Source organism: Bufo gargarizans, chromosome 7 (genome assembly GCF_014858855.1).
Source record: "Bufo gargarizans isolate SCDJY-AF-19 chromosome 7, ASM1485885v1, whole genome shotgun sequence".
Taxonomy (NCBI): Eukaryota; Metazoa; Chordata; class Amphibia; order Anura; family Bufonidae; genus Bufo; species Bufo gargarizans.
In genome coordinates, this window is record NC_058086.1 from 200,183,140 (window position 1) to 200,327,318 (window position 144,179).

Below are 144,179 nucleotides of genomic sequence, written 5' to 3' on the forward strand. Positions count from 1 at the left end.
AAGAATGTCATCAGCGTCCGCGTCCGTTTTTTTCTTATCATTTGCATGGCAAACTTGACTTCGATTTTTTTTTTACTTTCCTTCATGTCTGGAGATCCTCCAAAAATAAAGGAAGACACACGGAAACAAAAATGGACACGGATCACGGAACAACGGAACCCCTTTTTGCAGACCGCAAAAAAATACTGTCGTGTACATGAGGCCTTAAGCATACTATTTCAAAATGTGTGTTAAACATTAAACTAGGCAACTTACCAATAAATTCTTTTGGAGGCAGAGCCACGGCCATTGGTTTGTATCTCCTCCTCCATGACAGCGTGCATGGTTGAAGATGTTTGCTGCACCTCCAGATGAACCCCACTGCATATGTGTTGGTCTCCTGACTGTCCTAGACCTGTGAATGTGAAAAGGAAACTAGCACATATGCAGTGACAGTTGCGGATAGACATCTCTTGTCACATGTCCCTGTGTCCATTTTATGTAGACTCTCATAAATACACAGGCACATAAATATACATACACATAATGCACACACACATACAGGCACACACACAATATACACACGCACATGCAGGCAGGGTGATGAACAGATCATTCACACAGATGTTTTATAGTGAATGATAACCTGATCTCGATGGTCAGGATACTGCAAGGCAATTCCCCCAACTTAGTGTCTGCAATGTACTGTATGCATGCAGATACTAACACTCTGCACCACTCTGTAGCTCTGCTCTAACATAGGTTTTAATCGGTTTTTCCACCATGAGCCTTGGATCACCTGGAGGTCCCGCAGGGCCGTTCTGGGATGAAAAAGCAGCCCTGGGGCACAAATTCCATCAGTTCACATATAATATTGCATAAAAATATTGGTGCGTAACGCACACTGCTGCAAATTTTGCATTTATAGATCCGAAGTCCCTAACCATGTGATTAGGTATTTATGGTTTCTACTTTATTTCATTTTTAGTACTGATGCTATATCTAAGCTTAAGCGAATCGAGCTTCAGATCATAGATCCCAAGTTGATTCGTTCAAAAGCCTTCTTTAAAATGCTGTTTCCGTACAGCATTAAAATGTATTGGCTCCATGGAGGAAACATTTGTCTCTGCCAAAGTGGCACGAGACTTCGGTAAATAACTTCAGTATTCCTATCTGCTTACTTAGAAACATTTTAAAATAGGAATTCGAAGTGGGCTTTGGTACCGAGACACTAGCCAGTACCGAACCCGACTTTAGATTCTCACTTTAAAATGTCTTTGAATAAGCAGATAGGAATACCGAAGTTATTTACCAAAGTCTTGCGGGATTTCAGGCAAGACAAATTTTTTTTCCTCCATGGGGCCAATACATTCTATCGCTGTATGGAAACAACATTTCAAATGAAGTTTTGGGAGGAAAGGGATGCAAATGAGCTCTTAACAAGCTCTGCCTCTAATGCCACCAGATGTAAGGCAGCTATCCTATAAGTCAATGTTCAGCTCTTTAACTAAGCCTTGAGATATGGCTTGGATATTAAATAAGCCAGCACCTCATCTGCAGACAGCTGTTTCGGGGTGATTGCACTCACCTGAATTCCAGAGGAGCATGTATGGCCTATAAGTCTCCTCACACTGATTAAGGTGCTCTCTCCCTAAGGAGAGATAGTACCCCCCTAACCCTGACAGGCCTCTCTCCCAGTTAAGCCAGTATACTATGCTCTGCACTGATGAGGGGCAATCACCCTGAAACAGCTGTCTGCAGATGAGGTGCTGGCTTATTTAATATCCAAGTCATGTCTCAAGGCTTAGTTAAAGAACTGAACATTGACTTATAGAATAGCTGCCTTACATCTGGTGGCATAAGAGGCAGAGCTTGTTAAGAGCTCATTTGCAACCCTTCCCTCCCAGAATTCCAGAGGAGCATGTATGGCCTACATAAAATACGCCTCTAAGTTCTTTTTATCAAGTATCTTAATTTGATTTGTGCAAGCAGTGAAACAAAGGAACAATTGTATGTGCAAAAATATATAATCGTTTATTATAAAAACCAAGAATATAAAACCAATACAACTGCAAAACAAATGATGAAGTTACAAAGTAACACCCAAATTGTACCACACGGTGGTGTTAACACACCCCTTTCTGATCAGCACAGTATGATGTAATGATTTATGACAACCAGTGTCATACTTGTAACAAATGGACTCATATACCAGGAGAAACTTAGGATCTTCTGTTATCAAACAGTCTATAACAATAAAACATGACTCTGTTTTCCTATGACCAATCAAAAATATATGATATTAATATGATAAAATATTCAGATCGGCAATAAGACTAAGGAACTAGTCCTCTTTTCAAATAATGTCAGATCTTCGATTAACAATATGCATCTTTGCTAAGAGAATAATCAGCATTATGGAGGCACCTAAGACTATATATTCCCACAGTATGGGAACGATGGCTATATACCGAGAGAAATATCTTATTAATATCATGAGTAGTAAACAAAATATACGTTACCGGGTCAAAGGTAGACAAAGTTCAGATGGGACCAGTTCTGAAGAACTTTCCTAGTAATCCAAAAAGAATAATCCAAGTTTCTTCTGATAAAGTTTTTCTTTTTGAATGAATGGATCAATGGATATATGGATCTTTTTTCCCTCTCTCTCTAGTTCTCCCTTGCTACCCCGCACACGAGTAATTATTCCCCCCCTTATCTAAGAATCATCCCCTTTAGATTAGGGATTCCCAATCAGGTAAGGTGGGTGTACTTGCATGCTAATAATACCATGATGTCATATCAACTCCTAATATGGTCAAGAACAAATAATGAAATAATATAATATTGTCCATCTGCCTCCAGATGGCACTGCAGTATTGTAAATGAACATCACAACTTTTAAGCATTAAAATTAAATATCTAATAATATGTTTTCAGGACCTCGTTGACCTTTCTTAACAAATCATTGAGGAAGGTCTTTCCCTGACACTTTTAATTACCTATATCCCGGACTTGTTGGAGTTGACTGTCTCCTCCTATCTTTTTGAAATATAGTTTGACTTGATGAAAATTTTATATAGCGGCTTTGATGCTTGGCATCGGAACTTGTACATTTCACTTATCTACATCTATGAATAACTATTGTTTTGAAATAACATTTTCTCTTCTCAGAAAATCCAATTAACATAAACTTACTTGTCTCTATACCTTCTACAATACCTTCTAAATGATAAATACATGGTATAACATATATATATAAATCGATACATTGTTACACATAGATAATACATTATATGAATTATTGATTAACATATGTTGTAAACTAAATATACCATGCAGAGATATATATAATATAATTATGAATATATAAATTGAACTTCATATAGCAGGTGTGCCTCAAGGACATGAAACCTTATCAAATAACCTTGTTCCCTCCAGACATATATGTTTTAGGGAGTTGACTTACTCCTTACAGATGGTCCCATATCTTTAGCAATAACTTTTAAACACAATGTCCGTTTATGTTCACAATTATTTTTTTTATAAATTGAACTTGCCATGAACTCATCTTGGCTTCCTCAGCCACATAATAGAACTTTGGTTCAGGCTGATTTTATTTTTAAAGGCAATGAGATGAGCATACATTTTGATCATAATGTCATTAGATAATATTGTATACGTATGAAAATGCACAACAGTCTCCTCACGCTGATTAAGGCGCTCTCTCCCTAAGGAGAGATAGTACCCCCCTAAATGAAGTTTTTGAACGAATCAACTTGGGATCTTATGATCCGAATCTCGATTTGCTCAAGCCTAGTCATGACCCTAGGTATACTATCAATAATAAAAAGATGTATAGATCCTTCTGTCCCTGTGTAACTGTACATAAGACCAGGGGAGGGGTAAGGCTGGGTTCACATTTGCACAATAAAAATAATGGAAGTGACCTTTCCATCTTATGATGGAAACAAACACCACCTGATGGACACCACTGACCATAATGGGATTCAGTTTCCATTGGAAAACATGGCATTTTACTGGACAAAGAAGCACAGCATGCTACGTGATTTTGTCCAGTATTTTTGATAGAATCTGCAATGGTGAATGGAGCCTAACATGGACTTCTATGCGTGTAAAATTTGGCTTAGTTCACATTAGCGCTAATGGTTTATGTGGCTATGAAAAAAAGTTTCAGTGAGGCATCATTCACACGACCGTTTTTTTTCCCCATTTACGGCCCGTTTTTTGCGTTCCGTATACAGAACCATTAATTTCAATGGGTCCGCAAAAAAAACTGAATGCACTCCGTATGCATTCCGTTTTTTATATTTCCGTTCCGTTGAAAGATAGAACATGTCCTATTATTGCCCGCAAATCACGTTCCATGCCTCCATTCAAGTCAATGGGTCTGCAAACAAAAATAGAACACATACAGAAATGCATCCGTATGTCATCCGTTCCGTTTTGCGGAACCATCTATTGAAAATTTTATGCTCAGCCCAATTTCTTCTATGTAATTAATGTATACTGTATATGCCATACGGAAAAACGGAACGGAAACACAACAGAAACAAAAAACGGAACACTGGATCCGTGAAAAACGGACTGCAAAACACTGAAAAAGCCATACGGTCGTGTGCAATAGGCCTTATGCTCAGTTTGGCTCCGCTCCATCATGTTTCTGTTATTTTTAATAGGAGAAAAAGTACTATCTGCAGGAAATAATGGAAACATGGCGGAAAGGAGCTTTCCATTTAATGCTGAATTGTACCAGTTATTCAATCCATTAAACAGATCCTCTGATGGAATAGAGCCACAAAAAAGTCAATGCAGATGTGAATAAAGCCCAAGAGTGCCTGCATACAGTGCAGATTGCATGTGGTTTTCTGCACGGATTTTGTGTGAAAAAACTGCAGCGTATTACAGTCCTACAAACTGTATAAGATTAGACAAATGTCATGTACACTATGGGGGTCATTTATCGAACTGGTGTAAAGTAGAACTGGCTTAGTTGCCTATAGCAACCAATAAGATTCCTCCTTTCATTTTCCAAAGGAGCTGTACAAAATGAAAGGTGGAATCTGATTGGTTGCTATGGACAACTAAGCCAGTTTTACTTTACATCAGTTTGATAAATGACCCCCTATGTTTTGTTTTTTTAGGTGTGGAGGTTGGCCTGCTGTGTGGACTTTGAAATCTACAGAATGTCAATTGTGTTTTTTTGTGCAGATTTTTTGAAGGGTGAAGTTTTTGTGCAAAATCCGCATCAAATCCACCAGCTGCACTTGTTGTGGAATACATGTGCTTTTACCGCAAGGATTCTCGTGACTAAAAACAGCAGGGTAGTACAATACCACCAAAGTGTAAGAGATTACACAGATCTCATGTACATTTGTGAAACTGACCTGCTGTGAATGAAGGGTGAGATCTGCAGCAAAACTGCATCAAATCCACACCAAACCCTGCAGTTAGGCCTCATGCACACGATCGTTGTGTGCATCCGTGGCCGTTGTGCCGTTTTCAGTTTTTTTTCCGCGGACCCATTGACTTTCAATGTGTCCATGGAAAAATCGGAAAATGCACCGTTTTGCAGCCGAGACCGTGATCCGTGTATCGTGTATCCTGTCCTATTTTTTTGACGGACAACGGTTCACGGTCCCATTCAAGTCAATGGGTCCGTGAAAGAACACGGATGCACACCAGATTGGCATCCGTGTCCGTGATCCGTGGCCGTAGGTTACTTTCATACAGACTGATCCGAAGATCCGTTGGCATAAAAGCTTTTTCATAGCTGAGTTTTCACTTTGTGAAAACTCAGATCCGACAGTATATCCTAACACAGAGGCGTTCCCATGGTGATGGGGACGCTTCTAGTTAGAATATACAACGAACTGTGTACATGACTGCCCCCTGCTGCCTGGCAGCACCCGATCTCTTACAGGGGGCCGTGATCAGTACAATTAACCCCTCAGGTGCTGCACCTGAAGGGGTTAATTGTGCTATCATAGCCCCCTGTAAGAGATTTGGAGCTGCCAGGCAGCAGGGGGCAGACCCCCCTCCCTCCCCAGTTTAAATTTCATTGGTGGCCAGTGCGCCCCCCCTCCCTCCCTCTATTGTAATGATAATATTGGTGGCACAGTGTGCGCCCCCCCCCGCCCCCTCCTCCCTCCCTCTATTGTAATAATAGCATTAGTGGCAGTGTGCGGCCCCCCGCCCCCTCCTCCCTCCCTCTATTGTAATAATAGCATTGGTGGCACAGTGTGCGGCCCCCCCCTCCCTCCCTCTATTGCATTAACATTGGTAGCAGTGTGCGCCCCCCCCCCTCCTCCATCTATTGTTTTAATACATTGGTTGCAGTGTGCGCCCCCCCCCCCCCTTCCTTTATTGTTTTAATACATTGGTGGCAGTGTGCGCCCCCCCCCCTTCCTCCCTCTATTCTTTTAATACATTGGTGGCAGTGTGCGGCCTCCCCTCTCCCCCCAGGCAGAAGGGGGCAGTCATGTACACAGTTTTTTTGTATATTCTAACCTGAAGCGTCCCCATCACCATGGGAACGCCTCTGTGTTAGAATATACTGTCGGATCTGAGTTTCACGATGTAGCTCATATCCGACAGTATATTCTAACATAGAGGCGTTCCCATGGTGATGGGGACGCTTCAAGTTAAAATATACCATCGGATTGGAGAAAACTCCAATCCGATGGTATAAAAGAACTCCAGACTTTACATTGAAAGTCAATGGGGACAGATCCGTTTGAAATGGCACCATATTGTGTCAACGTCAAACGGATCCGTCCCCATTGACTTGCATTGTAATTCAGGACGGATCCGTTTGGCTCCGCATGGCCAGGCGGACACCAAAACAACTTGTTTTTCATGTCCGTGGATCCTCCAAAAATCAAGGAAGACCCACGGACGAAAAAACGGTCACGGATTACGGACCTACGGACCCCGTTTTTGCGGACCGTGAAAAAAAACTGTCGTGTGCATGAGGCCTTAGAAATAGCAGATTTTGGTGTAGAGATATGTTACACATAAATCCATGTCTTTTCATGTGCAGGCGGCCTTAGGCCCCTTTCACACGAGCGAGTTTTCTGCGCAGGTGCAATGCGTGATGTGAACGCATAGCACCCGCACTGAATCCTCACCCAATTATTTCAATGGGTCTGTGTACACGAGCGTTTTAAAAACGCAGCATGTTCTATATTCCCAGCCCAGACCCCATAGAAGTGAATGGGGCTTCAGTGAAAAACGCATCACATCCGGAAGCAAGTGCAGGTGCGATGCGTTTTTCACTGATGGTTGCTAAGAGATGTTGTTTGTAAACCTTCAGTTTTTTATCACGCGCGTGAAAAACACATTGCACTCGCGCGGAAAAAACTGAACAACTGAATGCAAATGCAGACAAGACTGACTGAACTTGCTTGCAAAATGGTGCGAGTTTCCCTGACTGCACCCTGAACGCATCCGGACCTAATCCGTCAAGCTCGTGTGAAAGAGGCCTTAGGCCCCTTTCACACGGGCGAGTTTTCCGTGCGGGTGCGATGCGTGCGGTGAACGCATTGCACCCGCACTGAATCCTGACCCATTCATTTCTATGAGACTGTGCACACGAGCGGTGATTTTCACGCATCACTTGTGCGTTGCGTGAAAATCGCAGCATGCTCCTCTTTGTGCGTTTTTCACGTAACGCAGGCCCTATAGAAATGAATGGGGTTGCGTGAAAATCGCATGCATCCGCAAGCAAGTGCGGATGCGGTGCGATTTTCACGCATGGGTTCTAGGTGACAGTCTATTCACTGTATTATTTTCCCTTATAACATGGTTATAAGGGAAAATAATAGCATTCTGAATACAGAATGCTTTGTATAATAGTGCTGGAAGGGTTAAAAATAATAAAAAAGTTAACTCACCTTCTCCTCTTGTTAGCGCAGATGCCGGTCTGTTCTTTATCTGTGGGCTAAAGGACCTTTGATGACGTCAGATCACATGCTCCATCACCATGGTGATGGACCATGTGATTGGAGCATGTGATCTGACGTCACCTCAGGTCATTCAGTCCACAGCTAAAGAACAGAGTGGCATCTGCGCGAACAAGAGGAGAAGGTGAGTTAACTTTTTTATTATTTTTAACCCTTCCAGCACTATTATACAAAGCATTCTGTATTCAGAATGCTATTATTTTCCCTTATAACCATGTTATAAGGGAAAATAATACAATCTTCAGAACATCAATCCCAAGCCCGAACTTCTGTGAAGAAGTTCGGGTCTGGGTACCAAACATGCGCGATTTTTCTCACGCGAGTGCAAAACGCATGACAATGTTTTGCACTCGCGCAGAAAAATCGCGCATTTTCCCGCAACGCACCCGCCTCTTATCCGGGCAAAAAACATGACGCCCGTGTGAAAGAGGCCTTAGGCCCCTTTCACACGGGCAAGTATTCCGCGCGGGTGCGATGCGCGAGTTGAACGCATTGCACCCGCACTGAATCCTGACCCATTCATTTCTATGGGGCTGTTCACATGAGCGGTGATTTTCACGCATCACTTATGCGTTGCGTGAAAATCGCAGCATGTTCTATATTCTGCGTTTTTCACGTAACGCAGGCCCCATAGAAATGAATGGGGTTGCGTGAAAATCGCAAGCATCCGCAAGCAAGTGCGGATGCGGTGCGATTTTCACGCATGGGTTTTAGGTGACAGTCTATTAACTGTATTATTTTCCCTTATAACAATAATATGAATACAGAATGCATAGTATAATAGTACTGGAGGGGTTATCCTCTTGATTGCGTAGTTCCCGGTCCCTTCTTTATTAGCTGTGGGCTAAAGGACCTGTGGTGATGTCAGATCACATGCTCCATCACCATGGTGATGGACCATGTGATTGGAGCATGTGATCTGACATCACCACAGGTCATTTAGCCCACAGCTAGTAAAGCAGAGACCGGGAACTACGCGATCAAGAGGATAAGGTGAGTTAACTTTTTTATTTTTTTAACCCTTCCAGCACTATTATACTATGCATTCTGTATTCAGAATGCTATTATTTTCCCTTATAACCATGTTATAAGGGAAAATAATACAATCTTCCGAACATCAATCCCAAGCCCGAACTTCTGTGAAGAAGTTCGGGTTTGGGTACCAAACATGCGCGATTTTTCTCACGCGAGTGCAAAACGCATTACAATGTTTTGCACTCGCGCGGAAAAATCACGCATTTTCCCGCAACGCACCCGCCTCTTATCCGGGCAAAAATACTGACGCCCGTGTGAAAGAGGCCTTAGAGAGCGTACTTGCTTTCTAATTGTCTCATATGGGGTTTTTTCTTTTCCAGAAAAGGAGTGAGAAGATGAGCGCTCCCCCATCTAATTACCCCATGTAGCTGCTGTTTTGATATCACGACCCAGACATTTACTAGCATCCGGACCACATCATTAAACTAGTTGCACCAAACACGCAAATATCAGTAAAGCCTATGATACACTATCCCTTCTGTCCATAATGAATCTTGTAGGGTAAATGCACATGATCAGGATTGCGTGCGGATTTTCAGTGCGGATTTGCGTGTGGAAGCAATCTGTAGTTCTTCCATGGGGTTCCGTGCCTCCGTTGCACACCACACCTTCCGGATTGCATACCCATTCAAATGAATGGGTCCGCATCCATGATGCGGTACACAAACAGCTGGTGACCGTATATTGTGGACCCGCTGTTTGCGGGCCGCAATATGGGCACGGCCGGGCAACGGCCATGTGCATAAGCGCTAGTAGAGATAACAGTGCAAACTTGGCTCCTACATAGGACTGCATGGTTCGGGTGCAACACTGAAATAGGTGTAAGGAATGTATTTTTCATGGCTTCTCCATCAGAGCTCATTCAATTAGACTGTTCACAAATTAAGCCTTTGCCTCAAAACGTGACAGGAAAAGTTTTATTAAAAATAAAAATTGCAAAGCTTAAAATTTGATCAGACCATTGGTGTCAATAATACCCCATGTTAAAAGGCATCTGTCAGCAGATTTGTACCTTGAACACCATTCAAAGTCAATGGAGGACGGATCCGTTTTCTTTTGTGCCAGATTGTGTCAGTGAAAACGGATCCGTCCCCATGGACCTATATTGTGTGTCAGGACGGATCCGTTTGGCTCAGTTTCGTCAGACACCAAGCAGCGTTTTGGTGTCTGCCTCCAGAGCGGAATAGAGACTGAACGGAGGCAAACTGATGCATTCTGAGCGGATCCTTTTCCATTCAGAAAGCATTAGGGCAAAACGAATCAATTTTGGACTGTGTGAGAGCCCTGAATGGATCTCACAAACAGAAAGCCAAACCGCCAATGTGAAAGTAGCCTTACATGTGCACTTGGAGGCTGAAGGCATCTGTTCATATGTGCTCAAATTGCTGAGAAAATTATGTTTTAATATATGCAAATGAGTCTCTAGGAGCAACGGGGTTTTTCCATTACACCTAGAGGCTGTGCTCTCTCTGCAACTTCTGTGCCCGTGCACTTTCATTGACAATGCCAGGCAGCGAAAATATCCTTAAATGCAGAGGGCGTGGCAGTTGCAGAGAGAGAGACGAGTCTTTAGGAGTAATGGCAACGCCCCCGTTGCTCCTAGAGGCTAGATTTTGTGGGCGAAAGGGCTGAACAATAGGGCTTGTCATCTAATAAAGGCACTGTTATATGGGTCTGAATCTGTATTTATGGGTATCCTATGTATATAAACTAAGGTTCAGAATAGACAAAGAAGAAGCAAGAAAAGAAAGGCAGACAGAAAATGGAAGAACATGAAACGTATACAAAATAAAACACTTTCCCCACACTTTTCTCCCCACCAATCCTCAAAAAAAAAAAAAATTGCCCTTAAACAAAATGGCTTCCGCTGGTTTCGTCGCATGGGCGTAGTTTCTTAGCAGCATCTCTGCACTCTATAGTACAGCCGGGAGGCGCTCTGTCTCGGTCCTCCAACGTCTCGGTGGTGGCTCTCCTTTCTAGCTGGTCCTGTGCTCTGAGACCTGCCGGGAGGAGGAGGGGGCGGAGCTGCGGCTGCTCGCTCCGCATCCTCTCCAGTCAGCTATTCTTTCTCCACTTCACGCATCCTCCTGTACAAAGCCTGGAAGAGCCGGGCCTGGCAATGGATACGCAGAAAGTAAGCTGCATGTTATTTATGTTGGTGCATCTGCCCCTGCCCGCACTGGTGCCAGCCGTGCTGCACTGTCCAGCTCACGTTCATGTATGTAAACAGCAGTAGCAGCCCGCTCATTCATTGCTGCTGGTGTGCGGGACAATAGGTGCAGTCGTCTGCATGGTGATGGGTGGCACAGAGGATGCGGGCACATCATGGGCGTGGGTCGGATGTGTCTGTGTCTGGTCCGGCATCCTCCCAAATCATGTGCTTCTCCCCCTGTAGTGCTGGCATCAGTCAGTGCCCCCTGTAGTGCTGGCATCAGTCAGTGCCCCCTGGTATTGATGTCTAGGTCCTAGCATGGTGGATGACTTTGCACTTATTGTCTGCACTGGGTGTGGGTGGGTGTCAGGGGTGTGATGGTGGCTGAGCATCTATGGCCTTGCCTTCCTCCTGTGTCATTATGCACCAGGAGCAGGTGCTTGTGTGGGGTATGCCCAGCTGGTCTCATCTGCTAGTGCAGAATTGGCATCCTGGCGAGGATGCCACAGGGTGGGTGCCTATTGTAAGTGGATAGGTAGATGGCATATAAGCGCCCTGGGAATGTCGTGGGAACTTGCTTGGACTTCAGACGTGCACTTTGTGGGTTGTCCTTCACAATATGGGCATGCTCGGGGTGTGGCATGGGATTGACCTAGGAGAGGTCAGCGCTGGCCCACAGGCTGTTTTAGAAAAGTTGGTATAAATGTGGGTATACACAGCCCGGTATTGGTTTTGCACTAGTTGCAATGCTAGACATACGCAGCGCCCCTAGAGGGGTGGAAGATGTAGGTGGGATAATTGCTGCCGTTGGCGAGGCTGGCACGTATACTTGTGGGTATCTGAAGCTGAGAATTGCCCACTAGTGACAATATGAAATATATTACTGTATTTAGAGATCACAGTAAATGAGAGCGTGAGAGGCTACAGTCAGTGTTTGGTCAGTGATTATCATCAGTGATTGGCTACATGCACACGACCGTTGTGTGAATTGCGGATCCGCAAAACACAGATGGCGTCCGTGTGCGTTCCGCAATTTGCGTTGATTTCCGCAATTTGCCATTGATATAACTGCCTATTCTTGTCCGCAAAACGGACAAGAATAGGACAGGTTATATATTTTTTTGCAGGGCCACGGAACGGAGCAACGGATGCGGACAGCACAAAGGGTGTTGTCCGCATCTTTTGCGGCCCCATTGAAGTGAATGGATCCGCATCCGAGCTGCCAAAACAACGGCCGTGTGCATAAGGCCATTGTTAGTCCAAACCAGGTGCGGATCAAAGACGCAGAACAGGGGCAGACCTTTCATTATGCCTTATCTCTGAGTAGGACCCCCTCCTGGTTTAGCTCACAATAACTGATGTCGGCCGCTTTCACATAGTCAGTGTTTGGTCAGGGTTCGATCCGTGATTTTCATCGGTAATTGTGAGCCAAAACCAGAAGTGAAGCCTCCACAGATATGAGATCTGCACCTGTTCTGTGTAGAAGCCACACCTGGTTTGGAAATGGAAACACTGGTGGTGTGACAGCGTCCCGTGTGAAAATGGCATTAAAAGAGTGGCCCAAATTATTATTATTTTTTTTAAAGGCAGTGAAGGTATTAAAATAATAAAACATTCACCACTCTGAACCCCCTTGGGGTCAGCTCTGATGCTGCTGCAGCCATGATGTCATGTTTTGGCAGTGATGATGCCCCCTTTATGCCACGTGTGACCACTGTAAGCCAGTAACTGTCCTCAGTGGTATATGCTTGATACCAGTAAGACAGGTGATTGGCTGCGGGGTCACATGCCGCGTACAGGCGAGTCACCACTGCAGTCAGACGGCGGACAGAGCGGCTGTGCTGTAACAAAGAGGGTTCCGGATGGGGAGAATCAGGTTTTTTAATTACTTTTTTAGTAGCTATAGTGCCTTTTAAAAATTAACCTGGACAATCCCTTTAAACACCTTTCTGATATATGTATGCCACTCCCTTTTTTGTAAGGCTGCTTTCACACTAGCAGGTCAGCAAAAACGCTTCAATTACTAATAATACAACCGTCTGCACCCGTTATGAATGGATCTGGTTGTATTATCTTTTAAATAACCATGAAGGATCCGGCATTGAAAGTCAATGGGGGACGGTTCAGTTTTCTATTGTGTCAGAGAAAACGACTTGCACTGTGAGTCATGACGGATCCGTCCCCATTGACTTGCATTGTATGTCAGGCTGCAGTCCATGGCGGAGAGAAAACTGCAGCATGCTCTCCGGTATGGGAACGCAACGGAATGCATTTTGGAGCATTCTGTTCTGTCCCCATTGACACTGAATGGAGACAATACCGGAAAAGAGAAACGCATATGTGAAAGCGGTCTAAGCCAATAGAGGTCATGTGGTAGAGCTCTGGTTCCACCGCAATAGAAAGTGTCCTGTTTCTTGTATGGCTGCTAGTCCTCTAAGTCAGGGAAATGACATCAGCTTGGATAGAGCATTGTTCACATGTCCTGAACTAAAGGGAGGCTGTCCGCATTAACGTTGTAGGACTATAGATATGTCTGCGTCTGGCGGTGGTTTGACAGGAGCATTACAGCCAGTAGCTAGGATGGAAACCTCTACAGTCACATGCTCATAATAGCCGATCCAGAATAGGGTTTCATCTGCCTCGCTATATATATCCATACAGTAGGATACTTCATAGCGCTCTCTGCAGTTGTAGAAATGTGCTGGACCTGCAGATTGTTATGTGTACTCTGTTACTTTAGAGGGGTTTTCTGGGATTACTATGGTTTTTAGGGTTACTTACCTCATGTACAAAATCCCCACGCTTTCTTCTTTTTCAATTTGGACTCTCCTGACCCGTTTTCACCACGTAAGGCTACTTTCACATTAGCAGCAGGGGACTCCGGCAGGTGAACAGCCCGTTGGATCCGTCCTGCCGGTAGTTCACGGGTGCCCCTGGACTGCCGCTCCGTCCCCATTGACTATAATAGAGGCGGGGGCGAAGTTCCAGCGGCAGCATGGCGAGAGGCAGCCGGACTAAAAGTACTGCATGTCGTTCTTTTAGTCCGGCGGCCTCTCACTGTGCGCTGCCGTGCTGCCACCGGAACTCCGCCCCCATTATAGTCAATGGGGACGGAGCAGCAGTCCAGGGGCACACGTGAACTACTGGCAGGACGGATCCGACAGGCTGTTAACCTGCCGGAACAGCCTGTCGGAGGTCCGTGCTGCTAGTGTGAAACCAGCTTAAAGAAATCCCTCTGGTTTGTTTCCCTCCTGTATGCAGCACCTCCTGTTGTATCCAACCAAACCCATGATGCACTCCTTTCTCTACCTCAGCTCCAGTGCCGCTCCTAATAACACCGTTAGTTTATAGCTCCTCCCACCAGCTAGTTGCATAGACACTCCCCTATCACTGCTTCTAACAACACCCAGCTAGTTTATAGCTCCTCCCACCAGCTAGTTACATAGACACTCCCCTATCACTGCCCCTAACAACACCCAGCTAGTTTATAGCTCCTCCCACCAGCTAGTTATATAGACACTCCCCTATCACTGCCCCTAACACCCAGCTAGTTTATAGCTCCTCCCACCAGCTAGTTATATAGACACTCCCCGATCACTGCCCCTAACAACATCCAGCTAGTTTATAGCTCCTTCCACCAGCTAGTTACATAGACACTCCCCTATCACTGCTTCTAACAACACCCAGCTAGTTTATAGCTCCTCCCACCAGCTAGTTACATAGACACTCCCCTATCACTGCCTATAACAACACCCAGCTAGTTTATAGCTCCTCCCACCAGCTAGTTATATAGACCCTCCCCTATCACTGCCCCTAACAACACCCAGCTAGTTTATAGCTCCTCCCACCAGCTAGTTATATAGACACTCCCCTATCACTGCTTCTAACAACACCCAGCTAGTTTATAGCTCCTCCCACCAGCTAGTTATATAGACACTCCCCTATCACTGCCCCTAAGACCACCCAGCTAGTTTATAGCTCCTCCCACCAGCTAGTTACATAGACACTCCCCTATCACTGCCCCTAACAACACCCAGCTAGTTTATAGCTCCTCCCACCAGCTAATTATATAGACACTCCCCTATCACTGCCTATAACAACACCCAGCTAGTTTATAGCTCCTCCCACCAGCTAATTATATAAACACTCCCCTATCACTGCCTATAACAACACCCAGCTAGTTTATAGCTCCTCCCACCAGCTAGTTATATAGACACTCCCCTATCACTGCTTCTAACAACACCCAGCTAGTTTATAGCTCCTCCCACCAGCTAGTTATATAGACACTCCCCTATCACTGCTTCTAACAACACCCAGCTAGTTTATAGCTCCTCCCACCAGCTAGTTACATAGACACTCCCCTATCACTGCCCCTAATAACACCCAGCTAGTTTATAGCTCCTCCCACCAGCTAGTTACATAGACACTCCCCTATCACTGCCCCTAATAACACCCAGCTAGTTTATAGCTCCTCCCAGCAGCTAGTTATATAGACACTCCCCTATCACTGCCCTTCTATACTCACAGCATGCACATTACACACACACACACACACACACACACACACACACACACACACACACACACACACACACACACACACACACACACACACACTCTCTCACACTCATGATTGCTATGGATACTATACACACAGAGCTCTGCAGTATACACACACTCATGATTGCTATGGATACTATACACACAGAGCTCTGCAGTACACACATTATACACGCACGCAGAGCTCTGCAGTACACACATTATACACACACAGAGCTCTGCTGTATACACATTATACACACACAGAGCTCTGCTGTATACACATTACACACACACACAGAGCTCTGCAGTACACACACAGCTCTGCAGTACACACACAGAGCTCTGCAGTACACACATTATACACACACAGCTCTGCAGTACACACACAGAGCTCTGCAGTACACACATTATATACACACAGCTCTGCAGTACACACACAGAGCTCTGCTGTATACACATTATACACACACACACAGAGCTCTGCTGTATACACATTACACACACACACAGAGCTCTGCAGTACACACACAGCTCTGCAGTACACACACAGAGCTCTGCTGTACACACATTATACACACACAGCTCTGCAGTACACACACAGAGCTCTGCAGTACACACATTATATACACACAGCTCTGCAGTACACACACAGAGCTCTGCTGTATACACATTATACACACACACACAGAGCTCTGCTGTATACACATTACACACACACACAGAGCTCTGCAGTACACACAGAGCTCTGCAGTACACACACAGCTCTGCAGTACACACACAGAGCTCTGCAGTACACACATTATACACACACAGCTCTGCAGTACACACACAGAGCTCTGCAGTACACACATTATATACACACAGCTCTGCAGTACACACACAGAGCTCTGCTGTATACACATTATATACACACACACAGAGCTCTGCTGTATGCACATTACACACACACACAGAGCTCTGCTGTATACACATTATACACACATTGCTCTGCAGCACACACAGAGTACTGCTGCTGGCGGCACACAGCTCTGCTGCATTTACACACAGAGCTCTGCAGTACATACATTATACACACACAGAGCTCTGCAGTAAACACATTATACACACATTGCTCTGCAGCACACACAGAGTACTGCTGCTGGCACACAGCTCTGCTGCATTTACACACTCAGCTCTGCTGCTTGTATATAGACCCATACAGTTATCTGTACACTGGTGGCAGCATAGTCTTCTTGGTCTGGCCACTCCCACTCATGCCATCATAAAAGGTCCTTCAGCTGCAGTTAATTGGAGGTTTCAGTTCCTTTTACTGCTGCTTAGGACCTTCAGCATGGAGGGGCCGGTGGTCCACACAGTCCTCTCCATGATTGTTCACGCTTCTCTCCTGTCTGCACTGATCACACAGATTGGTGTAAGGCAGTGAGAGAGAGAGAAGTGTGCAGATGCACAGCCCACCCACTGATCCAGCAAAGTGTCAGCGCTCTGCTGGATCATTAAAGGGGTTATCCAATCCCTATAATGACCACCAGAATGCCCGGGCCCCACCTCTAGAGCATACTTACCTGCTCCCCGGCACCCATGTCTCTGTGGATTCCTGCATGGCTGCCGCTGCATCTCCCCATCGCGCGTATCAAAACATCTGGTGACCGGGGGAGCAGCCTCCCTATCGAAATGCAGAGAGCACGTCACAGTGACACTGAATTTGGCAGAATAAAACTTCATATTCACACTATTCCTGATTATTCAAACCTCCACAAAAAGTATGTTTGCCCTGCTCTCCCCAGCTCCTGTGTAGTGTTGTCTGCAGTTTAGCGTGATCAAAACTGCTGACAAACTCCTTTTTTTTTTATAACTAGGTTGAAAAAAGACAAATATTCATTAAGTCAAAAGTTCCTCATATTCCAAGGGCAATTTTGGCTCACTTGGCTTATGGAGGGAGGGGGAGGGAAGGAAGAGCTACTAGAGCCTTCAGATGTGGTCTGCTGAATTCCCTGGATCACAGTATTTTCAGACTGCTCCATTATGGATACCATTGCTTCTAATGAAAGCGTCCTGGCTATTGATTTGGTCATTCCTACGTAAAGTGGTAGGACAATCTCCTCCGTTATTGATGGCACGCTTGTCTCCATCTAAAGGACTGTGACAAATGACATCTTTATTCCGAGAACCATATGATGAAGACACATTTATAATCCTCTAAATTTAAATATATGTCTACATGGATACTGGCCGCTTGCATTCTGCATTTTACAAACGCCTATTGTCCGCAAAACGGACAAGAATAGGACATGTTCTTTTTTTGGAGGGGGGGAGGGGGGAAAGGGGCATGGATCAGAAATATGGATAGGGACAGCACACGGAGTGCTGTCCTCATCTTTTGCAGCCCCATTTAAATGAATGGGTCTGCATCCGACCCACAAAAAATGCAGATCGGATGTGGACAAAAACTACGTGTGTGCATGAGGCCTAACAGTGACTTTTCTTTCCTTCCTTTATTGGCATACAGTGGTAAATGGGGTCCTGTGGATACATTAGGTGTGAACAGAGTCTAACTGAAGAAGCACATTCATATAACCAGCCGCAACTTCTCGTGATAATAACATCTTGTGTGTTTGCTTGCTGCTGAGGGTCTGTAATGTAGATAAAGTTGGATAACCACTGGGATAGATTTATCTAAACTGACTCCCATGCGCTAGTCTTCATCTCCCTGTGCAGATGCCTCTTAACAAATGAGGCGCATCTCTGTCAGTCCATGCGCCAGAAACTGAAGCCTTTGCCATCTAGTGGCTAGTATAGACTTGAGATATGATTACAGATGAGCGAATCGACTTTTGATGAAACATCCGAAGTCGATTTGCATAAAACTTTGTTCTAATACTGTACGGAACAGAAGCTCCGTACAGTATTAGAATGTATTGGCTACGATGTGCCGAAGTTATTGCTTCGCGAAGTCTCGCGAGACTTCGCATAATAACTTAAGAAATTAATTTATACTGTAAAAAAACATTTACTGAACCCTAGTTCGGGATTTTTTTTACAGTATAAATAAATTTCTTAAGTTATTCGCTCATCCCTAGATAGTTAAGAAATCCATCAGGCCGCGGTAGGCTCCATTCCTGCTAAGCCTCACCACTTTTTCTTGCCACTTTAGAGTACTTTCACACTAGCGGCACGGACCTCCGGCAGGCTGTTCACCCGTTGGAACAGCCTGCTGTAGTCCCTTGCCGCTAATGTGAAACTAGCCTTAGAAAACTGTCGATAAGTTCAAAAAGTCACAAATTATGATGGAAATATGGTGTGCGCCATCATTTCCAAACTTTTAATGCCACAATAGTGGTATACACAGCTTGATAAATGGCCCTTCTTGTGTTTCATAGTCCACATGAGCAGATCTGTTTGCCAGCTCTGTTACCTCACCACATGACAGGTTCATAGGAGCAGGTTTATCATTGGTTTTACGCCACTTCTATGGTGCATTCGACTATTCTCACAAAAGTGGGCAAGGCTTAGCGGAGGGAGCGGGGTTTCACAGCCCACCAGATTCACCATGTGGAGTATGCATGGGATGATAGAAAGGGGTGAGAGAGCCTGTCATAGCAGGGGTGTATATAGTAAACATTTTCCAGAGAGTCCATACGGGTGGGAATTTTCTGCTATCGCCTACTGACGTGTAAAGCCTAGAGTAAGGGTCCATTAACACGTCTGCAAAATGGGTCCGCATCCGTTCCGCAATGCGGACCCATTCATTTTCACTGACATTCCGCGGGCCCGTAAAAAAATAAAACATGTCCTATTCTTGTCCGCAGACACGGACAAGAAAAGGCATTTCTATTATACTGCCGGCCATGTGCGGTCCGCAAAACAGTTGCAGACGTGTGAATGGACCCTTATGTGTCCACCTCTGGTTAAGAAGCTTCCTAACAAGGTTGTAACTTGGTCCAGATATTTTTGCAGTGAATTGATCCTAAAATTTGGAAATTCAACTAAAAAATAAAAATAAAATATCATTCTGACAGAATTTTAGGTGATTTAATTCAGGAGAATCACAGAGAGAGGGAAGGAGAGGCAATGGGATCACTTTCAATTCAGGGAATTTGTCAAGACTGGTGTTTCATAGGGCAGTTGTGATCTAGTTTGTCTGGGAGTATGAAGTGCCTAATTTATTAAGAGGTGCAGTCTATGAGTAGTGTTGAGCGAACTTCTGTTTTCTAGTTCGGCATACAAGGTTTGGGTTATCTAAGAATTCCGTTATGGATTCCGCTACCATGGACCATAACTTATAACTTCCGTGGATGCGAAATCCTTAATGGAATTCTTAGATGACCCAAAACTTGTACGCTGAACTTGAAACACAAGTTCGCTCATCCCTATCTATGAGCTGACATAGATTTCAGCTATAGTTTATACCATTTACTTTTAGTAAATTTGCCGGGCCATGGGAGGCCATTACCCCATAGTGAGGTCCAACAACAACACACCCACTTTTTGGGGTGCTAGCAACATTTTAAGGGCTGTTTCACACAAGCGGATGCCGAGCGTGACATCCGCTGCGTGAATGACAGTCAAGACCCGATGCGGACAGCAGAAGCACGGAGCAGTAACATGACTGATAATGCTCCGTGCCTCTCTGTGACCTCTTTACTCCGAAATCACGGTGACAACTTTATCTCACTGTGACTTCGTAGTAAAGAGGTCACAGAGAGGCATTATCAGTCATGTTAGTGCTCCGTGCTTCTGCTGTCCGCATCGGGTCTTGGCCCTAAGGCCTCATGCATAGAGATGAGCGAACTTCTGTTTTAAGTTCGGCGTCTAAAGTTCGGGGGCGGGTTAGCGGAGAATCCCGATCTGGAACCGGATATGGATTCCGACTTCCGTTGTGGTCCGTGGTAGCGGAATCAATAATGGCCGATTATTGATTCCGCTACCACGGACCACAACGGAAGTCGGAATCCATATCCGGTTCCAGATCGGGATTCTCCGCTAACCCGCCCCCGAACTTTAGACGCCGAACTTAAAACAGAAGTTCGCTCATCTCTACTCATGCACACAACTGTGTCTGTTTTGCGGTCCACAAACAGCCGATCCACAAAATACAGATGCTGTCCGTGTGCCATCCGCATTTGTTTTGCGGACCCTTTGATTTTAGTGGGTCCAGATCTGTGTGCTTTCCACATCCATATGTTCATTGAATATCTCCTATACTTGGCAACAAAATGTGGACCACGGACCCATTAAAGTCATTGGGTACACAAAAAATGCAGATGCAACCAGTATCCCTATTTTGCGGATCCGCAAAAGGCCTAGTGCCAATTTCCTGGTATGCTGGGTTTGATAAATGTAGCAAAATGGGAATACGCCCTTAGGCAGGACGTCTAGCCATCCTCGCTTGTGCGTGCTGGACTTGTAGAGATTGTTGCCGCTTGTATCAGCTTGTGTGCAGTGCACGGTTGTGATGCAGCTTGGTGCCTGCTGTTGCCAAAAACTTTTGATAAGAATTTACCTACTTCTAGGTTTCTGGAAATGGCTTTGCTGATTTTTTATTCAGACAAGGAATGTCATGTCTGCATGATGTTATCACAAGAGGCAGTTGGCTAGTAACATAAGAAATACTACATTTGCCAAGTTGACCAGATTAGTCATTGTGACTGGAAATGTAAGGGAAGCTTGGAGTAATTCAATTAACACGCTCATCTGCCGTGAGGAACAAATCCATTTTAATCTCGCATTCATTAGTTAGAGGTCTCGTAGAGATGTTCATTCTAGTCATTGCTGGCCTTCACTTTTCCACTGCTAAGGTGACCGGACGTACAGTGTTGAAGAATAATACATTGTGAGGGTCGTGTATACGACTTGGTGTCTGTCATCCTGTATAGGACTGTATACATTTTCTTCAAGCCTAAAGAGCAGGCCATGTGATGCCATATAATTTATGTTCAAATGTATACAGTAATTTATAAAGGGGTTTTCTGAGATGAATAAATATCCCATCGTTGGGGGTCCGACTCCCAGCACTCCTGCTGATCAGCTGTTTTAGGCTAGGTCTACATGACAATTTTTATAATGGCAGTCTATGGTGTCGCACTGCAACATGTTGTGACTGCGACGCAACAGTCGCAGAAAATCCATTTGAGATGGATTTTTCGGCGACTTTTGCGTCGCAGTCGCAGCATGTTGCAGTGCGACACCATAGACTGCCATTCTAAAAATTGACGCGTGACATTGGTGCAACAAAATGTCGCAGGACAAATGTTGCGCCCTATCGCGCGACAAATGTCGTCGTGTAGACCTAGCCTTAAAAAGGCCTCTTACTAGGACTTTGACGTCACGTTCATTGGTCACATGGCCTAAGAACAGCATAGTCCCATTGAAGTGGCGCTGTGCTTGGTAAGCAGCTGACCAGTGGGAGTGCCAAGAGCCGGCCCCCCACCGATCAGGTTTTGATGACCTATACGGAAGATAGGTGATAAATATAAAAGACCCAGAAAAGTCCTGTAGGTTTTTTTTCATTCCATTAGGACACACTAAAAGGGAATCTGTCACCAGTTAATGATAGCAAAGTACCCTAATGAACATACGTTTATGGCGCTATGTACAGCTGCCTGCACTCCCAAGTAGGTGGCATAAGAGTGTCTACACAATATGCTAAAAGGGATTTTCTGAATAATGCTGTTTAAAACAATGGTCACAAAGGTTTTTTTTTTTTTTAAAAGCCATCCTCATCCTGGTCTGGTCAGTGCTGCCAACCCTACTTCCACAATCTACTGCGGGCAAACGACAATTGACAATTCGCTCGTTCATCTGGTAATCGGTGGCACCTTTACACCGCAAGATAATTGCTAATGAGCGTTCCTATGAACGCTCGTTAGAAATCTGGCGGATTCTTGGCCCATGTAAAGGGCCCTTTAGGCCTTATTAACACATTTATGTCTGTTTTCTGTCTTTGAAAAAACAGTCTGTTTTTAATCCGTGATGATGTCCGTGCCGTACGTGTGTCTGTATTTTGCCCTCCATGTGCCATCTGTTTTTCATGTGCACTGCTAGGTCGATAAGGGGACTTGCAGAACGTCTTCTAGCAGTGGTCCATGAAAACAGAATAAACACAGACCTATAGCCTTATGGTACTTTCACACTTGCGGCAGAGGATTCCGGCAGGCAGTTCCCCTCACCGGCAATCTGGACGCAAACTGATGCATTTGTGAGACGGATCCGGATGTGGATCCGTCTTAAAAATGCATTGCAATACTGGATCCCTCTTTCCAGTTGTTATCCGGAAAAACGGATCCGGTATTTATTTTGTTCTCATTTTTAAAGGTCTACGTATGCGCAGACCACAACACTGGATCCGTTTTGCCGGAACACTTGGGGCCCGGATTTGGCATTAATGCATTTCAATGGCAATTAATGCCGGATCCGGAATTCCAGCAAGTGTTCAGGATTTTTGGCCATAGAGAAATCTGCAGCATGCTGCAGTATTTTCTCCGGCCAAAAAGCGTAAAAGGGACTAAACTGATGCATCCTGAACGGATTACTCTCCATTCAGAATGCATTAGGATAAAACTGATCAGTTTTTTTTCCGGTATAGAGCCCCTAGGACAGAACTCAATTCCGGAAAAGAAAAACGCTAGTGTGAAAGTAACCTTATATGAGTGTGCTTGGTCCAAGTTTTGGTAGTGCAAGCTTTGCTCGGAAGTCTGAATATACCCATAAAATTCTGTGGAGAACATAGCACACATCCGTCACTCACTGATACGTGATTCAGGCTTCATGTACACAACTGTATTTTTCATCTGTGTGAAATTTTGCAGATACCACATTGACCCATTTATTTCTGTGGGGCCAAGCTCACACCTATTTTTGTGTATCCATATAGCCGCTCCACAAGTTGTAGAACATGTCCTATCCTTGTCTGTATTGTGGAGGAGAATAGCTCTTCCTACTGAGAAAAATGCTGAATGCACATGGAAGGTATCCATATTTTACGCTTCTGTGGTTTTCGGACCAAAATCTGCACATGCTGTATGCATGAAGCCTAACCCTAACGTTGTAGGAGCCTGGTTACGATACACAAGCCACCTATGGGATAGACTTGACCTAATAGCACTGCCTATAAAAGACATGGCACACTGACAGACCTGAGTGCACTGGACTTGGTTATTTATAGAGGAGCTGCTGTAACGTTGGAGCCAAGTGGTTTATTTGTGATGCAGGGAAACCAGAGACTGTCCAGAAGCCCTCTGTGCATTTACTTATCCTAGAGAGCATGCCGATTATGGATGGAATCCATGTCTACATAATGCACGGAGAGGAATTGGCAAGTAAGGTCAAGCGCACAAACCCACCTACCTGCACAGCGCTGCCCACTTCTCCTTTATCAGTGCTGTGTATAGACTGGCAAACCTTTATATATTCAGTAGGATTGATCTGCAGGGGTACATTGCTGGCGAGCAGTCTGAATACAGAGCAGTGAGCTGCCATATAGTGCTCTCTTCTGTAAAGTTAATTCAGCCCCAGTTATTACTGTATTGTCCAAATAGAAAGAACAGCGGTAATTTATAAAACATGACTGGTCCAGGAGGTAACAGTGATATAGGGACACGTTTACATAGTATTCTCCCTGCAATTAGGTGTATTTAGAGTGAACCCACCCGCAGATTCATGCCGTCCGAATGACAGGCAACATGAAATTACCATAGGTTCCCTGCTTTCTAGCAGCAATGTTTTGCTCTGAAACGCTACAGTATTAAGGGCCATGTGCCGGCAATGCCTGTGCTGTGGGCCGCAATGCACTGGCTCGACCGTGTGCCCGCTGTCTGCACACTTGGACCCATTCACTTGAATGGGGTCCGCGATCCGCATCTGACAGTCCGCACTGGAATGCACAACTCTTTTGCAGTGCGGATGCACGGACAGAAACACCATGGGAGCACTCCGTAATGCTTCTATGGGCTTCCGATTCGTGCCTCCGTTCTGCACCGCACTGTATCTCGAAGTGAATGAGTCTACATCTGTGATACGGGGTGCAAGGATTTTCATTCCTGCTCATTATCAATGGAAACTCTGGACATGGATTCTGTGTCCAAAATGGTCAGGACACTTCCTTTTATTCTGTGGTACAATTTTTAAAACTGCAAGTGGGAAAAAACAAATACAGTATGTTTAACATACAGATTTCCTATTGAAATACTTGTTTTCTGATGCTGTTTCTGAAGCTAAAACCATGAGTGGGTTCAAGAAAAGAGAAGTATTATCTATCTTTTATGCTTTCTCTCCTGTTATGATCCACTCCTGAATTTGGCAGCACCTAAAGTGAGGGCATTGCACTAAAATAGGGAGTGTTATTAGCATTTCACACTGAGGCACATATTTGACCATACAGGTTCTTTCTGATGGATTCTATATATGTAAGTGTACAGTAAAACGTCTTATTACATATCACATAGGCACCGTACAGTAGCATACAGAGTGCCTAGTGCACAGAACTACATTAGTTCATAAGCCATTAGGCTGGATTAGTTATGGTTACAATATTCCCTATAGAAGTCAATGGATGAATACTGCAACATAACCAGAGGAGAACCTGGGGGCAGTGTTGCTGTGGATGTGCTATGGGTGTGCAGCAGATTTGCACAAGGATTACACTCAGTGTCATTTGATAGGGCTAATATTGTGGCTAATGTTTCTGATCTTGGGGTACGGCCACACAGTCAGGTTTCTACATGCAGTTTTGGAAGACAGAATCAACATTAATTAACGGGCATGTGTGAACTAACCCTAGATGGAGGTACACCGGGAATGAAGAAGCCTGGTGCCTGATGCAGGAATGAAATTACCTACAGTGATTGGAGATGTTCATCCTGAGTTCACATATACATGGCCATCCACTTCTCTACAGCGTGGACGGTACAGAAACACTGGAAGCAGACTGATAGCAGAACTGATCCCACAGTCTTCTGTGGGATTATTCATAGCATCCAGCACATTAGTTCTGACACTGGACAGAAAACGCTGCATGCACTACACATACTTCTGTTGTGTCCTGCTCCGGAGAATACAAATACTGTATTTGAGCCCCACCTTAGTGGTTGCTATAATACTGACCATCTGTGCCTGCCTATTCCACTGCCGGAACATTCACTCCATCCCCTGCTCTCGTCTTCTTGTGGTATGTTTCCATCGACTCTTCCCAACTTCTTCCCGGTGGGAATGGCCACTAGAGTAGCGCTGCTCGGCCACTCCATTCTGGCTGCAGATTTCTCTTCTCCTGCTGTGACTCTTGTTGCCCATAGAGCGGGTGCACTCTCTATGACTCTTAAAAGGCCAGGGCAAGAACGCCTAAATCTGTCCCAGCTTATGGCTGACCTCCCTATGGTATTTAAGGCACCTTCCCCTATGGGAAGGTGCCTGAGCAATCGTGTTTATAGCTTGCTAGTTCCCTGTAAAACTGCACTATGCTACATTCTGATCTCCCGTGTGCTGTGCTACATTCTTATCGGATTTTGATCTGACCCCTGTCTGACTCTCGGATTCACCCTGTTGTGCCTGCCCTGACCTTTGGCCCGATTACCGGATTGAATAATTTACTATGAAAAACCAGGTATAAGCAAGAATTAGCACATACTATTGGTGAAATGATGTCTTGAAAGGTATCCAACCAGGGAGTTAGTGCTGCTAACAAATATTACAATGAGGTCAGTAACTGTATAGTCTCCTAGGCTTCCTAAATGATAATGCTGGCTCCTATATTATTAATGTACTGGCTCCTGACTTTCTAAGTGTGTCCTGGTAGTGTGCTGAAGATCGCAGTTTACCACCATCTGCTGCTGTGCATATCCACCAATTCAAACATGTTTCTTATGAAAACATTTGTTTTAAGGGTGGAATTAACATGGGTGTTCCAGTACTGCTGTCATCTTTTCCCTCCCTTTAACCAGTTCTATGCTTGTGGAGGCCTACTCCAATATTGCTAATAACTTCTATTAAATAAATTGCTCATTAGGTAAGTCCCTAGCTGACCTGCAGCTTCACAGTAACCCTGGGTTCACACCTGAGCGTTTTACAGCGCGTTCAAACGCGCTGTAAAACGCTTAAGACATGAAAACCAATGCTTCCCTATGGGAAGGGTTCACACCTGGGCGTTTTACAGCGCGTACGAACGCGCTGTAAAACGCCCGACGCTCAAACAAGTACTTGAGCTTCTTTGGGGCGTTTTGACGCGCGTTTGTGACCATAGGACACTGCAGTCAATGACACAAACGCGCGTCAAACGCGCGTTTACTATTACAAAAAACGCGCATAAAAACGCGCGACAAAAACGCGCGTAAAACGCGCGTTTGAGGAACGCTTAGGTGTGAACCCAGGGTAAGGGCTCTCCTGGCACCAGCATGGTTTGTAGATTAAACTGTCCTAGGAGGGATTATCGCTTATATGGCAGAATAATAAGATTTGCTCTGTAATCTGTGATTTCACGCTAGAATCTCAGACTGTTACGTCCCTCAATAGAAGCATTCACTATAGGTACCGTCCATAAGTGTGTATAGCCCCTTTCCTCTTTTTCATGGAGATACTAATGCTGCATTTGGGGCTAATGCACACAAACACATTTTCTTTCCATGTCCGTTCTATTTATGTGCAGAATGTATGCGGAACCATTCATTTCAACGGGTCCGCAAAAAAACCGAAGTTACTGCATGTGTATTCCGTTTCCGTATGTCCGTTCTGCAAAAAATAGAACATGTCCTATTATTGTCCGCATTGCGGACAAGGATAGAATTGTTCTATTAGGGGCCAGCTGTTCTGTTCCGCAAAATACTGAATTTACACGGATGTCATACGTATTTTTTTTTGCGGATCTGTGTTTTGCGAACCACAAAATACATACGGTCGTGAGCATGAGCCCTTACATTCAGCAACTGAGAACATACTTGGTGGGAAAGAACCATACCTTCCCGACAATTGCCTATTTGTTACGGAGGTGAAGATCTGTATGTACATGCAGCGATCACCTACACGGTATTTGAACGAGCCATGTCTACTGCTATCCTTATACAGATGCACTGTTTCTGGGCAGTTCAGACAGCACAATCTGCTGCCCTGAAATGATCATTTAGCCATCTGCATTAACGATCGTTTCACCCGAAGAAGCGGCAGAACGCTCATTCATTGGGTGACACAATTATTTTTGCAGCAGCTAAATTATCTGACCTGCAGCACTTTTAGAAAGGACGATTATCAGGAATGAGTGTTAGTGGGAGCGTTCATTCACAATAATCGTCCCGAGCATCGGGCAGCGTGAACCCCCTTAACAGAAATTATTACGTGTATTACATTTCTAATACTAATTCACATTTCTTTTGTCTGTAGGAAGCTTTGCAGAGGATCATTACTACACTTGCAAATAAAAATGATGAAATACAGAACTTTATTGACACATTAAGTCATGTCCTTAAAGGTGTGCAGGTGAGTGTCAAATCGCAGAACGGTAGTAATATCCTTAAAGGGGTTGTCTCACTTCAGCAAACAGCATTTATTACATAGAGAAAGTTAATACAAGGCACTTACTAATGTATTGTGATTGTCCATATTGCCTCCTTTGCTGGATGCATTTTTCCATCACAATATACACTGCTCGTATCCATGGTTACGACCACCCTGCGATCCTGCTTTCACACTATAGGAAAAAGCAGCAGTCTATGTGAGCACCCACAGTCCCGGCCACCAGAGAGGCTGGCACTTTTTCCTATAGTGTGCACAACGGCCACCACTGATGGATTGCAGGGTGGTCGTAACCATGGATACGAACAGTGTATAATGTGATGGAAAAATGAATCCTGCCAGCAAAGGAGGTAATATGGACAATCACAATACATTAGTAAGTGGCTTGTATTAACTTTTTCTACATGATAAATGCTACTTGCTGAAGGGACACAACCCGTTTAAGTTCTGCAGATCCATTCACTGTAAAAGAATGAGTATTTTATGTGTTACCTTTTAATGGCTCACCGAATAGATGATAAAATAGCAAGCTTTCGAGCCTACTTGGCATGGTATAACACAAAATCTGAAGTCACATGTTCAGAAGGACATAGGCACAGTGCGGTAACTGAGACAAGTAAACTGTTGTAGTAGTAAATATTATTATTTTTATTTATTTATGTTATGCACTTATATAGCGCTACTATATTCCGCAGCGCTTTATAGACATTAGCATCCAACTGTCCCCAATGGGGCTCATGATCTAAGGTCCCTATCAGTATGTCTTTGGAGCAATTCATTGACAAAGAGGTGAAAGTTTTAGGTTACAGTCACACTAGTGATGAGCGAATTTCATATTTTAAAATTCAAGTTCGGGTTGTGGTATAATCTGAATTGCGTTATGGATTCCGTTACCAGGGATCATAACGCAATTCCATGCCGGAATGCATAACGGAATGCCTTTAGAGGCATTCCGTCATAATGGAAGTCTATGGGCTTTATAATGGATCCGTCCAGTTTCCGTTATGCAGGAGTTCTCACCTGCATAGGGATCCGTTTTGAAGCCCATAGACTTCTATTATGACGGAATGAATAACGGAATGCCTCTAAAGGCATTCCGTCATGGAATTGCGTTATGGTCTGTGGTAGCGGAATTCATAACGCAATTCAGATTATACTATAACCTGAACTCGAATTTAAAAATATGAAATTCGCTCATCCCTAATTCACACGACAATGAAAAACTGTTCTGCTTTCAGTTCATGGTTCTAAACACATGGAAGTTTTTTTAAAGGGGCCATGAATAACGGCCATCAAAAACAGGACAGTGGAAAGAGGACTTTTTTTATAAACTTTTTTTTTTAAAACCCTCAGTGAAAAAAGAGCCGTGAAAAACTGACAGTAAGGCCTCATGCACACAAACGTATTTTTATTCCGTGTCTGTTCCGTAGTTCAATTTTTTTTTATTTTTTTTGCGGACCGTATACGGAACTATTCATTTCAAAGGGTCCGCAAAAAAAACCTGAAGGTACTCTGTGTGCATTGCGTTTCCATATTTCCTTTCCTCAAAAAAATAGAACATGTGCTATTATTGTCTGCATTACGGACAAGGATAGTACTGTTCTATTAGGGGCCAGCTGTTCCGTTCAGGAAAATACGGAATGCACGCAGATGTCATCCGTATTTTTTGCGGACCGCAAATTGCATACGGTCGTGTGCATGAGGCCTTTAACTGTTTTTAACTGCTATTTTTTTTATTGTCATGTGAATGTACCCATATTATCCTCAGACTTCAGTACCCTGAAGCCCATTTCTGGTGATTTGCATGTCGTAAGTTCTAGTAGATACAGCATTGCCAGATGCCACTAATTTTCAACTGTAATTTCCTCTAAATGCCCGGTCAGCTTTCCTTTTAGACATCCTACATTCATTTCTACTTGTCGTATTTGAAGTCAATAGGAACATTGCATCTGGTGTCCTATTTGGCTAATAGGCGTCAGACAGCTATTTATATGGTGGTGACTAATGGGTTGACAAAGTCCATTGCACAAGCCATCGTCTGGCACTGTTAACCAGATCAGAGAGCCGGGTGCCTTCTGCTATTGTAATTGACTTCTTGAGCAATTCCCAAAGGAATGTTTATGTAGAATGGGCATCTGTGAAATATTACAGGGGGAAAATGGTTGCCTGGTGCCTAAATTAAAGGGGTTCTGCAGTTTGTTTTAACTGATGATCTAGCCTCTGGATAGATCATCAGCATCTGACCGGTGAACAGAGCTTAGCCGCGCCCAGGCCAGTTGAAACTAGTCGTGACGTCACTGGGCCTGCGGTAAACAGTGAAAAGGCCACGGCACTGCTGGAGCGCCGCTGCCTTCTCAAACAGCTGATCGGCGGGGGTCCCGGGTGTTGGACCCCCGCCGATCAGATGCTGATGATCTATCCAGAGGATAGATCATCAGTTAAAACAAACTGTAGAATCCCTTTAATGCCCTCCAGCAAATCAGAAGGTTTAGTTAAAATTTGGAAGAAGAACAAACTCGCCAGTGCTAGTATACATTGAGCCTGTGCATCGTATTTTATTAATCTTAAAGGACTTAATTAAATGAATCTATAAAAAAGTGATTGGTGATAGGCTATTTTCAGACTAGCGTTTTTGCTGGATCCGGCAGGGTTTAGTAAAAAACGCTTCCGTTACTGACAATACAACCATCTGCACCCGTTATGAACGGATCCGGTTGAATTATCTTTAACATACCTAAGACGGATCCGTCATGAACTCCATTGAAAGTCAATGTAGGACATATCCGTTTTCTATTGTGTCAGAGAAAACGGATCCGTCCCCATTGACTTGCATTGTGGTTCATGACAGATCCATCTTGCTCCGCATCCCAGGACGGAAAGCAAACTGTAGCATGTTGCGGTATGCTCTCCAGTATGAGAACAGAACGGAATGCATTTTGGAGCATTCCCTTCTGTTCAGTCACGTTTTGTCCCCACTGACAATAAATGGGGACAAAACGGAAGCCTTTTTATTCCCGGTATTGAAACCCTATGACTGATCTCAATACTGGAAAATATTAACGCTAGTAGCCATATCTGTGTTGGTTTTGTTTTTAAGGCGAACTCTACCAAAGTTCTGTCAGACTTAGATGAAGAGTTTGATAGCCTTTACTCGGTGCTGGATGAGATGAAGGAGAGCATGACTAACAATATAAAGCAAGAACAGGCCCACAAAACCCAGGAGTTACAGGTGAGAGTCTGCTTTATGTGACCTTTATGTCCTCTGTGAATCACGCATATATACATACATGAGAGGAAAGTTGATGTAGTCACCGTTAAGCCCTGATTACACATAGACATAATTGTTGTAATTGGTTAGTTTCTGATGACTACCCATTATTGTCCAGCCTTTATTGCACAAAAATCACTTTGGAGCTAGTGATAAATGTAAATTATGCTTGCCCAACAACACATAGCAGGAGATTTATCATCTCCCTTGCACCAGAAAAGTGGCTTTAAGAATTCACAAAGTGTGTGTTTGCGACTTTTTGAAAAACAAAAAACAAATCACAAGTGCCTCTTATTTATGTTGCCCTCGCCACTTTTCCAACAGCGGGCAAGAACGTAGCGTGACCAACAGCCAGGGCTTTTTTTCTGACCCTCCCCTCCCCTCCCCTCCCCTCCCCTACCCAGCCCTAGGACTGCCCCCTGAAACCGCCCCTATAGAGAACAGGGATGCAAGTAAAATCTGGGGGGGGCTATAAAAGTCCAGCCCAGCAAAGAAACCCCCCAGATGGGGATAGCACTGTTAATGGGGGATCTGGGGATGGCACTGTTATGGGTGGAGGATCTGTGGATGGCACTGTTATGGGGGATCTGTGGATGGCATCCACAGATCCCCCATCCTATAACAGTGCCATCCACAGACCCCCCCCATCCTATGACAGTGCCATCCACAGACCCCCCCTTAACAGTGCCATCCACAGACCCCCCCACCCCATAACAGTGCCATCCACAGACCCCCCCCCTTAACAGTGTCATCCACAGACCCCCCCATTGCCGCTCCAGTACAGTTATAAAATGTGTAATTCAATTAATAATGATTCATGCTGCCCCCTCTGTAGTATAACATTCAATATATCCTACTCACAGGGCTAGTGTTATATCGTAATGCAGGCCGGCCAGGCAGAAGAGCGGCAGCGTGACTGACTGACGTCACGTGCCTGCGCCGCCTGCTTCATTTATAAAGTAGGCCGGGCAGGCACATGACGTCAGTCAGTCACGCTGCCACTCGTCTGCCCGGCCGGCCTGCATTACGATATAACACTAGCCCTGTGAGTAGGATATATTGAATGTTATACTACAGAGGGGGTAGCATGAATCATTATTAGGCTACTTTCACACTTGCGTTCAGAGCGGATCCGTCTGGGGTCTGCCCAGACGGATCCGCTCCTATAATGCAGACGATGGGATCCGTTCAGAACGGATCCATCTGCATTATATTTTAGAAAAAATTCTAAGTGTGAAAGTAGCTCAGACGGATCCGTCCAGACTTTACATTGAAAGTCAATAGGGGACGGATCCGTTTAAAATTGAGCCATATTGTGTCAACTTCAAACGGATCCGCCCCCATTGACTTACATTGTAAGTCTGGACGGATCCGTTTGCCTCCGCACGGCCAGGCGGACACCCGAACGCTGCAAGCAGCGTTCAGGGTGTCCGCCTGCTGAGCGGAGCGGAGGCCAAACGCTGCCAGACTGATGTATTCTGAGCGGATCCGCATCCACTCAGAATGCATTAGGGCAGTACGGATGCGTTCGGGGCTGCTTGTGCTAGCCTTCAAACGGAAATCACAAGCGGAGCCCCAAACGCTAATGTGAAAGTAGCCTTAATTGAATTACACATTTTATAACTGTACTGGAGCGGCAGGGCCGGAGCACAGTGAACGCACCGGCCCCCAGCTCCTCCTCCCAGGCCCTCCCCGCTAATACATCGCAGCATGTGATGCTGGAGCATGGCAGGCTGCGATGTCAAAAGGTGGCTGAACGCCGTTCCGGTGTGTTCCGCCAGAAAAAAAGCCCTGCCAACAGCAGAGCCAAATTTACTTTAATTTATGCCAGTTTTCTGCTGCAAATTAAGCCAGAAATGTATGGCAGCTCTAAGCTGTCATAGATTTCTGTTCAGGCGCACGGACTGCCAGAGGATGTGCCCAATTTATGATGAGGCGTGAAGGTGATATCAAGATCAGTGCAGAAAGCACCTGTCTTGATAAATCTCCCCCATGATGCTGCTGCCATCAAACCTAGGTTCCAAAATGTCAGCACATGGATAATAAAATTTGAGGATCCTGAGAGTGAACCCAACCAAGGCAAGGGCAACATCTGCAAGGAGTTTGGATGTTCTCTAAATGTTTGTGTGGGTTCCTGGTTTTCTCAGACTATCCAAAAACATGATAGGTAAATTGTCTTTCTAAGTGATGGATCTAGTTTTAGTGTGAGATGATGGCTCGAAATCAGAATTGTTCTATTTTATTTTGGACAAGACAGGGCTGAAGATCTGAGCATTTTGAGTAAATAACATACCAGACTTTAAGTGTTAGTGTTTTTGTTTCTCAATGATATAATGTACCTCAAATCTCACACTTATATTGCCTCTTCTATCTCCATACTCTTCTAGAATCAGCTGTCCCAATGTACAAATGCCCTAGAGAACTCAGAGGAGCTATTAGAATTTGCTTCACGGTCTATGGACATAAAAGAGCCTGAGGAATTTACCAAGGTACTGAAATGTGTGACTTTGAAAAGAAACCTAAAAGACATATTTCTTCACACAGTCTTTACATTTAGTCTTAGGTGATGCTACTCATAGGAGCATGAACAACCTATGCTTGAGTGTATTCAGGGGCACAACAAGACAGCCAGGCAACTGTCACTGGTGTCACACCCCTCGTCTTTCACTACAATCAATATAACTGCGGCACTACTCTGTGCTTAATCTAAGAACCCAACCACACTGTACGTAATAAAAAAAATTCCCTGCTCGCTTTGATATTTAGACATTTCCATATGTTAGTTAATTCTTTTTAACTTATCGGTCACAACGCGACCCCATTTATGTTCATAAGGCTACTTTCACACTAGCGTTCGTCGGTCCGCTCGTGAGCTCCGTTTGAAGGGGCTCACGAGCGGACCCGAACGCAGCCGTCCAGCCCTGATGCAGTCTGAATGGAGCAGATCCGCTCAGACTGCATCAGTCTGGCGGCGTTCAGCCTCCGCTCCGCTCGCCTCCGCACGGACAGACGGACAGCTGAACGCTGCTTGCAGCGTTCGGGTGTCCGCCTGGCCGTGCGGAGGCGTGCGGATCCGTGCGGATCCGTCTAGACTTACAATGTAAGTCAATGGGGACGGATCCGTTTGAAGATGCCACAATGTGGCTCAATCTTCAAGCGGATCCGTCCCCCATTGACTTTACATTGAAAGTCTGGACGGATCCGTCCCAGGCTATTTTCACACTTAGCTGTTATATGCTAAAAATAATGCAGACGGATCCGTTCTGAACGGAGCCTCCGTCTGCATTATTATGAGCGGATCCGTTCAGAACGGATCCGCCCGAACGCTAGTGTGAAAGTAGCCTTAGTTGCAATACAGACCGCCCGACCAAAGATTACAGTGGAGTGCAACGTGTGTTGCGGCCAAAGTCGTCGTGTAGCCCTAAGCCTAAAGAAAGTCATGCCAGTTTAGTAACTGCCAAGTCATTTTACCACTCTAAACCACCGCCATGCCAAGAGAGGACCTGACAGTCTTATCAGACTTGCTTATCAAAAGTGCTAAAATCATTTCTTAAAATGCTGTATGTTCACGACTTGTGAAAAGTCAAGTGGGTGGTTACACTATATGGCAGGTGTCCAACACTGCCACTCTTGTTTGACATCCACAAATTCACCATAGATAGTCAGCACCAGGCTTCTCCAAATCTCCGGAATTGCCTTATACTCCTCCAGCATGTTCAGAGGAGCAAGGTGTACTGTGAAAAGCTGTATCACAGTAAACATCGATGCACTAGGCATGTGTGGCTTGGGCGATGACTGGAGGGGCTGGGTGGACACCAGACATCATACAGTGTGAACGCCCATCGACTCTTTCTCATTATTGTAGAGCAGGTAGAATTTTAAAAACGTATAATGCTATTTTAATGCTATTAATGATATTTTGAAAGACTGACATGGTAATGTTTCAGGGTGATAAAATAACATTATGGCTTCTCTTGATGATCGTATCTGAATGATGCCTTTTCAAAGCAAAACTAATTGCACCCACAAAATGACTTTTTCAAATACTAGATTCAGAAACAAATAGGAATTCTACTGCTAAACATCTTGGAAACAAGGCACTTCATATTCCAAAGGAGCTAGCCTGGAAGTTGTATCATGTCACCCCTGTTGGCTCTGCTGAATGGCTGAGAAAAAGTGCAGAGGATGGAGGCACCTGGAGGCTCCTCCTGGTTCCTCACTCTCCTTTTTTACTGATAGGGAGAGGAAGGGACTGGCAGAGGAAACACGAGGAGCAAGGGTGCACAGAGTGGCCTGGTGTTCATCCTCAGTGCACTTAACTGCTCATTTGAATATGTATTTACTGTATTTTTTCTCTAGAAAGGTATCATTAGATTCCACTGAGCTATCTCTACAACATTCGGGGAGATTTATGGAAAGTAGTGTAACGGACAACTGGCTTAGGGTGGGTTCACATCACAAGTTTATACTGTACATTTAGCTGGTATGTCAGGAAACCTCCAGATGTACAAGCTAAACATGTTCATAGGGCTTCATTAGTAAGATTGAGGAGAAAAGAGCATCCTTTTGCCCTCCGTCTAGCTGGTGGACGTAGTAGATTCACCTTTTCCATCCTGTAGTGTCCTGTAAACAAAAGGATCATTTTAATGGAGGCTATAATAGCCTATGGGTGACGGATGCCTCTGTATGGCATCCGTCACTGGCCTCTGTTAAACAGACCCTTCAGAGTGATCCATTGACATCACTGCCCATACAGTACAGTGTATAGACAGTGGTCAAAGGAACTCCTGAGGCAGGCCGATTGCAGAGGAGAAGACAACCCTGGGGCCCGAACACTGATCATCCTTAGGAAAAATAGCGATCTTTATTAAAAGCGAAGGTGTGTGTGAATGTAGAAACCTGCCATCTCCCTCTTTCCGTTGTGCTGCTTGTTCAGATCCCTATGTGGAAAGCAGGAGAACAGCCTGCTTTTCACACAGCGATTTACAAATTCCCGCGGTCGTGGCAGGAGGACAGAGGACATATAAATCCTCATGTCCTTTCTCAGAATGTCTCAGAGCCTGAACTCACTCCATCTGCTGCCGATAGTGGAGTGAGGAAAGGGTGAACAGACAAGCTGCTGGGAAGTTAGGGAGTGCAGAAAAGCTTGGGATGCCCCCTACACAATACTGTGCTGCTGATAAGGACTGGTAAAGAGGGGGAGGGGATGTATGAGCAACATACCCCAGTGTATGCCTATACAGTGGGACACGTTACAGCCTTCTGTCCTCCTGGCGTATACTTCTGACGGAAGGCTAAAAAATGTGATGTGAACCCAGCCTTAGATGTCCATAGCAACCAATCGGAGCCCACCTTTCATTTTTCAGAGCTCCTTTGCAAAATAAAAAGGTGGAATCTGATTGGTTTCAGTTTCCCTTTACACCAGTTTTGAAAAATATCCCATATTTTGGATTTCCTCGTGACAGACTCCCTTGAATCAGTTACTGGGAAGGGTATAATATTCATATTACCAGTAATCTCCACAGCAGTATTTTTGGTTACTATATAAATGTGCAGCGGGTGCCTCAATTTTCAATATATTACTCACCCTGCACAGCATCTTCTCTAGTGCGCTCCCAGGCAATACAGATAGAAAATATTTCATTTTAACGCCTTCTGGGAATGTTTGACAAGAGGAAAAGGTCTGCTAGCAAGGTCTTCTTAGACTCCTAAAAATGTGAAATTCATCTCTTCCACCTTGTATCTTAAAATATTACTTTATGACAAATGCGCAATACTATGGGGGGGAGGAATTTTTACAATAATTTTTTTTTAAAATTTTAACTTTAGATCACAGAAATGCAGGCAAGTTTCTGCTTAGTGTTTGAAACATGGCTGGCTGTTAAATGTTCTACAGATGGACGGTAAAGCGCACAATGAATAGCTTAGCAGGCGGCATTGAGAAGCAGTGGAGCGTAGGGATGACATCACTAATCAAACACAAGAGACGTGCAAAGAATTGTTTACAATGCTTGTCACATTTCTTCCCAGTCATAGGAAACTGGTAAATATAAAGAAGAACACCTTGTCATAGTGTCTCCCCCCCATACATCATTTCACTCTGTCCTTCATCAGCATAGTCAGAAAGGAAAATGTCACCTTTAAACAGCAATGAACAACAGTCCACAGCTAAAATGGACATAAAATGTCAGTAAATTTGGCATACTTTTCTTTGCTCTTATTGCATTTTGTTGCAAGTTTGCCTTCCTAAAGTAAAATTCTGAATTTTGCTGGGTTGTCTTGTTACCAGAAAGTAGTGCAGTCAGGGCACTCAGGTGACAGTGTACGTAAACCGCTTCCATGGTCAATAAGCAGAATTGGGAAAGTAGTTACTGTTATAAAGCGGATGTGGAACTGCAGTGCCACTTTAACAGATTTGGCTTGGGGCTATTCCTAAGGGCGTTATGTAAGTGGTTCCCCTGGTTTTCACCCTTTAACCCTTATATTGGGATCTGGACTGTATTGCAGGGGAACCACCAGGCTGCTGCTGCCTCTTGGAGTAGTTCTGGTGATGGCTTACCCACAGGGGTCATGAGACACCTGTGTGTAACACCCAGAGATCAGGCAAAACTGTAGTCAGGGACAGGCCTAGGTCAGGGCAGGCAGAGTTTCTGCAATCTGATAAACAATACAAGGTCGGGGCAGTTAGATCTGGATCAGAACGGAGAGCAGTCAGAGGTTAGGTCAGGCAGTGAAGGTCAAATACAGAACACATAAAGGAGAAAAGACAAAAAAAACAAAAAAACACAGCGCCTCATGTGTGGTACCGCCTTATAGGAGATATACAGTTATGGTGTGTAATTCGCTTACCGGATTCTGTTGTGAACAGTCACAACAGCTGGATGTGCCTTAGCTGGTATATTTCCCCACCAGCATTAGGGGATGCCGTGCTGCTGCCTGGGTCTTTTCCTGTCCAAATGGTTCCAGGGAAATAGGTATGCAGAATTCCTTAAAAAAGTCAGACCACTGTCCGGCGCTGCAGGCATAGAGATCAGTCCTCGAGATGAATAAGATTATTTTTATTATAGTCAACGCGTTTCAAAGGGCAAAGGGCCCCCTTCGTCAGGACAATATACAGAATGAAGATACACTTGTGATCGGGATATTTAAAACGCTGTTTTGGCGGGTTAAAAAGGGGGAGGTACAGGGGGTGGGGTGGGCGTGCTTGGTATAATGAGCCTGATTGCCAGTATCTCTAGTGATCCGTGGCAATTACTGTTAAGTGTCCGACCCTTTCTGTGGCATACAGACTGGGTAGCGCAGGGTCAAGCGCTTCACAGTCTGGTTCCATGTATTGTTACATTGTTGCAACCGTAGATTTAATAGTACACATATTGATACATTTAATGATACATTGTATGGCAGCATATAGTGATACTTATAGTGGTGCGTTCAGACTAGCAGCGGCGCTGCTGACCCCGCACTAGGTCAGCACCGCAATGAACATTATTCTTTCACATAGAGCTGAGGGCATATCTTGCTCCCCGCTGTTACTATGTAGCGGTGCGCCTGTCAGGTATTCAAGTTATTCAAGCAGGATCTCCCGGTTTCTCCTGCATGCTGTGACACTCAGCGCTGCCTGATCTCTCAGACCCGGGCACAGATCGGTATAGTATAGCGCTGATGTTTATATTAGTTTAGTTCTCCATGTTAATTGGTGCGGTCGCTTCTGGGGACTTCTAAATCCTTATTCCCAAGGATTGGCATGAATTAAATATATGTGGCAGATGGGGTATTTTAAAAAGCGCCAGGCTATGGGGTACATTTATCATCATATGCCAGCCACTTATATGCGGCACAGGAATATGAATGATACGGTTTAAAACCCTTTTATGACCAGCTATGGTCTTTTTAGGGGAAGTGGGTAAAATCTATTTAAAAGAGTAACGGAACTCTTAAACAATACAGGATCCATAATAAGTTATAAAATATGTATAAAACGAAATTGGAAACATCTGTTGGTATTACACTAATGACTATCACTGTAGTCTCAAAGCTGTCATTATGTACCTCTAATTATAATGTAATGGATCTCTAGATCTCTAACTAATTCCTTATTTGTAGGCATAGGGGATGTAATACAATAAGGCAGGCTTGTAGTTCAATATATGAGTCCGTAGGGTAATAGCTGGTAGGGGAAAATTAATAATGGCAATAATAATAATAATAGGAATAGTAATAAATAATAATTAATTAATAGATGCGTATGGATGGTATATACGTGATTAGGTCTGTCTATAAGTATTGTATAGGTGTTGTGGTGTATATTACTAATACTTCAATCGCTATATTATTAGTTCTCTGAGATATTAAACAGATATATATCTCTCTATATACACGTGTGTATAAGTACACACACGCACACAGTCGTATATCGGTGTCTGTCTGGGCGCCTAGGCGGACTTGGTGTGTGTTGGCCTATATATGTATGTTGTTTATCATAAGATGGTCTCATTGATTTCGTTCAGGCCTCGTGGGCTCAGTGTGTCTAATGATACATCCAATACACTTCCCTTTTTTGTAGTCTTTCAAAGAGGTTTAAAAGGGTTCTCCGGTATGAAATCCATTGGGGTGATTTTAAGCTCATGTTTTTCTTTTTCCGGTGTGGATGCACAATGTCTGGACACCCCATGTTTCAAATACTGTTTGCGGATATTGTACCTGTGTTGGTTCACCCGGCAATGAAGGGCTTGGGTAGTGCGGCCTACGTATTGCAGGACGCATCCGCATTCAATGAGGTAAATGACATAGGTAGAATGGCAAGTGAGGTGATGTTTTATGGGAAATGATGTGCCATTACAGTTAGAGGTAAAGGACGTCTGTGTGTGATAATTTTGCAGCACAGGCAATTCTTAGCTCCGCACCTATAGCTCCCTTTTTCTTTATCTTCCCCTTTTCCCGGCTTGGTTCGCCTACCTCTATTGTTTGGGTATGTTGTTTGGGTTTGCTGGGGCTAATATATTTTTTATGGTTGGTGCTCGTCTGTAAGTAATTTTCGGTATGGTAGGTAGGTATTTTGCTATATACGGATCTTGACAAAGGATATGCCAATGATTTTTCAAGATTTTTTGTATCTGTCTGTTGGCTGTATTGTATTGTGTAATGAACCGGACTATTTCTATAGGATCCTGTTGTTTGGTGGGGATCGATAAGCATTCCTCTTGTGTCTGTAGGCTGCTCTTTTTTATAGCGTCTTTAACTAGTTTTTTGGGGTAACCCTTATCACGGAACCTATTTTCAAGAATTTTGGTCTGGGTTCTGAAATCCTCATTTTTTGTACAGTTACGTCTCATCCTTTTGCATTGACTGTAGGGTATATTCTGAGACCACTTCTTGTGGTGGAAGCTGGAATAGTGGATGTAGCTATTGGTGTCCACTGATTTGAAATATGTTTTCGTGCTTAGGTGGTTGTTATGGCATGAGATGATGATATCCAGAAATTCTATCTCTGTTTTATTGTAATTTGGAGTGAAGGAGATTCCCCAGTTTGTGTTATTGGGGAGTGCGGCCTGCAATACGTAGGCCGCACTACCCAAGCCCTTCACTGCCGGGTGAACCAACACAGGTACAATATCCGCAAACAGTATTTGAAACATGGGGTGTCCAGACATTGTGCATCCACACTGGAAAAAGAAAAATATGAGATTAAAATGACCCCAATTGATTTCATACCGGAGAACCCTTTTAACCGCTTTGAAAAATTACAAAAAAGGGAAGTGTATTGGATGTATCAATTAGACACACTGAGCCCACGAGGCTTGAACGAAATCAATGAGACCATCTTATGATAAACAACATACATATATTGGCCAACAAGTACCAAGTCCGCCTAGGCGCCCAGACAGACACCGATATACGACTGTGTGCGTGTGTGTACTTATACACACGTGTATATAGAGAGATATATATCTGTTTAATATCTCAGAGAACTAATAATATAGCGATTGAAGTATTAGTAATATACACCACAACACCTATACAATACTTATAGACAGACCTAATCACGTATATACCATCCATACGCATCTATTAATTAATTATTATTTATTACTATTCCTATTATTATTATTATTGCCATTATTAATTTTCCCCTACCAGCTATTACCCTACGGACTCATATATTGAACTACAAGCCTGCCTTATTGTATTACATCCCCTATGCCTACAAATAAGGAATTAGTTAGAGATCTAGAGATCCATTACATTATAATTAGAGGTACATAATGACAGCTTTGAGATTACAGTGATAGTCATGAGTGTAATACTAACAGATGTTTCCAATTTCGTTTTATATATATTTTATAACTTATTATGGATCCTGTATTGTTTAAGAGTTCCTCTACTCTTTTAAATAGATTTTATCTACTTCCCCTAAAAAGACCATAGCTGGTCATAAAAAGGTTTTAAATAGTATCATCTATATTCCTGTACCGCATGTAAGCGATTGGCATATGATGATAAATATACCCCATAGCCTGGCGTTTTTAAAAAAATATCCCATCTGCCACATATACTCAAATCATGCCAATCCTTGGGAATAAAGAATTTATAAGTCCCCAGAAGCGACCACACTAATGAACATGGAAGAACCAAATTAATATAAACATCAGCGCTATACCATATCGATCTGTGTCCGGGTCTGAGAGATCAGGCAGCGCTGAGGGTCACAGCATGCAGGAGAAGCCGGGAGATCCTGCTTGAACAACTTGAATACCCGACAGGCGCACGCTACATAGCAAAAGCGGGGAGCATGATATGCCCTCAGCTCTATGTGAAAGCACAATGTTCATTGCGGTGCTGACCTAGTGCGGGGTCAGCAGCGCCGCTGCTAGTCTGAACGCACCACTAGAAGTATCATTACATGCTGCTACACAATGTATCATTATCAGTATATGTACTATTAAATGTACGATCGCAACAATGTAACATCACATGGAACCAGACTGTGAAGCGCTTGACTCTGCGCTACCTAGTTTTGTATGCCACAGAAAGGGTTGGACATTCAACAATAATTGCCACGGATCACTTGAGACACTGGCAATCAGGCTCATTATACTAAGCACGCCCACCCCACCCCCTGTACCTCCCCCTTTTTTAACCCGCCAAAACAGCGTTTTAAATATCCTGATCACAAGTGTATGTTCATTCTGTATATTGTCCTGACGAAGGGGGCCCTTTGCCCCTGAAACGCGTTGACTATAATAAAAAGAATCCTATTCACCCCAAGGACTTATCTCTATGCCTGCAGCGCCGGACAGTGGTCTGATTTTTTAAGGAATTCTAAATACAGAACACAGGCAGAAGTCAGTACATAGGCAGACAAACATAGAACAACACACCTTTGTAGGACACTAGCAGACTATAACCTGTTGCTCAGGCAAGCTCCCACAGACCTTAAGGACCCATAGCTCACCATAGACTGGGGAAGATTAAAGTGGGCGCACTGGCCTCGTAGGAGTAGAAGGGAGTGCACGGGCAAGCTGTATGAGCAGTGAGAAGCACTGCCAGACTGCTCCAACGACCAGGCCCACTGGAAATGAGGAGAAGAAGGCCGATGGGGCTGTCCGCAGCAGCATGGGAGTAAAGGCCTAGGTGAGCAGAGCAGCTCTCATGCCTGCCAGAGAGAGCAAAACGGCGGCAGGTACAGGCCGTCGATATAATAGTTATGATGGAATTTTATTGATCATCCTGAACAAAATGGCAGGGGAGCCCACTAATTTTTCCTGTCAACCACCTACTGTGTAGGGAAAGGTCTATGGGTTAGATCACTGTGGGTCTTGGCAGTTACATCCCCAGCGATCTGAAGGATTTTCCTAGCGACATGCCAGTTCTGTTTTTCCCAAGTTCAAAATGTTAAAAAAAACACTTTTTATGTCATGTTATCTTTCCTTTGATGCCTGATGATTAACTACTTCTAACAACTTGTTTAACATGGCTGTTTGTTGTCTTTCTGAAGAACTGGCTTACATAATGACCACTTACCTGTGTGCAGCATGTGGGTGTGAGGGGTTATTTTGTTCTGCTTTAAAATCCTGCATGGAGTTTGCTGCCCTCCTTCACTTGCATGGATACACTAATTTTGCTTTCTCTCTCCTTGCACCAAGGCTGCCAGACAGATCAAGGATAGGTACTGTACCATTATCCTCTTTTTCTATTTTTTAACCATAAATGTCTTTGTTTGTATATTTCATATGTAGCCTTCATATACTGTGACATTTTGTCTAATAGACTGTCCAGCCACATAGCCCTTTGGCACCACACAGAGATTTCTGTTGAAGTAAAGCTGATAAAACATGCTACGCAAATTACTATGGATTTCAGTAATGGGTTGTTTGGACTGTTGTGTCAGTAAGAGGGAAGCCAAAGGGTTTATTATTCCTTAGAGACGTTCATTCCGGAAATCGGTTGCTGCCTAAGATCACAGAGATCACCATTATGATCCTTCCTAATGTGTTTTTGACACATTAGAAAATTATTTTGACTCATGGCACAAGTTCTGATTTTAAGATTTCAATGAAAATGGAATATTCATATTAAAGGGATTGTGTCTGGTATTCCAGTGAATAGGACGAGTAGATGTAATTACACTGCACTGCCGCTAACAGCTAGACGGCACGCAGGTAAACTTTGAAGAGGATGCAGTTCTCACACAAGCGCTATGACATCTTTAAAAAGCTGATCCCATCTGATATTGATGACTTATCGCAAGAATAGGTCATCAATATCATTGCAGTGCACAACCCCTTTAAAGGGGGGTCTCCGGGAATTAAGAAAATGAAAATACTTAAATATTAATTTAGTATAAATATATTCCCAAATACATTTCATTAGCTATAATGGTTCATTTTGTCTAGGGAGAAATTATTAAGAGAAATTAAATGTCCGCTGTCCTATTAGTACATACAAAACCTGTCCAAATCACACAGTAGGACAAGTTACTTCACAACACTGAGGTAAAGAGCTGCCTCATCCTCCTCTCCTACTTGTCAGGGATTATGATCCTGAATACAGATGATAGGATTCTCAGCTGAATCTTAGTAGGAATGGAGTATATGAGTAGATATGAAGTCTAGAGAGGATGGACAGGTAATTTGGGGCCATGGTAATGGAGACTGCATACAAGAGCTGCTGCTCGTTTTCTACACCCCACTATCCTCTGGACGTCTCCTAATGAACTCCATTCCTACAGAGATTCATCTGAAGATCATAATAAACTGTATTCAGGATCATAATCCCTGACAAATAACAGAGGAAGATGGTGCAGCTCTTTACCTTGTCCTCCTGTGTAATTAGGACAGGTTTTGTCCATTTTATTTTTCCTAATGATTGCTCCCCGGACAAAACGAGCCATTATAACTAATGAAAGGTATTTGGTAATATATTTATAATGAAGTAATAATCAAGTATTTGAATTTTCTTAATTCCCAGAGAACCCCTTTAAGTATGGCATCTAATTAATAACCTTTATATCGTCTGTTCTTCCTTCTGGTTCTAGTCCTGTTAGCAGAGACGACTTCACTCTCTCCCAGTTGCCATACTGACCTGCATCCTTGGGTCATCTTAGCATGCATGTTTATTTAAAAGGCTTTTCTGAGACTTTAATACTGATGACCTATCCCCTGGATAGGTGGGTGTCTGGCACCCGGGAACCGTGCGCTCTTCTCTGTGCTCTCCAGGCACAGTGCCGTACATTGTATAGCTGAAGAAGGTCGTGGCGCTACTGCGAGCGCCTCTGTCTTCTCAAACAGCTGACTGGCTGCGGAGTTTCGGACCCCCATCGATCAGATACTGATGACCATCAGTATAAGTCTCAAAAAAAAACTTTAAGTAGTGAGGGGGATACACTTTACTTCTAAAGGAACAAAGCACAGGGCATTTAAAAATCCAATAGGACGGACCTTCTTTCCCTGTAGTGGAGATGTTGCGGTGCTGTAGGACTTCCCCATGCCATTACAACATTGACCGATAAGGTAAAGAATTTGGCAGAGACTGGTGACTGAAGTGTGGAACCTCATTCAGTGAACGTGTTTTACTAGGAAAATGAAGTGCTGTTTTTGAAGATTTAAATATGTAAAATAATTCACAGTATGATGGCTGTGTTAATTAAAAGAGGCCATAGACATAATAATAATCCAGAACCTTCCAACCTTAAAGATAATTGCTAATTTATGTCGTGCCAAAATGTATATTTTTGGCCAAAGGGCATTTGCATCTTTGGTTACTGAAAATTTGGCCCATTAGACACTCGCTGAGTCTGCCCATAGAGGAGTATGCAGCTTTTATTACCAGTCCTAAAAGGAATATCTGCCTCTTCTCTGATTACCCCATGGACTGCACACTTAGTAGGTAGTACACTTTACTGCCTTCAGTGGGCAGTCAGTACCAGTCGCTTTACCAGGGCATATGTTTCAGTTACTGGTCTATAACAGTTGGCAATATGGTATTTTGGTACAGGTAACCTTACAGAAGAGAAATAACAATGTCTTGTCCCTTTCTCCATATTCTTTAACCGTAGGGTCACAATGGCTGCAGCTTTCCGTCTCTCACTGAAACCAAAGCTCAGTGACAACATGACACATCTGATGGTGGATTTTTCCCAGGAACGGCAAATGCTCCAGTCCTTAAAATTCTTACCAGGTAATTGGATTTATAGCAGTGAATAGAATCTCTCAATGTTATTGCTTGGGACGATTCTGTGCCTGATTGTGTCCTAAAATGAGAGGAATACATTTTGCACACATTTACCAATGGATCTATATTCCCCTCTTGCATTACAATTCCCATTGAGTGGATTAGTCTGTCACTTATGAAAAACAGTTTTAAGGTGCCTTTACACGTGACATATTTTTGTTGGCCGAAAATTCCGCAACTGAAAATCAGTTCCATTAAATTGAATGGGGAAGCAAGAGCATGGATTGCTGCAAGCTCTGTTTAAGTGAATGGAACTGATTTTTAGTCGCAGAATTTTCTGCCACAAAATCTAAAGCGTGTGAAGACACTTATTCCATTGAATGTTTAAAGGGCTGAGACTCTCGCTACACAGCTAAGAAGATGGATTTTTATCACGAGGCTGTCACTTTTGCTGAAAGGGAACCTGTCATCAACGTTATGCTGACCTCACTGAGGGCAGCATAAAATAGTGACAGAAATGCTGAGTTCAGCGGTGTGTCATTTATGAGCTAAAAGTCAGTGGTTGCTGAGAACCAGCATCATAATCATTGCAGCCCAGGACTTGAAAAGAGTCACGGCCACCTGAGAAGAGTCATGGTTATCCATAACCTCCTGCTCTCTCACCCATCTGATGATTGGCAGTTCTCTCCTAGAGAGATGAGGAGAAAACTAGGTAGAAGACTGTCAGTCATCAGCAGGTGGTCAGGAGAGCAGGAATTCATGAGTAACCAGGACTCTTCTCAGGTGGCCGTGATCCTTCTATCTTCATTCAGCAGGACCTGCGCTGACGTCACCGCGCTTACCACGTGGTGAGCACGATTACGTAATCAAAGGACCTTTGGCAGGTCCTGAAGAAAGAAGATGCCGGCTGTGCGAATAACAGGATGAGCAGTGAGAGGGTCCATTCACACTCCTGCAATTTTGCGGAACGGAATTGCGGACCCATACACTTTTTTGACAAAGTTGCGAGGGTGAGAGGGAAATGCTAAAAAAAAATTATCACATTTGAAACACACCCTGTGATTTTTCTATGCCAAAAAGTGGCGTAGATTGTTAGTACATGACCCCCCCCCCCCCCCCTTCCCAGGTGGGAAACTTAATTGAACTAATGGAACTCTACACAGAAAGTTCACAGAAGAGGTAGCGCATGCCAGTCCCTAGGGGGTTATCATTGACAATACTGTGGTGCTTGATGATGGGTCTTACCATCACCAGAATTTGGTGATTAGGTCAGTAAAAGGGAGGAAGGCTGCAAACATTGGGTGACCTTCTCCCATACATATGCAGTGCTTGTTGTTACAATGCAGTCACTTTGCAACTATAGTTTTAGGGTGAGAAGAACATTTTTATCAGAGTTGTGCAAATGAACCCCAACCCTCTGTTTTATGTATGATTTTTTTTTTACTTTTCAAATGGCAACTGGTAGCGAGTCCACCGTGTTCGGCGTTCACTTCATGGGGAGAGCAGAACTTAGGCTGGCCATATACATTGAATAACTGTCAGCTGTTTATTGTGCGCAGTTCTCTTTAAAGGGAACCTGTCACATTAAACATGGTGTTTGAGCTGCAATCGGCATGTTATAGAGCAGGAGGAGCTGAGCAGATTTATATATAGTTTTATGGGAAAAGATTTAGTATAACCTGTATTTTTATTTATTTAAGTTCCTGCTCATTCTGGGCTTTGAAGTCCAGTAGACAGTCCTATCAGTGACTGACAGCCTGCCCTCTATGACTGTGTATACAGAGATAGCTGTCAGTCACTGACTGAAGACAAGGAGGCGGTCCTATCAGTGACTGACAGCCTTCCCTCTATGACTGTGTATACAGAGATAGCTGTCAGTCACTGACTGAAGACAAGGAGGCGGTCCTATCAGTGACTGACAGCCTGCCCTCTATGACTGTGTATACAGAGATAGCTGTCAGTCACTGACTGAAGACAAGGAGACGGTCCTATCAGTGACTGACAGCCTGCCCTCTATGACTGTGTATACAGAGATAGCTGTCAGTCACTGACTGAAGACAAGCAGACGGTCCTATCAGTGACTGACAGCCTGCCCACTATGGCTGTGTATACAGAGATAGCTGTCAGTCACTGACTGAAGACAAGGAGACAGTCCTATCAGTGATTGACAGCCTGCCCTCTATGACTGTGTATACAGAGATAGCTGTCAGTCACTGACTGAAGACAAGGAGACGGTCCTATCAGTGACTGACAGCCTTCCCCCTATGACTGTGTATACAGAGATAGCTGTCAGTCACTGACTGAAGACAAGGAGACGGTCCTATCAGTGACTGACAGCCTGCCCTCTATGACTGTGTATACAGAGATAGCTGTCAGTCACTGACTGAAGACAAGGAGACGGTCCTATCAGTGACTGACAGCCTGCCCTCTATGACTGTGTATACAGAGATAGCTGTCAGTCACTGACTGAAGACAAGGAGACGGTCCTATCAGTGACTGACAGCCTGCCCTCTATGACTGTGTATACAGAGATAGCTGTCAGTCACTGACTGAAGACAAGGAGACGGTCCTATCAGTGACTGACAGCCTGCCCTCTATGACTGTGTATACAGAGATAGCTGTCAGTCACTGACTGAAGACAAGCAGACGGTCCTATCAGTGACTGACAGCCTGCCCACTATGGCTGTGTATACAGAGATAGCTGTCAGTCACTGACTGAAGACAAGGAGACAGTCCTATCAGTGATTGACAGCCTGCCCTCTATGACTGTGTATACAGAGATAGCTGTCAGTCACTGACTGAAGACAAGGAGACGGTCCTATCAGTGACTGACAGCCTTCCCCCTATGACTGTGTATACAGAGATAGCTGTCAGTCACTGACTGAAGACAAGGAGGAGGTCCTATCAGTGATTGACAGCCTGCCCTCTATGGCTGTGTATACAGATAGCTGTCAGTCACTGACTGAAGACAAGGAGACGGTCCTATCAGTGACTGACAGGCTGCCCTCTATGACTGTGTATACAGAGATAGCTGTCAGTCACTGACTGATGACAAGGAGACGGTCCTATCAGTGACTGACAGCCTTCCCTCTATGGCTGTGTATACAGAGATAGCTGTCAGTCACTGACTGAAGACAAGGAGTTGGTCCTATCAGTGACTGACAGCCTTCCCCCTATTACTGTGTATACAGAGATAGCTGTCAGTCACTGACTGAAGACAAGCAGGCGGTCCTATCAGTGACTGACAGCCTTCCCCCTATTACTGTGTATACAGAGATAGCTGTCAGTCACTGACTGAAGACAAGGAGACGGTCCTATCAGTGACTGACGGCCTACCCTCTATGACTGTGTATACAGAGATAGCTGTCAGTCACTGACTGAAGACAAGGAGACAGTCCTATCAGTGACTGACAGCCTTCCCTCTATGACTGTGTATACAGAGATAGCTGTCAGTCACTGAATGAAGACAAGGAGACGGTCCTATCAGTGATTGACAGCCTTCCCTCTATGACTGTGTATACAGAGATAGCTGTCAGTCACTGACTGAAGACAAGGAGGAGGTCCTATCAGTGACTGACAGCCTTCCCCCTATGACTGTGTATACAGAGATAGCTGTCAGTCACTGACTGAAGACAAGGAGGAGGTCCTATCAGTGACTGACAGCCTTCCCTCTATGACTGTGTATACAGAGATAGCTGTCAGTCACTGAATGAAGACAAGGAGACAGCCCTATCAGTGACTGACAGCCTTCCCTCTATTACTGTGTATGCAGAGATAGCTGTCAGTCACTGACTGAAGACAAGGAGACGGTCCTATCAGTGATTGACAGCCTTCCCTCTATGACTGTGTATACAGAGATAGCTGTCAGTCACTGACTGAAGACAAGGAGGAGGTCCTATCAGTGACTGACAGCCTTCCCTCTATGACTGTGTATACAGAGATGGCTGTCAGTCACTGACTGAAGACAAGGAGACGGTCCAATCAGTGACTGACAGCCTTCCCTCTATGGCTGTGTATACAGAGATAGCTGTCAGTCACTGACTGAAGACAAGGAGACGGTCCTATCAGTGACTGACAGCCTTCCCTCTATGACTGTGTATACAGAGATAGCTGTCAGTCACTGACTGAAGACAAGGAGACAGTCCTATCAGTGACTGACAGCCTGCCCTCTATGACTGTGTATATAGAGATAGCTGTCAGTCACTGACTGAAGACAAGGAGACGGTCCTATCAGTGATTGACAGCCTTCCCTCTATGACTGTGTATACAGAGATGGCTGTCAGTCACTGACTGAAGACAAGGAGGAGGTCCTATCAGTGACTGACAGCCTTCCCTCTATGGCTGTGTATACAGAGATAGCTGTCAGTCACTGACTGAAGACAAGGAGACAGTCCTATCAGTGACTGACAGCCTTCCCTCTATGACTGTGTATACAGAGATAGCTGTCAGTCACTGAATGAAGACAAGGAGACGGTCCTATCAATGACTGACAGTCTTCCCTCTATGACTGTGTATACAGAGATAGCTGTCAGTCACTGATAGGACCGTCTACTGGACTTCAAAGCCCAGAATGAGCAGGAACTTGCATGAATAAAATACAGGTTTTACTGAATCTTTTCCCACAAAACTATATATAAATCTGCTCAGCTCGTCCTGCTCTATAACATGCTGATTGCAGCTGAGACACCATGTTTAATGTGACAGGTTCCCTTTAATGTTAATAAATGACAGCTTGGTTGACTGTATACATTGTACAGTGCACCCATATAGTGCTGATTTCTACATGTCCTTCCCACCACTAATACACACAGAGGCAGCTGCTTGCTTCCTATACATATTATTGTTCAAAGTTAATGTCTCTTGCCTGCTTAGGTGGTCTACCAGAATAAGACCATATTACCAGAAATGTGACGATATCCAGGTGAAGAATGCATACATTCGGTATAACGCTTTCACTGGAATTCACTTTCCCAGCCATTCAATAAAACAGCCAGCTATCTGCTGTTAAATAATTCTGTTCTTTTCGGGTCTGATGATCTCATTGCTCATGTTCTTCATGGTGAAGTATGCTAATTGTGTAACAGTATGCCGGCTCCGTCCTTCACTGTCCTTTTACGTCTGTCACTGCTTAAAGCATAAAGGCATTATTACCGCTCCTTCTTTCCAAAACTGTCTACATAAGGTTCTATGTTTTGCAGCACATTAGTCATTTAGCAGATCCTCGTGGTTGTAAAACTCTTCTTTTTCTATATTATGAAATAACAATCATCTGTGTGGTGCTTTAAATGAACTTCATGCCAGCCGGAGTATGCAGTGTCCACTGATGTCTAAGCTGGCCTTCTATTCAGCCTGGCACTATCCTGTAAATTACAGTAACTTGACCAGTATTGATCTCGGGGGTAATTATCTAAATAGCTTTTCATGAAATAAAAAAAAAAAAATAGGTTTCCTTATTTTTCTTTTCCAGTGCCCAAAGCGCCAGAGATCGATCCAGCAGATTGTCTAGTAGCTGATAATTGTGTGACGGTAGCATGGAGAATGCCTGAAGAAGACAACAAGATCGACCATTATGTTCTGGAATATAGGAAAACAAACTATGATGGCCTTCCAAGGGTTAAAGATGAGAGGTGTTGGGAGACGGTTGATAATATAAAGGGAGCAGAGTACACGCTTTCTGGTAAGTTTAACTCATACCCCACTTTGGGACATATAGGGGCAGGTTTACATATTGCACCAGTAGAATGGTGTGCATGCATCACAATTAATAACTGTTTACACGCTCTTCTAAGCATTTAACACCTCCTCCAAAAAGGGGTGTGGCTTTGCTGGGAAAGGGGCATGACCTAAATGCACCTCTGTGCGCCAGCATTTTGGCGGATTTTGAGTGAAACTATGGCAACTTATAGGTGGTGTAAACTTAGACTACACAGTTTTTTTGCCACACGGAGAAATTTTAGGTGCACAGACAAAATTCTGCCGCATGGATAAATGTTTGGCACACGACCAGAATTCTAGCGTAAATCTGGCACAGGATTTATGATACTCCAAATTTACAAACGTCCATGTGCCAAACTGTCATTCTTATTCTTAGACAGTGCAAAGTATGACACGATTAGTAAATGTACCCTATTGAGTTAAATATTCTAAAAAAAATATTTTTGGGCGTCAGATCAGCTATATAATGGAAGCCTTCACTGTATATACACATCTAGTAGTTGCCATCTGCACTCTGAAGCTGCGCTCCTCAATAATTATTATAAATTTGCTTTAGGAAAGTGGAGTATGGGGACTGGAAAACTACTGTTGTTCATAATCCATAATATTGTAATAGTTGTTGGACATAGCTTTAAGAACGGCATGTGTATGAGCCTTGGTTGTAGGTTTTATAATGTTAAGATAACCTTTGTAAAGACATCAGATGACTTATCACAGCCGCGGCTCCCCTGACCCAAACTGACTGCTTCATAGTAATTTATAATACAGTCCATTCTTATCTGATTAGGGGCTATTGTACTGTACTGACATGATGAGGTTCCTACAGTCCAATAGACGCCTGATCAGATGGAGACTGACTATATCATAAAACACTGTAATAGTCAGCTGGGGTTGTGGGAGCCGCGGTCCGTCCGGGAGATCCAGCCGACACACAGACTGCATTTCCCAGGCTGATCATGGTCGTGTGCATGAGCCCTTATAGAGAACCTTTCATCCTAATGTTATAGTCACATGACAGATTTGTGGCAGAAACTTCTGTGAGAGCTTTATGCACACAAATGTCTCTTGGCTATTTTCGCCATCGCCATAGAAAATGAATGGATGGCGGCTGCCCATGCACAGTGCGCCCTCCTTCACTTTCAGGGCTCCGTTCTCGATATAGGAGCGGGGCCCAGCGGTGGGACCCGCACCTATAAGATAATGGGGGCATATCCTAGCAATATGCCCACATTGTTCATGATGAGACAACCCCTTTAAGCTTAGCCAGGCTGTATAGATCTGCACCAGATTTACCACCGTGCCCCAGCTGGATGATAAATTTGAGGCAGGGATAGACGCTTTTCTTTGGCTCTATACCAGCTATTGGTTGGCTTACTGTGAGGCACAATTGTGGCAGATTTTTGGTGCATAAGGGCACATCTGATGCCTGCCCCTTTCCTATGACTCTCTATCCTCTTACTGCAAAGCTGCGCCCCTTGTTGAGCATGTTGGAAAAATGTGGAGAAACCATTGATGTGCCAGTTTGTGCCACTGTTTGGACAGAGCCTAGCTCTAATAAATAGCTAATAAAAAAAACATGACAGTTACCCTTTAAAGTTTACAGAAATAGCTGCTCGTTTTTTTTCTTGACATTCAGCTCTTCAGCAGAACAAACTTCTTTCTAAGGGTTCCTTACATATAATAGTAGTTGGGAAGCCTGTGTGTGGCCTCATTTACTCTAGCCAGTTTTTCCATCATATTTATATTTATATTTTTCTCTGTGTACTAGTTCTGGTGCTGTATCCTCCCTGTAAGCGGGTAATATATGCTGTATAAAACAATTCCATTGTAAAATGTTTTATATGTTAAATAAAATGATTATAGTGAAGATTACAAAAAAGCAACCCCACATTTAGTTTTTTTTTTTTATTCACATACAGGTTTGAAGTTCGACTCCAAGTTTATGAACTTTAGAGTACGTGCTTGTAACAAAGCTGTAGCAGGGGAATACTCCGATCCCATCACACTGGAAACCAAAGGTATAGAAACATGCAGCCTGAATCGTTAAATGGCCTATTATCCATGAAACTAGCTTACTAACCTCTGCTAAAGAAGCGCTCTCCCTATGTCCCTCTACATATAGCGGAAAGAAGGTTTGTACACAAACATAGAAGAGGATTCTTTACGGTAAGAGCAGTGAGACCATGGAACTCTCTGCCTGAGGAGGTGGTGATGGTGAGTTCACTAAAAGAGTTCAACTACCTCACAGGTTTTTTTTGCCTTCCTCTGGATCAATTACAGGATAACAGGCCGAACTGGATGGACACATGTCTTTTTTCAGCCTTACATGTTACTATGTTATGTCCTTATTGATCATATAAAAACAACATAGCCCTTAATATTTGTTCCAGCCATGTGTTAGTTATCTTGGATTATCATCTGTCTGATTTCTGAAGGTGACAGCCTCTAGGGGCATGCACTCTAGTGCCCATAGATCTCAATGCACAATAGACCGTACATTTCATTCTCCTCTTGTCTTGCATGACTTTGTGAGTGTCTCCATGGTTTTAGCAGTTCTCTTCTTCTGGCATGCTCTCCTTCTTTGACTGGTAGTATCATGATGAACAGAATTAGTAGTTCTTTCAGACAGGGGGACATATGAAACTGTACTGTAGTGCAGAGAATTGTAGAAAGACACTGATTATCATGAAGCTAACTACTGTACAAATAATGAGGATCTTCTGCAGAGGGAATCCTTTGTATAGATATGGCACAAGTACATATGAATAGATCATCTTAGTGAAGCTTGTGCTCAAGTGCTTTGGGAGAGATTCATCAAATTGGTGCAAAGGGAAACTGGCTTAGTTACTCATAGCAACCAATCAGATTTCACCTTTCATTTTCCAAAGGATCTTTGAAAAATGAAAGGTGGAAGCTGAATGGCTGCTATGGCTAACTAAGCCAGTTTTCCATTACATCAGTTTTGATAACCCTATCCCTTTGTCACTACTTATTGTGTATTCACACTGTGTTCACAGTGTGTGTTTGGTGGTGTGTGTCCTGGGAAAGCCCATGATGTCTAGGTCAACTAAATCCATAGTCCCGCCAAGGATCCAGTGGAGTTCAAAAGAGTCCCCTTTTGGCCTCCATTAGGCTTGTATATGTAACTTTTTATTTGCTGTATAGAATAGCATAATCAACTATGTGGAGGCATCCAGTAAAAAGCGTGCACTTCATGGGATGCAGGTATACCAGTATGTTGGGAAATACTGTCAACATATACCACCGATGTAGACTGCAAACGGAGTGTAAATGCAACCTAGAGGTTTCTGTGAAAATCTGGCACTGTGGGGGAGATTTATCAAAACTGGTGCAAAGGAAAGCTGGCTTAGTTGCCAATAGCAACCAATTAGTTTGTACTTTAATTTTCCAAAGGAGCTCCGAAAAATGAAAGGTGGAATCTGATTGGTTGCTGTGAGCAACTAAGCCAGTTTTCCTATGCACCAGTTTTGATACATTTCTCCCATTGTTCAAAGTAAATGGTCCCAGGCTTACTACTTTGTAGAAATGAAATTCGTAAGTAGTTTTCACGCTGATCTTTGTTTCCCCTTGCGAGGAGTGTGCCTTGTTATAAACTTGGCTAATCTAAGACAGCCTTGCGCCTGGCGGAAAAAACGACTCCAGCCCTCTCTTTTTCACCAACGCGTTTGCCTGTTTCCAGGCGTACATGTTAGGCTCGGTTCACATGTTTTTTTCCCATCCGTTTAATGTATAGAAAAAACGTATACGTTAAACAGGTGCCTCAGACTGATTCCATACAGTGGCATCCATTCACCGTTGTGGTGTTCTACGTTTTTGTATCCAACGTATATGTCAAATGGAGGCATAAAGCGCGATCTGAACTCACCCTTAGTCCCAGTCCCGTCAAGGCCTCCAATGTCCCTGCCTCGCCCAACTGTTGAAAATGTTTCTACACTGGCCATATCACTTAATATTAAGTTGCAAAGCTGGTCAAAAATGGGACTTTTGACTATTTTTACACCAAAAGCTGGTGTAAAAATATTTGTAAATGACCCCCAAAGGGTGTGAGCGCTGTCCCCAGATTAAAAACATCATTAGGGTGATCTTATCACATGTATGTATGACATATGAGAAGATCCTACACATTGGAGTCACACATGTTCATGCCCGATTAATAGTTTAGAATAAAGGATGTTTGAGGGGTTTGTACTTTATTTCCTTAGAAGCCCCTTTACTGGTGGCATTGACAAGATGAGTTTAGTTCCAGTTCTAGGAGTTTTTCTAGAGATTCTTTCTAGTAGAAACTAATTTACCCTGAGGGATTATGTCTAAACTACAGTAATCAGGCCAAGATAGAGAGGGCTGAAGACTTGTCATCGTGTTCTCCAGCTTTCACGCCAACGAGTCACTTCACATTAGTAGCAGCCAGGCAGACTACTGGTGAGCACTAGCAAGCGTTAGAGAAAAGACCAGAGTTGTGTCTCTGTCCATTTTTGGCTTTATCTCTACATTTCGGCATCTGTGAGAGTTGTTTAACTCTTTCTGTGATGGGGCATTCCAAAGGTATTTTTTAGTCACCCTTATTTGTCTACCAATATATTTTTTACCTCATTTAGGACACAAATTGAAATATTTTGCTAGCCATCGCAGAAATTAAGAAAATAATAAAAAAAAAGACATGGAAATAACTACATCAATGCAAAAAAAACACTGTTTTCACTTTTTGGCTTTTTTACTCGCCTGTCTACAGCTTTGGTCATTTCAGTTTCCGTGGGAGGGCAGCAGCTTGTCAGCTCTTGTTAACCCTATCTCAATCACAGCCCCATCGATTCCACTAATAAATAGCACTATAGTATGCAATACCTCTTCCCCCTATTTCCTATTCCATTGTCTAGTGAGCGATATTCTAAAGCTATATACGTCTATGAATTTTAACCCCTTCCCGACTGCCACCATACATGTATGGTGGAAGTTGGGTTTTGAAGATGGTGCCCACTTGCAAGAGCAGCAGGCGCCATAGCTGTCAGGTTTCTGCCGTTTTAAACAGCAGACACCTGGGGCTAATGTCTGCAATCGGCGATTCGTAGTATAAATGCATGTCAGGCATTTGTTTCTGTAATATCCAGAAGAGCCCAATATAGAGTGAAGGTTATCCATCCATACATTGTGTTTCAGCACTGATCTTCGGCCTGGACAACACATCGTCCCATCTTAACTTAAAAGTCGAGGACTCCTATGTAGAATGGGATCCGATGGGTGGAAAAAGTCAAGAAAGTAAAGTGAAAGGAAAAGAGAACAAAGGCAGGTAAGCAGAAATGGATTTGGCTGGTTCACCACATACTTATCCTGTTCAAAGGGAATGTGTCAATTTGCCAATCACTGTGTGCAGTACTGTATGTGGACATAGCCTGTGTAGGCTACATAATATGTCCGGAATATGACTTTCAAAGAATCTACAGCGCAGTTTTGCACCTAGTGTAGTCTTATATCATGTGGATTTAAAAACAACTTCATCAGTGATTCGCATTTGGAGATGTCCATGCTAGTTTATAAACTACAGTGTGCTGATGGCAAAGCTGAGCCCAGATATACTCACTAGGGTGCCTTCACAAGATTTTTACCTGTGGATTAGGATGTGTATTTCTCTGTGAATTTGAATGCAGATTTCGGTGCAGATTACATTCCCCATTAAAATGAATGGAGACATTCTGCTGCAGAAAAGCCATAACACATCATTATTTATGCAGCAGAATATTATTTCACAGAGGAACACAGGACGGGGATTGACACTTTTTAACCTTATGGGATAAAGTGGGAGGGTTTTTATGCTGCATACAGTTGCAAGAAAAAGTATGTGAACCCTTTGGAATGATATGGATTTCTGCACAAATTGGTCAGAAAATGTGATCTGATCTTCATTTAAGTCACAACAATAGACAATCACAGTCTGCTTAAACTAATAACACACAAATAATTAAATGTTACCATGTTTTTATTAAACACACCATGTAAACATTCACAGTGCAGGTGGAAAAAGTATGTGAACCCCTAGACTAATGATATCTCCAAGAGCTAATTGGAGTGAGGTGTCAGCCAACTGGAGTCCAATCAATGAGATGAGATTGGAGGTGTTGGTTACAGCTGCCCTGCCCTATAAAAAACACACACCAGTTCTGGGTTTGCTTTTCACAAGAAGCATTGCCTGATGTTAATGATGCCTCGCACAAAAGAGCTCTCAGAAGACCTACGATTAAGAATTGTTGACTTGCATAAAGCTGGAAAGGGTTATAAAAGTATCTCCAAAAGCCTTGCTGTTCATCAGTCCACGGTAAGACAAATTGTCTATAAATGGAGAAAGTTCAGAACTGCTGCTACTCTCCCTAGGAGTGGCTGTCCTGTAAAGATGACTGCAAGAGCACAGCGCAGACTGCTCAATGAGGTGAAGAAGAATCCTAGAGTGTCAGCTAAAGACTTACAAAAGTCTCTGGCATATGCTAACATCCCTGTTAGCGAATCTATGAAATATAAAACACTAAACAAGAATGGATTTCATGGGACGATACCACAGAGGAAGCCACGGCTGTCCAAAAAAAACATTGCTGCACATTTACAGTTTGCACAAGAGCACCTGGATGTTCCTCAGCAGTACTGGCAAAATATTCTGTGGACAGATGAAACCAAAATTGAGTTGTTTGGAAGAAACACACAACACTATGTGTGGAGAAAAAGAGGCACAGCACACCAACATCAAAACCTCATCCCAACTGTCAAGTATGGTGGTGGGGGCATCATGGTTTGGGGCTTCTTTGCTGCGTCAGGGCCTGGACAGATTGCTATCATTGAAGGGAAAATGAATTCCTAAGTTTATCAATACATTTTGCAGGAGAACTTAAGGCCATCTGTCCACCAGCTGAAGCTCAACAGAAGATGGGTGTTGCAACAGGACAATGACCCAAAGCATAGAAGTAAATCAACAACAGAATGGCTTAAACAGAAGAAAATACGCCTTCTGGCGTGGCCCAGACAGAGTCCTGACCTCAACCCGATTGAGATGCTGTGGCATGACCTCGAGAAAGCGACTCACACCAGACATCCCAAGAATATTGCTGAACTGAAACAGTTCTGTAAAGAGGAATGGTCAAGAATGACTCCTGACCGTTGTGCATGTCTGATCTGCAACTACAGGAAACATTTGGTTGAAGTTATTGCTGCCAAAGGAGGTTCAACCAGTTATTAAATCCAAGGGTTCACATACTTTTTCCACCTGCACTGTGAATGTTTACATGGTGTGTTCAATAAAAACATGGTAACATTTAATTCTTTGTGTGTTATTAGCTTAAGAAGACTGTGATTGTCTATTGTTGTGACTTAGATGAAGATCAGATCACATTTTGTGACCAATTTGTGCAGAAATCCATATCATTCCAACGGGTTCACATACTTTTTCTTGCAACTGTATTTTCTAGTGGATTTTAAGGTAGGCACGCACAGTGTAGAGGGCACATTGAGGCTTTGGGCTCCTTTATGGGCACACCTAGCGTTCTTTTCATTATAGTGACTTGATTGCTTTAAAGTAAGTGAATGAGGAGTATAATTAAAACCAATAATCATGTTTCCGTTGCAGTCATGTAAATATTTATTTTCATATTCTGTCTATATAGATAACAGTGAACATTTGTGATTACAGACAAATATCACCAAAGCATATTTCCATCTTTTAATAAGCTGTCATTTTACAATACAAAACTCTGGGCAGATTTATTTATTAATATTTTTTTTTGTTAGACAGCTCCAAATCCTCTGTATACACAATTCACCACCAGGGGGAGCTTAGTGCAAACATTTGTTACTGAATTTAGTGAATAAACAGTATGCAGTCAGCTCCTAAGCTCCCCCTTGTGGTGCTTGCAAGCAGACAGAATTTCATGATTTAATTCTGTGTCAATACAGGAAAGGCTCAGGTTCTTATTAAAAATTTAATTAACACACAATTTTAGCTGTATTTAGACATAGAAATGACATTCAAGTGTGGAGAATCATATTTAAAGCACAAATTTTTATTTTTACTACTACGTTGACCGTATCCTCAAAAATTCTTGAAGGTACTTGGTGGCTGTCAGGGTTTTATGGTACATTTTCCCTCCCACCTGTCTTGAAATCAAACAATATGTTGGGATTATTCAATGTTACTTCCTTAGTAAATTGACACCAATAAAAGTGGATATACGGTTGTACTGGAATGCAGACTGACACATCTCTATTCATATCATCAATCTGCTCATGTACTCTTCAAGTAACTCATCATTGTGCTTGTTTCTGTTGTCTGACAGTGGCCATGTTACCTTGAAGAACAACCCCAGGTGACGAGAATGTAGATATGACTAGCACTAGGACCTATCTTCTGGCTTGCCTGGAATTTCTAGCATAAAACTGTTTCTAACACTAGTTTCCTTTTAATACTCCATGCAAACAGTCTGGCCAGCCTTTCCTTAGATCACAGAAAGCATTCGTCTTGGGTTTGATCTACAGAAATAATGATTTTGAGTCCATCATTCAAATTAGTAGCATGTAGGAAATGGAAATCTATGATGGAATTCACACACGGTGTGGTTAAACTGCTGTGAACAGATCTGCAGCACATGATCCGCCTCTGATGGTGAACAATGCATGTTTCCGTTCACTGACAGCGAACAGGGATCTTGAGACAATGAAACAAAGTATATTTAAAGGTTTGTCCTGTATATATCGCAAAGGCATTTGAACGTTTGGGGATGTCGGAGATAATGGTACGTGCATAAACGCTACCTCCATGTCACAGGTTAACACATCTCGGCTATGTCTGAGCCATTTGACAAATCTGGAAGGCTACAGGTATCTACAGTCATTAAGCCTGGTCCTATTTACAAGCTTATTTGCAGCTTATTTCTAAGTACATAAGCCTTCAACATTACTTTGCTAATTAAATAGCAAAAAAATAGTTAAATAGTTGCTTTCTTTTATCTCTGGCAGGCTGCTGGATTTCTGTTGCTGGAAATGTAACTTTTTTTTTTTCCTGTATATATTCATCGTCTATGGGCACATACTTTGCTGACTTCATAGGTTACATTTAAAACGCATTATTTACCTCCACTTGTAAGCGGTAACCTAAGCAATGTGAAAATGTTGCCCATAAATGATCATTTCCTATATTAGGGAAGTGCCCTGCCCTCACCTTCTATACCAGGGAAGCAGGACTCCCCCGAAGAGGGCGCTCCATAAACTGAAAACATATTCCAGGTTGTGTTACGTTTTGGTTCTTAGCCTGGCTTGTATCTTTATTTCTTTTTCATGCTTTCGTATGCTACCCTTTCATTTGGTAAGTAAACTTTGTGTTCTAGTCCTCTTCTCAAGCTTTCATTTGCTTTTGGAATGTGACAGTTGAATTTGGCCTGTTGAATGACTTTTTTATTATTTTGCATTTAGCTTGTTGCTGCTGTGAATATTGTTGCTGACTAGAAGTAATATCATAAACATTAAAATAATATGATAGATAGCATGTCAGTAGTAACTTGGGGAAAATGTTGATTTATTCAATGACAGTCATAAAGGTAGCCATTAGTGTTGATCGAGCACCAAAGTGCTCGGGTGCTCTGGCCGAGCCCCCGAGTATAATAGAAGTCAATGGGAGAACCTGAGCATTAAACCAGGCACCCCCTGCTCTAAAGAGGGGAGGGTGCCTGGTTCATAGGAAAATGATGGAAACACCACTGAAATGGTTCGGTAACAGCATGGGGAGGATGTCTGGATGCATCTTGGACTCCCTGGTCGCTGCTGGAAACGATGATGTCCGAGAAGTACTCCACTTTTACAGACTGACAATAATACGCACCAAACCGAAGATAAAATCGATTTTTAGAGAAAAAATTGTTAGGAAACATTCTTTCCTGTATATTTACTTGTATATAATGTTCAGGTGCTGCCAAAAATTACAAGGAAGAGGCACTCCGATACAACTTGTATGTCACATAAAGTGGGACTTCTACACTCATAAAACCTATGCACTAAGTGAAAGGTCTGCCAAAAATTACAAGGAACCATTACTACAATACACCCTTTTTTACACATAAAGGAGGGCATCATACACACCCTTGAAAAATTATGATTGATGGCCTGCTGGTGACCCTCAAAAATATTTGGAGCAAGGGCCTGCTGATCTGACCATCTAAAACATTATGGGCGAGGGCCTTCTGCCGCTTTGGTGACTCTAGATAAACTGGGGTCGATCGCACGTCCCCGTGACAGCGGCAATTCATTCGGATGTCTGCCCTATCAACTTTTGAATCATGGTTCGATTCCGGAGAGGGAGCCTGAAAAACAGCTACCGCTACCACATCTAAGCATGCATGCAAATTACCTATTAGGTATAATTAGGGAAGCTGACCCTGTAAAAGATTTTAGGTGCGGGCCTGCTGGTGAGCTGACCCTCTAAAAGGTTGTAGGCGAGGGCCTGCATGTGAGCTGACCCTCTAAAACATTATATGCAAGGGCTTTCAGGTGAGCTGACCCTGTAAAAGATTGTAGGTGAAGGCCTGCTGGTGAGTTGTCCCTGTAAAACATTATATGCGAGGGCCTGCTGGTGAGCTGACCCTGTAAAACATTATATGCGAAGGGAATTATATGCGACAAATTAGCATGTGTTGATATGATGGAAGAAGAGAAGGAGGATGAGAAAAGGAAGATTCAGCCGTATACACTTGTTTTTAGTGTAAGGGGTGAATGGGAATACAGTTTATTCAGCACATTATAAATAACACATTTAAAGTGCCTTTATGTTCATCAGCTTTCCTCTGGTGGAGTCGAGAAGACATGGTCAATCCAGGCCTTGTTCATTTTTATAAAAGTCAACCTGTCAGCATTTTCAGTTGACAGGCGGATACGCTTATCTGTTATAATGCCACCAGCAGCACGTAATACCAGCTCAGACAAAACGCTGGTGGTAGGGCAGGCCATCACCTACAAGGCGTAGAGCCCCTGCCACATGTCCAGCTTGGACACCGCCACCAAATTACGGCCATTATCAGACACAACCATGCCTGGTTGAAGGTTGAGTAGCGAGAGCCACATCTCAGTCTGGTCTCTTATCCCCTGCCACAGCTCTGCGGCGGTGTGCTGTTTGTCCCCTAAGCATATCGGCTTCAGCACGGCCTGTTGCTGCTTCCCCACTGCAGTGCTACACTGCTTCCAGCTACTGACTGATGACTGACTGGTGCTGCACATGGATAATTCGGAGGTGGAAGTGGAGGAGGAGACGGAGAAGTGGGGTTTGGAGCCACTAACGTAGGTGCTGGCGGAAACCCTGATCGACGTAGGGCCCGCAATCCTTGGCGTTGGTAGCACCTGTGCGATCCCAGGATACGACTCGCTCCTGGCCTCCACAACATTCACCCAGTGTGCTGTCAGGAAAATGTAGCATCCCTGGCCGAATGCACCATGTGTCTGTGGTTAAGTGGACCTTTCCATTAACAGCGTTGGTCAGGGCACGTGTGATGTTACGGGACACATGTTAGTGTAAGGTGGGCATGGCACACCTTGAAAAATTGTGGCAGCTGGGGACTGCGTAACGCGGGACGGCCGCCTACATCAGGCTGCGGAAGGCCTCAGTGTCCACAAGCCTAAATGGCAACGTTTCCAGGGCCAGTAATTTGGAAAGCTGGACATTTAGTGCAATGGCCTGTGTGTGGGTTGCTGGGTATTTTCGCTTGCGTTGAAAGACCTGGGGTAAGGACATTTGGAGGCTGCGCTGGCTGAGCTGGGACACGGAAGTGGATGTGGTCGCCAATAGTGCTTGCGAAGGTCCAGGTGCAGGGCGGGAGGCATCCGGGCCTGCGCCTCCGATAGGGGATTGGCCAGCACGTAACATAGGGGCAGTGGTGTGACCCGCAGACACAGATTGTGGACCCAGGCGTCTGTCCCACTTATTACGGTGCTTGGATGCCTTGTGGCAGATCATGCTGGTGGTGGTGAGGTTGCTAGTGTTCACGCCCGGGCTCATTTTCGTATGGCACAGGTTGCAAACTACTATTCTTTTGTCGTCCGCACTTTCCTCAAAAAAGCATCATACTGCGGAACATCTACCCCTTGGCAAGGGAGATTTCAGCAAGGGGGTGCTCTGTGGAACAGTTGCGTGCCTGTTTGGTGTGGCCTGCCTTCTTCCTTTTGGCACTCTATTCCCTCTTCCAGCCTGTTGCGGTGCTGCAGATCCCTCCCCCTCTGTACTGCTGCCCTCACTCGGCTTTCCACCTTCACAGGTTGGGTCACTGACCTCATCGTCCACCACCTCCTCTTTCACTTCCTCATTCTGATTATCCTCCGGATTTGTTGACCTAACTACAACCTAAGTGATTGACAACTGTGTCTCATCCTCTTCATCAACCTCTTGAGACAGTAATTGCGGTTGACTCATTGGCAACTGTGTCTCATTATCATCCACCTCATTAAACACTAATTGCTGTTCCCCACCGTCATGTTTTTGTGACTGTGGATGCTCAAGAGGTTGGGAATCAGGGCACAAGATCTAATATCCCCCTTCAAGCTTGCTTGGTGAGAGGGCCAAATCAAGTAATGGTGATAAAAAGAGGTCCTCGGAATATCCGAGTGTGGGATCACTTGTTTGGCCAGATTGTACATGGTGGGAGGAAGGAGGATCAGGGTAAGGATTGTGTTGACCAGACTCCTGGCTACTGAGACTGGACTTGGTGGAAGACAGGGTGGTGCTCTAATCCAACTGACCAGCTGCTCGCACTGGGCTGACTTTGCAAGCGTTGTCCTGCGCCGCCCTGCAAACTAGGACATGAAGCTAGGTATCGTGGACGATTGTTTTTCTTGTGCTCTTGCAGCAGGCACAGTTTCTCGGCACCCAGGGCCATGGCCTCTGCGTGCACCATCAACACTTCTTTGTCCCTTACTGCTCGTCTTCTTTATTTTAAATGTGATATATGCTTGAATGTATGTCACACGTACAGTAGCGTAGGATTTAGAAGTGTATGTGCAAAAACATTTCCAAAGGTATTTGTGATGAGGAAACTTTATACAGGACAGGTACCACAGGTAATGTCTCTGTTCGCAGTGTCTACGGAAAAAGTACACTGGATGTCACTGATATTTTAGGGATGCGCACACTTTAAACAGGAGATGTGGCGCAGATAATTTAACTGTCCGCAGCGGTATTTAGCTCAGGATGCGCTAAATATATATATTGCTGCTGTCACACACAATAGTCCTTAAAAGGACTTTTGGGTCTCTGAAATGTTTTTGTACAAAATAAATATTCAATTACACTCCCTACACTCTCTGTTCCTTCCTATGCACACTCGAGCACATGCGGTACTTGGCCGAGTACCGCCATGTGCTGAGCATCGAGCTGCTCGAGCCGAACAGTAGCCATATAATTTGATGTGGAAGTCTAGTCAAGAAGATGCTTAGATGCTCTCAATATTATGCACAGGATTTATTGTGTCTCCTAGAGCAGTGGTTCTCAACATTTTGAAGCCAAGAAGTTCAAACTGAGTACCCCCAAGAGTGATAAATGTTAAGCCAATGAGGCCATTCTCATGCCACGGTCAAAGGCTTTGTTTTAAAGAGGACCTTACACTCGTATACAAACTAAAAACGAACTCTGTCTGTGGGCAGAGCGGCGCCCAGGGGTCCCCCTGCACTTACTAGTATGCCTGGGCACCGCTCCGTTCGCCCGGTATAGGCTCCGGTGTCTCAGCTCCGTCTGTTGTACTGGACTGATTTTTTTGTAGGAGGCGTGTCCCTTGCTGCAGTGCTGGCCAATCGCAGCACACAGCTCATAGCCAGGCTGCAGCAAGGGACACGCCTCCTACAAAAAATCAGTCCAGTACAACAGATGGAGCTGAGACACCGGAGCCTATACCGGGCGAACGGAGCGGCGCCCAGGCATACTAGTAAGTGCAGGGGGACCCCTGGGCGCCGCTCTGCCCACAGATAGAGTTAGTTTTTAGTTTGTATACGAGTGAAAGGTCCTCTTTAAGCATCTGACAGCAGTTCCTTCAGATTTGACAGAAAGATTAAAGCTGCATGCATCCACCCATCCGGATGTGTCCCAGACCAGGAAGTGAAGTTTTTAAGGAGCTGAACTGAGAGTGGAGCAGACTTGAAAAAGGAGCTCTGTTACTCTGAAACGAAAATTCTGAAATTTTCAAAAAATAAAAAGAAGTTTAACTCCACATCCGCATGGTCGTATAGTTGCGCCGAAGAAGTGTCCCCATTGTGTGTGTGTGGATTTCCACGTGCGCCTCTCCCGTTGTAATTGCGCCCTTCATTTTTCAGAACTCCTTTGGAAATTGAAAGGTTGGACCTAATTGGTTGCTATGGGCAACTAAGCAAGTTTTCCTTTACACCAGTTTGATAAATCTCATCGTATGGAAGTGTCTGCTTCCAGATCCATACACTATATAGTTTGTGGCGCCACAGTGTCCCAAAATAGCTGATCGTGGGGGTACCAGATGTCAGACCCCCACCAGTCTGATATTGATAACCTACCTGAGTATAGGTCATCAGTATCTGCAACCCGGACAACCCCTTTAACATTACCTCTATGATGGCATGAAACTGACAACCTGATTCTTTACTTTGGCAGGGAACTGAAATATCAGTTTCCTGCCACTAAAACCCTCTACACACAGCTCTTGATTAGTGGGTTGCTGCTTGTTCATTTAAGCTTTGCCAGAGAAACCCATGACCACATTGATCACCTTGGTCTCGAGAACTTTCCTGCATTTCGTTGTGTACAGATCACGTGCTAACCTAAGACTAGATTTGTAAAATCACCACTTTATAAATATAGTAAATTTTGAAAAAACGACAATAAAATAAATGGGGTTATCCCATGAATAATGTAAAAGATTAAAATAAATCTCTTTCTAATAAAGTTAGAACCACCCCTGTACCTCACATGGATCCAGAGATCTCCCCTTTCATTGCTCTGCTACATTTATATCAAGCTGACAGCTCAAGGGGAGTATCTTTCCTGCTGCAGCTCAGGGGGCGTGGCTCAGCTCTCCCTATCACAGCTCAGGAGGCAGTTGAAAGATGAAACTGAGCATGTGCGGCCTTCTCAGTGAGCAGGACAAAGAAATAAGAAATGAAGTGGCGCAATAAAGATAGCTTTTAATGAATAACTCAGTAGCTATACAAAATGTTTAATTGCATGCAATTATAAAAGTATTCAGATCCAGGGGCTGGTTCTGAGAAATGTGGAATATTTTTCGTGGGACAACCCCTTTAATAGAAAAACATTGAATAAAGTAAACCTCCTCTAAACAAAAAATATAGATCACCTCCCCCCCTATCTCCACCAGTAATTTTTGGCAAGAATCTATATACTCCTGTGCCTTCAGTTATTGATGATCACCCATGTACTGAGGCTAGGTCTAATGCTAATGGAGAAAGATTCATCATAAAATTACATGGGGACTTCTCGTTCTAGAGCGATGTCATACATGTTTGCATTGCTAGGTGTGGGAGAATTAGAGGCTACAATTTTGGAGGAATATTAACAGAACAAACTGCTTAAAAACATAATTTAAAATAGGGACATATAACTCATTCTGATGTCTTTGAATCTCCAACATGTGTGTGATGAGCAAGCACTATCCTTTTTTATCAGAAAGACACAAGAAGAAACATAATATCAGATTGGCTGGGGTCCTGGGAGTGGGACCTCTGCCAATCAGCTGTTTGAAGAGGCCACTGTGTTCACTGAAGTTCCTGCGAGCACTGCGGTCTATTCACAGCTTACTAAACACAGCGCCGTACATTATATAGCGGTTATACTTGGTATTGCCGCTCAGGTCGATTCACTTGAATGGGACTGAGCTGCACCAAGGCCACTTGACCAATCAAGAATGACGTCACTGGCCTAGGAAGAGGCCTAAGCACTTACAGAGCGCAGCCGCCTCTTCGAACAACTGATTGGGGGGGTTCCCGGGAGTCAGACCCCTGTCGATCGGATATTGATGACCCATCCTGAGGATAAGACCATCAATATCAAATTCTTGGATAACCCCTTTAATAATGGAGAACACTGCATTTAATCAGTATATCCAGGGTAAAAAAGCTGGTGACAAAAAAGTATAGTTATCGATTTCCTCATAAATATCATTTGTCTTGATTCTTCCTCGTAGAAGTGCGACTCCTTCACCGAAGAGAACATCTGTCACTTCTCGGCCTTCAATGGGTAGAGGCAGCCGAGACCGATTTACAGGAGAATCTTATACAGTGCTGGGTAAGTACTGCTATTTACATGCAAGGTAAGTATAATCCCTGTCTATAACGGTCTCTTTAATATGACCTTCACTTTATCTGCTGTTTATGGATTTGAAGTGGAGCTTTATTAATAATTAAGTTCATAATAATATTATAAATTGAGACATTTTTGTAGTATTAGACTTACGGCAGGTTTACACTGCCCGATGGAGCAGGTGATTGTCAGGAAGGAAGCGTTCAGGGGAGGTAAAAAGCTGTATTTACATATAGAGATGAGCGATGGCTACTGCTATCACTTGTCCCTATATAGATCCATTGTTTCTGAGTAGCAGATCGCTGTTCATACAGCACAATCTGCTGCCCTGAAATGATGATTGAAGTGTCTGCACCAGCAATCCATTCACCCAATGAATGAGTATTTTGCTTGTCCATCAAGTGATCTGCGGCACCTTTACACGGGCTTATTATCTGCAATGAGCGTTCCTACTAGATAATTGGTCCAAACATTGAGCCATGTATACCCACCTTAAGTGTTACTTCATCCTTCTGGTGACTTGTTGGTGTTTACCACCAATACCTAAAGCAGTGGAACCTGGTCAGGGGTTGCCCAGAAGACATCAGCAAGAAGAGCCACCACTGTGTGTATTTGGTGCATCAAATAAACGTTCACAGCCTCACACTTTCCTTTAGTGTCTACCCGGTCCAACCAATATAATGTTCACAAGTCCTTTCGCTTCTATGACATTCGTAGCAAAAGCAGGCAAATCATCATTATTAATCACAAATTTGGCTACTCATGATGCAGTTGCATTTCTTAGGAATTTTTCCTTTTACTTTCCACTTGAATGTAGTATCACAAGTCTGTATACACACTGAGGCTCTCCTTTAGCAAATGCCCTTGTCATGCAATATTTAGGGAGGACCTGTTTTTCTTTCGAACATCCACAGCCTGTTATCACAAACAACCTCTATTGGAGCTGCAGCATCAATCAGCTGATTGCTATAAGCCTGACTCCCAAGAGTCAAGTTGATTTTTTTTTCTGGGGGAAGTTGCCATCACCCAATGACTTTTTGTAGTCGACCATTTAGATAGAGCTGCTGCTTATTATGGGATTTCCCCTATGGTTCATAGAATGGGATCCCAAGCCAACCCCCTTCTATGATGTCCAAATTCGCTGATAGGACACATGGACTGAGGTAGTGTTTTAACTAAAAAGGCCCTTTGGAGATAAAAAAAAAAATCTCAGATATTCCTATCATAGGTAATGTGTGAAACTAGCCACTGAAATGATTAACTAATTCATCGGCTTGATTTTTTTTAATGGCTGTTCAATGGTCCTTCAAACAGGTGACACAGCAATCGAAAGTGGACAACATTACTGGGAGGTGAAAGCTCAAAAGGATTGCAAATCATACAGTGTGGGCATCTCCTACAGAACAATTGGCAAGTTCGACCAGCTCGGAAAGACAAATACAAGCTGGTGCTTACATGTGAACAACTGGCTACAGGCAACATTTGCTGCAAAGCATAACAACAAAGCCAAAGCCCTGGAAATAGCAGTACCAGATAGAATAGGTGTATACTGTGACTTTGATGGAGGTAATATTTTTCACTGAACTGATTGTATTGGGTTCATTTTATATATGTCTAAATGGGATATTAGGCAATATAGATTAGCCATTCTCAACCTGTGCTATGAGTATCGCAGGGGGTATGTTCTATTATGTCAGGGCGGATGCACCATAGATGAGAACAAAAAGAAAAAGTAGAGGTCACAATAATATATGTACTGAAGGTGGAGAGACACAGCAATATATTACTAGTTCATTTTTTCACTGTGTTGGAGAGCCATTGAGTGACAGCGGTGAGTAAGGAGATTTCACATTTATAAGCAGCGACTGGGCGGTTTGAAGGGACTGCTGGAGTCCAGGACAGTAGTCTGGACTTAAATCAGATTGGTTGGGTTCCTACCGCTGAGACCCCACTGATCACGAGAACAGGGGCCCCGTACTTCCTGCAACTACCCTGAAAAGAACAGAGCTCAGCTATCTCTGGAACTCCCATATAAATGAATAGAGCTACCAGGACTGCTCCAGGGGGTACGGGGCCCCCTTTCTCGTGATTAGTGAGGGTCCTGGTTGTAGGACAGGGGATAAATTGAACCAACTGGAATACTCTTTAAGTTGGCCAATTGTGGAGGGGATTGTGGCAGCTCACGCAGGATTATTTCTGTTTTCCCTGACTCGGGAGAAACACTCTGCCCATCAAGTAAGTTGATCTGGTAGTGCTGGGGTGTGTCCCTGTGTTATATGAGCAATGTGCGTGGTCACCCCAGAGGATCACATGCATCTTCCCACTGGAGACTTTTGTACAGGAATGTGTATGCGCCATGGTGCAACTTATATATGGTTTCAGATGTACCTAGGGCAGGGGTAGGCAACCTCCGGCTCCCAGCTGTTGTGAAACTACAATTCCCAGCATGCTCCATTCATTTCTATGAGAGTTCTTAGAAGAGCAGAGCAAGTATGCATACTGGGAGTTGTAGTTTCACAACAGCTGGGAGCCGGAGGTTGCCTACCCTGACCTAGGGCTGTGCAATTATTTAATTCACCCTTTTTGTGCCTGACATTGTTTTTGTTTTTTTTATCAAATGATTTTTTTTTTTTTGTCTTCTGGAGCACTGTATCAGCATTGCAAGTACATATGTATTCAAACCCTTTGTTATGAACTGCCTAAATACGATCTTGTCCAATCAAATAAATTTATAGGTCACATAATTAGTACCCCTTGAGCATCCCACAGAGCATCATTAAATCCATTATGATAAAATGGAAAGAATAGGGCACAACTACAGACCTGACAATAGAAGGCTTTCCACCAAAATTCACAGATTGGGCAAGGAGGGCATTAATTGGAGATTCAACAAAGACACCAACAAGAACACTGAAGGAGATCCAAAGAGAAGATGGAATTATCTGTCCATAGGACCATTATAAGCCGCACACTCCACAAAGTGGGTGTCACGATCAGTGTGGGGGGGGGGGGGGGACTCCACACTGAACACAGGAGGGAAGGGGAACAGTAACTGGGCCTGGAAACTAGGGAAGAAACAGGTCGCCTCCTAGACAACCCTAATCCAGGCCCTAACCATCTATCAATATGAATAGACCCTAAAGGTAGGACTGTTCATATGCAGGATACCTAGACCTTTATATCCCTATAAGGCCCTGGAAAAGGTTAGGACCAGAGACAACCCATTCCTCCCCAGATGGACGAATGGAAGTCTCTGTCTCAGGCCCAGATACAAACAATAGGGAATATAACAAACACAAACAAACGCGGCATTTAACTTCTGTAGAGACAGACGAGCAGGAACACCAGAGAGAAACTCACACCAGCTCAGCCAAACCCAAATGAAGCTATCTACCGCATAGTCAGAAGGGTGGGGTCAGACTATAATGGGTAGAAGTAATAACCACTGTGCAACAGTTGAGAAAAGGGAAGTGGTCGTTAACCCTATCAACACTGAATCAAGAGAAATCAAAGAGGCTGTTAAATTCCTCCACGCTCAGCCAATCTCCTCAATTCCCTGACATCAGACACCTGAGGGACTGTGACAGTGGGGTTGTATTGAAGAGTGGCCAGAAAAAAAGCCAATGGTAAATAAAAACATAAGAAAACATCTTTGGAGTTCACCAGATCGCATGTTCGCCCACCCCCTAAGAACGTGGAAGAAGGTTCTCTGGTCAGAAAAGACTATCATGGGAAATGCTGTGTGTGGCATAACGCCAACATTTCCCATGATCCCAAAAAACACCAATCCCACTGTGAAGCATGGTTGTGGCAGCATCTTGCTGTGGGGATGATGTCAGGGACTGGAAAACTGGTCAAGACTGAAGGAAAAATGGATACAGGGCTGTTCTTGAGGGAAAACCTGTTTCAGTCTACCAGAGATTTATGGCTGGGATGAAAGTTCGACCAACTCACACATGAGAAAAAACTCACATATAATGTATAGATTACACTGGGGTCTAGTATAATATACTGAGCCAACCCAAAAACAGAACCAATAACCCCAAAGAAAAGTGGGAGACACACATATAAAATATGTGTAATTTATTGAGACATGATCACATAACAAACAATATATGAAACAAAAGGCACAAGTGTACAGGAGAGGGGGGGAGACCTCATGTAAGGAGGTCAGATACAACCTCTCTCCCAAACACCCAACTGTCGAAGCCTCTCCAGGTGAAACGTACGTCGAGGTGAAGCTTTTGGTCACACGCTCTGGGTCCAGCATATCATGGGTAATACATGTTTTGTTGTTTTGCTCAGTTAGTTGTTACATTTCTTTTTATATCTCTATTGCCACCTGCACTTGGCACACTTGCCTCTGTCTGTATTGTACAGTTCAATGGCTATGTGCATATCTTATGCGGCCATCCCAGGTTTTTGGGTGTGCTAGTTTGCCTTGTGCTATTTGTACATTTTTTAATTTATCTTTCTGTGCATGCAACATACATACCAGTACATGTTACTTTGAGTGAACCTACAGTTCTCACAATTTTCATGCTGATGTATACCTAGGGCTGTGACATCTTTTTCCCTGCCAGTTGGGTGTTTGGGAGAGAGGTTGTATCTGACCTCCTTACATAAGGTCTCCCCCCCCCACCCTCTCCTGTACACTTGTGCCTTTTTGTTTCATATATTGTTTGTTATGTGATCATGTCTCAATAAATTACATATATTTTATATGTGTGTCTCCCACTTTTCTTTGGGGTTATTGGTTCTGTTTTTGGGTTGGGATGAAAGTTCACCTTCCAGCAGGACTTTGACCCAAACCACACTGCTAAAGCTACACTGGAGTGGTTTAAAGGAAAACATTGAAATGTCTTGGAATGGCCTTGTCAGAGCCAGACCTCAATCAAAGACTACCGGACACCGACATAACCCATATAACTCGAAGGAGCACTTTAGCCTGGAAGAATGGGCAGAAATCAGAGTGTCTGGATGTGCTGAGATATATCCCAAGAGACATAAATCTGTAATTGTAACAATAGGAAAATGAGCGAGCACTCATACACTTGGCAACCAAATTGACATATGCAGAAAATATTTATTATTAAATCCCCATAAAATTCAAGTAATAAAAATAATAAAAACAGTGTATTATAGCAATGACATACAAAAACTACAATCACATAAACTATAGTAGATATAATAGTATAGTCGATTATATTGAATGATAAAATATATGATAATAAAATGTTCGATACTAATCTATTGTCGATAAATTCACTGATATAAATCACACACCAAAAACTTCAAGTATTGTCCAGGTCTTATATATGCTTTTTTGTGAAGGGGGAGGTAATTCCTCTGTGAATCTATCTCAGATTGGGAAAATGAGTGTCACTTTAAATATTGTAGGTGTATTTCCCCTGGGAACGTAATGTATTCATAAAATGTCCACAGGAATCCTGATAATGTTAGAATAAAAAGTCTCTTATCGTATTTCCTTTTAAAGTCGAGGTAAACTTTAAATCGGTATTTGGCTTACCGTCTGGTGTCTGCTGTCTCCCTGTTGCTTGAGTGGAATTTTAAATGTCTGCCGGCTTATTTGATCGCTCCTTCAAGCAAGCTGGTTCAAATTTCGCGGGAGTTCCAAAGATCGCGGGAGTTGACACTCTGTTCCGCAATTTCCTTCGGTACAGCTTTTCGACGATAAAAGTAGTTGTTCCTTTACTGTAAAAAAAAAAATCTTTCTCTGTATGGCCATACAGTTGGCCATGGTGAAACAAGTGATGTACCTGTATTAAGAAGCCTCCGATAAAACTGTATGGCCATACAGAGAAAGAAAAATTTTTTACAGTAAAGGAACAACTACTTTTATCGTCGAAAAGCTGTACCAAAGGAAATTGCGGAACAGAGTGTCAACTCCTGCGACCTTTGGAACTCCCGCGAAATTTGAACCAGCTTGCTTGAAGGAGCGATCAAATAAGCCGGCAGACATTTAAAGCTCCACTCAAGCAACAGGGAGACAGCAGACACCAGACGGTAAGCCAAATACCGATTTAAAGTTTACCTCGACTTTAAAAGGAAATACCATAAGAGACTTTTTATTCCAACATTATCAGGATTCCTGTGGACATTTTATGAATACATTACGTTCCCAGGGGAAATACACCTACAATATTTAAAGTGACACTCATTTTCCCAATCTGAGATAGATTCACAGAGGAATTACCTCCCCCTTCACAATAACAGCATATATAAGACCTGGACAATACTTGAAGTTTTTGGTGTGTGATTTATATCAGTGAATTTATCGACTATAGATTAGTATCGAACATTTTATTATCATATATTTTGTCATTCAATATAATCTACTATACTATTATATCTACTATAGTTTATGTGATTGTAGTTTTTGTATGTCATTGCTATAATACACCGTTTTTATTACTTGAATTTTATGGGGATTTAATAATAAATATTTTCTGCATATGTCAATTTGGTTGCCAAGTGTATGAGTGCTCGCTCATTTTCCTATTGTTACATTCACTTTTTAACAGAGGGTGGGGTGATTCCCTCTATATGAGCTTGCAGCACCACCCTGTAACTACTAAGGAGTGAGCCACTACAACCCACTACTATTTCATAAATCTGTAATTGCAGCAAAAGTTAGCTCCACAAAGCTAATAATTATTGTGTCACAGTAAAAAATATTTTTCACCTTCAAAGCGGTAGACATGTGTAAATCAAACCCCCCCAAATGCATTTTAATTCTAGGTTGCAATAAAACAAAACACCAGGGGGGGTGAACACTTTCAGAAGGCACTGTAACCGTACCATCATCCATCAGGCTTTTATCGTGGTGTCTGTTGCTTTGATGGGAAGGAACAGCACTGAATGTTGCACTGTTCTTCCCATCAAATTTGATGGCATTGCCAACGTTGGCCACTAATGGAGCTTCTGGCGTCCGTGTGAGTATAGCCTTGTATTGTTAGCATTTTTAACTGATTGCTTCTTGGGGTACTAGGTTGGGTTTTTTGTCACAAGTGCTTGGCTTAAAAAGGTTAAGAAACACTGGTATAGATTAGTACTGGGCAAGTAGGAAAGCATTTAGTGGATAGATAGTAGCCACAGTCTTTGTTATTGATGTGATATACCCCAGATTTTCCATAAGGAATAACATTATGGCATAAAACACATTTCAATTGTTTCAACTTTTGTTACATTTGTAAAATTGATTATACTACTATAACTTTATATATGTATTCATCTTTTTTGTAGGTCATCTCTCATTTTACAACGCAGACAAAAAGCAGTTACTGCATAGCTTTAAAACAAAGTTTACACAACCAGTTGTCCCTGGATTCATGGTTAGTATAAAAGCTGCAGTTATGTCGGTAGCACGTATCATGACACAACTTGTGTATTAGAGAGAATACTTAGAATGTAATTCCCTAAAATGAGCTATGAACATTTTAGGCGTTTTGATTGGTGGAGGTCCAGATGCTGAGTCCCCAACCAATTGGTAAAGGGACAAGAGCAGTTAGTTGAAGGCAGTGCCCCTTAGCTTCTGAGTGGGTCCTCTCAGAGAGCAGAGCAAGCAATATACGGACTGATAGAAAGTTTCTGGGTCTCTTCTAGGAGATCCTCGCAGAAATAAAGGGGCACAGCGCTCAGCTTAGTGCTTCTGACCCTTTGTTTTACAGATTGGTGGGGGTCTTAACACCGGGATCTGCACCAATACAAAACTTCTGACAAGTCAGACTTTTTTTTTTTTATAAGCAGATCTGCTTTTATCTTTGTTTTGGGCTGCCTGTACACATTCAGGTTTTGGTCAGGTTTTCTGATCCAGTTTTGAAACGAAAACCAGGTGTCGATCAGGAAGGGATCATTAGGAGAGAGAGATTCTACCTCTCCCCTTTTGTAAATCCACACCTGGTTTTAGCTTCAAAATGGCATCTGAAAACCTGATCAAAAGATGTCTATGTACAGGAAGCCTTAGATTATTTAAAGGGGTTATCCAACTCCTATAATCCTCCCCCTATGCACTAATTGTACTCACCTTACTCCCCAGCACCCACGTCACTTCTGACGTTCGCACGGCTGCCGCTGCATCTCCCTGTCACGTGGATGAAAACATCCGGTGACGGGGGGAGCAGCCAATAGCAGGCCACAATGGGGACGGGCTTCCCTAACGTCACCTGCGATGCTAGGCAGACCAGGCGATTTTCTATTTTATAAAAATTTTTAATTTTTTTCCATTTTAGTTTTAATCCCAGCCTTCCCAAAGCCATAACTTTTAAAATTTTGCTTTCACATAGCTGGATGAGGGCTATTTTTTTTTTTTGCGGAACAAGTTGTACTTTCTAATAGCACCATTTGTAGTGGGAAGCAGGGAAAAATTCCAAATAGAGTGGAATTATAAAAAGAAAACAACACAATTCTGCCACAGTTTTATGGGTTTTGTTTTTACAGCGTTTCCTCTGCTGTAAAACTGATCTGTTACTATCATTCTGTGGGTCATGTATAATTTTTCTTGTGTTTTTAATACTAAAAAAAAATATAAACTTTGGGAAAAGTTATTTTTTCTTTGCATAACCATATTCTTGTCCCCATAACCTGAAATGTTGAAGTCCCATAGTGGGATAAAAATAATAAAAGTGAAATAAAATAGTTTTTAACAATAAAAAAAAATCTGTTTCAGTAAAAAAAAAAAAGCCCCTTTCCCATAAAAGGAGACAAAAATTTGTTATAAAAAAACACATATTAGGTATCGCCACATCGGTAACAACCTGCTCTATAAAAATATCCCATGATCCACCACATCCGGTCAACACTGTGAAAAAAAAAAAAAAGGCTTGAAAAAAGGTATTTTTTGTCACCTTTCATCACAAAAAGTGTAATACCAAGCGATCAAAAAGTCTTACGCACCCCAAAATTTACAAAAAATGACACCCTACCTAGGATAATCGCCCCAAAAAAAACAAAAAAACTATGGCTCTCAGAATATGGAGACACTAAAACATTTTTTTGTTTCAAAAATGCTGTTATTATGTAAAACTTAAATTAAAAGAAGTATACACATTTGGTATCGCCGTGTCCATAAGAACCTGCTGTATAAAGATATCACATGACCTAACCCCTCAGGTGAAAAAATAAATAAATGTGTCAAAAAAGCTATTTTTTTGCCACCTTACATCACAAAAAGTGTAATACCAAGCGATCAAAAAGTCATATGCACCCTAAAATAGTACCAATCAAACCGTCATCCCATACCCCAAAAAAATTTGCCCCTACATAAGACCGTCACCCAAAAAAAAAAAAAAAAATATGGCTTTCAGAATATGGAGACACTAAAAAATCCTTTTTTTTTTTAATGCTTTATTATGTAAAACTGAAACAAACAACCAGTCATATTTGGTATTGTCGCATCCGTAACAACCTGCTCTATAAAAATACCACATGATCTAACCTGTCAGATGAACATTGTAAATAAAAATGGTGCCAAAACAGCCATTTTTTTTAAGTTACCATGACTCACAAAGTGTAATATAGAGCAACCAAAAATCATATGTACCCTAAAATAGTACCAAGAAAACTGCCACCTTATCCTGTAGTTTCCAAAATGGGGTAATTTGGGGAGTTTCTACTCTAGGGGTGCATTAGGGGGTCTTCAAATGTGACATGGCTACTTAAAATTATCCCAGTGAAATCTGCCCTCCAAAAACCATATAACGTTCCTTTCCTTCTGCGCCCTGCCGTGTGCCCATACAGCAGTTTACGGTCACAAATGGAGTGTTTCTGTAAACTACAGAATCAGGGCAATAAATATTAAGTTTTGTTTGGCAACCCTTGCTTTTTTACTGGAAAAAATGGATTAAAATGGAAAATCTGCCAAAAAAGTGAAATTGGTATTTTTTTATAAATAAAAATGAAATATTTTGACTCAAATTTACCACTGTCATGAAGTACAATATGTGACGAGAAAACATTCTCAGAATGGCACATGTCAGATTTGCAAAAAATGGCCTGGTCCTGAAGGTGAAAAATGGCAGAGTCCGTAAGGGGTTAAAGGGAGTATGTCACAAACATTTTCCATATATAAGTAATGCGACCATGATGTTGTGCAGTCAAACTTGGTTTAAAACATATCTTTTGGTATTAATTCCTTTATTGATTTTCTGTGTCCAGAAAAAGAGAGACCATGGTACTCCCACAGTGAAGATACTGGCTGTGCTGCCCATGCACAGCAAATATAATGAGGCTGATGCCTTTATTATTTATTGTGACGAGTAGGGCAAGGCAGAGACCGGGGAGGAGACATGCTAGGAGTGCATGGGGGAAGTACTTGGCTTTGTGAATGGGTGGGCTTCGAATCATTGAATATGCAGGCTTGAGCTGTTAGAAAGTTTGGAATTTCTATGGATTTTGTAGATTTTTTTGTGTCCAGAAAACAATGTTTATTCTATATGCAAATTACATACAAAATGCACAGGACGGCGTTTCCAAACCTTTTAAGAGCCACCCATTCACAGAGCCCAGAACCTCCCCCCATGCACTCCTAATGTCGCCTCCCTGGTCTCTGCCTTGGCCTGCTCTTCACAGTATATAGTAAGGGTATTGCAGCTATTTTGTTCATTGTGGGAGCTCCGCGGCCTCTTGTTTTCTGGACAAAGTAAATTGACAAAGGAATACCAAAGGTATGTTTTACACCAAGTCTGACTGCACAACAGCATGGTAGCATTACTTATAAAGGGCAAATGTTGGTAACCGATTCCCTTTCCTGAGTATAAATTGAATGGATACATCTATAGGTTTTTTGTCATACAGCGTTTTTTTGGGTTGGCTTTTTTTATTTTTTTATTCAAACAACATTTATGTGGTCATTTTGCAGAAGCCTATTTTTCCTATAGAGAAGTCTATAGGAAAATACCTGAAAAAAAATAAATCCGCACAGAGCAGGCTGCGATTAAAAAAAAGAAAATGTCAAGGGGCAAAAGAACAACAAGAAACGATCATAAAATACCACCCAAACAAACTCAGTGTTTGTAAGTTGGTTTATATTTTACTATTGCCCAAAATGTAACATGCTGCGTTTTTGCAGAAAATAACAAAAAGTAGTGTTATGGTTATTGCAGAACTTAGCTCCTGGGTTTCATTCTGACTGGGATACTTTGGTTTCCTCCCGCATACCTGGCTTACTATGTAATTGGGTCCTAGGAAGTACAGACGTGGACAAAATTGTTGGTACCCTTTGGTCAATGAAAGAAAAAGTCACAATGGTCACAGAAATAACTTTAATCTGACAAAAGTAATAATAAATTAAAATTCTATAAATGTTAACCAATGAAAGTCAGACATTGTTTTTCAACCATGCTTCAACAGAATTATGTAAAAAAATAAACTCATGAAACAGGCATGGACAAAAATGATGGTACCCCTAGAAAACACAGAACATAATGTGACCAAAGGGACATGTTAATTCAAGGTGTGTCCACTAATTAGCATCACAGGTGTCTACAACCTTGTAATCAGCCATTGGGCCTATATATATGGCTCCAGGTAATCACTGTGTTGTTTGGTGATATGGTGTGTACCACACTCGACATGGACCAGAGGAAGCAAAGGAAAGAGCTGTCTCAAGAGATCAGAAAGAAAATTATAGACAAGCATGTTAAAGGTAAAGGCTATAAGACCATCTCCAAGCAACTAGATGTTCCTGTGAGTACAGTTGCACATATTATTCATAAGTTTAAGATCCATGGGACTGTAGCCAACCTCCCTGGACGTGGCCGCAGGAGGAAAATTGATGACAAATCTAAGAGACGGATAATCCGAATGGTAACAAAAGAGCCTAGAAAGACTTCTAAAGAGATTCAAGGTGAACTTCATGCTCAAGGAACATCAGTGTCAGATCGCACCATCCGTCGTTGTTTGAGCCAAAGTGGACTACATGGGAGACGACCAAGGAGGACACCATTGTTGAAAACGAATCATAAAAAAGCAAGACTGGAATATGCCAAACTACATGTTGACAAGCCACAAAGCTTCTGGGAGAATGTCCTGTGGACAGATGAGACAAAAATCGAAGTTTTTGCCAAGGCACATCAGCTGTATGTTCACAGACGAAAAAATGAAGCATATCAAGAAAAGAACACTGTCCCTACTGTGAAACATGGAGGAGGCTCTGTTATGTTCTGGGGCTGCTTTGCTGCGTCTGGCACAGGGTGTCTTGAATCTGTGCAGGGTACAATGAAATCTCAAGACTATCAAGGAATTCTAGAGAGAAATGTACTAGCCAGTGTCAGAAAGCTTGGTCTCAGTCGCAGGTCATGGGTCTTGCAACAGGACAATGACCCAAAACACACCGCTAAAAACACCCAAGAATGGCTAAGAGGAAAAAATTGGACTATTCTAAAGTGGCCTTCTATGAGCCCTGACCTCAATCCTATTGAGCATCTTTGGAAGGAGCTGAAACATGCAGTCTGGAAAAGGCACCCTTCAAACCGGACACAACTGGAGCAGTTTGCTCATGAGGAGTGGGCCAAAATACCTGCTGAGAGGTGCAGATGTCTCATTGACAGTTACAGGAAGCGTTTGATTGCAGTGATTGCCTCAAAAGGTTGCGCAACAAAATATTAAGTTAGGGGTACCATCATTTTTGTCCATGCCTGTTTCATGAGTTTATTTTTTTACATAATTCTGTTGAAGCATGGTTGAAAAACAATGTCTGACTTTCATTGGTTAACATTTATAGAATTTTAATTTATTATTACTTTTGTCAGATTAAAGTTATTTCTGTGACCATTGTGACTTTTTCTTTCATTGACCAAAGGGTACCAACAATTTTGTCCACGTCTGTATGTGTGTGAGATAGGAACATTAGATTGTGAACTCCATTGACAGGAAAGGATGCTAATCTCTGTACAGAGTACTGGAATATGTTGGTGCTATCTAAGTAATAAGTACATTAAAGGCTATGTACACCTTTGGGGCATTTTTTGATGATTATATTGTACTCATTTTGAGATAGAAAACATTTTTCTATTGTTTTTTTTAAAAAGTGTTTAACCCCTGTCTCTCTGCAGCCTTGAGTTTCTCTAGTAGAAGGCTCTGAATTTTTTCTTTGCTCTGTCAGGCAGCTCAGCTAACGGCTCCTTATCTCTGTTCTATGACATTATAAACACTCATTATAGCTCAATTCTTATCTTAAAGAGGTTGTCCGGGTTCAGAGCTGAACTCGGACATACCCTTATTTTCACCCAGGCAGCCCCCCTGAGGCTAGCATCGGAGCATCTCATGCTCCGATGCGCTCCCTTGCCCTGCGCTAAATCGCACAGGGCACAGGCTCTTTTGTTTATCATAACACACACTGCCGGGCGGAAGCTTCCGCCCCCGGCAGTGTGTTCGGTGATGTCACTGGCTCTGATGGGCGGGCTTTAGCGCTGCCCTAGCCGTTTTACTGGCTAGGGCAGCGCTAAATCCCGCCCATCAGTGCCGGTGATGTCACCGGGCTTCCTGGCAGCCCCATCACTGGATCTCCAAAAAATGCCTTTAATCGCGCAGGGCAAAGGAGAGCATCAGAGAATAACCTGCTTCGATGCTCAAGTCAGGGGGGCTGCCTGGGTGAAAATGGAGGGATGTCCAGGTTTAGCTCTGAACCCAGACAACCCCTTTAATGATCATAATGTGGCCTAAATAAGTGTTTATGACCTTAGTAACTTAGAGATCAGGGTTATTAGATGACCAACACAAAGTGAAAGTATGATTCACACAGCTAGACAGTTAACCCTTTGTGGCAGAACGGCTCAATATCTTTAATAAAGACCAATTGAAAAAAATATTTTTAGCTCAAAATGAGTAAAAAGCAATCGTAAAAAAATTGCCCCCGAAGGTGTACATAGCCTTTAACCACAAAACAAAAAAATCTGTGACATTTACTTTGTCTTTCTTTGGTTCCAGGTGTGGTGTGGCGGTATCACAATATGCACAGGATTACAGGTTCCTAGCGCCGTCAGAACACTTCAGAAGACTGAAAACGGAATGAGCGGTTCATCCAGCAGCTTAACTAGTGTTGCCCAATAACGTCGCACTTTGAGATGATAGAATGGGAAGTTTGCTCTGAGTGGAATGCTAGTTTTCTTATTTCATCTAGTAACATCATGGCTACTCTACACCAAAAGCAGGAGCAAACTGATCAATATGGGGTAATTTGCCCGCTGCTGCTCTGAAGCTTGCAGTGTCCTTGGTGCCTGACCGTGCTGCTCAGATCCGATGTTAGCATCTGCTGCAAATGATTTAACAAGCGACTACTGAGCTAATAGGGACTAGGCAGACTGAAAATATGCCATTCTTTTAGGTTACTTGACATTACCTTGAATGCAGCCTGTGCAACTCACTTTAAGCGTATTAAATGACTTGATTTTTTGATTTCCACACATACCCACCTCTGTACTCTGCGGGTGAGATGCAGTGTTCTGTAGAACAAATGTAAGTTTTAAAAGGCTGTCTCCATTTTAATTGGTTGTAGGTACTTGTAGGCTCAGGTTACTGAGATGAGGTGCTTCTGCTCCGGGTACAGGTCCTCTTGGTAATGTTCACATTGGGAAACAAATGAAATACATGTAATACTCTTGCATCTAACAGTTATTGACAGTAGAAAAATCCCCAGATGGATTGGATTTGGTAGATCGAGTGCATAGCAGTTTGGTTATAGGAATAATTATGGGACCAAAGTGTGTTGAAGTTTAGAAAGTCTTTGGTGAAATTCCATAACATCAGACATTCTTAGACATGACAACATTATCATGGTTTTGTAACATTTTATGGGAGGAACTTACTTAATTATAGTTTTTGATTTCCTTAAAATTTCCCTAAAAGGAGCCTTTCACTTGATTTTTCTGCCCTAAGTCATCACTAGAGTCTTATCCCGCTAGGGAATAACTTGATAAACATTCCCTTATATAAACTGTGTTAGCATTATGTAGAAAATCTATGTGTAATACACTGGCCATTACAAGCCAGCTCCTGCAGGATTTGACGCAGCTTCATCTGTGCACTGCTCATACACTAGGTACAGGATAACACTATGGTGGTGGTTTAGGAGTAGAAAATCAAGTGAAAGGTTCATTTTAATGAAAACTTGTAGAGCATTTATCACTTGTTTTTAAAGGGATTCTCTGGACACTGTGAAAATGAAAAGCAGTCTGCGGACCTGTGGAAGGATGGTTTTTGTTAAAGCTTTTAATATTGATGACCTATCCTCAGGATAGGTCATCAATATCAGATCGGCGGGGGTCCGGCACCCCCGCCGAATAGCTGTTTGAAGAGGAGGCGCACGCCGTGCCAGCGCTGCCTCTTCACGGTTTACCTTCTCGACGTCGCCTCTGCAGCGGTGAGCAGGTGTAATTACACCCAAGCCGTCCCATTCATTTTAATAGGACGGATCGCTCCTATACAAGTGTATGGGAACGATTCGTCCCATTAAAATGAATGGGACGGCTTGGGTGTAATTACGACCTGCTCACCGCTGCAGAGGCGACATCGAGAAGGTAAACCGTGAAGAGGCAGCGCTGGCACGGCGTGCGCCTCCTCTTCAAACAGCTGATCGGCGGGGGTGCTGGGTGTCGGACCCCTGCTGATCTGATATTGATGACCTATCCGCCGTCCCTGCTGCACTCACACAGGCTGCAGGCTCTTCTGCTTGGTTCCCAACCACATATGTGCTTTTCTTTTCTTGGTTAGCTGTATAGTAGTAAATGCAGCTGAACGGGAAAAGAAGAGCACACATCCAGTTAGGACCTGAGCGGAAGAGCTCGCAGCGGGGTCAGTGGCATGGTAATGCTTATATTTTTCATAATGCCTGGAGAACCCCTTTAAGTTCGAATCAATAACAGTCTTTTGATAATGGATGCCATCAGGACTATGTAGAGTGATGAGCTCTTTTCAGGAAATCTAAATCTGAAAAGGTTTGTCTGTTTCCGAATGAATCTCTGTTGGTGGAACTTGTAGGCTAGTTTATTGAGGTTACATGATCGGTCAGTCAACTATCAGCATGTAGAGAAAGCTGCATAATTATGTATCCTAAGAAGGCTGGACAAGAGTTGAACCTCTAATGAATATATATTGACATCCACTGACTAAAATACATAGATGAACTTCAGGTGGATCAGAATGCAAGTTATGTGAAGAATGTAGATCTTAAAAAATATCAGTGCTGTATGTTGTCGGCTTCATTTACCTACAGCCTGATCAGGTTATTTATTTCAATGTGAGACAGTCTAGGAGACTTGAATTCTGTTCTGCTGATGTCAGTTATGTAGGAAATACAGTTCCCAAATGCAGGAATAGATAGCGATACACAGTACCAGTCAAAAGTTTGTTTTTCTTGTTTTATTTTTTACTTTGTAAATTCATTTTGAAGACTTGATGAAGGAACACACATATAAAAGATATCAGAATAATGTTAAACCAGAAAATACTTCAGGGGTCATTTACTAAGCTGAAATATGCCCAAATTACTTTGTCCCGCTCACATCAGATTTAAAATTGTGGGTGGCGGGGAAGGGGACAGGTTCCCTTTAAATACGCTTGATGGTGGTAACAGATTCCCTTTAAGGTCAACTGAAACAACTTCCCCTCGCTGACATCGGGGTAGCTGTTGCTGTCCTGTGCCTATCACAGGTATATTCCAAAGTAGGCCTGCAGGTGGCAGCACTACCTTGGATTGTATTACATTTTCTGTTTCGTAATGGATTAAATTTCATTGCTAAATAGAAATGGCAAGCTGATGATTGCACGTTGTTAAGCCCTTGGGGGCTTAAAAAAGAAGTTTCAAAAAATTTATATATAAAAAAATTCTAATTGGCCCCCCCCCGCCCTTTCCCCCCGGATTAAATTATAAAAATAAAAAATAAACATCATAGGCATTGTCGCGTCCTAAAACACCTCTACTATTAAAATATAAAAATATTTATTCCGTACAGAGTAACGGGAAAAAAAATCTGATTTGCCATTTTTTTTGTTGCTTCACTTCCCAAAAATTTTATAAAAAGTGATCAAAAAGTAACTCTCCTCCCAAAATAGTATCCGTAAAAACTACAGATCATCCCGCGAAAAATTAGCCTCAAGCAGCTCCAAAGACTTAAATACAGAATATGGGGGTCAGAATATGGTGATAAAAAGAAAACATTAATTTTACAAAGTTTAAATTTTATTTTCAGTATTTAAAAAAAAAAATACAAATGTGGTATTGTTATAATCTTACTCAGAAAATGAAGGGCATGAATCAGTTTTACTGCAAAGGAAATGCCGTTAAAACAAAACCCATAAAACTTTAGCCTCATTTGGAATTACCCAGCTTTCTACTACATTGTTTGCAATAGTAAATGGTCCCATTAGAAAGCACAACTTCTGCCTCAAAAAGAAGCTATCATATGGCTATGTGTACAGAAAAAAAAAACGTTATGGCTCCTTGAAGGCATGAAGTTAAAAAAAAAAAAAGGCAAAAAACTTAAATCGTCCAGTCCTCAAAGAGTTAATATGAATCTACAATGTAGAAAACAAAAAGACGAAAAAACTTGGAATAAAAAGATGTGTCCAAACTTTTGAATGAGACTATAGCTATATCTTGAACACATTACCCAAACATTGAATTACAATCTTTGTGTGTCTGTAGAAAAAGATTATTGTTCAAAAAAATCCTGTGATTACAGCAGCCTGGGCACTGATTTAAACAGGCTGATGATTAATAACATTTTGTTTGTGAATTAAAGGGGTTCTCTGAGAATTATTTAAAATGGCTGCCAGTAATGGATCCTAGAATGTGAGCAGGACTGGTTGCCACCACTTGTAATGTCTAGGAGTAAAGGGGTGGGACCTCACTACACTGCTCTACAAAAGATAGTTATGATATGATCCTTCTATGATACGCCATCATGACTGAGCAGCCTGAGAGAAAAACTCACCAGTATGTAGTATAGGCAAGTGCCATAGCGTAGTGTGTAATGAGGCCCCACTCCCATATCCGTCTAGGCAAGTGCTGGCAGCAAGTTCTGTTCAAAGGTTTAAATCATTCCTGAAGAACCTCTTTAAGAACAAGTAGAGGTCTGTAGCACAATGGCGTTTTCACTGAATGTACACTTTAACTTACTGGTCCAAAACATAGGGGAAAAAAACATTTAGGCGTCAGATTCTCTTATATTAGAACATGTGCATCATCTTAAAGATGAGATCAAAGGATACACCACATCTATAACAGGTTACAATAATGTTTGCTGTAGTAAGTGCAATTGTATCTACTAAACAGCCTTCCATAGTGGTAAGCAGAGGGCTTTGTAATGGCTTGGAACATATGCCTTTTCTAACTACAAACCCCCAGCAAAAGACCAGGGGTCACACCACTCTCTTAACTGCACACTTGACTTCTAAAAACTTCTAAAAAATAAAGGGCGTTATTTCTCTTTCCTTGACTAGCACTTTGGCCCATTGTAGTTGTGCATTAGTTCAACCTTGAAAGAACAATGTAAGGTAATATAAGCTAAAGGGAACCTGTCCTGGTGACAGACCAGAAGGCATTCTTAATGGGGCACAGAAACAAATTATTTGTGTTTTTACCAACATAAGATGCATTTTGAGTTGAAATAATGTTGCTTTGCTATTTTTACACCATTATCATGTATTGTAACAGAGTGAAATCTCACCCTCCGTGATCCAGGATTCAATTCCTGTAGATAAATTGTGTCCATTGTGTATGTATGTATCTTTAATGACACATATACAAGTATGAAAACTGTAAAATGATTTTGGCAATCGTTGTCAATTTAATCTGGTTATCCCAAAAAAGAATATGTGCTGTAAATACACAAGTAACACAGTATCAATGTACTTTTATTCCTTCCTTTTAAACTCCGTGTGTATGTTGTTTCAGTCATTGGCTTGTGACAATTCCCTTTGTTTTTACCTTGTGTTTGTAGTTTGTGGTTGTTATCCATTTTTATAAAAAATCATCAGGAATTATACAAAAAGTAAGAATAATTTCATCCAGGGCATCTCAGGAGTTATGCACACATCTCCATGTACAGCCAAGCCGTTCACAAGAAAATCAGAAATAAGTGAAAGTTACCGGGCACCAGTGTATTGGAAAACTGTAACATTTGACATAGTTAGGTACACATCAGAAATGAATGGCCTTGTTGTATATTCTTTCTCTTTATTACTGTATAACTACCTAAGCTTTTGTTCATTTTAAGCTTTTTTTTTTTTTTAAACACCTAAAGCTAACAATTCCAGTATCAGGCATCAGTAATGCCAGTCACTACAGTTTTGTAATGGCAGTGTGAACAGGACCTAATTGAGACCAAAACTCATCCAGTCCCTCTAATGCCCTTAAAAGGGTTGTTCACAACCAGGGGCCTTTAAGGTAAACCCCCACTGTGGTCGGACCTGCAGAGGGAAGTACTTACCTGCTCCCCACCATTGCGCTCCTGCTTTGTCGTTTCCATGCTGCTGCTCACCAGTTTTAACATGTCAACATCTGGTTTGACATGGGTCATGTGGCTGCTGCAGCCAGTGACTGGCTGCAACAATGATGTGTCCCCCATGTGTCATGCATATGGGGGATATATGATCTGTGTGAAACCGGATGTAGACATGGGAAGACCTGGCAGCAGCGGCATTGTTGGGGATTGAAGGAGTCAGAACCCAGTGGTGGGGATCAGGTAAGTATGATTGCCTCTGTTGGTCCAGCCAAGCCTGGAGGTCCAGGGGGTCTGCCCCCAAAAAAACTGGGGTGAATAACCGCTTTGAGTCTAGATCCAGTGTCCAAATTCACAAGCCTGGGCCACCACCATGTTAAGAATATGCTGTGCATTGCTTAGGAATGTCATACTGTATACTACAAATCTTTGGTAGAACCTTCGAAGCAAAGGCATGATTGATTTGAATGGTTATTTAGGATATTTTCAGTGATATCAGAGTGGTGCTGCCTTCCCTTTTAAGTGTGTGAAGGAATCCTGGCAACCGTATCTTACTTCAAAGTATATTGCTTTATTCTTTATCATTCAATATATGATAAAGATGCGTTTTGGCACAAAGCCTTTCTCAGTAGGTATACCTACTGAGAAAGGCTTTGTGCCGAAACATGTCTTTATCATATATTGAATGATAAAGAATAAAGCAATATACTTTGAAGTAAGATACGGTTGCCGGGATTCCTTCACATATTCCACGTGGGGCTCGCTCCTTCCTGCTGCAACGTGAACGCAAGATCGAGTGTCGACTGGATTCAGTTTCACCTTCTCTTATGATAAGATCACTCAGCAGCAAGTGTTTAATTCTCCTGCAGAGCAACCATAGGGGAAATGAAGCATTACATAATGCCCATTAAAATAATGCTGGATTCTCCAGAGTGAGAGATGCACCTTGTAGCCGCTCTTCAGGCTGGGTAACAGAAGGGGGTACTAAATTAGAATATTATTTAGATGCAGCACTACTGTGTCATGAAAAAGTTCTAGATGTTACATTATGAGCCCCAAATTAGTTGAGGGACACATTTTGTTTACAAAAAGCATACAAATGTATTTGAAGACACCTCTACCATGTGCAACTTCATTAAAGTATTTCACTACTTGGTCATTGAGCCTAATATATACAAAAGACAAAACCATAGTCAGGGACAGGTCGAGGTCAGGGCAGTCAGCAAATGACAACACGATAAACAGTCAGAGGTCAGGGCAGAGAACAGACAGAAATCAGGTCAGATGGAGAAGGGGATCCAGAAATCAAGCAGAAGTCGGTACCCGGAACAGGCAAACGAACAGCTTACCTTTGCAGGAAACTAGTGAACTCAAAGTCCTTGATCAAGCACCTTCCTACAGGGGAAGGTGCAGAAAATACCCCAGGGTAATCAGCCATTAGTTGGGGAAGATTAGGATGTGCACACAATGGCCTTTTAAGATCCGGAGAGAGCACATGCACCCTATGGGCAGAGAGAGACATTGCTGGCAGGAAGCAAACCTCAGCCTGCAAGGAAGGGATATCATTACTCTGGTTTGTCGGGATTACTGAGCAGGAAGAGGGAGATGCCGACAGGACTGGATTGCCAGAGCCTTGAAGCCATGGAGTGGGTCAGTAAGGCAGCGTGGCCATGTCCATCAACTGGAGAGGAGGTGGGTGCAGACAGTTGCTATAACAGTCACACAATGATTGATAAATTAGGGGCATTTTAAGTTTAATACTTTTATCATAAAATGTTACTTCACTTTCTTGCACCAACTCTTTAGTGGAGTAAAACTGCAACAGAGAGATTTCTCAAAACTGGTGTAAAGGGAAACTAGCTTAGGTGCCCATAGCAACCAATCAGATTCCACTTTTTATTTTCCAAAGGAGCTCTGAAAAATGTAAGATGGAATCTGATTGCTATGGGCAACTAAGCCATTTTCCATTCACACCAGTTTTGATAAATTTCCCCCACATTTAAAAAAAAATATGGCTTAAATCAGACCACCAGACTAACCACATCCACTTTCCCACCCACTTTTCAAAAGTGGAGTAAGTGGAATAAAACTGCAAAATAGCAAGTGGTTGCCAGAATAAGCCCTGAAAGTTTCAAAGCCCTATTTTGCAGAATTCTAGAAAAAAATATATAAAAACCAGTTTTCTGTGTCATCATATTCTGACACTGTTTTGCTGATAGGAGCAAGACTTCAGGCTACTCAATTAGGTCCGGATGCGTTCAGTGAAACTCGCACTATTTTGCAAGCAAGTTCAGTCAGTTTTTTTCTGCGTTTGCGTTCAGTTTTACACAGACCCATTGAAATGGATGGGTCAGGATTCAGTGCGAGTGCTATGTGTTCACGTCACGCTTTGCACCCACGCGGAAAACTCGCTCGTGTGAAAGGGGCTTTAACTGAAACTACAGGTACACTTGAAAGGAAGGTTTATATTATGATTTTATTAAAATTTTATAAGTAGTACATACTAGAGATAAGCAAACCAGTAGAAATTTGTTTCGGGTCCGGTTCCCCAAATTTTTGAAAAAGTTCAGTTCGGACCTGTATCGGTTTGGGCCAAACCAAAGTTACTCTAATTGCCCTGAAAGATTGTATATAACCCCCTCTAGCCTCCTAGGACTGATACATTTTAGAAAAACATCTCTTCATTTATTTTTTATTCATTTTCTTTTTTTTCCCTCCAACATCCCTTTTCTTAACACAATAGAGCAGTTTTTCCACATGTCGCGCTTGGCTGAGGCCAGTCACCAAGCCGACAGCTCCCGCCACAACGCCCAGGTTCAGGCCTACCTAAATTATGGCCAGCCTCTTTCGCATACTCAATTCCCTGACCCCATGGATTTCTGGGCAGGCAGACGGAAAGGCCCCTTTCACACGAGCGAGTTTTCCGCGCGGGTGCAATGCGTGACGTGAACGCATAGCACCCGCACTGAATCCTGACCCATTCATTTCAATGGGTCTGTGTACATGAGCGTTGTTTTTCACGCATCAGTTCTGCGTTGCGTGAAAATCGCAGCATGTTCTATATTCTGTGTTTTTCACGCAGCCCTGGCCCCATAGAAGTGAATGGGGCTGCGTGAAAAACACATTGCATCTGCAAGCAAGTGCGGGTGCGATGCGTTTTTCACTGATGGTTGCTAGGAGATGTTGTTTGTAAACCTTCCGTTTTTTATCACGCGCGTGAAAAACGCATCAAAACGCATTGCACCTGTGCGGAAAAAACTGAACAACTGAATGCAATCGCAGACAAAACTGACTGAACTTGCTTGCAAAATGGTGCGAGTTTCACTGAACGCATCCGGCCCCAATCCGCAATGCCCGTGTGAAAGGGGCCAAACAGTGGCACGAACTTGCACAGCACACTATCTTCTTTCTTGCCCTGCCTCCAGTGTCATCTCATCTGGAACGCCAGACAGTAATAGTAAATGATGTATGAGTGACACTGACATACATAGCTATGAGTAAACGCACATTTGACGGTGTTATACAGCAAGTTTAAAAAGACATTGCGTCAGCACGTCTCATGCTTTTTCATACTTCAAAGCTTCAAAAAATGACCCCTTATCAGGGACAGATGATGTTTAAATGCAGACAGTAAAAAAAATGCCTTTGGGGAACATGATGGTTGGCTAGTGGCATGATGCAGGCCGCAGCATGCAGAAGCTGCACCCAATGTGATGGTAGGTTGGCAAACAGGCAGCAAGATGGGGGACTGGCAGCGATTACTGAACTAGTACAGTAATCACGTACATATGCCTCCTCATGAAATTTACCCCCCCCCCCCCCCCAAAAAAAAAATATTTTTTATAAATTTCAACCATGATAAACCTCCCCCCCAAGAAAATACATTATAAAATTCAACCATATGAAAAGTGAGTACACGGAAACAGGCATTAGTGGTATGATGCAGTAATCATGTATATTTATAGTGCACCTTAAATTTAAACACCCCCAAACCTTATTTATTTTATTTATTTCTCTTTAAATCTGTAAGCAATGACATACAGAATTTTAAAATTTTAACTGTGTGGAAACTGAATACACGTAAACTGACAATGGCAAGATGGGGCATGCCAGCAAGGCGAGGTCTATACATTGGAATGAGCCAGAGGAGTGTGAAAATCCTCCTGAATCCTGGCGTCGTTTATTTTGACAAATGTGATGTTTTGGACAACTTGGTCCATTAGAGTGTCCCCACGCCCCCCTAGATGGAAATCCTCTCCTAGATAACACTGGAGGCAGGGCAAGAAAGAAGATAGAGAGCAAGCTGTGCAAGTTCATACCACTGTTCCAGTCTGCCTGCCCAGAAATCCATGGGGTAAGGGAATTGGCCATAATAAGTAGGCCTGAACCTGGGCGTTGTGGCAGGAGCTGTCGGCTTGCTGACTGGCCTTAGCCCAGTGCGACACTTGAAAAAATGCTCCATTGTGTTGAGGCTGAAATTACTGCTGCTGCTGCTGCCGTTTCTGTTGCTCGTGGAGAGGGAAAGGGGTTTCCCTTTCAGACACGCTGGTGGCAAGTTTCTGCTCACCGTAAGCTGCATACACAGTGTTTCCTGGTAGTAACGTAATTTGTCTTCTCGTTCTGCCAGAGGAAAACATTCCCCCATTTTGCCTTGATAGCGAGGGTCTAAAAGAATGGCTATCCAGTAATTATCAGACTGCTTGATGTCAATGATACACCTGTCACTGCGTAAGCAAGCAAGCATACAGGTCGCCATTTTGGACAGCGTGCCCGAAGAACCACTTCTTTCCGGCTCTGCCCCCCACTGAGACGATTGGGTGTCTTGGCCGTTGCCACCCTCATCATCGTCTTCTTGCTCATCAATGTCTAAATCCTCTTGCAGTGGCAGCTCCTCGTCTTATTTATCCTTCTCCTCCAGGTGTCCACCATAGAGTGCAGCTTGATGCACAGCAAGAATCGCAAAGAGTGGCCCGCATCTCTGCCACGTGAGAGTACAAGGTTTTACTACAATGGTACTAAAGAGACTGCACGCCAGCAATGTGGCCATGCAACGGGGTTCAGCTTGTAGACAAGCTAATTGCTGGTGGAGAAAAGTTTTTTCGTGGCCAAACGTTCCGTTATAGAAGTGTCAGCTGCTCTTCCACCGTGATCCACTGTTGCATGAGCGTCAGCTCTAAGATAAATATGAGAGGAATGACCTCATTCATGCTGTTAAACTTTGTGGCCTCTTCGAAGGGATTCAGCACCCGACAGACATCTTGGATGCGCTGCCACTGCCTGAACTGGAAGCAACACATGCTCCCTGTTGCTGAGGCTGTCTGGTGCATGACAAAATAGTCCACGGCTTTCCGCTTGAGCTTGTGCAATCCACGTAGTGGATTAAGCAGTGTATCGGCAGGCCGTTCTGTCGCCACAGGTCCAGGAGAGCGTTCCTCACTACGTAAGAGTGGCTGAAGTGCTTAGACAATCTCCTGGACTTTGCCAGCACCTTCCGCAAGCCAGTGTAATTATTTAGAAAGCGCTGCACCACTAGGTTCATGACGCGCACCATGCAGGAAGCTTGTATTATTTCGCCCAGGTTCAGGGCATCCACAGTGTTACCCACATTGTCGCTGACCACCTTGCCCATCCAGCAGGATGTTTGCTGCTTGATGTACTTGAGCAACTGCTTGCTGATGTGGCTATTCTCTCCCAGGCCGATCAGCTCCAAAACAGCGTGGCAACACTTGACCTGACACATGTGATAGGAAGGAGGGGTAGTGGGAGTGACCCTGTGCCCTACTCCATGGTGGATAAGTGCCTGCGGTGTTAGCCAGTCCCATTATATCTTGGGAAAAACATATACTGTCCCTGCACGTAACAGCTGCTCCAGGTGTCCACCATGGAGTGCAGCTTGATGCACAGAGAGAATCGCAAAAAGTGGCCTGCATTCTCTGCCATGTGAGAGTACAAGGCTTTACTAAAATTGTACTAAAGAGACTGCACCACCAGAAACGTGGCCATGTGGGGGTTCAGCTTGTAGACAAGCTAATTGCTGGTGGAGAAAAGTTTTATCATGGCCAAACTTTCCGTTATAGATGTCTCACGATGCTAGCCAGTTGTATTCAGGGCTGTGGAGTCGGTAGATAAATGCTCCGACTCCGACTCCTCAGTTTTTTGTACTTCCGACTCCGACTCCCCGACTTCGACTCCTCTGTATTTAATATGCGAATGTATTTTATACATTCCTTGAAGGAAAGAAAGAAGTTCTTCTAAGCTCTTCTAGCACAGAGAGGTAGTTGGGCAGAAGCTGCTGCCTTCTCCTTTGTGTGCTGATCTTCTGCTGAAGACAGGGCAGTGGGAGGATCCAGGAAGGGACATTTATTTTAAAACATGATTTCCCTAGAAGAATCCCATAGTCATGTTTAAAGTTTAAGATAACATTCTGAGTTTACACGTTTTATAGCCTTAGCTGAATGACAGCAGTTTTTCCAATGGTTTACAGCTTCAGTCTTGAACTATTGACCCTCCATTCCCTTCACTTATACAAGTGTCTCTAGTCCTGCAAAACACATATTTACTTAATCCCTTATCAGTGAGAGGCTAGGTAAACTATGGGCATTGTGTTCCCTGTAACATCAGAACACAACACAATGGAAAGTATATGTATTGCCACTCCTAATTGTGCATTGCGTGCCATATAGTGAAGCATATGAAAAGCATGCTTCTTCACATCACTGAACACGTTTGTTTTGCGGTTACGTGAGGCACTGCATGCATTGGCCTTTATTCTTACAGTAGAGAAGTCATTAATTATAACTGTTTATGAATTCGGACATTTAAACTTGCTTTTTTTTTTTTATTCCAATTTAAATTTAGTAGGAGTCGGAGTCGGTTCATTTTTTGCCGACTCCGACTCCAGGTACCCAAAATTGACTCCGACTCCTCGACTCCGACTCCACAGCCCTGGTTGTATTTTCCCAAAGGATCCGTTGATGCCATCATGTGCTGCAATAGACCCCTGGTACCTATAATTGTGTTTGAACTGCCATGGCTTTTTTTTAACCCTGCAGATCTTGCATACTGCTGTGGTTTTGTCTGGCCGCCTTGTGGACAAAAGGCATCAGTTACAAAACATATAGTGCAGGTATCAGCAACCATTGGCACTCCAGCTGCTGTGAAACTACAACTCCCAGCATGCAAACATGCTCGGCTGTTAACATACTAACATAGACTGTAAGGCCCCTTTCACACGAGCGAGTTTTCCAGGCGGGTGCAATGCGTGACATGAACGCATAGCACCCGCACTGAATCCTGACCCATTTATTTCAATGGGTCTGTGTACATGAGCGTTGTTTTTCACGCATCAGTTCTGCGTTGCGTGAAAATCGCAGCATGTTCTATATTCTGCGTTTTTCACGCAGCCCTAGCCCCATAGAAGTGAATGGGGCTGTGTAAAAAACACACTGCATTCGCAAGCAAGTGCGGGTGCGATGCGTTTTTCACTGATGGTTGCTAGGAGATGTTGTTTGTAAACCTTCAGTTTTTTATCACACGCGTGAAAAACGCATCAAAACGCATTGCACCCGCGCGGAAAAAGCTGAACAACTGAACGCAATCGCAGACAAAACTGACTAAACTTACTTGCAAAATAGTGCGAGTTTCACTGAACGCACCCTGAACGCATCCGGACCTAATCCGTCACGCTCGTGTGAAAGAGGCCTAAGGGTGAAAAAAAAAAATCTGTCCATCCAGTTTGGCTTGTCATCCTGCAAGTTGATCCAGAGGTAGGCAAAAAAAAACTGTGAGGTAGAAGCCAATTTTCCTCACATATATTTATACATAATAACTAGATCTCCCCCTCAGTCGTCTTTTTTCTAAAGTGAATAACCCTAATTTTGATAATCTTTCAGGGTATTGTAGTTGCCCCATTCCAGTTATTACTTTAGTGGCCCTCCTCTGGACCTTCTCCAGCTCTGCTATGTCTGCCTTGTTCACAGGAGCCCAGAACTGTACACAGTACTCCATGTGTGGTCCGACTAGCGATTTGTAAAGTGGCAGGACTATGTTCTCATCACGGGCATCTATGCCCCTTTTGATGCAACCCATTATCTTATTTCTTGTTGTTCTTCTAACTCCCATAGAAGTGAATGAAGCATTCTGGGAGTTGTAGTTTTCGAACACCTGGAGTGCCGGAGGTTGCTGCCGCTGTTCCACACATCTGGATAGGACTTGCAGAAATCCATGTGCTTACAATACAGCCCCATTCAGATGAATAGAACGGATTTTCAGTCACAGAACTGTGATATGTGACTATCTCCTATCTCTGCACACAGGAGGCACACTATTCTCTTCTCTGCTCGCCCTGGCACACAGCCCGACTCCTCCCTCACATGTGACTGATCACATGATCGTGACATCATCAAAGGTCCTTTCACTCACTAGGTGCTAGCATGTATAGACAAAACGTTATCTTAAAGTGACAGCGCGCTGCACTGTGTACTCTTCTCTGCTACAGCAATGACTTCATAGATCTCTACAGACAAGCAGGGCTGGACGTCTGCGGGTAATGTGACGTGAAGGGTGGGGATATGCTCTAATTACCTTAGTGTGTGTGTGTATATATATATATATATATATATATATATATATATATATATATAGAGAGAGAGAGATATCTGTGGCTCAATATCAGTGCCATATAGCAGGAGTGAGTGCATGGATTTCTACATTCTGTCACACAACACAAGAGTGTACGGCTACCACGCAAGATTCCATATGATGTATTTCAATGACACATGCTGCAATGCAACAGTCGCAAAAAATCCGACTTGGATGCGACGCCATTGAAATACATTGCATGAAATGTCATGCGACTTCTGTGCCACGCAACACGTCACCATGTAACTGTACCCTTTGGTGAATGGAACAGTCATAAAAATGTGATATGTGTTAACCCTGTCCCGTTCAGCGCTGTAATAGTACGACGTTGCAAGTAGCTAGTTGGCACTCAGCAACATACAATTACGATGATATGATGGAGCAGGCTCAGGAGCTGTGCCCACACAATTGGTGCCATCTGGCACCCTAGTATTACTGCTGGGATCAAAGACAACGCCAATCACAGCAGTTAAAGCCTCAGATAAGGTTGTCACTAGCAACCACAGCTTCTGAGTGGTTAGACAGAGTAAAGGGTATATTAGACGGGCTGATTTGCTGCCCAATAATTGCCAACGAGTGTTCCTACAAATGCTTGTTAGCGATCATCTGGCAATCTAATATGGCCTCTGATCGCCCGATGAACCAGTAAACGCTCGTTCATTGGGCAATCCAGTATGCTGAAAGATCTGGATTTGCCTACGGCAGATTGTGCTGTGTAATCCCGATCTGCCGCTGGCACACCGCTGTCCTGCATGGGGACGAGCAACGGCATAGTGATCACTCCTCCCCATGCTGCAGAGGAGATCGCTGCATCTAATGGCAGCAGTCTCCTCCGCTAGCTAGCAGGCGCTTCCCTCCCAACGATCGCTTTTAGCATCGGAGTGCCTAATACACCCTTAAGGGGACACCTAGCTGATCTGCACCTCTGCAATTGAGGGGTGCTGAGCAGTTTTCATTTGTCATTTTAAGTGGCTATCATATCCTGTGTACATCATAAAGAGGAAAAAAAAAACAGTCACATCGCCTCCCCCCAAAAAAATCTGCATTTGTATGACAAAACTGTACCAATATGGTATCCAAACAGTATAAATAAAAAATATAGCTCACCTCATGAAAAAAATGAGCCCTCACACAGCTCCTTCGGCAGAAAAAAAAGTTATGGTGACTCAAAGCAATTGAAAAAACACATTTTTTTTTCATTTTCTTAAATGTAGCAAAACATAACAAAAACTATAGAAATTTTGTCTCTCTAACCCAAAGAATTAGGTTGAACATGTAATTTTTTCCATGCAGTGAACACTAAAGATGAAACCCTAAAAACAATGGCGGAATTAGGGTATGTTTACATAACAGATTTTGTGAACTTGCTGAAAAAATCAGTGCGGAATTCTCGCTGATTTTCTGTGCGGGTTTTTGGCACATTTTTTTTCAGCTTCCTATTCATTTCAATGGCAGAATCAGCAATGATTTTGCACCAAGATAGGGCATGCTGCCTCTTTTTCAAACGCAATTTCTGCCTCTCATTGAAATGAATGGGAGGCTTTTTAGAGGTGTTTTTTGTCATGGATTCAGTGTTTTTTTTTCCACATTTTTTTAGTACAATACATTGAAGGGGTTGTCCAAGTTATATTTATTGATGACCTATCCTCAGGTCAGCAATATCAGATCGGCTGGGGTCCGACACCCGGCACCCCCGCCGATCAGCTGTTTGAAGAAAAGTCGTGCGCGGTGCCAGCGCTGCCTCCTTGTCACTGTTTATCTTCTAGCCCTTGCATCTGCAGCAGTGAGAAGGTGTAATTACACCCAAGCCGTCCCATTCATTTCAATGGTACGGATCGCTCCTATAAAAGTGTATGGGAACGATCCGTCCCATTGAAATGAGTGGGACGGTTGGGTGTAATTACACCTGCTCACCGCTGTAGATGCAACGGCGAGAAGGTAAACAGTGACAAGGAGGCAGCGTTGGCACCGCGCACGCCTTCTCTTCAAACAGCTGATCGGCGGGGGTGCCGTGTGTCGGACCCCCGCCGATCTGATATTGATGACCTATCCTGAGGACAGGTCATCAATAAATATAACTTGGACAACCCCTTTAACTATTCCCCAAAATACTGCCATTACAAACTGCAACTGGTTCAGAAAGGAGCAAGTGCTAGTGATATATCCCCAGAAAAATAAAAAAGGTATGGCCTTTAAAATGTGGAGACAAAGAAAAAAAATGCTGGGTTCTGAAGTACAAAATGGGCCGCTTCTGGGGTCTAAGGGTTTATCCCATGAATTGTATTTATCACTTATCCAGAGACCAGGTGATAAATAATGAATCACTTGGGTTTGACCCCTGGGACCCTCGCAATTCCAAGAATGAGGAATCTCACTTCTGTAGGAATGACGGAGCACTGTCTACATCAGTCTCATGGAAGTCAATGGAGTGGTGAAGCAACATGCGCACTACGGCTTCATTCAGTGAGGGGGCTCTGGATAGGTGATCAATAATTTTAGTTAGAGAACCATTTTAAAGGAAATGTGTCACCAAAAACTGTATCTGTATCTTTTTTTTCTAATCTCTTTTTATTTTCTGATTGCAGATTTTTTAAAATTCTATTTCCTGAACACTATTATGGGGGCGCCCATCTTGCCGTTCTGTTCTTAACAGTATTTAGAAAGCATTAAGAAAATTGCTTTATGGCAGCCCCATAGGCCATAGACACAACGGTCAGGAGGGGACCTCATTGACTTCTATAGGAGAGTTTACTAGGCATGCTCTATGACCTGTGCAGAGGTCATTGTACAAGGAATGGTGGATCCTGTCTTATTAATTCCAAGAGGTGTTATCATTACAGGCAGGATTAGAATGACAGATAAGCAGATAACTGCAGTAAAGTGATCTGTGAAAACCAAGAAGTGACACCTATTATTAGCCTTAGTGGCCAGTGCGAAAACTGCAGAATTTTATGTTTTTGTTTAAATATAGATATTGACATGGAAAATTCAAATAACATGATCAATTTATAAAAAAAATATGTTAAACATAAAAACCTGATTTAAACAATAGGTCATTTTCTGATGACACATTCCCTTTACGAGCTTAAAAGTCAATTTTCACATTGCTGTATGAGGCTCTGTTGGTACCAAAACCATGAAACAACCCGTCTTGGACAGAAGCCACAATGCATTTGTAAACATGGCCCAAACTGCCTACTTTTTATTTATTTATATATATATATATATATATATATATATATATATATCTTTTTTTTTTCAGCTTTCCCATGCTTAAGCTATTTTGATATTTTGCATCCATTAGGCCCCTTTCACAACGGGCGAGATTTCCGTGCGGGTGCAATGCGTAAGGTGAACGCATTGCACCCGCACTGAATCTGGACCCATTCATTTTTCTATGGTGCTGTGCACATGAGCAGTGATTTTCGCGCATCACTTGTGTGTTGCGTGAAAATCGCAGCATGCTCCTCTTTGTGCGTTTTCCACGCAACGCAGGCCCCATAGAAGTGAATGGTGCTGCGTCAAAATCGCAAGCATCCGCAAGCAAGTGCGGATGCGGTGCGATTTTCACGCACGGTTGCTAGGAGACGATCAGGATGGGCACCTGATCATTATTATTTTCCCTTATAACATGGTTATAAGGTAAAATAATAGCATTCTGAATACAGAATGCATAGTACAATAGGGCTGGAGGGGTTAAAAAAAAAAATAATTTAACTCGCCTTAATCCACTTGATTGCGCAGCCCAGCTTCTCTTCTGTCTTCATCTTTGCTGTGCACAGGAAAAGGACCTGTGGTGACATCACTGTGCTCATCACATGGTCCGTCACCAAGGTGATCAAAGGTCCTATTCCTCAAAGAGGATCAAAGGTGATCAAAGACAAAAGAGAAGCCGAGCTGCGCGAACAAGTGGATTAAGGTGAGTTAAGTTATTTTTATTTTTTTAACCCCTCCAGCCCTATTGCACTATGCATTCTGTATTAAGAATGCTATTATTTTCCCATATAACCATGTTATAAGGGAAAATAATAAAATCTACACAACACCTAACCCAAACCCGAACTTCTGTGAAGAAGTCCGGGTTTGGGTCTGGGTACCAAACATGCCAATTTTTCTCACGCGCATGCAAAACACATTACAATGTTTTGCACTCACGCACATTTTCCCGCAATGCACCCGCATCTTATCCGGGCCAAAAACATGACGCCCGTGTGAAAGAGGCCTTAGTCAATGCTCTCACAGGACAAAAGTTTATCATGGATGTGAGATTCACTATTTTGTGTGATCTGCCTTGCTAGAGGGCACTACCTTGCAAATTATGTTATAATACAGGCAAATGAGCCTCTAGGAGCAATGGGGGCGTTGCCATTACACCTAGAAGCTCTGCTCTCTCTGAAACTTCTGCGCCTTCAGCACTTTGATTGACAGGGCCAGGCAATGTAATCGTGATCACTCCTGACCCTGACTGCTCCTAAAGTCTCGTGCTGTGAGCTTCAGTATCCAACACAGGTGCAGTTCAGTAAAGTGGCTCGCAATACAGAAGAGAACTGCCGGTGAGCCCCTTTCCTAGATGCCCTTCACGACGTGCTTCTCCTCTTCCTTCTGCTTGCTCTGTAGATACGTCCTCTGCATGCTCTTTGGGAACAGCTTGGTTTACATTGGTGGCCTCTTAGACAGAATCCCTTTTTCTGTACAACCTTCCGTTTGTTTTTTACTAAAGTGCTTCCGAATCCGTTCCGTGTTTCCGTTATTCAGTTTTTTGGTGGTTTTTTTTTTCCATCCATTTCCTGTCAACGGATCCGCAAAATTGGATGACATTCGGATGGTTTTGTGCATGTCATCCACATTTATGCGGATTCATTGTCTTGAATGGACAACGGACCCGAAAAACGGACAGAAAGTAGGACAAGCTTAATTTTTTCAGGATCCGCCCTCTCGAAAATAGGAAAACGGAACGGATTCCGTGATTCGGACAGCACTATGATTGGTGTCCGCATTTTTGCAGAGGCAATTGAAATTAATGGATCCGAAAAAACGCTCCGATTTAAATCGGAACGGAAACGGAGTGTTATAACGGACGTGTGAATGGACCCTTTCTGTGTGTATTTTATGACATGATTACAGGAATAGTCATATTTTTAACATATTTACAGTTTTCCTGCACGCTTCATGTCACCCGATGAAGATGACTGCAGTTGATATGATCTGCTATCACACGTCTGCGAGTCCGGGATAATGCAACGAGTCAACAAAAACGTGGTGTTGGCTGTGCTGACAGCCGCAAGTACCTTGTTTCTTCTGTTTCAGCTGTACTACTACCGATACTATATATCTGCAAAGGTAATATTTAATAGCATGTCATGTAGTATAGAGATATAATATGTAATGTTAGTGGCAGACTACCATATATCTGTTGATCCTGGTTCTTAATAAAAGTAGTGGTAACTCAGTAGTTAGCACTGGTGCCTTGCAGCGCTGGGGTCCTAGGACAATATCCGTATGGAGATTGTATGTTTGCGTGGGTTTCCTCTGGGTACTCCGGTTTCCTCCCACACTCCAAGACGTACTGATCGGGAACTTAGATTGTGAGCTCTCCTGGGGACAACGAGTGATGATAATGTCTGTAAAGTGCTGCGGAATATGTCAGCGCTATGTAAGTGAGTAAAATAAATAAAAAATTATATTTATATATATATATAACATCCACATCGAAATGCTGTGTATTGCAAAACCCTAATATTCAGTAGTTTTGGATACTATTATATGTCTGTATTTTTCTGCAGAATTTCTCTCCAGCAGGTCAATTTATATGCACGTCATCTTATATTTTTACATTAATTCCTATGTGTAATGTTTGTTTGATTTAGAATGGCCCTGCTTTCTCCAAGATGAAGGGAAGTTTGGCTGCACAAGACAGTACACATTGGGTAAGTAGATAGTACTAGTAAGCATAGTTTATTGCAGATTCCTGTCAATTTCTTAGATGGTCTGTGAAGGTCTGCGTGTTTATAATCTGTGATATTTTCAAGTGGATTTATAAAAGGAAATGGCTTACTGTTTAAACCAAGTTTTTACATTAAAGGGGTTTTCCGAGTGCTTAATACTGATGGCACATTTCTCAGTATGTAATCGTTTGGGGTCCCACCCCTACCAATCAGCTACTTGAAGAGTAGCTCCACTGAGCACCACTGCTTCCTCACGGCTTACCCAAGACAAATCTCTTTCATCGGTCATGTGGCCTAGGCATAGCTCAGACCCATTACAATGAATGAGGCTGAGCTGCAATACCAAACGCAGCCAATATCCAGTGGGCGGCACTGTGCTTGGTAAGCTGGAAGGAGGCCACTGCATTCGTGGGAGTGCAGTGGTCTACTCAAGCAGCAGATTGGCGAGGGACCCAGGAGTCGGACCACGTGTGGATGACACTATCCTGAAGATAGGTTTTCAGTATGAAATGAAGATTTTTAGTTTTTTCAAAGTTTCCATGTCACTATCCATATCACTGTCTATAAAATGATAATAATAAAACTCCAGCAATTTTTCACTAAGACTAATAATAAGCTGACAATCCCTGTTCTTTTCAGTAGTCCTCTCGTGATGGTCACAGCTTATCTATTCCCCCTCCCTGCACAATGCCCTCTGCACAAGTTCTGTACAGCATATCTATGAATGCTGGTAACAGCAGGTCAGGCAAGATGACTACCCCCATAATCCTTTAGAGAAGAAAAAATCAAATATACCATCATTTTTAAGAGAGAGGTGTCAACTAGAGATGAGTGAATAAAAAATTAAATTAAATTACATAAAAAAATTGCTATTTCCTGGCTTTTGAGAGCCTTTATAGTGGTGTAGAACACTATGCCTTGTAGTAACACGCGTAGGGAGTCTGTTTCGGTAGTGAAATAATACTGTGAGTCCGTATGACATGCAGATGACAGGTGTCACTCTTAGAATCACTGCACACTTCACTTATTAGAGCAGTCACGGGGCCAAAACTGACCAAATAACACAAGTATGAACTCAGCCTTACAGATCGATGTTAGTGCCAAGAAGAAGCGCACTCCTTTTGCAACGTTGCCAGCTGATTCCACATAGATGTTATCAGAACCCGTTCTGTTAAACGCGTATACAAGTAGAGCCCCCCGGACAGAGTCACTGATTAATTTGCCCTTCCTCTGATCCGTCACAACAATAACCCACAAAAAACGGATCCTGTCTGTTGAGCATCCCTTCACTCGGTCAGCATTTGCTCAATAATCCACCAGTATTGCTAATGCCAAAAAAAACAGGAGTGGACGTAAAACAGAGATGACACGTGAATGGAATACTTGCATGTCTTCTGTGTTTTTTACCCACTCCTGCTTTTTGCTACCAAAAGCAGGAGTGGGTACAGGCCTTACAGCCGCTACACAGACAGCATCCGTTGTGCGTTTCATTTTTCCTTCCTTCTGACAGATCAGAAGAAAGGTCAAATAAATCATGATGTTAGCCAGGCCGAAAGGCAAAATAGTGGCCCAGTCATGAAGTGGGGAGGGTGGGAACAGCATGAGAAGTCAACAGAGTGGACCTATGACATAGTGGTGAAGTGGAAGCAGCATGAGGAGACCACAAAGTGGCCCAATGACAGGGTCTGGATTTAGCAGCAGTATGAGGAGGCCACCGAGTAGCACAATGACAGAGACTTGAGGTGGCGGCAGCATCAGGAGGTTGTCATTGTTTTCATGTACTTTTTGTATATTTGTTGTTTCATGATATATATTTTCCTCACACTTTCAGACGTCACACAACCTCACACGACAAACACTTTGAAAGAGTAGCACAATGACAGAGTCTGTAGATGGCAGCAGGATGAGGATACCACAGAGTGCCATGGTGACATATTGTGGAGATGGCAGCAGGATACCACAGAGTGGCAAGGTGACATAGTGTGGAGATGGCAGCAGCATGAGGAGGCCACAGAGTGGCAAGGTGACATAGTGTGGAAATGACAGCAGCATGAGGAAACCACAGAGTGGCAAGGTGACATAGTTTGGAGATAGCAGCAGCAGGATACTACAGAGTGGCAAGGTGACATAGTATGGAGATGGCACCAGCATGAGGAGGCCACAGAGTGGCAAGGTGACATAGTTTGGAGATGGCGGCAGCAGCAGCAGCTGCATCAGGAGACCACAAATTGACCCGGTAACAGAGTGGGGCGGTGAGTGGCAATACCAGTACCCGCTGACGAAGGTGGGTGCTAGAAGGAGCACTTGGCATCAGGCGGGTTGCAGCATCAGAGTAGTAGTTGAGGCAGGTAGTCAGAAGAAACCAGTCTCTTTTTATCAAAGTGTTGGTGTGGCACCATGGATGATCTAGTCTGATGCATCAGGAATTGGTGGTTGGAAATCTTGGCTGCTCAACGCCTGATTCATCTTGACAAAGGTCAATCTCTCCACATTTTGGGTGGACAGGCGAGTTTTCCTTGGTATAACTATGGCCCCCGCCGCACTAAACACCCCCTCTGATGCCACACTACTGGCCGGACAGGACAGCTTTTCCAGGGCAAACTCTGCTAGTTGCAGCCACAAATCCAGTTTGGCTACCCAGTAGTCCAGCGGATCTTCAATGTGGGGTGGCAGGGTGCTGTCTAAGTATGGCACCACCTGCTTGTTCAGGTCCTGCTCCAGGTCTACCTGTTGCTGCTGCTGGTGAATAGTTTCTTCACTATGCGGGTGAAGAAAGCTACTCATCAGCAACTGTAGACTCGGGCTGCTGCTGATGGAGCTGGTACTGCTCCTGCCAACCCACCCCTCCCCAGCAGCCATTGCAGTGGAACCTGAGCGCAGAGGGGGCCCCTGGTCAGACCTGCAAGAGGATGGAGGATGGACGATGGCGCAGATAGGCAGCGGCCAACTGACTTTTACCACATATAACTGCAGCGCTGAACGCTGCATGAAATTTGTTTTTCCACCGAAATAATTTACTAAAGATTTTACCGCATATACCGTATTTTTCGCCCTATAAGACGCACTGGCCCATAAGACGCACCTAGGTTTTTGAGGAGGAAAATAAGAAAAAAAATATTTTTAACCAAAAGGTGTGCTTTTGGTGGGTTTGAACTAATGGCGGTCTGTGCATGACACTATTATGGGGGATCTGTGGATGATGCACTGTTATGGGGTGGGGGATCTGTGGATGGCATTATGATGGGGGGGGGTCTGGATGGCATTATGATGGTGGGGGGGATCTGGGGGTGGCATTATGATGGTGGGGGGGGGGATCTGTGGATGGCACTGTTATGGGGTAGTGGATCTGTGGATGACACTGCTATATGTGTCATCCACAGATCCCCCAATAACAGTCCCATCCACAGATCCCCCCCCATCATAATGCCATCCACAGACCCCCCCCATCATAATGCCATCCACAGACCCCCCCCCATCATAATGCCATCCACAGACCCCCCCCCATCATAATGCCATCCACAGATCCCCCCATCATAATGCCATCCACAGATCCCCCCCATCATAATGCCATCCACAGATCCCCCCATCATAATGCCATCCACAGATCCCCCCCATCATAATGCCATCCACAGATCCCCCCATCATAATGCCATACACAGATCCCCCCCATCATAATGCCATCCACAGACCCACCCACCCACCTTCATAATGCCATCTACAGACCCCCCCACCCACCTTCATAATGCCATCCACAGATCCCCCCCATCATAATGCCATCCACAGATCCCCCCCCCCCCACCATCATAATGCCATCCACAGATCCCCCCCCACCATCATAATGCCATCCACAGATTCCCCCCCCCCACCATCATAATGCCATCCACAGATCCCCCCCCACCATCATAATGCCATCCACAGATCCCCCCCCACCATCATAATGCCATCCACAGATTCCCCCCCCCACCATCATAATGCCATCCACAGATCCCCCCCCCCACCATCATAATGCCATCCACAGATCCCCCCCCCCACCATCATAATGCCATCCACAGATCCCCCCCCACCATCATAATGCCATCCACAGATCCCCCCCCCCACCATCATAATGCCATCCACAGATCCCCCCCCACCATCATAATGCCATCCACAGATCCCCCCCACCATCATAATGCCATCCACAGATCCCCCCCACCATCATAATGCCATCCACAGATCCCCCGATCATAACGCCATCCACAGACCCCCCCCCCCCCAATCATTATCCCATATCCATAGATCCCTAAGGAGGGGCTGTAGTAGGCGGGGAGAGTGGCGGGTCAGTGCAGGCACTGTACTCTTGCCCCACCGCTCAGTATGTACTGTATTATACCTAGTGTTAATAATAATATCAAAACTGCACTCTCCATCTGTACCGTACTTACCGGTACACATGTCACACTCCATCTCCTGTAGTAAGTGCTAGCAGGCAGCCGTAACTCACTGAGGTCATGTGTCTGCTCCGCCTGTTTCATTCATAAAGTAGGCGGAGCAGGCACGTGTCCTCAGTGAGTTACGGCTGCCTGCAGCCCGGCCTGCCTGCTAGCGCTTACTACAGGAGACGGAGTGTGACATGTGTACCGGTAAGTACGGTACAGATGGGGAGCAGGGGGAGCGCAGTTTAGATATTATGATTAACACTAGGTATAATACAGTACATACTGAGCGGCAGGCCAGAGTACAGTGCCTGCAATGCCCGCCGCTCTCCCCGCCTACTACAGACCCTCCTCCCTCCTCACTAATACATCGCAGTCTACGATGCTGCAGCATCTCAGACTGCGATGTAAATGGCCAGCATTCGCCCCATAAGACGCAGGGGCACTTTTCCCCCCACTTTTGGGGGGAAAAAGTGTGTCTTATGGGGCGAAAAATACGGTAAGTCCAGCGCATAACGCTAAATACAATTTTTTTTCACTGAAATAAGTCACAAGAGATTTTACCGCATTAAAGTGCAGCGCTTAAAGCTGAATACAATTTGTTTTTCCACCAAAATAATTCACAAAAGATTTTACCGCATTTAAGTGCAGCGCTTAACGCTGAATACTATTTATTTTTTACACCATAATACTTTAATAAAGAGCTTACCACATACCAGATGGAGCAGGGTTAGCACTCCAGCTCTTAACGCAAATTTCTTAACTCATCGAGCTATCTTGAGACAAAAGCCATTGAAAAGCAATTGAAGGTGTTTGCTTAGATTAGATAACAGAACTCAGAAATCTCAGAAAACAGGAGTATTAACTCTACTCCATCTGTATAAAGGAGCACGGAGATGGAAAGGGTCTTTGGATTCCCACCGCACTATACGGACGTCTAAGAATGAACCGCTGCTCCCGACAGCAGCTCCTGGGAAGGTCATGGAGCGTCCCGGTCATCCGGCATCTATTCGCTCTGCTAAAGGATTATTTTGAAAGTGTGTAGAAGCCACACGGGGCATCCACACTGCAGATTTATCATGGCGACATCATGGAGATTTAACCGCATATAACTGCAGCGCTGAACGCTCAATAAAGATTTTACCACATATAACCACCGCACGACTGACTGCTACCGCCGCTACTTCCATGAACCCCTGCTACTTCCCAGGTAGGTAGGCTGCTGCGAAGCAGGTGCTCTACCCCGGGCACGTTTGGCTCCCGACCTCCTACTGCTGCCACCCTGCTTTCAACACATATAACCGCCAACGTGACCTGAGAATGTATTTTTCTGTTTGTACAGAAATAGGCCACTAAACGCTTTCAACACATCTAACCGCCACCGACGTGAACTGAGAATGCATTTTTCTGTTTGTACTAACACATATAACCGCCGCACTTACTGACTGCTACAGCCGCTACTTCTGTGAACCCCTGCACCACTACTTCCCGGCCAGGTAGGCTTCTGCGAAGCAAGTGCTCTACCTCAGGCGCGTTTGGCTCCCGACCTCCCACTGCTGCCACCCCGCTGACTCCCAGCCATGCTTTCAACACATATAACCGCCGACATGAACTGAGAATATATTTTTCTTTTTGTACTAAAATAGGCCAGTAAACGCTTTCAGCAGAAAAAAATGCACCAGTGCGTACAGGGAGTGCAGAATTATTAGGCAAGTTGTATTTTTGAGGATTAATTTTATTATTGAACAACAACCTTGTTCTCAATGAACCCAAAAAACTCATTAATATCAAAGCTGAATATTTTTGGAAGTAGTTTTTAGTTTGTTTTTAGTTTTAGCTATTTTAGGGGGATATCTGTGTGTGCAGGTGACTATTACTGTGCATAATTATTAGGCAACTTAACAAAAAACAAATATATACCCATTTCAATTATTTATTTTTACCAGTGAAACCAATATAACATCTCAACATTCACAAATATACATTTCTGACATTCAAAAACAAAACAAAAACAAATCAGTGACCAATATAGCCACCTTTCTTTGCAAGGACACTCAAAAGCCTGCCATCCATGGATTCTGTCAGTGTTTTGATCTGTTCACCATCAACATTGCGTGCAGCAGCAACCACAGCCTCCCAGACACTGTTCAGAGAGGTGTACTGTTTTCCCTCCTTGTAAATCTCACATTTGATGATGGACCACAGGTTCTCAATGGGGTTCAGATCAGGTGAACAAGGAGGCCATGTCATTAGATTTTCTTCTTTTATACCCTTTCTTGCCAGCCACGTTGTGGAGTACTTGGACGCGTGTGATGGAGCATTGTCCTGCATGAAAATCATGTTTTTCTTACCTTGCAGACTTCTTCCTGTACCACTGCTTGAAGAAGGTGTCTTCCAGAAACTGGCAGTAGGACTGGGAGTTGAGCTTGACTCCATCCTCAACTCAAAAAGGCCCCACAAGCTCATCTTTGATGATACCAGCCCAAACCAGTACTCCACCTCCACCTTGCTGGCGTCTGAGTCGGACTGGAGCTCTCTGCCCTTTACCAATCCAGCCATCTGGCCCATCAAGACTCACTCTCATTTCATCAGTCCATAAAACCTTAGAAAAATCAGCCTTGAGATATTTCTTGGCCCAGTCTTGACGTTTCAGCTTGTGTGTCTTGTTCAGTGGTGGTCGTCTTTCAGCCTTTCTTACCTTGGCCATGTCTCTGAGTATTGCACACCTTGTGCTTTTGGGCACTCCAGTGATGTTGCAGCTCTGAAATATGGCCAAACTGGTGGCAAGTGGCATCTTGGCAGCTGCACGCTTGACTTTTCTCAGTTCATGGGCAGTTATTTTGCGCCTTGGTTTTTCCACACGCTTCTTGCGACCCTGTTGACTATTTTGAATGAAACGCTTGATTGTTCGATGATCACGCTTCAGAAGCTTTGCAATTTTAAGAGTGCTGCATCCCTCTGCAAGATATCTCACTATTTTTGACTTTTCTGAGCCTGTCAAGTCCTTCTTTTAACCCATTTTGCCAAAGGAAAGGAAGTTGCCTAATAATTATGCACACCTGATATAGGGTGTTGATGTCATTAGACCACACCCCTTCTCATTACAGAGATACACATCACCTAATATGCTTAATTGGTAGTAGGCTTTCGAGCCTATACAGCTTGGAGTAAGACAACATGCATAAAGAGGATGATGTGGTCAAAATACTCATTTGCCTAATAATTCTGCACGTAGTGTATATCTATTTTTCTTTCTGTGCTAAAATAGGCCACTGAACGCTTTTGCCACAAATAAGCACCAGTGAAATGCGTATATATATTTTAAATTTTTTTACTGTAATACGCCCCTATACTCTTTTAACAGAAATAACTGCAGAAGTGAACTTAGCATATATTTTTCTTGTTGGACTGAAATAGGCCACTATACGCTTTCAGCATAATTAACTGCAAAAATGCACTGAGAATATATCTTTTTTTTATTTTTTTTTATTTTTATGAAATACGCCCCTATACACTTTCTCCTGAAATAACTGCAGAAGTGACCAGAGAATATATATTTCTTGTTGGAATGAAATGGGCCACTATACGCTTTAACCAGAAAACAATTAAATAGTGCAGTGCGTGTATATTTTTCTTATTTTTCCCCTATACGCTTTCACCAGAAATAACTGCAGAAATGCACTTTTTTACTGTAATACGCCCCTTTACGCTTTCACCAGAAATAACTGCAACAGTGTAGTGCGTATATATTTTTCTTATTTTACTAAAATATGCCCCTATACACTTTCACCAGAAATAACTGAAACAGTGCAGTGCGTATATATATATATATATAATTTTTTTTTTACTGTAATACGCCCCTATATGCTTTGACCAGAAATAACTGCAACAGTGCAGTGCGTATATATATATTTTCTTTTTTTACTGTAATACGCCCCTATACGCTTTCACCAGAAATAACTGCAGAAGTGAAATGCATGTATATTTTTCTTGTCGTACTGAATAAGATACTAAGATATAAGCCACTAAAGGCTTTCCAACATAACACTTGCAGCACAATAACAAAAAGGTGGAATGACAGAGCTGTCTAATGACTATTTGGATCCCCAGATAATCGTTCCCTGCACTTGTAAATCACTTTCCTATCAATGTCTCTAGCGCCTTCTGACGTCTCTCCCTGCACTAAGATGCTGTGAAATGACTCCTCCCTATCCTTTCCCTGCACTTATAAATCTTTTTTTCAGTTTTTTTTTTTTAAACATAGAGGTTTTTCCAATAGCTGCCCCTAGTGCCTTCACACGTCTGTCCCTGCACTCTGAACGCTGGAAAATGGCGGAATCTAAAATGGCTGCCGTATTTATAGGGCTGTGACATCACCTGGCTGGCTGGCTGCTGATTGGCTGCATGGAGGCATGTCAATCTGGGTGATCCCGCTTTCCCAGAGTTCCATGTCCTCAGTCCTTACACGTGTATCCACCATTTTAGGAAAATTGCAATTCGTTAACACAAAGCGCGAGGAAATTCGCATTCGTTACGAATCTAATTTTTCCTGAAATTCTAAACGAATTTTACTTCATCAGCTTCGATTCGCTCCTCTCTAGTGTCAACGTAAAGGAGCCAGTTGTGGCATTGATAGACATTAAACGTGACAAAAGAAATGTCATTGTGTCAGAGAATGGGAAGCCGGCTTATTAGAATGTAGTGTTATGTGTCACGTCTGACCTGCTATTACTTTCTGCCAGTTTTCTAATCAGAAAATTTGGAGAAAACCCCTAAAACTTACTCAGGGTACAACACAAGCTCACCTGCTGGAAAAGTGGTGTGAGGACGTCATGAATATGGATGTCAGTTCAAATGCCATATTTTTTTATGCTTTTATGCTAGAGAACTGGCACAAATTCACTGCTAAATTACCCCAGTCTTGGTTTACAGCTCTGGAAATTCGGTTCTTGAATTGTACCCCATTCTCATCCACAGCAATATTCTCAAGCACACAGCCACTGCACCAACATTCCCAGCTGCCCCTTCTAGGTTATTGTCTGTACAGAGTAGACCTTCCCCTTGTGCATTTTGGGGATGTTTATACCATTAGATGGTCTACTCTTAGGTTTCTGGCAGCACAGCGCTAATGTCTGCAACAAACAACCCTCAGAATTCTGAGTGCTGCTCTGGATGCCAGTGGATCCTATCCTTTAAAATACTTTTTTTTTTCTCTTTCCTTTCAGAGAGTGGTTAAGAGCTTCTTAAACCTGGTTACCAACCACAATGTACCAGTTTTTCTAGTGGACACTCAAATTTTGGGACCTCTAAGTAAGGATTTAGAACAGTTGAAGAGCTCACCAGATAGTTTGCCACCTGGATGTCAACATTTCTGCAAGCAGAGAGACATCACCACATTTGGACTGCTGGACAAGATATGGGAACATAAAGTAAGAATACGAGATATTTCCTACTTAATAGATACCTAGTGCACGCTCACCTTTTTAAACAGCATTTTACAATTTACAGCTAGAATTACCGTATGATTTACTTATCATGCGCTGATTCCGAGTTACAGTCTGTATTATACAGGAAAGCTGAATTCACAATGCTTCAGCTTCAGAACTGAAATCTCCCAGTGTTCTTGCTTGATCGGTGTTTGCATAGAGATTGCATGGTACATACGGTTGTTACACTAAGCTCTGTACAGTAATCTTATATAGGAAAAGCTAATTATAGAAGTTTAGCTAAGCTGTGAACATGACAACCAGCAGAACTGTGAAGGCAGCTCTGGATTATAATACACACAGTAATTCAATATCCATACAAGATAAGTAATGCAATGTACATATCGTACTTAAGTATTATAGTACATAGTATAACATATTATTATATCAACCCTCTGTTCTAAATGGCAGCGTTCCTTGGCAGAGCTGAATCCCTCATAGTTTTCCTGTCAGCAGACACAGGCTGTTTTATAGGAGTCTATGTCTAAGGAATGATCCTATGATTAACGTAAAAAAAATTAAATCTGAGATCATATAGTACATGACAGTCTCTTTCATACAAAGCTAGAACCAGCCCTGTACCACACATGGATCCAGAGATTTCCACATTCATTCCTCCGGTTGTTCTGCTAGATTATTATTATTATTTCAAGCTGACAGCTAAGCGGGTGTGTCCTTTCTCAGGGGGGCGTCTTCTGTCTGCTACAGCTGGTGGCAGCTGAAGAATGGAACTGAGCATGTGCATCCACCGCAGCGAGGTGGACAGAGAATTTGAAAAAGGTGGCATTATAGATAGATTTCATTGAAATACTCAGTGGCTATAGTAAATGCCTAAAAGAGTTTTCTGGGATTTTACTACTGATGACCTATCTTCAGGATTGGTCATCAGTAGCTGATCGGTGGGGGTCCAACACCTGGGACCAAACTGTTTTGAGAAGGCAGCACCGCGGCCTTCTCGCAGCTTATCAAGCACAGCGCCGTACATTGTATAGCGGCTGTGCTTGATATCGCACTCTGCCCCATTGAAGTGAATTAGGCTGAACGGGTTACAATACACCCGATATACAATGTACGGCGCTGTGCTTGGTAAGCACCGAGAAGGCCACAACACTTACAGGAGTGCCTTCTCAAAACAGCTGGTCGGCAGGGGTCCTGGGTGTCGGACCACCACCGATCACATACTGATGACCTATCATGAGGTCCTCAGTAGTAAAATCCTGGAAAACCCCTTTAATTACATGAAATTACAAAAGTATTCAGATCCAGGTGCTGGTTTGAAAACGGTCAAATATTTCTGTGGGACAACCCCTTTTAGAAAAAATACCAGGCTTGGTGCTACCCGTCTCTAGGTGTCAAATTGGACACAGTTCAGGAAATGCAAAATTTGTAGAATTTATTAGTCACAAAATGATGCCGCATTTAAGGCTTATGTCCCCTTCAATTATGCATTTAGGCATGTAGACCCCTTGTAATTATAGCAAAAATCCCAGACCATCCTAAACTGCAGTCTGCTTTCTGTTTGCAGGGAGTTTAAAATCTAATTACCTTGCAAACAGGTATGTGAACCCCTACACTTGAATACAAAGCATGATCCCAATAATAATAGTTATTGGCATTTATATATTAGACATTGTTATAAATGCAGTTTCCCAATATAGTGTACATTAAAGGACCTGTCACTGTTCCAGGGATGTTTGATGCCCTCAGCCTGTACTATGGAGCTGGACTGCTCTTTGGACATTGAGCGCAGGGATAACCCAATATTTGTCAAGAAATCCAGCTTCAACTTGAGAAAATAAAATGCAACTTTTACTTACTACATTATAATCCACATTAACAGAGGAAGGACATAATGTTGAGTTATGCCAGAATTGTTATTTCATGGGGATACAAGTACGGTATTTACGATAACACGTGTCACATGTGGTGGCTACAAAATAAAGATCTAAAGTACTAATTTTTCCCCTACACCGATAATAAGCCCTAGCGCTATTTTCCAGGGTTTTTGCAGTAGGCTTAAAATATAAGCCCTACTCCAAAAGTAAGCCCGAGATATACTGTAAGCTGCTCCAGCGCTAGATTATGTCTCATGACATCGGTGCTGTCACAAACAAGGAGAATAGGGTTACGGTACTGTAGCTAGCCTTATACAGGATGGTAGCAGGCATGATCCACTCACCTAATCACTACTGTAGATGCGTCTACTGCCTCTCGAGATACCGCATTAGTAGTTGATGTTGTAATCTTTCATGACATACTTTCTAAAAGATTTAAATGTGTTCTAGGGTGGCATTTTTCAAGCAGCAGAGAAGTTGGGATTTCAGTGGCAGAAATATGATGGAAGAGATCCACGACTGGAAGGGATGGATGATCTCTCAGGCACAGAAATACCTCTTCATTATATATTCAAAATGGCCGCTCACACAATACATTTAGTAGTCTTTTATGAAAGAAGTGGCAACTACCTCTGGCACGGCCCTTTAAGACTAAAGAGAAATATGGACAGAAAGTTTGCACCTTTTCGAAAGCTTCAGTTTGGCCAATACGCTGGGGCTTATAGTAGGTAAGGTGGAGAAGGAAGCGATGGTTATCAACCTTTGAAAAAAGCGCTAAAGAAGTTGCTATTAAAAGAACCTTCCAGACACCAATCTCTAGGAGGGTAATTTATCATTCCCCACACTCCAATAATTTTCTGGAATTAAAATGTTGTTTGCAGCATTTTAAATTCCATTGTGCCTCAATCTAGGTGCAAGTGGTGTTTCTAGACGGTCTTCACCACTTTTCTGAAAAGGTTGTGGTAACGGACCGGTAAATTATCTTTTTATTTATTTTTTATGCCAGTTTTCTGGTGTAAAAGAAGACTGAAATCTATAGTAGCTCAGAGTTTCCATAGATTTCAGTCTAGGTGCACGGACTGCCGGAGGAGCAGGGGATATCATACATCAGTGTAAAATGCGAGTCTATGGTAAATTAATCCCTTGGGGGGAGGTTTATCAAACTGGTGTAAAGTAGAACTGGCTTAGTTACCTGTAGTAACCAATCAGATTCCACCTTTCATTTTCCAAAGAATCTGTAAATGAAAGGTGGAATCTGATTGGTTGCTATGGGCTACTTTACACCAGTTTGATAAATCTCCCTAGTGTTTATATACTGTATATATATTCCATACCTCTATGAATCTTATCACTACTACCTGTTCTTTACTATAACATCAACTTTCTGTTGCTTCCCACACACAATGGGAGATTTATAAAAACTGGAATAAAGGAAAACTGGTTTAGTTACCCATAGCAACCAATCCGATTGATCCTTTCATTATCCAGAGGAGCTTTGAAAAATGAAAGGTGGAATCTGATTGGTTGCAGTGGGAAACTAAGCCAGTTCTACTTTACACAAGTTTTGATAAATCTCTCCCAATTTTAGGGGCCAAGAGTTGTTGTCATACGCTCTCCAACACAGACCAACTAGGCTCCTCCCACTGTGGGAAAAGTAAAAATGTCACCTGTAAACGCTGTAGGACTAACACATTTAAAATGATGTGTTTATACCTTATGTGACTCATTTTGGGCCCTATTATGACTTATGTCCTGTTAATGTCTTGCTAAGGAAGGTCATGATTGTAACATTGTGTCATGACTAAAATTTTCCTTTTAAACAGTACGAATACATGTGGATACATAGTCACTATATTGAAAGGAATCTAGAATTTGAGGTAACAACACAAAACAAAGAGGAAGATTTATTAAATTGTCTAAAAGAAAAACTCTTTGTTGTCCATAGCAACCAAAGAGCAGCTTACATTTCTTATAGTGCTCTTGAAAAACGGAAACCTGCGCCGATATCGGTTGCCATTGGCAAGAAAGACAGTTTCTTTGTTTGTTTTTTGTTGTAAATCTGCCCCATACACTTTTTTTCAGTGCTGATCTGGTCCAGATTACTGTGGAAAAAATACAGGTGAAGATCCCAAGAGACCCCTCGCTATTTTTATCTGAGGTTTCAAATGCAAGGTTCTTAGAGTGCCGCTATAAAGAAGCTCGGTCATTTTTTAAGGTTGGTTCAGTTTACTACTTACAGTAAAGCAGGTTCTGTATTCTCTCTGTTCTGTAAGAGATTTACGGTAGTACATAAGTGTAAAGAATTCTTATTTTCCTAGTATTGTGTTTGCCTGAACAAGATCTACTTCTTTATACGATATTCCACTTAACCTGGATTCTTCTGAATTGCATTTGGTCCTTCCATTGGTTATAACATCAATGTTAGGCCTCATGCACATGACCATTCCGTTTTTTGCGGTCTGCAAATTACGGATCCGCAAAACACAGAAGCCGCCCATGTGCCTTCCGCAATTTGCAGAATGGAACAGGCAGCCCATTGTAGAAATCCCTATTCTTGTCTGCAAAACGGACAAGAATAGGACATGTTATTTTTTTTTTTGTTGCGGGGCCAGGGAACGGAGCAAAGGATGCGGACAGCACACGGAGTGCTGTCTGCATCTTTTGCAGCCCCATTGAAGTGAATGGGTTTTCACCTGAGCTGCAAAAACTGCGGCTCGGATGAGGACCAGAACGACGGTCGTGTGCATGAGGCCTTACCCTCACATTTGACAGCAAGAGTACTGTCTACAGTATGCAGCATTATTCTTCCCGTCAAACTGATGGAAACCCAAAAGTCGAAGATAGAACCTGTTAGAAGTGATGCCGCTTGGATCTGCTGAACAAAAGATTTGGTGCAGTGTTATAAATTCTCTTATAGACATAGTGCAGATGTGAACAGTCGCTGATAGGACCGCCCTCATGACTCCTAAGAATAGAGGGATCAGAGGTTTATTAAATAAATTACACGTTATAACACTATGGAAGTCATTTATCATTCCCCCTGTGCCAAGTGGTGTTTCTACGCTGTCCTCGCAATTTTTTCAAAAATGGGGCAGGTCAGGGAGCCTGTCTTATTTTACACCAATTTTCTGGCAGATTGGAGCTGCCATAGATTTCGGTCTAGGCGCCGGAGGATGCATATAATTTATCACAAGGTCTGTGCAGAGGACGGCAGAAACTCCGGTGTTTGATAAATTCCCGCTGTATATCAATTTGCTCAGCTCCTCCTGCTCTGTAACATACTGCATGCAGATTACCCAGGTGTCAAGTTTCCTTCATGGATAATGTGTTAAAAAAATGCTATATTTTCCCCCTAGCTCTATCCTGACGACACATCACTGGATGGGATAGAATTTAGAAAGAAAGCCAAAGCACTGTTACACATGGCAGCTTCCACCTTGGACTCGTTGGGTGTGGCTTTCTGGATCAGCAGTGGGACATGTTTAGGTAATACAATAACCTAGAAGGTTACTAACCACAACATGACAGAATAAAAATAAAGCAAAAAGAATGAGGCACTAAGGCTACTTTCACATCTGCGCTTTCCCTTTTCGCTATTGAGATCCGTTATAGGATCTCAATAGCAGAGAAAAAAGCCTCAGTTTTGTCCCAATTCATTGTCAATGGGGACAAAACTGAACTGAACAAAACGGAGTGCTCCAAAATGCATTCTGTTCCGTTTGGTTGAGTCCCCATCGTGGACAGAATAACGCTCCTAGCAGCATTTTGCTGTCCGCGATGTGGTGCGGAGCGAGACGGATCCTCTGTTTTGTTTCTCTGACACAATAGAAAACTGATCCGTCCTCCATTGACACAATGGTTTTAGAGATGGATCGTCTTGGCTATTTTAGAGATAATACAACCAAATCCGTTCATAACGGATATCCATGACGGATCCAGCAAAAATGCTGGTGTGAAAGTAGCCTAACCCTGATTAGCAAAGAAAAGGCCTACAAACCAACAAAAAAAATTCAAATGATTCACAATACAGGACAGTGTAAAAAATATATACAGTATTTTGTGAGTCATGAAACAAATCGCTCACTAATGAAACTGCAGCCAAATTCTTTCAGTGCATGACATTTATAGTACAGATGTGATCTGGCACATACTGTTTGGGTTTAGTATCATTCTTGTTTTATTTCTTTTTATGCTTATTTTGGTAAGCCCATTCTTCTCAATATTCCATATGATGAATTATTAGATAGAGAGTTGGGTAAATGTTTACATGGTATTGTGAAATGCTAAGGTAATGCATATGCTTATATATAGGTTGGATAGTCTCCAATTGGATATCTGGTGTCAGTAGATGGTTCCCAAACAGATATATGCATAAGAAGGACTCCATTCTTCCACTTTGGTTTCATAATAAAGCTTTTATTTTGCGGTTTTCCAGTCAAAACGTTTTCCGCTGAAGCCTTCTTCTGTACGGATTTGGGGATCTAATAAGTGAACCAAGCCTGATCTAGTTCCGGCGTTTGAGAAGGCCGGGCTGCCACTGAAGCACAGATTTGGCATGGTTAGTGTTCGGTTTTTGCCAGCAGTTCTGTTTTTCCTCTTTGCCTTGGCTTTATTTATAGACTTGGCTCAGAAAACTGGTGGCCATTTCTTACACGGTGGTATATGCAGCTAAGAATACCAGCCTGTATTGGACATTTCGCTGCGTATATGTGCACTTAGCGTTAAAACAGCAGTGTAATGTGAAGGTGAATATGAAGCTTTGTATTGGTGTTCTATGCATAAAAGGCCAGAGCCCAGAGCTCTAGATACATAGCTATGAATGAGAGTCTGGAATGGGGTAGGCTGGAAATGCGTACGGTGGGTAGTCTTCTCACACACATTATAGGCCACCATCTCACTAGAAACATGGCTAGCAGCTTGGTTAAAAATATGTATTAGCCATTGTGGAAGAGATCTAAAATGTTATTTTCACAAATTCACACAGATCCTGTGTAGCAGAGCTGCAGTTCAGCTGAACCAGATAGGAGTTATTCTATTACACTCCACTAGATGGCAGTGTCATTTAACAGTTGTGTTGCCGACCTCTGCAATACAATACCTCTGATATCAGGCAGTTTGATTAACTTTATGTGGTAATGTTGCTTCATAAAGATATTTAACACGAGATGCGACACCAAAAAAAAAAAAAACTGATTTTGGCACACAATAAGCCAGAAGTACTAGTAAGTAGGGTGTAAAGTTGGAAAAAAGTGCATCACATATATCATTCAGTGTAAGCCACTGTGATAAATTTGTCGCATCTTTGCGGTCTACATTTTAGACAGGATTAGTCCCCAGTCCCGATGGAATATCTGAGAGTGATTTTCAGAAGAAACATAAAATAGAAATAAAGAGTAATAATATTAGCAAATACAGGTGCACTCTGCGGTCTCACTAAACCCTCATACTGATGTTAAAATTGAGAGATTAGCCAACATGTCCTACTATGTAGGACATGTCTGAGCCCGAGCACCGCCCAGCTTTCTCAAGTAGCTCAGAGTCCTAACACTCACCTACCTGAGCCGTATACCAGGCGATACCAGGAGCCAGTGGGCAAATTACAGGAGCATGAGGCCGACTCACAAACAGCTCACCAGTTACCTCCAGCATGTAACCATGCTTGCAATGGGAGAAGGGAGGAGTCTGCGAGTCCCACTCAAGACTGGCTGATATGGCCCAGGCCTCACAGGTGCACCTAAATGTGGCCTGTAGATGGAAAACAGGCACATTTAAATTGGAGTTTATACACCTCCAGGAATCTCTATATACAAAAACTGAAAAAAAATGGCATGGTATTAAACAGGCAGGAGGTGCTCAAACCCACATGCAGTTGTGCATATATAAAGGGGAGCAAATCCTGCACTTGTGGCCTGTTGCTAATGGTGATCCCTACCAAAAAATGCATACAGTGGAGGATGCCCGCAACAGACCACATGTACCACAATAAACATCCTAAACAAGATAGCAATTATGTGGATGTGATAACCAATATAACAATATAATAATATTAGCAAAGACAGGTTCACCCTGGGTTCTTACTAAACCCTCATAACTGATGTTAAAATTGAGAGATTAGCCAACATATCCTACTATGGAGGACATGTCTGAGCCTGAGCATCGCGCCAAGGTTTCTCAAGTAGCTTGGGTCCTAATACTCACCTACCTGTGAGGTCTGACTTACAGACAACTCACCAGTTACCTTCCAGCATGTAACCATGCTAACAATGGGAGGAGGGAGGAGTCTGCGAGTCTCACTCAAGACTGGCTGATATGGCCCAGGCCTCACAGGTGCACCTAGGTGAGTGTTAGGACCTGAGCTACTTGAGAAACCTTGATCTGGTGATAAATTACTGAGAACCAGCACAAAAAGACCTTGATCAGGACACGTAGGTTCAGACTCTAAATGTAATCCACATTTGTTTTGTTAAGCAGATACTTTGAAAATCTTTAAGACTTGAGGCACAATGTATAATCATATTTGTCAGTCTTAGAGGACATAAATCAGTGTTGGACTGTTTAGGAATATTTGATAGTTTTTGTCTTATCTGATATCCTTTTGTTTTCAGGTAGAAGATAGCTTGGAACTCTCTTTTCTTGGGAGAGATGATGTGAAACTTGACATTTTTTTCTTCTATGAAGAAGATGACTATATGTGGAATGGTGGCACACAAGCCAAAAGTGGCAAGAAATTTAAGTAAGAACTTTTTTTATGACTGTAGCATTATTGCCATCTGATATTTTTGTATATTGAATGGGAATTTAACCCTTCTGGTTAGAATAGACGCTTTTATTGTTTATATGATGTGATTTCAAATACTCCTTAAATGGTTTTTATTGGACTTGCATATTGATGGCCTACCCTCAAGATGGGTCATCAATATGAAATTGTCAGAGGTCCGACTCATGGCACCCCCGCCGATCTGCTGTTTGAGGAAGTCCTTTCACTCACTGGAGCTCCGGTGAGCGCAGAGCCCTCCTTGCAGCTTACCAAGCACAGTGCCATGGATAGTGGCTGTACTTGGTATTGTAGCTCAAGCTCATTCACCTAAATGGGACTGAGCAGCATCTAGGTCGTGCGACCGATGAACGTAACATCATATGGCCTAGGAGGAGGCCTGAGCACTCACGGAACGGCCTCTTTATATATCTGATTGGCGGGGTGCAGGGGGCCGGACCTGTTTAAAAAAAATGTATGCAACGTACCAGAGTCATTGTTTCTGGCCAATTTATTTGTAATGGAAACGTTTATGTACTATTTGTATCAGAATACAGATGCTATATATTTTCAAATACGTTATTCTTTATTTATTTTTATAGATACCTGTTCCCAAAATTTACACTTTGCTGGACAGAATTTTTGGAGCTCAAGGTCCAAGTCCCATGTGAGACTGTAGATTATATAGAAGCAAATTACGGCAAGAATTGGGATGTTCCTATTAAAGTCTGGGACTGGAAAAACTCTCCATCCAATGTTCAGCCCAATGGAGTGTGGCCTGTTGATGAGTGGGATGAAGTCATTCAATTATTTTAATCGAAATGTGAAAATGTAAAACTTGGATTTACAATGCAACATAAGTTTATTAGAATAGAGTTTTTCCATGCACGGTACCACTTGCAGGACAACGAGTGACTTTCTTTGCAATCTAGAATTCGGTTTGTGATATGTGTGCACTGGTAACTGAAGAGAAAACCACGGCACTCTAGGTGCTGTTTCGTTAAATGCTTATTTATTGGAAAGCTTTTTTTTTATTTATTTTTTAACTTTTTTGTATCTATCCAGAGAATAATATTTAGCCACTGGCCAACGTTTCGGTCAACAATAGACCTTGATCACTACCTTAGTCATGGTGCTTGTAGTTTGGCAGGATGGCGCCATCCAGCCAAACTACAAGCACCATGACTAAGGCCGTGATCAAGGTCTATTGTTGACCGAAACGTTGGCCAGTGGCTAAATATTATTCTCTGGATGGATAAAAAAGTTTAAAAAATCCAAAAAAGCTTTCCACTAAATAAGCATTTAACAAAACAGCAAATAGAGTGCCGTAGTTTTCTCTTCAATTGCATGAACTTTGTATACCACTATGCACCACCTTCACCACAGAGGTGTGCCGCTCAACTCTTTTTTTCATATTGCACTGGTAACTGACTCGATTAATATCAATTGGTGTTTTGTTAGTTGAAAGAACTGACAGCACCCACTGGTTAGTGCAACCTACCGTGTTTCTCTGCAAATAAGACAGGATCCTATATTATTTTTTTCTCAGAAAAAAAGGGTTAGGGCTTATTATTGGGGTAGGGCTTATTTTGGCTCCATGAACATATTTTATATAGACAGATGCCAATTACAGAACAGTCCCTGGACAGTGTTTATATTAAATATGACTATAACCCCCGCTCATCCATAGGAATGTACCCATATACTGCAGTACATGGGTGCATTCCTATGGATGAGGGGGGTTATAGTCATATTTGCCACACATTTTTCATTCTAGTACTGTATATTGCCCCTAAGCTGTCCTTACCCAAGGACCTAGGCAGCAATCTACGGTACCAGGGAGAGCAGACACGGCACGGGAGAGATGTAGGAAGCTCCTCCAGGCAGCAGAGAGGAGAAGGAGGTCCTTCTGCTGCCTCCTTCATGTAAGTAAGAACATGCGAGCTGGCGGCAGTACAGGGCATACAGAGAAGCCGCCAGCCCGCCCAACGTGAAAGTGAAAGGAATCGCGAGTTGCCGGCATAATTTTAGCATTTAGTGAAGCCAGCCTGCCCGTCAGGTGCTGCTTAGTGCCGCGCTGTATGCGTGGGCTGGTGGCTTCAGTGAAGGCTAATTTACTGAAGCCTGCGCTGCCCGCCTGCCCGCCCACAGTTTCATGGCAGTTTAGGAGACATTAGTGAGCGCTCCTGACCTGCTGCAGCCCGCGCTTTGCCCCCACCTTCCCTTTATATAAAATAAAATACGGCTGTATCTAGGGCTTATTTTTGGAGTAGGGCTTATATTTTAAGCCTACTCCAAAAACCCTGCAAAATAGCGCCAGGGCTTATTATCGGGGTAGGGCTTATTTTCGGGGAAACACGGTCCGACTCATGGTAAGGTTACTGCCTTCACAATATTAAAACCATCAACAGGATTTTGAAGAATTAGCAGATGGACACAGCAGTAAATAACAATTCATTTTTTGCATACACATCCCCCAGTTCATGCCGGCAAATAAAGATTAGAAATAATTCTAAGACCACAAAAACGTTTAGTTTATTTTTTTAAATCAAAGAGCCTTCTTATTACTTAACCACGTTCAGTCTAGCACTTTGATTTTGCAAGATCAGACTGCTTTATAACAGAACCGCTGGAATTTCTGAAGCTAGAATAAAAGAATTATAAAGTCTGGAGCAGCTTTATACGGTAGCAATTGTGTGGAGTAAGGATTGTGATTCGAGTAATAGAACAAGCAGTATCACCCCTAACAAGAAACGGTTTCTGTACATTTTTAGTTATCAGTATTTAGATAATATATACATTATTATCTATAGTGCAATTCCACTATCCTGGCATCTGGAAAGTATTATAGTTCCGTGCGTGTTTCCAATACAGAATGACAAGATAATGTAAAATTACACCAAAATGAGCAGCGAAAATGTAAGCGGCCCTGTAGGCAGGATCAACCTTATTAAACCAGGCCTACTTCCTGATGGGGTTGATTTTGCGGATTAAAACAATACCTGGAAGCTGAAAATCCATTTGGCCATTCCAGTGAAAATAGAGTTTTCTTCTATATGTGAAGTAGGGCATCAGAGCACCAAGGGCAGGCCCTAGCCCCATGGTGCACCTCAACTCCTCTGTTTTCCATGCCACCCCCTTGACTGACAGGGCCAGGTGTCAGTTTCTTCTGTCTAGCCATGTAGCAGTAAGCCTGTGCCATGCACAGTTTCAGTGCACTGAAGCCCTAATTTACATGTACATAAGAAAGCTGTGTTTTTACTAGTGAAACAGATTTTCACAATACAAGTATTTTTTTAATCAACTGGATCAACCTTACCTCATACCTCCCAACTTTTGAAAATTGCAAAGAGGGACAATATATGTTGGAACGCATCGCAGCTATTTTTTTCATCCTAGGCCATGCCTCTAACTCCACCCAAAGCAGAATTACTTTAGTATGACTGGGTTAACCCCCCTTCATAACTGTGCTCTGGCTTCGAGAAAGTGACCTAACAGTTTAGCCCAGTAAGAGCTTGAGCTTCAGGTGAGGGGTCCTGGCTGCTTTAACCCTTTATATCTCTAGCTGTATAGCAGCTAAAGATATGGGCCTGGTCATGTTTGAAAGCTGGCAGTCTTGCACCATTATCTCTTTTACACTGGGAGATATGATCTTTAGAAATAGGGTTGGGAGTGATGGCTTAGATTGTTAGCTTTCAAACAAGACCAGGCTCACATCTCTTGCTGCTACACAGCCGTGATCTGAAAGAGTAAAGTAGACCTCCCCCTTCTGCTGGAGGCAATCTCAGCCAGCCAGGAGGAAGAGAGGAGGGCAGTAGGGGGAGCTGACAGCTTGCTGGGAGGAAAGAAGAAAAGGGGGAAGGTATGGTAGGCCTACTGTGTATGCTACCTATCCACCTCTCCATCAATCAATCAATCAGAGAGCATACTTGCTCGGTACTCTCATTCACTGCTGTGTATGGAGGTGTGGATTCCACTGTGGCTTCACTGAGCGCTGTAGAGGCTGGAGCATTGCTGCTATTGTCTGTACCAACGCTGCTCTGCTAAAGCAGGCAGAGGCTGAAGGAGTGATTGCAGTATGCAGGCTTTTAGCCTGCTTGTGCCTGCTCTTCTAAATTGACATAGCCCAGCAGCAATGCCTGAATGGCTCCCCTCCACATCGACCAAGAGACCCATTCAGTTGCTATAGTGGCCTCAGGACCTCTGAAGCATCCAAGGCCTGCCACAGTTATGTTCCTGTGGAGCTCCAATGGAACACAGCAATTCTCCCCTAGGCTGCAATGTTAAATCATTGCAGTCTATGAGAGAAGTGATCTTATGATTGTATGTTAAGGCATTACTTTCACACTCGCCTTTTGGCTTTCCGTTTGTGACATCCGTTCAGGGCTCTCACAAGCGGTCCAACACGGATCAGTTTTGCCCTAATGCATTCTGAGTGGATAAGGATTCGTTCAGAATGCATCAGTTTGCCTCCGTTCTACTCTGGAGATGGACATCTGCTTGCAGCATTTTGGTGTCCGCCTGACGATGCGGAGGCAAACGGATCCATCCTGTCACACAATGTAAGTCAATGGGGTCGGATCCGTTTTCACTAACACAATCTGGCACAATAGAAAACGGATCCGTCCTCCGTTGACTTTTAATGGTGTTTAAGACAGATCCGTTTTGGCTATGTTACAGATAATACAAACAGATCCCTTCTGAACGGGCGGATGCGGTTGTATTATCTGAACGGAAGTATTTGTGCAGATCCATGACGGATCCGCACCAAACGCGGGTGTGAAAGTAACCTAAAGAGGACCTTTCACAGCTCCTGACATTACCATATAAATACTTAGCAGTATAGGGCATACTGATGGCATGTGAGATCGCTTACTTTTTCCTATGCGCTGCTTCGTTCTTCCGCTGTGCGCCCCATTCTGGTTTTCCGCCCTGTATGTTAATCCATACCATTTGTACAGGGAGGAGGAGATAGCTGTGTTTCTCAAGGGGCATCTCCTTCTCCCTGGCTGTGATGTGCTCCGCTGCGATTGGCCAGCTCACAGCCAAGGAGAAGGTGAGCTAGGGTAAGGACCCTAGGGAGGCTTAAAATAAGTGTCAAAAAGGTGAATAAAAAGTATTTAAAAACAAATAAAAATTCTAATCACCCCCCTTTTGTCATATTTAAAAAATGTAAAAAAATAAATAAAATCTAACGTTTTAGGTACTGCCATGTCCCAAAATGTCTGTACTATTAAAATATAAAAATTGTTATCCCCTACAGGTTGATTCTGTTCTGCGAATGAAAACAATACCTGAAAAGCTGAAAATCCATTTGGCCATTCCAGTGAAAATAGAGTTTTTTTTATTGTGTTCACCATGCAGGTTAAATAATGGGACATTTTTGTAAATATTTTTATATCTTTCCATGGGACGACACTGGCGATATGACCCTTTGATACAATGTAAAGTAGTCATTGTGCAGCTTGTATAACAGTGTAAATTTGGTGTGCCCTCAAAATAACTCAATACACAGCCATTAGTGTCTGAACCTCTGGTAACAAAAGTGAGTGCACCACTAAGTGAAAGTGGCCACATTGTGCCCAATTAGCCATTTTCCCTCCCTGATGTCATGTGACTTGTTAGTGTTACAAGGTCTCATTTGTGAATGGGGAGCAGGTGTGTTAAATTTGGTGTCATTGTTCTCATACTGGTCACTGGAAGTTCAACATGGCACCTCATGGCAAAGAACTCTCTGAGGATCTGAAAAACAGAATTGTTGCTCTACAGAAAGATGGCCTATAAGAAGATTGCCAACACCCTGAAACTGAGCTGCAGCACGGTGTCCAGGACCATACAGCTGTTTAACAAGACAAGTTCCACTCAGAACAGGCCTCGCCATGGTCGACCAAATAAGTTGAGTGCACGTGCTCAGCATAATATCCAGAGGTTGTCATTTCAAAATAGACATATGGGTGCTGCCAGCATTACTGCAGGGGTTAGCCTGTCAGTGCTAGGACCATACTTCACACACTGCATCAAATTGGTCTGCATGGCGTCCCAGAAGGAAGTCTCTTGATGCACAAGAAAGACCGCAAACAGTTTGCTGAAGACAAGCAGACTAAGGACGTGGATTACTGGAAACATGTCCTGTGGTCTGATGAGACCGAGGTAAACTTATTTGGTTCAGATGGTGTCAAGCGTGTGTCACAGCAACCAGGTAAGTAGTACAAAGACAAGTATGTCCTGCCTTCAGTCAAGCATGGTGGTGCGAATGTCATGGTTTGGGGCTGCATGAGTGCTGCTGGCTGTGGGGAGCTTCAGTTCATTGAGGGAACCATGAATGCCAACATGTACTGTGACATACTGAAGCTGAGCATGATCCCCTCCCTTCGGAAACTGGGCCACAGGCAGTATTCCAACATGATAACGACCCCAAACACATCTCCAAGACGACCACTGCCTTGCTAAGGAAACTGAGGGTAAAGGTGCTGAACTGGCCAAGCATGTCTTCTTCAGACCTAAACCCTATTAGAAACATAGAATGTGTTGGGAGATAAGAACCATTTGGCCCATCTAGTCTGCCCAATATACTAAATACTATGGATAGCCCCTGGCCCTATCTTATATGATCTTAATCTTTCCTGGTATGTTTTATCCGAATGAGCATCTGTGGGGCATCCTCAAACGGAAGGTGGAGGAGCGCAAGGTCTCTAATATCCACCAGCTCCATGATGTCGTCATGTGGAAGAGGATTCCAGTGGCAATCAGTGAAGCTCTAGTGGACTTCTTGCCCAAGAGAGTTAAGGCAGTGCTGGAAAGTAATGGTGGCCACATAAAATACTGACACTTTGGGCACAATTTGGCCCAAATTGTGTACTCACTTTTGTTGCCAGCAGTTTAGACATTAATGGCTGTGTGTTGAGTTATTTTGAGGGCACCCCAAATTTACACTGTTATACAAGCTGTACACTGACTACTTTACATTGTATCAAAGTGTCATATCTTCAGTGTTTTCCCATGAAAAGATATAATAAAATATTTACAAAAATGTGAAGGATCTACTCACTTTTGTGAGATACTTGTACAGGTCCTTCTAAAAAAATTAGCATATTGTGATAAAGTTCATTATTTTCTGTAATGTACTGATAAACATTAGACTTTCATATATTTTAGATTCATTACACACAACTGAAGTAGTTCAAGCCTTTTATTGTTTTAATATTGATGATTTTGGCATACAGCTCATGAAAACCCAAATTTCCTATCTAAAAAAATTAGCATATTTCATCCGACCAATAAAAGAAAAGTGTTTTTAATACAAAAAAAGTCAACCTTCAAATAATTATGTTCAGTTATGCACTCAATACTTGGTCGGGAATCCTTTTGCAGAAATGACTGCTTCAATGCGGCGTGGCATGGAGGCAATCAGCCTGTGGCACTGCTGAGGTGTTATGGAGGCCCAGGATGCTTCGATAGCGGCCTTAAGCTCATCCAGAGTGTTGGGTCTTGCGTCTCTCAACTTTCTCTTCCCAATATCCCACAGATTCTCTATGGGGTTCAGGTCAGGAGAGTTGGCAGGCCAATTGAGCACAGTAATACCATGGTCAGTAAACCATTTACCAGTGGTTTTGGCACTGTGAGCAGGTGCCAGGTCGTGCTGAAAAATGAAATCTTCATCTCCATAAAGCTTTTCAGCAGATGGAAGCGTGAAGTGCTCCAAAATCTCCTGATAGCTAGCTGCATTGACCCTGCCCTTGATAAAACACAGTGGACCAACACCGACAGCTGACATGGCACCCCAGACCATCACTGACTGTGGGTACTTGACACTGGACTTCAGGCATTTTGGCATTTCCCTCTCCCCAGTCTTCCTCCAGACTCTGGCACCTTGATTTCCGAATGACATGCAAAATTTGCTTTCATCCGAAAAAAGTACTTTGAACCACTGAGCAACAGTCCAGTGCTGCTTCTCTGTAGCCCAGGTCAGGCGCTTCTGCCGCTGTTTCTGGTTCAAAAGTGGCTTGACCTGGGGAATGCGGCACCTGTAGCCCATTTCCTGCACACGCCTGTACACGGTGGCTCTGGATGTTTCTACTCCAGACTCAGTCCACTGCTTCCGCAGGTCCCCCAAGGTCCGGAATCGGTCCTTCTCCACAATCTTCCTCAGGGTCCGGTCACCTCTTCTCGTTGTGCAGTGTTTTCTGCCACACTTTTCCCTTCCCACAGACTTCCCACTGAGGTGCCTTGGTACAGCACTCTGGGAACAGCCTATTCGTTCAGAAATGTCTTTCTGTGTCTTACCCTCTTGCTTGAGGGTGTCAATGATGGCCTTCTGGACAGCAGTCAGGTCGGCAGTCTTACCCATGATTGCGGTTTTGAGTAATGAACCAGGCTGGGAGTTTTTAAAAGCCTCAGGAATCTTTTGCAGGTGTTTAGAGTTAATTAGTTGATTCAGATGATTAGGTTAATAGCTCGTTTAGAGAACCTTTTCATGATATGCTAATTTTTTGAGATAGGAAATTTGGGTTTTCATGAGCTGTATGCCAAAATCATCAATATTAAAACAATAAAAGGCTTGAACTACTTCAGTTGTGTGTAATGAATCTAAAATATATGAAAGCCTAATGTTTATCAGTACATTACAGAAAATAATGAACTTTATCACAATATGCTAATTTTTTTAGAAGGACCTGTATTTGTACTGCTCTTTCTGTCATGTTCTCATAGATGCTTTCGCCTCTTTCACAATAATGATATGGAGTGTGTCAGGATGTGTTCAGGATAAAACTGATGGTTTTGTATGCAAGTTCAATAAAAAAAAATCTGAGATTGCAGTCACTTTGTGCTTTTTTTTTCTGTTCGGATTGTCTATCGCCGGAACTACCTGCTGGATCCGTCAAAACGTATGCAAACTGATGGCATTTGTCAGACGGATCAGGATCCTGATCCGTCTGACAAATGCATTGAAGTGCCGGATCCGTCTCTTCAGTGTCATCCGAAAAAACAGGTCTTATGCTTAATTTGCATCCATTTGGCCATTTACATCTAAAATCAGGTTTTTTTTTTAACATAACAAGAAAGTCTTGGATGCATGCCCTCTTTCACACGGTGAGTATTTGGTCAGTATTTTGCATTAATATTTGATCAGTATTTGTAAGGCAAAAATTAGGGGTGGGGCCAAAACATAGATAAAATGTAATGGAAATATTTGTATTTCTTCTGTGTTTTGGACTCACTCCTGCTTTTGTTTTTACAAATACTGTCCATGTGAAAGGGGTCTTATGCATGCTCAAAATACAGGATCCTTTTTTTTCTTTCTGTTCTTCTGAATGATAATATGAACAGTGATATCAACAGTCAACACAGACAAACAGGGACAATAGTGGCCCCATGACAGTGACATGATTAGTGTCAGAATGATCTATTATGTTGCATCAGGCACCAGTATCTGTAAATTCTGGTTGATCCACACCTGATTCATCTTTATGAAGGCTAGTCTCTCAACTTTTAGGGAGGTTAGGTGAGTTCCTCGTAAGGGTAAAAATGCCCTCCACCACACTGAACACCCACTCTGATGCCACACTACTGGCTGGGCAGGAAAGCATGCCAATGACTAATTCGTCCACACTTCAAGTTTGCATTCCCAGTACTCCAGGGGATCTTGGATCATGGGTGACAGGGTGCAGTCCAAGTATGCCATCACCTGCTGGTTGATGTTCTGCAACATGTCCTGCTGTTGCTCGGTAGTTTCTTTAGTAGGCAGCTGAATAAAACTGCTCATCATAGACTCCAGACTAAAGTTGCTGCATATTTTGATGGTGCTGCTCCTAACTCCCCCCAAGTCATGGCAGTGGAGCATGAGCACAGAGGTCCCCCCAGTCAGACCTTCCTGAGGACAGGCGATGGCACTCGTAGGCAGCGACCAATGGGGTATACAGCATGTCTCTATAGTAGTGCAATTTTGCATCCCTCTCAGATAGTTTAAAAAAAATTCCCCCATTTTTGACCGGTAACGAGGGACTAACAATGTTAATAGCCAGTAGTCATCCGTCTACCGAATCCTGACAGTGCGGCTGTCACTACACAAACGTGACAGCATGCATCTGGCCATTTGTGAAGGGGACTTGGAGGGCCTCCCTGCCTCCATCTCCACTACATACTGCCACGGTTTGTCGGGGTCATCTACTCCATCTTCGTCGTCATCCTCTCCTGTCACTTGGGCAGATAAACCACCTTGTTGTGTATAAAATTCCTGGGCGTTTGTGTCTTTTCTCCTCTTCTGCCAGTTTATCTGCCTCAGGGCTCAGGTGGCCGTGAAATGGAGGTGCCACATCTTCTGTCCCCTCACCAATCAGATTTGTCAGCATTCTCTCCAGGACATGAAGGAGTGGAATGAGATCATTCATCCGGTAGTTCTGCCGACTGACAAATATAGTGGCCTCCTCAAAGTGCCTGAGCAAAAGGCACGTGTCACGCATGAGCTGCCACTGGATAACGTGGAAGTTATACCGCGGAGTAGACCTGTCCATCTGCAGCATTAAGAAATTGTTGACTGTCTTCTTCTGCTGGCACAGGCGGTCTAACATATGACTACCCCTTGAGGAAGCAGCACGCAAAACGCTTGCTTGTCGGGGAGTGGACTGTGGTGCCTGCCTGTGGACGAATATTTTTTACTGGTCAGTAGAATGCTCAATATGACCTACCAAGTGTGGGTCAAGTAGCCTCATTTAATGTTGTGAGTTTTCAAAACAATGTATTCAGCTTGTTGTACCTTCTGTTCGTTATTTATAATTTAATTATTTATTATTGTCTCTGTTTGAACTTGAATTTATGGTATTGATGTATCTACCTGTGCTACTTTGTGTAGTGGTGTGAGTCATAATCACTGCTATACCCACTGTGGTGTAATCTGTTCAAAACCCTGCTTAGTTCAGCAATTTAGCTGATTTGGCAAGGATATGACTCACACTCACTGCCACTCTTTTATCACATTGGATGTATATAGTGTGGGCAGTAATTAGGTACTCTGCCTAGCTGTAGCCATTACACTGTACAATATCATCTTATGCCTTACATGGAGCAATATATTTACTGACCATGATACATTTGCATTAGCACTTTATATATACAGTTCTATCCGCAATCATGGACCACCAGTCATTTGTGTTTTAAGATTTTAATTGTTGTGTATTGTCAATCATGTGTAGCGATTAATTGTAATGATATATTAATAAATATGGATTTTTGATATGAATATGGTGTTTAGTTAATCATTTATATGGAGACCCGTATATTTTCTGTAGGTTTTGTAGTTAAGTGATATACGTGTCGGTGGTATATAACTCCTTTTGGGAATAATTTTTTGGTTTTTAGGTCTAACATATGGGTCCCAATGGGTGGAAATGTTGCATATCAGGTGATGTTTGGGGAAGAGCATTTTGCCTTTGCAGCTCAAGGAGGGTGTGCTTTGCATGATAAGTGGCTGAAGTACATGCACAGTTCCTGGACATTTTTAACAGCTCTTGTAGTTCAGTGGAAGACTTGAGGAAGTGGGTGACAACAAAATTGAAGACGTGTGCCATACAGAGCACATTGGTCAACCCTACCTGACGCAGCGCAAAGTGTTCTTCCCGTTATCAGCAACCCTGCTTCCTATCTCCAGTTGGAGAGGAGATAGCCAGCGTTCAATTTCTTTATTGATGATGCAGAGCAGTTCTTCCCTAGTTTGGCTCCATTCACAAAGGCTAACCAGGTGCAGAACCACATGACAATGCCTAGTTTTGCATAGGTGATATGCTGGAGAACCACTGTGAACTGTGCCAAGAGGGGAGAGTGAGGACAAGGTGGAGGATGAAGAGGCAGAGGAGGACAATTTGGAGCAGAAATCCTAGTATTACAAAGCAAAGGCAGAATTGCCATCACCTGGCCAAGTTGCTGGCATGCCTAGTCCAGAACAACATTTACCCAGTGGGTTGTGAATGACATATATTGTCCTTGACCATAGTTGCAACTCCATATGTCATCGTTGGTGTGAACTCTACCAGACACCGAGAGGCCCACGGACTGGCCCACCTTCTTCTCAACGTACGTGTGCATGACTGGTACAGATTTTTGGGAAAAGTAATGTTTGCTTAGGATAGCAGAAGCTATCAGTTCTCTGAAATGTGCAGAGTCAACTACATTGAAAGAGAGGGACTGTAGCACCAACAGCTTGGCCAGGTGCATGTTCAGCTTCTGCTCTGTTGGACAAGTGCACGCATGTTGTCTTTTTGCAATTGCCTCGGTGAAACAAGTGGCGAGGAGTAGGAGCATCAGGAGCAACAGGCGACATTGAAGTCAATGGGAACGATGGCTTCCTTCTGCTCACATTGTCGAGCAGTGACTGTGGGAGAGGGGGTTCTGGCCGCTGGGAGATGCAGCGGTTGCTGCATCAGGCTGTAACAGTAAACGAGTAGCACAGTTTTCCCACACCACTTTATGGTGACGCTTGATATGTTGACGGAGGGCCATCATGCCAACCGTGGCCGTGCCTCGCCTTCTGCCCACACCTACTGCATCCCACCATGCTAATGATCCCCAGTGACTTGATGAAAAATTCCCACACTGGCGAGTATGGAATTTTCCCTCCACCACTGCGAGATGCCTGCCTGCCGCTGCTTTTATGAACCTTTGCACTGCTAGTGTGTCCCTCACAGGTAGTGTCCCGAGTAGCAGGCGGTTCTGTGAATCCAGAGGGAAAAAAAATGGTTTAAAGTTGTTTGGGAGCAGCACCTATACAAGCAGACAAACAAACCCGAGTTTGTGAGCATTCCTGTGTTTGATTTCCAGTGTGTTTGCATTGAGTGTGTGAGTTTAGATTAAGTGAATTGAGATTCAGGGACTTTAGAAGGGGACTACAGTAAGTCAGTTGCTTATCATTGCACTGTATTATATTTTTCTTGTATAATCTCCATTAGTATGTTTTTCATTATTGACAACGCAGTCCAGTGCACATCTTGTCTAATGTATGCAGTCCTGAAACAGCCATTTGTCTGTGTATATCTTCCGTTCAAAATGTGAGCAAATTGCCCTTTTAGAATCACACATTGAGTATCTAAACAAGTGAGTTTCGACACTGAGCAGCATTGGCAATTTGGAAAAGAGTTTGCTGTTCAATCAGCAGGCACTCTATGGGGTAGATGCGAGGGAGGGTGGTAGCATAGCGGCTCAGGAAAGTGAGTTAGGTAGCTGGGTAACAGTTAGAAAACTGGGCAGAGGGACGACTGCGAGGGAGGCTAGCCCAGATCTGGCACACCCCAAAAAGTTTGCAACGTTGGCAGGGAAAGCAGATGTCCGTTCAGGGATAGCACTGCTGCAGCAAGACACTACCTCTGCCAGTCAGGGGAATGTCAGCTCCAGTAAGCAGGGGACCCGGCCAGCAGGGCAGGCCAGACAGGTCCCGGTAGTGGGAGACTCAATTATTATGGGTACAGATAGGGTGATCTGTCACAAAGACCCGGATCGTTGAATGGTCTGTTGTCTTCCTGACGGTCGAGTTTGACATATCGTGGATTGGGTTGACAGGTTACTGGGAGGGGCTGGCGAAGATCCAGCAGTCATGGTCCACATTCGAACCAATGACAAAGTTAGAGGTAGGTGGAGCGTCCTTAAAAATTATTTTAGGGATTAGCTTAGGGCAAAGACCTCAAAGGTACTGTTTTCCGAAATACTACCTGTACCACAAGCCACACAAGAAAGGCATCGGGAGATAAGGTTAACAAGTTACTCAAGAACTGGGTAGATGGCTAGAAGGTTGGATTAAACTAGGGACTGGGGGGGTATTACATTATAGGAAGGGAAGATAGTGCAGATAGAGACCTGGGTGAGGTAATGAAACTGGAGGAAGAGTGGAAGGAGGAACTACAACAGTTCATAAGGAAAAGTGTATGGTAAAAAAAATACAAAAACCTCTTAATTGTATGTATACTAATGCCAGAAGCCTGTCTAATAAAACTGGTGAACTGGAATTAGCAATGTGTGAGGAGGACTATGACATAGTGGGAATAACTGAGACATGGCTGGATGATGGCTATGACTGGGCAGTTAACGTACAGGGTTACAGTCTGTTTAGAAAGGATCGTCAAAACCGGAGAGGGGGAGGGGTCTGCCTTTATGTAAAGTCTTGTCTAAAGCCCACACTCCAGGAATATATAAGTGAGGGACATGAACAGTGGCGTACATAGAGAAGCAAGGGCCCCATAGCAAGGATCAAACCAGGCCTCCCACACAGGACAGAAGGGTTCTGCCTAAACCCCTTTCAATGACCCTTGAGCCATTTTTCCACTGCCTGATTTGATAAAAGTTGTTCCTTTAGAGAGTAGAATCCTGACCAAGTTTTTACCTCCAGTAGCAGAGGAGATAATCACAGACTGGGCCCCCTCTTGCCCTGGGCCCCATAGCAGTCGCATGGTCTGCCACTATGGTAGTTACGCCCCTGGAAATGAACATGTGGAGTCACTGTGGGTATAAATACATGGAGGGAAAACCAATAGTAAAACACTGATAGGAGTTTGTTATAAGCCACAGAAAATCTACTACTAAAGGAGATAGATGAGGTTGTTATTATGGGGGATTTCAACTACTTAGATATAGACTGGGAAACTGAAAGCTGTAAATCTCAATCTTAGGGAAACAGGTTCTTGGCGCCGTGCGCTCCTGCACTCAGAAGAAATCCAGGTCTGTATCACACGGTCCGTGTTCCAAGGATGCGTGCATGAGGCTTAACGCACTCACAGGACTCCGAGATCCCTCCGACAAACAGGACCGCAGCCCTACCCCCTCGCCATCTCAACACGTGATGTAGATCCGGCAAGAGCTGGAACCAAATTCCGGCCTGGACTCAGTGCGTGTCCACAGCGGAAGGAGCACAAGGACGGCCCCGTAGATGCCGACAACAGCGACTCCATTATCCCCCGGACAGGACAAATAATCCGGGACAGCAGAAGGGCAGTGATCCCGCAGTGACGGCGGATACAGGCGGCAACGAGGGACATTTCTCTTCAAACCCAGCGCTGCTTCAGTTTTATCTAGTCACAAATTAAGTTTACAAGAGAAGAACTATGAGATGAATGATGAGCCCGGACCAAACATCCTGGGGAAGGGATCTCAGTTCTGCCAGCTGCAGCACAGGGATTATACACAGTGACGTCACAGCGCAGGGATTATACATACAGTGACGTCACAGTACACTGATAAACAATGAAGAGATGCTGCACACAGTGACGTCACAGTACTCTGATAAACACTGAAGAGATGCTGCACACAGTGACGTCACAGTACACTGATAAACAATGAAGAGATGCTGCACACAGTGACGTCACAGTACACTGATAAACAATGAAGAGATGCTGCACACAGTGACGTCACAGTACACTGATACTGAAGAGATGCTGCACACAGTGACGTCACAGTACACTGATAAACACTGAAGAGATGCTGCACACAGTGACGTCACAGTACACTGATACTGAAGAGATGCTGCACACAGTGACGTCACAGTACACTGATAAACAATGAAGAGATGCTGCACACAGTGACGTCACAGTACACTGATACTGAAGAGATGCTGCACACAGTGACGTCACAGTACACTGATAAACAATGAAGAGATGCTGCACACAGTGACGTCACAGTACACTGATAAACAATGAAGAGATGCTGCACACAGTGATGTCACAGTACACTGATAAACAACACTGATAAACAATGAAGAGATGCTGCACACAGTGACGTCACAGTACACTGATACTGAAGAGATGCTGCACACAGTGACGTCACAGTACACTGATAAACAATGAAGAGATGCGGCACACAGTGACGTCACAGTACACGGATACTGAAGAGATGCTGCACACAGTGACGTCACAGTACACTGATAAACAATGAAGAGATGCTGCACACAGTGATGTCACAGTACACTGATAAACAATGAAGAGATGCTGCACACAGTGACGTCACAGTACACTGATAAACAATGAAGAGATGCTGCACACAGTGATGTCACAGTACACTGATAAACAACACTGATAAACAATGAAGAGATGCTGCACACAGTGACGTCACAGTACACTGATACTGAAGAGATGCTGCACACAGTGACGTCACAGTACACTGATAAACAATGAAGAGATGCGGCACACAGTGACGTCACAGTACACGGATACTGAAGAGATGCTGCACACAGTGACGTCACAGTACACTGATAAACAATGAAGAGATGCTGCACACAGTGACGTCACAGTACACTGATAAACAATGAAGAGATGCTGCACACAGTGATGTCACAGTACACTGATAAACAACACTGATAAACAATGAAGAGATGCTGCACACAGTGACGTCACAGTACACTGATACTGAAGAGATGCTGCACACAGTGACGTCACAGTACACTGATAAACAATGAAGAGATGCGGCACGCAGTGACATCACAGTACACGGATAAACACTGAAGAGATGTTGCACACAGTGACGTCACAGTACACTGATAAACACTGAAGAGATGCTGCACACAGTGACGTCACAGTACACTGATAAACACTGAAGAGATGCGGCACACAGTGACGTCATAGTACAATGATAAACACTGAAGAGATGCTGCACACAGTGACATCACAGTACACTGATAAACACTGAAGAGATGCGGCACACAGTGACGTCATAGTACAATGATAAACACTGAAGAGATGCGGCACACAGTGACATCACAGTACACTGATACTGAAGAGATGCTGCACACAGTGACGTCACAGTACACTGATAAACACTGAAGAGATGCGGCACACAGTGACGTCATAGTACAATGATAAACACTGAAGAGATGCTGCACACAGTGACATCACAGTACACTGATAAACACTGAAGAGATGCGGCACACAGTGACGTCATAGTACAATGATAAACACTGAAGAGATGCTGCACACAGTGACGTCACAGTACACTGATACTGAAGAGATGCTGCACACAGTGACGTCACAGTACACTGATAAACAATGAAGAGATGCGGCACGCAGTGACATCACAGTACACGGATAAACACTGAAGAGATGTTGCACACAGTGACGTCACAGTACACTGATAAACACTGAAGAGATGCTGCACACAGTGACGTCACAGTACACTGATAAACACTGAAGAGATGCGGCACACAGTGACGTCATAGTACAATGATAAACACTGAAGAGATGCTGCACACAGTGACATCACAGTACACTGATAAACACTGAAGAGATGCTGCACACAGTGACATCACAGTACACTGATAAACACTGAAGAGATGCGGCACACAGTGACGTCATAGTACAATGATAAACACTGAAGAGATGCTGCACACAGTGACATCACAGTACACTGATAAACACTGAAGAGATGCGGCACACAGTGACGTCATAGTACAATGATAAACACTGAAGAGATGCTGCACACAGTGACCTCACAGTATTCTGACAAACACTGAAGAGATGCGGCACACAGTGACGTCATAGTACAATGATAAACACTGAAGAGATGCTGCACACAGTGACATCACAGTACACTGATAAACACTGAAGAGATGCGGCACACAGTGAGGTCATAGTACAATGATAAACACTGAAGAGATCCTGCACGCAGTGACGTCACAGTACACTGATAAACACTGAAGATATGCTGCACACAGTGATGTCACAGTACACTGATAAACACTGAAGAGATGCTGCACACAGTGACATCACAGTACACTGATAATAAACAATGTGAAGAGATGGGGCACACAGTGACGTCACAGTACACTGATAATAAACAATGTGAAGAGATGCTGCATACAGTGATGTCACAGTACACTGATAAACACTGAAGAGATGCGGCACACAGTGATGTCACAGTACACTGATAAACACTGAAGAGATGCGGCACACAGTGACATCACAGTACACTGATACTGAAGAGATGCTGCATACAGTGATGTCACAGTACACTGATAAACAATGAAGAGATGCGGCACACAGTGATGTCACAGTACACTGATAAACAACACTGATAAACAATGAAGAGATGCTGCACACAGTGACGTCACAGTACACTGATACTGAAGAGATGCTGCACACAGTGACGTCACAGTACACTGATAAACAATGAAGAGATGCTGCACACAGTGACGTCACAGTACACTGATAAACAACACTGATAAACAATGAAGAGATGCTGCACACAGTGACGTCACAGTACACTGATACTGAAGAGATGCTGCACACAGTGACGTCACAGTACACTGATACTGAAGAGATGCTGCACACAGTGACGTCACAGTACACTGATAAACAATGAAGAGATGCGGCACACAGTGACATCACAGTACACGGATAAACACTGAAGAGATGTTGCACACAGTGACGTCACAGTACACTGATAAACACTGAAGAGATGCGGCACACAGTGACGTCACAGTACACTGATAAACACTGAAGAGATGCGGCACACAGTGACGTCATAGTACAATGATAAACACTGAAGAGATGCTGCACACAGTGATGTCACAGTATTCTGACAAACACTGAAGAGATGCGGCACACAGTGAGGTCATAGTACAATGATAAACACTGAAGAGATCCTGCACGCAGTGACGTCACAGTACACTGATAAACACTGAAGAGATGCTGCACACAGTGATGTCACAGTACACTGATAAACACTGAAGAGATGCTGCACACAGTGACATCACAGTACACTGATAATAAACAATGTGAAGAGATGCTGCACACAGTGACGTCACAGTACACTGATAATAAACAATGCAAAGAGATGTGGCGCGCAGTGACGTCACAGTACACTGATAAACACTGAAGAGATGCGGCACACAGTGATGTCACAGTACACTGATAAACACTGAAGATATGCTGCATACAGTGATGTCACAGTACACTGATAAACACTGAAGAGATGCTGCACACAGTGATGTCACAGTACACTGATAAACACTGAAGAGATGCTGCACACAGTGACGTCACAGTACACTGATAATAAACAATGTGAAGAGATGCTGCATACAGTGATGTCACAGTACACTGATAAACACTGAAGAGATGCGGCACACAGTGATGTCACAGTACACTGATAAACACTGAAGAGATGCGGCACACAGTGACGTCACAGTACACTGATAAACACTGAAGAGATGCGGCACACAGTGACGTCACAGTACACTGATAATAAACAATGTGAAGAGATGCGGCACACAGTGATGTCACAGTACACTGATAAACACTGAAGAGATGCGGCACACAGTGATGTCACAGTACACTGATAAACACTGAAGAGATGCTGCATACAGTGATGTCACAGTACACTGATAAACACTGAAGAGATGCTGCACACAGTGGCGTCACAGTACACTGATAATAAACAATGTGAAGAGATGGGGCACACAGTGACGTCACAGTACACTGATAATAAACAATGTGAAGAGATGCTGCACACAGTGACGTCACAGTACACTGATAAACACTGAAGAGATACTGCACACAGTGATGTCACAGTACACTGATAAACACTGAAGAGATGCTGCACACAGTGATGTCACAGTACACTGATAATAAACAATGTGAAGAGATGCTGCACACAGTGACGTCACAGTACACTGATAAACACTGAAGAGATGCTGCACACAGTGATGTCACAGTACACTGATAAACACTGAAGAGATGGGGCACACAGTGGCGTCACAGTACACTGATAATAAACAATGTGAAGAGATGCGGCACACAGTGATGTCACAGTACACTGATAAACACTGAAGAGATGCGGCACACAGTGACATCACAGTACACGGATAAACACTGAAGAGATGCTGCACACAGTGATGTCACAGTACACTGATAAACACTGAAGAGATGCTGCACACAGTGATGTCACAGTACACTGATAAACACTGAAGAGATGCTGCACACAGTGGCGTCACAGTACACTGATAATAAACAATGTGAAGAGATGGGGCACACAGTGACGTCACAGTACACTGATAAACACTGAAGAGATGCTGCACACAGTGGCGTCACAGTACACTGATAATAAACAATGTGAAGAGATGGGGCACACAGTGACGTCACAGTACACTGATAATAAACAATGTGAAGAGATGGGGCACACAGTGACGTCACAGTACACTGATAATAAACAATGTGAAGAGATGGGGCACACAGTGACGTCACAGTACACTGATAATAAACAATGTGAAGAGATGGGGCACACAGTGACGTCACAGTACACTGATAATAAACAATGTGAAGAGATGGGGCACACAGTGACGTCACAGTACACTGATAAACACTGAAGAGATGCTGCACACAGTGGCGTCACAGTACACTGATAATAAACAATGTGAAGAGATGGGGCACACAGTGACGTCACAGTACACTGATAATAAACAATGTGAAGAGATGGGGCACACAGTGACGTCACAGTACACTGATAATAAACAATGTGAAGAGATGGGGCACACAGTGACGTCACAGTACACTGATAATAAACAATGTGAAGAGATGGGGCACACAGTGACGTCACAGTACACTGATAATAAACAATGTGAAGAGATGGGGCACACAGTGACGTCACAGTACACTGATAATAAACAATGTGAAGAGATGGGGCACACAGTGACGTCACAGTACACTGATAATAAACAATGCCCATGTTGTTTGGTTCTAGACTTCTTTATATGTTAATTTAAGAGGAGTTATTTTTGTCGGTGAAAATAAGGCTTTATAAGGTAAAAAAAAAACGGCTCCTAACTTTTTTAGCTGGCTCCTAGATTCCAAGGAAATTTGTCAAGTCCTGCTGTAGATGTCCTATTTTAAAGTGATGCGGCACTGTGGGGGGGAGGGTTCAGTTTGAAGGTGTGGGGGGCTGTGGAGGTCACTGTTAAGGGGGCAGGGTACTGTAGATGTCACTGTTATAGTGGATACTGTCGATATCGTTTAACGACACACACAAACATTAAATGAAATAGATGAAATATACCAGTGCGAAGCCGGGTCCTCCAGCTAGTGTCCTATAAAACTCAGCGAAAGCCCTCTATAAGTCTCTACTATATCCATAGTTGTGCCATAAGAGACAGCTACAGTACCCCACAAGTGCCATAGTCTCCTCTAGAACAGTCTTTAGGTTGACTATGCGTCCTCTTTTTTTCCAGATATATCCTCTTTCTGGGACCTAAAAAAATAGTCCTGTTGGAATTTATAAATTACCAAAAATATGTGGGACTTTCAAGGGGCAAGTGAGTGGGGGGCAAGAGATGGCGGGCACTATAATCTGCTACAGTGAAAGAGCTGAAGGACCTGTTATGATGTCACCATCATGTCTTCAGGGAGCTCAGCAGTGGAGGGGAGAAGTGGTAAGGTCACCATCATTTTATCAGTGCAGGAAGGGCCAGAGCTCAGCAGTGGAGAGGAGAAGTGGTAAAGGCCTTGAATGATGTCACCAACATGTGATCAATGCAGGAGGGGCTTAAGGCATGGAGATCTGCAGGGGAGAGAAGTGGTAAGGACCTGTGATGACGTCACCATCATGTGATCAGTGCAGGAGGGGCTGAAGTACTGGAGATCAGCAGGGGAGAGGAGAAGTGGTAAGGACCTGTGATGATGTCACCATCATGTGATCAGTGCAGGAGGGGACAGATTCAGCAGTGGAGAATTGGTGAGCATGAGAAACCTTGGAAGTGGTAGTCCTGTCCTCTTATACTCCCTCTCTGAATTGTCCGCTGATATCCCACCCAGAATAACAGAATGGACATGCTGTGACATGTAGTTCAATCCAGTGTCAGACTGGGGTGCCTAGGGCCCACCAGTAAAATTCATTCTGGGACCCACTACACTGATATATGCAAATATTACCTGCTCATACAGCATCAGGATACTACAAGGTGATTGATTATAGGGGTCCCTGCAGTGACTTCAAGAAGCCAGGTGCCTAGAAAAGGAGGACACTGGCTGGCCTGCCGCTGTGTTTATAAGTCATCTCAGGCATCAGATGAATCTATAATATATGGATGTTTAGGCTGGTTGAGATGCTGTACACCGCCTATCCCTATCTATATGTACTGCAGTCACTCTACTGTGCCATGTGCCAGGTGTGCAGGGGTTGCGGAACTAGGGGCCCACCTTGTTTGGGACCCACTTGGGTAGTTACCTGTACCCTTGTGGGCCAGTCCAAGCCTGTCTACAACTTTTAGCATATACAGGCTGTTAATATGTGATATCAGAGTACTTTACAGGGATGAGATATAAGAGGAGAGAAAAACAACTCCTAGCATATCCAGGCCATTACTATGTGATATCTGAGGACAATTCAGAGACGAAGTATGAGAATAGAGGACCAGGCTCAGATTGGCTCACAGGGGTCGGGGGAGAATTCCCTGGTGGGCCCCAAGCAAGGTGGGCCCCTAGTCCACCACCCTCTGCACACATGGCACAGTGGAGTGACTGCACTACATATAGATAGGCAATGTACAGCATCTCAACCAGCCTATGTTCATATAAAAAACTTGCTAATTATTTACTGGTTATTATTATAAATGCACCTGCCTTCTGAAGTTGCTGCAGGGACCCCCGTAATCAATCATCTTGTAACGTCTTGCTGCTGTGTGATCAGGTAACATTTGCTTGTGTCTGGGTGTTGGGCCCCCAGAATGAATTTTACTGGTGGACCCTAGGCACCCTGGTCCGACACTGTTTTTCAGGCTTAGCATCTTCCATTATTTTACTGGATAGCTTAGCCAAAAATCACTGGGGTATGCCAGGCATCCTGAGCCTGTGAAGCCATGGCATAGCTATAAACAGAAAACCACTTTAATCTGAGCCCTTTAGTTCCAAATGGAATCCCCATTGCTGCTGCAGATGTCACTTCTTGATGTTATGTCCATGCAGATACCAGGACGGCTAGCTGCACACTGATTGGCCCCATTCAATTGGTCTAGTCTGTGGTCAGATCCATGACATCACAAAACTGGAAATCCATGGCAGAAATCTAAGGGTCATACTTGGATTTTTTTTACATGGATTCTTGCAGCAAATACACGTCACATTTTTAAAACCATCTTAGCATACCGGTAGTGTTGTACTGCATATGACTATATTTAGTTGCCCCAGGTGTTCTCTCTATGACCTGTTGGGAGTACAAAATTAGAATATCGTGCAAAAGTCCATTTATTTCAGTAATGAAGATTAAAAGGAATTGCATTAATGCAACTTAAAATTAGAATATTGTGAAAAGGTTCAATATTCTAGGCTCAAAGTGTCACACTCTAGTCAGCTAATTAATCCATACCCCCTGAGCAAAGGCTACCCGAGATTGTGACTTTGGGGTTTCATAAGCTGTAAGCCATAATCATCCAAATTATAACAAATAAAGGCTTGAAATATCTCGCTTTGCATGTAATGAGTCTATCTCATATGTTAGCTTCACCTTTTAAGTTGCATTACTGAAATAAATGAACTTTGTACAATATTCTAATTTT

At 43.3% G+C, this 144,179-nt stretch overlaps 2 protein-coding genes across 3 annotated transcripts; both read left to right on the forward strand.

The window, feature by feature from the left end:
* Positions 1–10,977: 10,977 nt before the first annotated feature.
* LOC122943553 (FSD1-like protein) lies at positions 10,978–83,450 on the forward strand. 2 transcript variants are annotated; one of them, XM_044301383.1, is made up of 14 exons: positions 10,978–11,133; positions 28,054–28,149; positions 31,283–31,414; positions 33,841–33,942; positions 43,597–43,619; positions 46,008–46,129; positions 51,591–51,800; positions 53,758–53,856; positions 57,014–57,143; positions 60,169–60,198; positions 68,026–68,126; positions 69,456–69,707; positions 75,408–75,496; positions 82,089–83,450. In XM_044301383.1, exons 1-14 carry the CDS (start codon positions 11,119–11,121, stop codon positions 82,209–82,211), a joined length of 1,524 nt encoding a protein of 507 aa, XP_044157318.1. In that variant the 5' UTR covers positions 10,978–11,118; the 3' UTR covers positions 82,212–83,450. The 2 variants fall into 2 exon arrangements, with proteins under 2 accessions (XP_044157318.1, XP_044157319.1); XM_044301384.1 differs by lacking the exon at positions 60,169–60,198 and having other exon boundaries at positions 10,980–11,133.
* A 12,571-nt stretch (positions 83,451–96,021) lies between these two features.
* LOC122944257 (fukutin-like) lies at positions 96,022–121,720 on the forward strand. The gene is made up of 11 exons (XM_044302491.1): positions 96,022–96,163; positions 101,395–101,581; positions 102,109–102,168; positions 111,824–112,027; positions 114,370–114,647; positions 116,002–116,134; positions 117,276–117,405; positions 118,231–118,259; positions 118,418–118,477; positions 120,525–120,652; positions 121,276–121,720. Exons 2-11 carry the CDS (start codon positions 101,477–101,479, stop codon positions 121,487–121,489), a joined length of 1,341 nt encoding a protein of 446 aa, XP_044158426.1. The 5' UTR covers positions 96,022–96,163; positions 101,395–101,476; the 3' UTR covers positions 121,490–121,720.
* The last annotated feature ends 22,459 nt before the right edge of the window (positions 121,721–144,179 follow it).

What these genes read in the sequence shown, in the direction of transcription:
- LOC122943553 (XM_044301383.1), top strand. An exon ending in ATGTCCTTAAAGGTGTGCAG is followed by an intron (nt 28,150 to 31,282) that starts GTGAGTGTCAAA and finishes TTTGTTTTTAAG; the next exon opens with GCGAACTCTACCAAAGTTCT. An exon ending in ATACTGTGACTTTGATGGAG is followed by an intron (nt 69,708 to 75,407) that starts GTAATATTTTTC and finishes TCTTTTTTGTAG; the next exon opens with GTCATCTCTCATTTTACAAC.
- LOC122944257 (XM_044302491.1), top strand. Translation starts at nt 101,477, where the DNA reads ATGCAACGAGTCAACAAAAACGTGGTGTTGGCTGTGCTGACAGCCGCA. An exon ending in GATACTATATATCTGCAAAG is followed by an intron (nt 101,582 to 102,108) that starts GTAATATTTAAT and finishes TGTTTGATTTAG; the next exon opens with AATGGCCCTGCTTTCTCCAA. An exon ending in CACAAGACAGTACACATTGG is followed by an intron (nt 102,169 to 111,823) that starts GTAAGTAGATAG and finishes CTTTCCTTTCAG; the next exon opens with AGAGTGGTTAAGAGCTTCTT.